The sequence below is a fragment of the Sarcophilus harrisii genome, chromosome 2, assembly GCF_902635505.1.
Source record: "Sarcophilus harrisii chromosome 2, mSarHar1.11, whole genome shotgun sequence".
Taxonomy (NCBI): Eukaryota; Metazoa; Chordata; class Mammalia; order Dasyuromorphia; family Dasyuridae; genus Sarcophilus; species Sarcophilus harrisii.
The window spans coordinates 314,104,077-314,237,423 of NC_045427.1; the positions used below are offsets into that span (position 1 = coordinate 314,104,077).

Below are 133,347 nucleotides of genomic sequence, written 5' to 3' on the forward strand. Positions count from 1 at the left end.
CATCACTGTACTCACAATAATATCTATCTCACATTTTGATAATTTTTGACATATTTCAAACTTTTCCACTATTATTATAAATGTTATAGTGATTTCTGATCAGTGATCTTTAATATTAGTATTGTAATTGCTTTAGGGCACCAAAAACCAATCCCTTATAAGATAACAGATTTTGTTATGTGTTTTGACAATTCTACTCACCCAGTCGTTCTCTGTTTTTCCCTTTCATTGGAATTCCTTATTCCCTGAGACAAAATCACATTGAAATTAGAACAGTTAATAACCCTGCAATAGCCACTAACTGTTCAAGTAAAAAAGAAGACACAGCAAACTTTATTGTGGTCTTATTTTAAGAAATTGCCACAATCACCCCAACCTTCAGCAACCTGCTAATCAATCAGCAGCCATCAGCATTGAGGCAAGCAAGACCCTCCACCAGCTAGAAGATTATGACTTGCCAATGGCTCAGTTAGTATTTTTTCTTTTTTAGCAATAAAGTATCTTTAACTAAAATATGTACATTTTAAAAAACGTAACACTATTGCATACTTAATAGACTAAAGTATAGTATAAGCACTGAGAAACTAAAACATCTGTGTGACTCACTTTATTAAGATATTTGCTTTAGTCTGGAACTGAACTAGCAATATTTCCAAGGGTATGTTTGTATAATTTATTTCCTTTGTAATTCTATGCATTTTATTTTATGCATTTTAAAACACTGTTCTGAAGAATCTGAACTTTATCACTGGACTGCATCAGGGAGGAAACAAGCATTTATTAAGTATCTACTAGGTGGCTCAGTAGTTAGAGTACTGGGCCTGGAGTTGAGAAGGCCTGAGTTCAAATGTGGCCTCAAATGTTAGATTAACCAATTGATTTTGTACAAGTCACTTAATTCTGTTTTCCTCAGTTTCCTTATCTATAAAATGGGCTGGAAAAGGAAATAGCTATAGTATCTTTAATATCTTTGCCCAGAAAACTTCAGATGGGGTCAAAAAAAAAAAAAAAAAAGCCAACAACAATGTGCCAGACACCCTAAGTGTTTTTACAAACATCTCATTTAAGACTCATGACAACTCTAGAAGTAGGTACTATCATTATCCCCATTTTACAGTTGAATAAATTGAGTAAATGGAGGTTAAGTGACTTGTTAAGTTATACAGTTAGTGTCTGTAGGTAGGTTTGAACTTAGGTCCTCCTAACTCTAGCACTATCTACTATGCCATCTAACTAGAGGGGTCTATGGCATAAAATATTAAAAACTCCTTCTCTGGGACATATATTTAATTGAATTGTATAGCTTGTATAATGGGGTTTTTCCTATATAGATTATTATGCCAAACTCTAAAGTATTTGTGGATTTCAGCAAGGAAGCTTAGTTCTAAGTAATGATATATGGAGCAAATGGACAAAATCTGTATTCTGTGTGTTTGGAGAAAATATCTCTCCAGAAATAGTAGCCTTAGAACAAAGCTTCTTTTTTTTTTTTTTTTTTTTTTTTTTAATTTTTTTTATTTAATAGCCTTTTATTTACAGGATATATACATAGGTAACTTTACAGCATTAACAATTGCCAAACCTCTTGTTCCAATTTTTCACCTCTTACCCCCCCCACCCCCTCCCCTAAATGTCAGGATGACCAGTAGATGTTAAAATATATTAAAATATAACTTAGATACACAATAAGTATACATGACCAAAACATTATTTTGCTGTACAAAAAGAATCAGACTCTGAATTATTGTACAATTAGCTTGTGAAGGAAATCAAAAATGCAGGTGTGCATAACTATAGGGATTGGGAATTCAATGTAATGGTTTTTAGTCATCTCCCAGAGTTCTTTTTCTGGGTATAGCTAGTTCAGTTCATTACTGCTCCATTAAAAATGATTTGGTTGATCTCGTTGCTGAGGATGGCCTGATCCATCAGAACTGGTCATCATCTAGTATTGTTGTAGAAGTATATAATGATCTCCTGGTCCTGCTCATTTCACTCAGCATCAGTAGAACAAAGCTTCTAAAACTGTAGGTCATGACCCCATAAGGGGATTTTGTAACTGAATGTGAGGGTGATGAAATTATGATGTATTATCAGTTAATGTTTAACCTATATACCCATTTTATATACCTATATACCGAGGGTCACTTAAAAATTTCTCAGGCCAAAAAGGATCTGGACTGGAAAAAGTTTAAGAAGTCCTGCTAGAGGTCAAAGAAATATAGCCTACAGGGCTGGGTAGATAAGGACACACCTAATCAAATTCCATCTTTGAGGAAAGTCTCTAAGATCTCAGTAGACATTCTGCAGTAAAATGGGGATAATAATAACACCTACTTCCCAGGATTATTGTTGAAGTCAAAGAAAAGAATAATTATAAAGCACACTTAGCAAGTGCTCAGCAATAGTAAGAACTATTTAAATGTTAACTATGATGATGATGATATTAACTCAAGGAAAACACTTCTACCCCCAAAAGACCAGATCTTGGACTATACAAAAGTTAAGACATGTATTACTCTCAAGTCTTCTGATATCTTTCCCTATTTATTACTCAACCTCTCATGGAAAGTGGTTGAGCTACCTCACCTTTGGGCTCCTTTTTCTGCTTGCCCTAAAGTAGTGAAAAAACAAATGTAAATTTCCTTCAATTCTATCAAGTTGTTCAGATCTTCTTTCTATTCCACCTAGTCATCTTTTCACAAGTCCTCCAGCAATTACTATAGCCATTTTGTGTCATTTTTCCCAAATAGCTGACTTTGAGGTAAAACTTCAGGGTTGTTTAATGAATTTATTTTATTGTTAGTGTATGAATTTTTTTTTATGTAATTGTGAATACTTTGCATTTTTCCTTCTGAGAACTATTAGTTCATAACATTTCTCTACTGAAGAAAGGTGATTAGTCATATATCTAAAATATACAAATGAACATATATTTAATATATATTGTATATAATATATAAATATATAAAATATATTTTAGATACAAAACATTTATCAGAAAAATGGATAAAATTTGATTAAATTATTTTTCTTATTCAATTATTTTCCTTTTTTAATCCTAGATGCATTCCTTTTATCTATGCAGAAGCTATTCAGTTTCAAGTAAAGTTGTCTAATTTTTTGTAATTGCTCCCACTCTATTGTTCAGTTAATCTATAACTGTGAGAGAGACATATGATGTGTTTTCTAATATTTTATAAAATGATCTTTAAGAGTTATTAAACTAACCCTAACCCTTTGACCCAGCAGTATTTCTACTAGCTTATATCCCAAAGTGATCTTAAAGGAGGGAAAGGGACCCACATATGCGTTATTGTTTGTGGCAGCCTTTTTTTTGTAGTAGCTAGAAACTGGAAAGTGAATGGATGCCCATCAGTTGGAGAATGGCTGAATAAGTTATGGTATATGAATGTTATGGAATATTATTATTCTGTAAGAAAAGACCAGCAGGATGATGTCAGAGAGGCCTGGAGAGACTTACATGAACCGATGCTGAGTGAAATGAACAGAACCAGGAGATCCTTATGAAGGAGCCCCAGAACTCTCTAAAACTCCTTGAAGGACAGATTCTCCTTGAATCCTGGCCTCTGTAAAAGATCCTGAGAGATGGGCACCATCCCCACTGATAACACTCACTACTGATTAAGCTTCCTGTTGAATTAAAGAGACTCATTCAATTCTATTCAATTCCAACTCAAGTTGTACCCAGCCCTATCAAGAACTACCCTCAGCTTGTAGCCAAAAGCTTCTATTATAAAAGAGTCAATCTTAAACTCTCTCCTTGCAGAGGTCCTAATATGCCAAGGAATCTCTCTTCCTGGCACAGCAAGTCTCTGCCCTCTGGAATGATATTCTCTTTCAGTGTTACTCTTTCTTTATCCTCACCTATTTCCCTAATGAGACTTTATCCCTCTCTGTTGGGATTTCTCTACTAGAAACTTTGCTTCTCTGCCAGGACTCCTCCACTAAGGAATTCAGCCTTTCTATTCATGCATAGCAAAGGCTTACTTTCCAATGCCTATAATAAACTTCTTTTTATCAGTCTAGGTTTTCCGGTTCGTAAATTCCTTTATGAAGGATCTCTGTGCCACCAGAAGGGGAGTTCCCACAACTCCCTATCCTATGCCAAATCTCAAGGAAATTTAGGGGAGCCAAACATCTTCATTTGGTTCCCTGAACCCTGAACCTGCCACTAACCTTATCATCTAATCCTCTGACTACCAGGAACCCTAATCTCATCATTTGGTTCCCTAAATCTAATCTCATCATTTGGTTCCCTGACCACCCTAAATCTAGACCTCATCATTTATACATGGCAACAACAAAATTATATGATGATCAATTCTGATGGATGTGGCTCTTCAAAAATGAGATGATTCAGACCAGTTCCTATTGTTTAGTGATGAAGAGAGTCATTTATATCCAGAGAGAGACTGTGGGAACTGAGTTTGGTTCAGCATTTTCACTCTTTTTGTTGTTGTTTGCTTGCATTTTATTTTGCTTCTCATTTTTTTTTTTTTGCTTTGATTTGATTATTCTTGTGCATCAAGATAATTGTATAAATATGTATGCATATATTGGATTTAACATATATTTAACATTTAACATATATTTCTACCATGTTTAACTACTATGCTTATAATGAACTACTTGCCATCTAGGGGAGGGGTGGGGAAAGGAGGGGAAAATGTGAAACACAAAGTTTTGCAAGGGCTAATGTTGAATGTAGAAAGATTTAAAATAGAAGTGTGCATTAAAATAAACATATGCATTTTCTGTATAGTTCTATATGCTGATGTAATCATGACAATTATTTTAATTTCTAAATATAGAGAGTTTTAAAATAGAAGCATGCATTTTTATATATTCATATATATAAATATAATAATGACTGGTCAATGAAAGCCTGACTCTTATAAGCACGCACAGTGTATTAGGCTTGATGCATCTCTCAGGTACACTTCAGAGGATGTTCAAATAATCTATGATTATTTACAGTCTATTTAATATGTGATGAGAAAAGGCATTTTGACCAGCTTCTCAGCCACAGCTGAGGATGTTCTTGCTCATTTCTGTTTGTTTTTGAATGAGAATGCAGTAGCTGCTCTTGATGGGAAGAGAACCATTAACTTTTTGGTTATTGGTTACATAAAGCCATGTATAAAGCTGGTCATGGCCCTTCTGTTACTTCTGTCACTTGTATCTATTCTTTCCTGCCTTAGATGGAGTACTGAAAATTTAAATGACTTGCCCATGACCTCATGAGCCACAAAAGACTAAGAACATTAAGATTTGAACATCTGAGCCAGGTGGTGAGCAAAGTCCTAATAAACTCCTTAACCTAGTCCAGTATTGAGTCAACACTGAGATGGTAGTGTCTGTGAACAAGGAAATGACTTTGTCCATGAGATATGCTACATTTCAAAATGAATTTGGTGAGGCAAATCCTTTTAAATTCAAGCCTATTTCCCCAGGCACTAAGGTGACAGAGGATAGTTGTATCCCCAGTTCAGGAAGGGATGATGTTTGTACTTCAGATCTCGCCTTTGTGATAACTAATTAGTGCTGATTGGTTAAGTGATACTAAGGCAATAATCATTAAAGGCTATCAAGGATGTAAAGGAAATACTAACTCTTATTGGTGATTGATTTTGGGAAAATACATCAGAATTGAGGCTTGATCTAATAATACTATATCAGAAAGATATCCCATCCTGTCAGGGGTACTGTGATATCCCTAAGGGAAAGATGCACCCTTGCTTTGGGAATCCAACTTGCCAGTAAAAATGGAAATTATGATAAAGAGTTCATCAATGCTCCATATATGATCTCAACTGAAAACTTGTCGTCCTCAAACTATATTTTTGACAGAGGGAATTATCCTAAATCTGTTATTTCTGATTTGTGATGACCATCAAATCAATTGTGCTTTTCATTTATGATTTAAGCAGTACCCTTTAGCACATTCAAGTTAAATCATAGCACATTCTTGAATTTGTGGAATGGCTCTGGGCAAATTGCTTAAGCAATCACCATTTCTGTTTCCTATGTGCATAATGAAGATAATCATACCTCACAGGGTGTCATAGTTACTGAAATGACATTTTTAAAGGACTTTTGAGATTTTTAAGCATAAACTAATAGAAAAGGAAGATAACACTTAGAAATGTAATTCTATCAAGACACCAATTTTTTAACAGATTTAGAAAAGATGTTCATGTAGAAGTTTATATAGAAATGTGAAGATGTGAAATCATGCTTTTGTAGTAATTTTATTCTCTTAACATTTTTCATGAAATGAAACAAAACGGGCAACATCCTTGGCATAACAAGTGTTCAGGGAATTCCTTCAGACAATATATACACTTTCTATGTGTTTAAGGGTGTGTGTGTGTGTGTGTGTGTGTGTGTGTATTTGTATAATATATTATATATTTATAACTGAAAATATATATGTGTATATATGCAATATATACACTAGTTAATATATACTGAAGAACATAAACAGATGATTTCTTAGTTTAAATGAACAAACTTCACAGGATATTTTCTTATTTTACACTATTCCCTCCAAAAAATGCACATGCCATAAGTTCTTTTTGTAGACTTTTATTTAAGCCTAAATTTCCAATAGGGGTAGGTAGCAAAGTTCAAATATAAAAATAGAAGTTGCAGATATTTTGAATGTGTCAGTTTAATTATTAATAGCATTTGGTGAATAAAGTAGAACATTTTGGTGTCAAAATAATGCTGCTCATCGTGGCTATTACATCTATTTCAAAAAGTAGTTGTTAATGGTCCAGTCTTAGTTTGGCAGGTGGTCTCTACTGGAATGATCCTTGTTATCGATGCTTGGCCTTTAGCTTCGTATTCATCAGGTTGGTTCTGTAGGATAATGAACAATCAATTTTGGGGTTTGAAATTTCTACAAAACCATTGAAAGACAAGAGTGTGAGGGCATACTAACTTTCTGATTTGGGTTTATGGAATTCATAGAAAACATAACTGGCAAGAACTACCCATCCCAACTGTGGATATCTTTTTCCTTTGTATTTTCCATTCATTTAAGTCATATAGATAAAAAGAGTTCTTACTAAGAACAAAAGCTGACTCCCCATTAAGAAATTCAGCCAGGTATATTAGTAAGAAGAATGCCACTTAATTCAAAGAAAATTTGATGTGAATCTACAGGAATTTTTTTGTGTATTTGTTGTTTGCTTGGTTTTTATAAAGAGTATGCACTGGGCATACCAGATTGCTTAGTATGAAGGCACCCCATATCCCTTGCCATGCAGGTGTGTGTAGCCTCTTTTAGTTAAAACTGGATATTTAACCAAAATTAGTTAACCATACCTGGATAGTCTCTCTTTCCTTAGAGCTTTCTTCTGCTATGAAGTTCATATAAGCTAGTTCACCCACAGCTCCACAGCTCTGGAAAAATGTTTGTTTCTGTTTCATTTCACTTAATCTCCTTTATGCACAGGCTATAGAATGCCCACTAGACCCAGGATTCCAGGTAGGATTCCAGGTAGCCAGTAACTCTCACAGAGAAGTCCAGGGAAGCCAGAATGCATGATACTCAAGTACAAATAAGATTCTGCTACATAGGAACTGAGCTAAACCATACACCTAATCCTCTTTCCTGCCCCAGTCACGTGGTATGAGGGGATTGTATCACATTTGTTGAGGAATCAGTTTGTTATGTTTGTGATTATACCTTTTGATGTAAATATTTCTTTGTTAGTAGGTAACTGGAACTATGATCAGAAGGAATATCATCAGTGGGGACTGGAGTCATTTTCAGTCTTAAATTCCCTAAGAGTACTGGGTTACTTTGGGGAAAAGGTGAAATATAATATATTTGACCATCAGCCAATGAAGAGGCAGGGTATTTAGTGTTACATTTTGAAGTGATATCTATCCTATTTGTGAAAATGATTCTATTCACATACTATATCATAAGTATTTTAATCCTTCAATGCTTGAGAGTCTCTGGTTTGAACTAGAAACCATTTCTATAGTAAAAATATAAGCTAAGCATACAGCAGTAAAAAAAAAAAGCATTTAGTTGCAAAAAAAAAAATGGGGGGGATGTATTTATTTCATGTGCAAGGTCCACTTATGTACCACTAGACACATTCTTTTCCTGCATGAAAACCAATAGGGACTTAAAATAATTTCAAAGAGCTATCAGTCTTAGCTTGATGTCATTTGTAAATTTGATAGGTGTGACATAGTGCCTTTATTGGAATCACTGATAAAAATGAAAAAACAGCACAGGATCAAGTTATTCATGAAGGACTATAAGAATGAAACTGTAAGAAAAGCATAATTTCATTTTGATTCATTTGTCCACAAACATCTACACTTATGTATATCTTGAACATATGTGTTATAAATATTTATCTCTTGACAGAAATTGCATTTCTAAGCATTATCTTGCTTTTTGATTATAGTTTATGTCTAAAAATTTCAAAAGTCTTTTAAAAAGTCATCTCCAGAATCATGGTATCCTGTGAGGTGTGATTATCTTCATTATATACCCAGGGAATACAGAGATTGCTTAAACAATTTGCCCAAAGACATGTCACAAATTCATAAGTGAGTTATAATCTAATCCAGACCTTCTAAAGGTTCCTGCTTTAATCACAAAAGGGCATTTGATTTTGTGGAGATCACTACTCAGATATAACTGAGATTTAAGATAATTCCTGCTGTCAATAACGAAGTATGAAGATTGCAAGTTTTCATTTGGCAATATATGTACATAAATTTATACATTTATATATTTATAAGAAAATGCCATTTCTATTATTAAATTTCTATATTTTTATATATTAAACTTATTTCAATTTTAACTCCTAATAAAGGAATTTTAAAAGATTGAAAACAAGAATTGTTTTTTAAATGTTAATGTGTAAATTCTACCTTAAACCTTGATTTCCTTGAAATATAGCCCAACTAGAGATGCAAAATAATATGATAAAGGACTGATTTAGAATGAAAAATTTGGATTTAGGTCCTGCCTCTGCCACATATTAGCTGTGTGAACACCTGAAAGTAATTAATGCCTTGGTGCCCCTTTAGCAACACTGTAAAACAATAAATGATAGATGGTAGTTGATCTGAATTGATGGTGGTAGCTTCCATACCAAGAGTTCTTAGAAATGATGAATCACAGCTCTTCTCTCCATTGTGTGAAAAGTAAAAATTAAAAACAACTTAGTTAAGCCTAAAAAATCAAAGATTTCCAAGCAATCTATATTTTGCAATGAAACTAGCTCCATGAGTAAAATTATTTGATTTGTGTCCCTGAGGAAAAATAAATACTACAAAATGAATTACAGTCGACTTTTAAATTTGTCCATATGTATAACTAATAGTCAGTCATGTAAAAATCTATGCAGCTAAAGAAGGCAAACTAACCTTTTAGACCATAATAGAATCTAATTCACTTTGCCTCCCTTCAATTCAATTCAACAAATATTTAAATACTGATTGTGTGCTAGTTACTACAGAAACAAAAACAAAAATCCAAGAATTCTCAAGGAGTATATGTTCACATTTTGTCTCAAGTAGACACAGTGAGTTTCTTTTTCTATATCATTTCTCCTTGAAACAAAAATCATATAGTTGTCTTCTCAGTCAGGTTCATACCAATCAAGTAGGGGTGATAATTGTTTCAGGGTTTTTTTGATTTGTTTGTTTTCTAATTTTTTTTTTTTTTTTTTTTTTTTTTGTCTAATCACTTCACAGGATGGTGGAAAGAATGTTAATTTTATAGTCCTACAACCTGACAACAAATTTTACTTCTACTACTTGCTACCTGTGTAAACATGAGTATTGAGCCATGCAAATCTATTATCAGAAACAATGACAGTGTTTCACACTGAAGAATTGAAGAGATAAAGAGCTTGACATATTGAGGAAAATCACAGGAAAACTAAAGAAGTATCACCTGAAGAAAGTAAAATTGTCTCATTTTTTAAAGGGGATAGGAGAGAAGAGGTTGAGGGGGAGAAAATATAATCTATAAATTATAGGTCAGTAACTTTACTTGAGAATTAAAAAGAAAGTTAGAATTAGGAAAGAGCAGAGTGACTTAAAAAAAAAAAAAAAACCAGCATCCAGCATAACTTCAACAAGGACAAGTCATATTACTCTGATATTGTTCCTTTTTTTTATGACAGGATGGATCAGAGAAGGATATAGTTTAATGATATTTTAGTTAAGTCTTTGATAAATTAGGTGATACTCTTATAGAATAGATAGAGATGGAATAAGAGGAAAATATAATATGAGTAGACTGACTTCTGGGTGTGAATCATTGTAGCATACCCAGATATCCTTGATAATACTGCCTAGTAACATTGTAATGCATGGAAATTTGGAGAAAGTCAACTTCAGGCATGTATCACTGAGGGGCTTTCACTATATAATGATGAAGAGTCCCCTATTTGGTTACTGAAGTAGAAGAACTGATGGCTATGAATTTATGATAAGGAATAATGAATTCCCTAATTGGCTATTGATTTGATTCACAAAAGGAGCAACCTTCTCCATCATTACTCTTTTTTCTTGGAATTTTCTTCTTGAGAGGCAGAGGAATGAGTCTATACTACCTACCTTGCTAAATGAATGAAGAGAAAGAAGTAGTCACATGTTCATGTTTTCTATAGCAATTATAATGGGGGGGCGGGGGGGAATAGAGTCATTAGATTCAATAGAGTGTCTTAACAAAGGAAGTGACCAGGCATCCACGTGCATTGTAATAAAGCCAAATGTCATGAGAGGGCTGCATTCCCAGAGCAGTGGATGATAACAGGAAAGGAACCCATATCAGAATGAAAAGATACAGCAAAGAGAGGTGGATCCCAAAATAGACAATTGATGGCAGAGAAGAGATACCTAACTGTGAAGACCAAGTTAGCACCCTGGATACCTTAGAATCAGCCGGAGTCAGGATAAGCAAAAGTCCTTGGTCTTTAGGGGTAGAAGTGAATTGGATGGACACAGAAACTCCATAACCTCTCCTCTTCATCTCCCACCCAGAAGTGATCCTGGGTAGTCTTACTCCACCCCCTAGTCTTTCCTACAATTTTCTGTATACACCAATTATCGATCCAGCACAGGATAGTGAGAAGGGCCATTTTCCAAGCGTATGCTTATAGAGTATTGTCCAATCGGTAATTAGCCTTAAGTGCTTGGTTATCCAACCTCAGTGCATTAACTCAAGAGTTTTAGCCCTTTACACCTAACAGTTCAAGAAAAGAGGCATCCCTGAATGATCTGCCTAGAAGAGAACTTTACCTAAAGTGAGCTATGTGAAGATAACACAACAAAGGACTTTTGCTATTGGGAGTTGTGAGTTACCCATGTATTACGCCACGTACATAGGACTATTATTTAACTCTGAGCTTAAGCCTATTCTTCCCATGGACACTGGGAGTATTTATAAGATAATGAACCCCATGTTTGAGGAGAAGGGGCAATACTTTGTACCAACTGTTCTTTTTTTTTTTAATTGAAGATTTTTTTTTTCCAAAACATATGCAAGGATAATTTTTCACCATTGATCCTTGCAAAATTTTATGTTCTAATTATTCCCCCTTCCCCCAATCCATCTCCTAGATGGCAAATAATTCAATATATGTTAAACATGGTAAAAATATATGTATATACAATATAGATATACATATTTATATAATTATTTTGCTGCACAAGAAGAATCACATCAAAAAGGAAAAAATTGAGGAAAAAATAAAAATCAAGCAAACAAAAGCAAAAGAAGTGAAAATGTTATGTTGTGATCCACACTCAGTTCCCACAGTCCTCTCTCTGGGTATAGATGACTCTTATCATAACAAGATGATTGAAATTGGCCTGAATCCTCTCATTATTGAGAAGAGCCACATCTATCAGAATTGATCATAGTATAATCTTGCAATTGCCATTGTACCAACAATTCATAAAGTTACATATACTTTCTTAATAAATACTTTTGATAAAATCTGTCTACTGATTATTAATAGAGATCACACTTGTTGGGATATTTTTTAAATCAGGAGATATCCTTTAATTTATTTTAACAAGTTAGCAAGTTAATTTTAGCAAGAAGAGACTTCATATCTTCCAGCACAAGAAGCAGAATAGATGGAAAAGAGATAGAAAAAAATACTAAAGATAGAACAACTAAGCATACTGTTTGGAGTGTTTATTCCCTATCTTTCCAGGACCTCCAATCACATCATCAATAACCAGAGGTCCAACCACTACATCAATTTCATTCACTTTTCTAGGGCTCAGGAGCTTCAGCATTATGAGTAGCTATCATTGGAATTACTACTAGAATACTGAGGGTAATAATTATCTCCCTGTGAGTTCAATCTGTGTTCTCAATGTTTGGTCATGTGGGTGACTTAATGGATAGAGTACTGGGCCTAGAGTCAGAAAGCCTCATCTTCCTGAATTCAAATCTGGCTTCAAACACTCATTAGCTAAGTGGCCCTTGGCTAATCACTTAACTCTTCATGCCTCAGTTTCTTCATCTGTAAAATGAGCTGAAGAAGGAAATTGCAAACCATTCTAGTATTTTTTGCCAAAACACACCAAAAAAACAAATAAAAACTTCAAATGGAGTCACCAAGAGTTGGAACAACTGAAAAATGACTGAACAATAAAGTCCTCAATATAAGTATGTTCATATAGGGTTTGTTGCAAGAGATTTCTGAATACTTTCATTATCTGAGTTCTTCTCTTGGTGAGCTACTATGTAGTCTGAATAAATTAATAAGCTGTAGCTCCATCTAACAGTGTCTAGACTTATAGCTAAACTGTATTCAGGAACACCAAAATATACCTGCTACTTCAGGGAGCGGGTGTTAATTTTGAATATGTAACACTGGGGATTGAAGTCCAATTCTCTTCTGGCAGACTGTATGAGCCTTTGGAAGCAGAAAGGCTGTAATTGCCTCAGAGGAAAATATAATAAGCTTCTTTCTTGGTCTGAAAAAAGGAAAGTAAAAATGATGTGAGGAGAAATGTGAGTAGAGACACTGAGCATTGATTTGATTCAGAATCTGGGGAATGAGAATGAGGATCTGAAATGCAGAATGGAGGCCAAAGAGATACACTAGAAGCACAATGGCTGCTGTGGATAGTATTTGGAGAGCCACTGGGCTCCGCTGTTGCCATTGCTACCTTTGCCCAACCTGGACAGATGGAGCAGCCTGAGAAAAAGAGGCATGTCTAATCAGTAGTGAACTTCCCCTGGCAGAAAACTCATACAGATGGTGAATTGCCTGTCTCTCTTCCTTGTCTCCTTTTCTTCCCTCCCAGAGAGAGTTCATTCCCTTTCCAAAGCTTCTCTTGTTTTTTTTTTTTAAGTTACATTTATATTTCTGTTTAATTCATTTTGAACTTGTTGACTATATGTTTGACATATATATTTAGGATCTGTGTACTTTGAAATTTCTAAGAAAATCAGATTAAAAAGAGACTATATATAAAGTATACAGAGAAGAGAAGAGGACGGATCCTTGGTCTAAATAATTAAGGAAAGTAAAATTTTTTGTTCTTCTCCATTGGTGGTTCAGTAGCTAAATTATAAAAATAACTAATATTTACATATTAGTAGCTCTTTAAGATTTACAAAATACATATATTCTTTTTTGGGCCTAAGAACAACTCAGGGAGGTAGTAGATGATATTATTATTATTATTATTCCAGTTTTACAGATAAGGAAATTGAGATAAATTATTTAATAGTCACATAGTTTCTATCTGAGGCAGGCTTTCAATTGAAGTATTCTTGATTTTAAGTCCAGGACTCTATTCACTGTGTCACCTAGCTACCTCTAAAAAGTTATAAACTTATTGATATTGATTTTTAATATTTTTAAACTCTACAAGCAAGATAACAAAGATAAGCAAAGATAAACAAAGACTTCACTATATCCCAATTTCTACAGGAAACCTTTCTAATCACTCTTAATTAATCACTCTTAATCATTCTTCTATTATTATATGTATTATATTGCATTATTATTTCCTCTGTTAAATATTGTATGTAGTTTGTTTCCTTTATTTATTTATTTATTTTTATGAGTTCAACATTGACTCTTGCAAAACCTTGTGTTCCAAATTTCTCCCTCTTTCCCCTCCCCCCCAGATGGCAAGTAATCAATATATGTTAAACATGTTAAAATATATATTAAATCCAATATATGTATACATATTTATACAATTATCTTATTGCACAAGAAAAATCAGATCAAAAAGGGAAAAAATGAAAAAGAAAACAAAATGCAACCAAACAACAGAGTCAAAATGCTGTGTTGTGATTCATGCTCAGTTCCCACAGTCCTCTCTCTGGATGTAGATGGGTCTCTTCATCACAAGATCATTGGAACTGGCCTCAATCACCTCATTGTTGAAGAGTCATGTCTATCAGAATTAAATATCATATAATCTTGTTGCTGTGTATCACTATCTCCTAGCTTTGCTCATTTCACTTAGCATCAGTTCATGTAAGTCTCTCCAGGCCTCTCTAAAATCATCCTGCTAATCATTTCTTAATAGAACAATAATATTCCATAATATTCATATACCATAATTTATTCAGCCATTCTCCAATCAATATATGAAGAGAATGCATAACTGATCTAATTTACTGATGTCAGTTCGAAGATTTTTACTCCACCATTTTTAAATTTTTTATAGACATCTTCTGATCTCAGTTCTAAAACATTAGAAACTTACATAGTACAAAGTGCATTTTAGATACATCTACTCTGTAATATTCAATCCTATGCTGCATTTGGTTAAGTATTAATGATTATATACAAGCTATGACTTCAGGGCTCATTTTGGCTATGTGCCATTATTAGTTATTAACGTGGCTATAACACAGTCTACATATTTTTTTCAAATTAGCATTATGATTTGGATAAGTATGCCAGCTATCTTTATAAGATGTCCATTCTTTGTAGAATATAGACATTGTGAATACTTTAGAAATATACAGCTTCACAATGAACAACTGGAAACACAGTCCAACCTACCCAAGATTTATGATGTCCTGTTTTTTCCTACTCACTCCTTTTGTGATGATGTTTTGTTGTGTGAATAGAGTCCATTTAGTTAGAGATCATGCCAGGTAAATATATGACACTGAATGTCAAATTGCAGAGAAAGGTGAAGTCAAACATAGGTTTCTTTGGACAGGAAAGGCAAGAATATTTTAAAAGGTAATTGCACACCTCAGGAGAAATGTCTCATATCAGAACACAGAGTGTTCCCAAAACAGTACTGATACTCTACACTTACCCAGCTATTTTTTCTCCTTAAAGAGAAAATCAGGGCATTTAAAAAAAAAAAAAAAAAAAAAAAGAGCAACTCCCCTCCTCCTGAACACAATAGCACCTTTTATCTAATTCTGGTGATTTTTATTTTCTTTTGTTGCCAGATCCCCCACATAATGGAATGTGTGTTGGAAGCAATCACAATGGTAAACAGTAGGTGGACACTTCCTCTGCAGTTGCAGACAATATCTAACTGACTGGTGTTGCTTAATTCAGCTATTAACCCACTTTTATAGGCTCTTTTGAGCAAAAGATTCAGAAAAAGCTCTTTAAAAAATAAAGCAGAAGATCTTTTCAAATTTCATTTTTTTAGTCCATGATGCTTCAATGAATCCATCTTAAAAGAGTAGGGGGCATGGAAATTAGAAAGAAAAACTTCTTAAATTGCCCTAAACAAACCTAAGTCTCTGGAAACAAAGAACACATACAGCCAGTGTCCAAGTTTGGCACTGAATCTTTTGTTCAACTATACCAGATGAAAGAAACATTTTATTTAGCTTTTATTTTTCTTTTTCAAACAAAATGTTCTCTAGGTTGTTGAAATCATAGGCAAGTAGTCATCCTTCTAACCCAGTTAGGAAGGGTGTGATTTTCAATCCAGATACACAAGCTAAACAGTACCCAGTGGTTTCTCATTTGCCTTTGGAGCCCATTAGCATTCATCAGTCTGGAATGAGAGAGTATGAATCTTCAATATTTGTATTTAGAAGTATCACCATCAAAGTGATACAATTTGTGAAAAGGATGAATATTAATGTGAGGGGCTTCCAATTATCCCTAGTAGAAAATGCCTTTTCATAATTTATATTGAATAAATATTAGAAAGATTGTATTTCCCAAATGACATATATTATCACAACCCTGCTCTTTCAACTATCATAAATGTTGAGGGTAAATATTTGAAAGGTATTTCATAACTATATACAAAAGCCATTTGTGATAATGCTTTATAAATGTACCACACGCTTCCTTACCACCACAACTCCTTGCTCACCATTCTAGTAAAAAGCATGAGACACAAATATTCATAGGTGAAGAGACAATACCTAGAGTTCACATGTATCCATGACATGAAACTATTGGCTGAGAAGAAAAGAGGGGGTAAGATAGAAGGAGGGAAAGAAAAGAGGAATTTCTTATAATCTCTTTTAAATTATGAAATTAGCAAACATTAACAGTAAATAAAAACATTCAATATGCAAAGAACAGAAGAAAGGATTGTAACTGACATTGAACTCGAGTTACTTTTTGTTTAAGTGTTTTTAAATGCCAGAATGGTAGTGACAAAGCTACCTTAGTTGTACCTATTCCTTCTATTCGCTTTTCTATATTTCTAATGTGTTTCACTGATACTTCTGTTTCTGCATCAATCCTCTCATTTTACAATTCTTTGCCATCACTAAAAGAGCTGCTATAAATATTTTTGTACAAAAAAATTCTTTTCCTATTTGTTTTTTATCTGTTTGGAATTCAGATCTAGTAGTGATTATTTTTTTGGTTAAAGGATATGATCAATTGACATGTGATTTTATAGCCCTTTGGGCATAGTTTTAAACTGCTCTCCAGAATGGTTGAGTCAGTATACAACTTTACCAATAGTACACTAGTATTTTAATTTCCTCATATCCACTTCAATATTTATCATTTTCCTTTTATGTTATATTAACCAACTTGATAAAAGTGAGGTAGTAGCTAGAGATAGTTTAATTTGCATTTCTCATTAATAGTGATTTAGAGCATTTTTATATGATTTATATGGCTTTGTATATAAATATAATTTTACATTTTTTCATATAGATAGCCTTGATTTCTTTGAAAAATTGTCTGTTTATATTCTTTGACCATTTATCAATTGAGGAATGGCTCTCATTTTTACAAATTTGACTCAGTTTTCTATGAGAAATGAAATCTTTATCAGAGAAATTCACTATAAAATTTTTTCATAGTAATGATTACCAGTGAAATACTTCCCTTCATCCTATTTCTGCTCTGTTTATACTACTCTCTCCTTTTGCCCTATCTATTCCCAAAAGCTCTTTGCTTCTGACTTTTACCTCCCTTCAACTACCTTTCCTTCTATCAGCACCTTACCCCTTCCTATCCCTCTCCCTTTCTACAGTAACCAATTAAATATTCCCTCTTTGAGTCAATTCTAATGAGAGTATGGTTCATTGTTCTCCTCCTCACTTCCACAATTTTCCTCTCTACTGTAAAATGTTTCAAGCCTTTTTCATATCAGATAATTTATCCCATTCTACCTCTCCCTTTCTTTTTCTCCTGATATGTTTTTTCTCACCCCTTAATTTCATTTTACTTTTTTTAGATAATCATACCACAACATTCAAGTTATACCTTTTCTTTCTCTCTATGTATACTCCTTTTAATTTCCCTAATAATGAGAAAAGTTTTAGGTTTTAAAATATCATTTTCACATGTAGGAATATAAATAGTTCAACCTTATTAAATCCCTTATGATTTCTCTTTCCTGTTTACCTTTTTATGTTTCTTTTACATCTTATAGTTGAAAGTCAAATTTTCTATTCAGCTCTGGTAATTTCATCAGCGATGCTTGAAAGTCCTCTATTTCATTAAATATTCATTTTTACCCTTGAAGGATCCTACTTGCTCTGTCCTCCAGAATATCATATTCCAAGTCCTCCAATTCTCTGATGTAGAAACTACTAACTCTTGTGTTATCCTAACTGTGGTTCCACAATATTTGACTGGGTTTCTTGCTGGCTGTTTGCAACATTTTCTCCTTGACCTGGGAGCTTTATAATTTGGCTTGAATATTCCTGAGTCTCTTGACTCCAGCCATTTTTACAGGATGTCTTCCATGCTTGGAATGTTATCTTTTTTCATCTCTACCTTTTGGCTTCATTGGTCTCTTTCAAGTCCCAGCTAAACTTTTAAAAAAATTAATTTTAATCACTCTTAGTACTAATACTTTTCTTCTGTCAGTTATCCCCAATAACCTGTCTGTTTCTTGTTTGTACAGAGTTGTCTGCATGAAACGTGAACTCCTTAAAAAGTCTTTCCTTGAGAACTGTCTTTTCTCTTTCTGTGTATTCCCTGCCTAACACATAGCTTAATAAATGCTTTATTGAATAAATGACTGACTGATGTGAGAGAGCATTGAAGTGATCAAGCCAAACACAGAAAGAAGTAGGGTGCCTGATGCCAAGTAGACCCCACTAGAACACCTAAAGTGTTTCATTATTAGGGCTTATATAAGGCTCCACTGTACACTTCTTCTGGAATTACATGGTATGGATATATTTTCTGTTACAAATAATAGTGATATCATTGTGTGTGTGTGTGTGTGTGTGTGTGTGTGTGTGTGTATAAAACACATAGTAAACACATTATTTGGAACCATACAGAAACAGTTACTAAGCTTATAACCATAAACTATGATCAAATTACCATTATCATTGTTCCTGGATAAGTATGTTCCTTTGTGGTTCATTGACCACTTCAAAACTTTTTGGAACAATGTACTTCTTCCTTATCACCAGTTTTTTACTTGTTTTCTCCTATTAGATATAAGCTCCTCAAGAGGGGAACTATCTTTGCTTTTTTATCTATATTCCCAGTCCTTAGTAAAATTATTGGCACATAGTAAAACTAAATTCTTTTTCATCTATTTATATAGCTGTATTAAATTATATACATATGTGTATGTATGTGTGCATTCTTTTATATATATATATATATGTAAATATATACACATGTGTATAAAATCTTGAAGATTATACTTCTTTCAGAGAAATTTGCTGGAGATTTTTTTCCAATCAAAAATTTCCCTCACAATTCTAACTGAATTGATTTTGCTTGTACAAAAACTTCAATTTATATAACCAAAATTATCTATTTTCTCTTATGATCACTCCTATTTTTAAATACTTCTCCTAGCTGTAGTTCTCTTGAGGCAGCTGGTAGTATAGTATAGTACCAGACGTAAAGTTAAGAAAGAAGATCTGAGTTCAAATCTGGCCTCAGACACAAACTGTATGACTCTGGGTAAAGTGACAATCTCAGTTTCCTCACTTGCAAAATGGGGATAATAATAGAACCTACCTTCCAAGTTGCTCTGAGGATCAAATGATATAACATTTGTAAATGCTTAACACAGTGACTGGCATATAACAGATTCATTTTATATATGTTAGTTTTTATTATTGTTATCTTGTTACTTTTGCTGTTGTTATTGCTATTGTGGTTAGTAGTAATAGTAATAGTAGCAGTTTATATGACCAATATTGTTACTACAATATCAACATTAGTATTAGCATTAACCCTCTGATATATAGAACTACCCCAGATTCAAGATATTTTGTGAGTCCCTGTACCAAGGCCTATAGCTTTTAAATTCCCTTGACCTATTACCCTTGAGAAACCTATGACCAAAAGAGTTGCTAATTCCTAAAGCCCTCATAATTATGTGTTAATGTAATTGCTTAGCAAAATAACTACTTTCTTAAAATTTATGTAAAAAACCCCATGGTTTTGTCCACTGGTCAGCCAGTCTTAGCCAGAGCAGACCAGCCAACTTGGTCACTAAGGCTAACTTACTGGCAGAATAGGGGAGCCCACTTGATTGCCCAAGGGGAGCCATGGTCCAGTAATCTTAATGGGTGATCCTATACCTCTATAAGCATGGACAGCTCCTAGCAGATAGCTTCCATTAGTCATGCCCAATACCATCCCTGGCCCTAGACCTTTACACTTGTCAGTAAAATACATATCATGGATTGTGCACCATCTTGACTGGAAGTGAGTCATTCACAGGACCACCACTTCATATCATGTTTTTGACAAATTGGTATCAGAAGTGGGAACAACTTTATTTTAGCTCCAGTCACTATACTTCTATCAGCTCCTATAGATGACTTGTTTTTTCCCATTAGGTGTAAGCTCCTTAAGAGGAGGAACTGTCTTTGCTTTTTTAACTATATTCCCAGCCCTTAATAGAATTCTTGGCACATAGTAGAACTAAATTCTTTTTCATCTATTTATTCTCATACAGTTGTATTAATTATATACATATGTATATGTGTTTATATATGTATATATAGACATATACATATGTGTGTATAAAATCTTGAATATTAATTAGATCTCTGTCAGAGAAATTTGACCTATGACAACTCTACTCAAGAACACAGCCTCTTTGAGAACCAGCCACCAGACAAGACAATCTAATAGCCTTTCTTTCTATTCCCTTTCCTTTCTCTTTTTCTCTTGCAATGCAACCACAAAAATTAAGATATCCTAGTTCCAGGATTTGGCAGAATAAGGGGGTTGGAAGATTGGGATAAACCTAGTAACCACTCTCTCTATAGAGGTTAAAAGGCTTGCCTTATAACAAAGGATGTCCTATTACAAAAGTTGGGACCTCATTAACACCTTGGGAAAGAAAGGTGTTTGTCGTTGTTTATTAGAGAATTTTATTAAACACCTCTACCTTAGTGGGGAAGAAAAAGGAATTTTTAAGTGGAGATAACCACAAGCTAAATTTGTTTTTAGAATACTAAGAATTCCGAATTGTTTTAGCCAGTATTTTTGATTGCTTTATCCTTAGAAAGCTACTAGGAGACATGTCCATTGATCTTTTGAATTACTTGAGTAATTCATGACACCAACAATTCTTGTCAAGTTTTGATTCCCTTCAATAATCAGACAATAGATTAGCTCCAAGTAAAGGCATTTCCTAAAATGAAATTATAAGATATAACATCTCCCTTTTTTTTTAACCTAAGACATACTTTCCTCAAACAATATAAATAAGGAAAATGAATATACCATTAGGCTATTAGGTTAGAAAAGTGACCACATAAGGAAAACATTCCACCAGCATGCACAGGAAAATTGCCTCTGATGCTGCTGTTACAGATGTCATCACATTATTTCTATTGACCTTGGTCTTTTTTTTAAATAGCTTTTTATTTACAAGTTATATGCATAGGTAATTTCAAAGCATCGACTATTGCCAAACCTTCCATTCCAATTTTTTCCCCTCCTTCCCCCTATTTCCTCCCCCAGATGGCAGGTTAACCAATACATGTTAAATATGTTAAAGTATAAATTAAATACAATATATGTATACATGTCCAAACAGTTATTTTGCTATACAAAAAGAATCGGACTTTGAAATAGTGTACTATTAGCCTGTGAAAGAAATAAAAAATGCAGGCAGACAAAAATAGAGGGATTGGAAACTCTTTGTAGTGGTTCATAGTCATCTCCCAGAGTTCTTTTGCTGGGTGTAGCTGATTCAGTTATTAATACTCTATTGGAATAGTTTGGTTCATCTCATTGCTGGAGATGGCCACGTCCATCAGAATTGATCATCATATAGTATTGCTGTTGAAGTATATAATGATCTCCTGGTCCTTCTCTTAGCATCAGTTCATGTAAGTTTCTCCAGGCCTTTCTGAAATCCTCCTGCTGGTCTTTTCTTACAGAACAATAATATTCCATATACACCACAGTTTATTCAGCCATTCTCCATTTGATGCCATTCTCCATCCACTCAGTTTCCAGTTTCTGGCCATTACAAAGAGACCTGCTACAAACATTCTTGCACATACAGGTCCCTTTCCCTTCTTTAAGATTTCTTTGGAATATAAGCCCAGTAAAAACACTGCTGGATCAAAGGGTATACACTGTTTGATAACTTTTTGAGCATAGTTTCAAATTGCTCTCCAGAATGGCTGGATGTATTCACAATTCCACCAACAATATATTAATGTCCCTGTTTTCCCATTGACCTTGGTCTTATAACTGTTAATGTTCACTTCTCGGACTGGTTCTGCTGGTTACTTCTGGATACTGGTCTTTTGGTCATTGCTGTACTAGATTCTGAGCCACTGGATGCTGCTTGATACTTCTCCATATTGGATGCTGCTTTGTTGCACATGGTTAGACGCTGCTCCCTGGCCCCTGCTTTACCAGACACTCTTCTGGGTATTGCCAGATTTTGCTTCATTAACATTTTCATGCAAGATAGTACTAGGCTCTTCTAGATAACTTTTCTGAATAAAACAAATACCTTTGTCCCAGACCCAATAGAAACCCTTGCTGTTTTGTTCCCCAAAGTTTTGGCTCAGAGATTTCTCAATAACTGAACAGTAGATTCCCAAAACTGTGTGCCAACTCTTTATAGCAAGGAATAGAGTTATCTAGGCAAGAAATTCAGGCTTTTGGCTTTGCTTTTTGACATTTCTGCATTGAGACCTTACCCTCACTTATTCTGAGTAAGCAAACACTTTCTATATTTATGTATCAACGGTTTTGTGTCAATCCCACATCATCAAAATATCGCCTCTTTATCTCTCTTGTTTTCTATTTTTTTCTCTCTCTTTCCTCTAACTCAATTTCTTTATTTTCATTCTAGGATCTAATTTAATCAAGAAATATGTTCTGAAATTTCCACATTAATTGTTAAAGTTGAAACATATCCCCTATCATGTGGCTCTCTTCAACAACCGAATCAATTCCTTTTGTTCAATGAAGAGAACCAGCTACACCCAGAGAAAGAACTATAGGAAAAGCATGTGAACCACAACTACTCCTTCTGTTTTTGTCCATTTGCATTTTTTATTTCCTTTTCAGGTTATTTTTACCTTATTTCTAAATCCGATTTTTCTTGTGCAGCAAAATAACTGTATGGATATGTATACATATGTTGTGTTTAACATATACTTTAATATATTTAACATATATTTTGTCTACATACCATCTAGGGGAGGGAGTGGGGGGAAAAAGGGGAAAAGTTGAAACAGAAGGTTTTGCAAGGGTTAATGCTGAAAAATTACCCATGCATATAGCTTGTAAATAAAAAGCTATAATAAAAAAAGAAAAATATCCCTCATCAATTAAACAATAAACTCTAAATCCACCCCATAACTTATTAAGTATATTTTAAAAATAATTAGAGAAACTTCTTTTTCCAGTAAGTATTTGCTATTTTTCACTGTAACAAACCAACTAATTTCCTGGGCTTAAATAAACATCAAGGTCATGCCTATACTATTGTTAACAATATAAGAACTAATGAAACAAAGGCATAAATACGTGCATGTGGTATATGTGTATAGATGCATGTGTAAATATATGTATATATTTATAATGTAGCCATTCTAAGAAAAATCACAGCCAGAATCACTACCTAACTTCCTCAATTCTAGAAATAAAGTTCTATCATTTTGTTGTCTCAAGATACCAAGTACAATCTTTTCCAAGAGATATCTGTGTGTTTCTTTACAAAGTAAGGACTAAACACAATTCTCTCAGGAAATAATTTCTAAATAAATTCCTTTTTCCATTATCAGGGTTAATAGTTTCTCCAGAATAACATTTGTTGCTCAATTGTTCCTTTCCAACACTATCTTAAAGATAGTCTCTGAGACAGAGGCTATTTATTCTGCTGTTATATCACTCACTATGGCCACAAATATTCATTCTCTGAAAATAGAAAAGAAGAAGGAAGAAAGCACTTATATAGCACATACTAAGTCCCAGTGACTATGCTAAATGCTATTTACAAATATTATCTCATTTGATCCTCACAACCTTGCTATTTACTTCATTTTGTAGTTCAGAAAACTGAGAAAAACAAGGCTAAGTGACTCGCCCAGGATCATAGAGCCAATAATAAGTCTGAGAGTGCATTTGAACTTGTGTCTTCCTGACTCCAGAGCTAGTGCTCCATCCACTGGGGCCACCTAGCTGTCCCATTTATTAACTTTTCCAAAATTGGTGGAGGCTGGGAAAGATCCATGTCAATAAAATGCCATTAGATAATGTACACTAACCATTGTACACTAACCTCATCTCATTTTTCAGATTTTTTAGCTCTTGTCTGAAAAATTCTTTAGTTGAATATTCACATTAAATATAAAGCCAGTGTCTCTTTCTTTGTTTACTCAAAGTTTTTAGAAGGAATTATGGTTTTTTGTTTTGTTTTGTTTTGTTTTTGCTGAGGCAATTGGGGTTAAGTGACTTGCCCAGGATACACAGCTAGGGGAATTATATACTTTTGATGGTGTCCCATATACAACTTAGTTTTTGTTTTTGGTTTTTTTTTAAAAAAGAAAGAAAAGAAAAAGAATGGTTTGCCATGCGAGTGTAAGTTGGATATCCTTAAAATCACATGTAAGCCCCAAAGCTGGCCTTCTGATACATTACACAAAGCTTTTCCAAAATTATCTAATAAAATGCAAGTAGAGTTAATATATCTTAGCCTTAGTGAATCAATCAGTAAATCATTTTAATACTTCCTAAATTTGTGTGTGTGTGTGTGTGTATGTGTGTGTGTGTGTGTCAGTCTGGTAGAGTTGTGGGAAATAAAGAGTTAAATATAGCAGAAGTTATATTCTGGTTGAGAAGATAATATATAAATACAAGAACAATTAGGGAACAATTGAAGACAGAACTTTTAATGTGAAGTTGTTACTATTATTATCCCAATTTTACTGTTGAGGAAACAGACAAACAACCATTCAACTATTTTAGTTTCCCTTTGAAAGAGAGGTTGTTAGAATCTTTCTTGAGCTATTTCCTGATATTATCAATAAAGATTTTTGTAATACCTTATGAAATGGGCAATTGTTCTCCTTTTTTCAGACATTAAATGTATCAACAAGATGACAGAATCACTATGGCATTGATATTCATCTGTTTATCAGAAGGTCAGCTTTGGAGCTTGCATGTAGTTTGATCATAATCACACAGCAAACCTTTTCACAAAAAAAGTAAATCGTAGATGAGACACCATAACAAATGAATAATTTCTTTTTAAACCTATCTTTGATAAGAAAGAGCCGCTGAGTTCATGTGAATATTCAACTAAAAAAATCCTTATAGGAAAGTGCTAAAAAATCTGAGGAATGAGATGAGGTTAGTGTACAATGACTTGTTACACCCTCCATTGAATGGCATCTTATTGACACGGATCTCTTTTTTAATATATATGTCTATATATCCTCATTTGCCCTCTCTCACACAAGAATGTAAGCTCCGTAAGGGTAAAAAAGTTTTCCTTGAAAAAAATACTCCAGTGTTTAGCACATAATAAATATTTACCATAATAGATTCTTGTTGATTGATTAAATGACTAGCAAAATGACTCACAAAAAGGATCAAAGGCCAAATTTTTTGTGTGTATATTCATGTATGGATCTTTTTTTTTTTCAGGAAGAAAATTTAAGTGCGATTTCATTGGTATAGGAAAGTCAGGGAATGCAAACATCCTTTATTTATGTAGATCAACAAAGATTTTATAATTTTTGGACAAAGAATTGCCTAAGGGCACTGAGAAGCTAAAGAACATAATGAGTGCCATTGGACCTGGACCTGAATCCTCTGTCTGGATCTTCCTTCCCTGATGTTTGATCCACTGGTCCACTGGTCCACTGGTGTCTCTCACAACATATATACACATAAGGAAATACAAGATAATTTGATAAAAGAGGATTGGTTAACAAAAGCAACAAAATTTAACAAGGGAGATGCTGCCTGCATCTTGAAGATGTGGAGGGGAAAAAAGCTGTGAGTTTGGGAGCAACATTTTCTCCTTAGAAAAAGTAACCTTAAAGGTCAAAGAAACATAACTATAGACTTGTGTAGAGACCCCCAGGCTATCAAGAGAATTCTTTACGGATTTCTATCTTGAAGATTCTACTCTACTTTAGAGATATTCTGCTTCTACTATCTTAGAGATTTCCTGCTCCAACAGGATATTCTGATACAACTAACTTTAGAGAAATGCATTATCCTATGGAAAATAAACCTAAATTCTGTAACTCCTTAATGCCAAAGTTAACACATTATCCAGATGAACAGTTGTTACCATTAGTAACATCACCCTTAGACTATATAAAACCATATATATATGTGTAATCTCCCTTTGATCAGTGAGTTGTTATCCACCTGGCAACTGGCAACCAGTCAATGCAAATAAACCTTTTTAATCTTCTAGCCTTGCCTCTTGATTTACTGACCTTCAGTCAAATGGACCAAAGTGAAAGAAATTACTCCATAGGAGAATCTTAGAATCTCTGAGTTGAGTAATTCTCAGAAAAGAAAAGAAGAATTCTAAGAAGTAGGAAAGAGGAGAAAACACATTCTAAGTACTAGAATAATCTGAGTCAGTTAGTAAAATATTGTGCTTAAATATTGTAACAAAATGGTTCAGGTAGTTGTGGGTACAGAGATTTAGGCCTGAAGTCAGAAAGACTTGAATTCAAGATCTACCTTGAACACTTACTGTTTCAAGTTACATAGCCTGTTTGCCTCAGTTTCTCCAATTAAAAAATGAGAAATAATAATAATTGTATAGAATAATAATAGTAATGGTATTAGTAGAATAATAATAGCTTTCACCTTGCAGGATTTTTGTGAGGATCAAATGAGATATTTACAAAAAAACATTTACCATAGTGCCTGGCCTACAACAGGATTTTTTATAAATGCTTATTCCTTTTTCTCTCCTCCCCTAATAAGAAATGTCTGGGACATTTACTGGACTCAACATGTTAAATGACTTTAAATGTGAGATGTACTGTACAGGTGATAAAACTTGGGAATTGAGCTAATATGGAATAGTGGTCAAGAAGGGAGTAGGAAAAATCTCAGCTAGGATATAATTTGCAAAACTGAGTCATTTCTAGGATAATAATGCCCTCAAAAAAGATAGCAAGTTTAAAGAAGAGGCTGACTTATGAATTCCATTTTTGCACAGCTATAACCAGGGTAAGTAATTGGGACTTTGCCCAGAGAGCTAAATTTAGAAGACATTGATAGCATTTATACTCTAACAAGCAGAAACACCTGTTTCTTAAGACCTGATTAGGAAAAAAAAAAAATTGTTAAAATAGGAAGCTACAAGGTGGAACTTCTACTCAGTCCCAACCAGCAGCTGGTTGTTTCAGCCAAGCTCGAGTCTGTCCCCAAATTGTCCTCTCTTCTGGAAGAAACCTTCCCAACAGCTGTCTCCCTAGCAAGAAGTCAGAAGCCTGAGGATCTCGATTTCCACATCTTGGGAAATGTCTTACTCTTAGGTCGAGTCTGCTGCTCCTCTTGTCACTTGAATTAATCATTAAATGGTTATTGGAGAGGTCCTTTGTGCTTATTATCTCAGTGTTTTATTTTTCTTGCCCTGACTTCTAGAATTATTGGTTTTAGATGTTGAATTTGAAATGTCTCTTAGACATCAGGATAAAGATGTTCAGCACACATCTTGCACAAGACCAGAGTTCAGGAGGGAGTTAGAAATAGGTATACAATACAGATTTGAAAGTCATCTACATAGAGATAATCGAACTCTTGGAAGATCAGATCACTACAGGAGAAAGAAACTCCTTCCAATCCATTAACCAGAAGAATCATTAAGAAGATTGCAGTGAAACACATTTAAATCTCTATTTTATAATAATATATTTGAGTCATTCCTTTGTTCAGCTTAAATAACTTTAGAAACAAAACAGTTTAAAGAAATCTTTCTTGATACTCTACATCTCTGCCTCAAGTTTTTGTAATTCACAAAAGATTGTTAAAGCAGGAAAAAAGTATTTAATGTCTAGGCATATGGTAAATGCTATTGCTGCTGAGGAAAGTAGTTACTTCCTCTTTCTGGTCACTCATTTTTTATTCCTCCATTTTTCATGAATAATCACAATTTTCTCACTATTCAACTCTCATGATGTATGGCTTGGTTTTCCTTTCAAGAAGGAAAGAAACAGTGCTAAGAGGTAATGCACAAGGTACCTACCTACATAAAAGCTCCAATTTATCCCAGCTTTTGTCTCACTAAAATCGCTAACCACATTTGCCTGGGAGAATATGAATCCATTTTTATTATTTTTTTGGAAAGTTACAAAATTATGAATGAACTGGTTTTTTTTTTTTTCATTTCTGAATGTATCATGCCAAGGAATTCCCTCCCAGAACTAGCAATTAGAAAGAAAACATATCTTTTCCCCCTTTGTGTACTTCAACCCCTATTGTCTTTCTCAACTGTGTCTGAGTAATGATATAGAAAGATATTAATGCAATGGTTAACTACTTTATCTTAGAGAAACCAGCTTGTCAAACAATGGTGAAATAGAAATTAAACAAAATAGTAGAGAATGGAAAACAATGTTCCTCTCTCTCCCAAGAGTGAGTAAGAGGGTGTGGTGGTGAAGTAAAAGATGTGAGGAATTATTAGTTCTGTTTTCAGGAGCATTAATGGCCCTGCAACTTTGAGTCCATGTCCCTCTTACACAGTCCTTGCCTTGTTAAACCAACTTTTGCTCCCCTACCAGTTTACTCATGGAGGCAACTGTTAATGGCAATTCTTTCTGCCTGCCTACTTGTCACATCTGGACAACTCTGATCATGCAATCCTTTATCTCCATACACTTTATTTTCAAGTGTTTTCTCCCTCCTTTTTTCAGGAATGGAGGGGGCTAAATTGTCAGTCACAAGGCCTAAACAGCTCTCCAAAGTATCCAGTAAACCACAGGATTCATGAAATGTGTATTTTTCAAATATTTTAATAATTAATCCTATGTAATTTATTTTATTCACTTATAAACATTTTAAGAAAGGGTACATGGGCTTCATCAGACAGATTCACAAAAGATGAAGAACCATAGCCATAGAGGAACATAGGGGAATTTCCTATCTGCCAGGGGTATCAATTCTCAATGTTCTGTTGTATACATAAATTGTTACTGTTCTAGATTAAGATATTAAATAAATATTATGAGGAAAAATGAAATATAATAAAGTAAACTTTTACTGCCAGTTGTTGAAGGGAGCAACATGAGAGGAAAGTTTACTCTCAGGGAAATCATACAGCTATTCCTTTATGCAGAGAAATAGGATATTGCTTATAAAAACACTGAGATTGGCATCAGGAAGAAAGACTCAAATTCAAACCTTATCTCAGGCACTTTTTAGCTATGTAATCAAAAACAAATCACTCTGCCTCTATCTTCCTCAGTTTCCTCATCTGTAAAATTATGATAATAACGGAACCTATCTCCCTGGAATTGTTATGAGAAATTAATGAGACAATTTTTATAAAATACATATTCTAATGCCTGGCATATAATAAGTTTTACATAAATATTAATTATTATTTTTATTATTAAAGACACTGAGTCTGGAGTCAGAAAGAACTGAGTTCAAATCTGGTTTCAGATACTTATTTACCTATTTGATCTTGAGCAAGTCACTTAATTAACTTCAATTAACTCAATTTCCTGAAAGGTAAAATGGGGATAATATTAGTACCTATCTCTCAGAGTTGTTGTGAGAACCAAATGTAATAATATTTGCAAAGGACTTAACATGATACCTAGCACAAAAATGCTATATGAATACTAGTTGTTATATTATTGCTACTACTAATATTTTGTTGCTTTATAATTACAAAGCATTTTTACATATACCTTATTTGATAATCACAGTAACCTTTGAGACAGGTAAAATAGGTAGATTTCTCTTTTTATAGAAGAGGAAATTTGGACTAGGGTGCTTGAGTTATATAAAAAGAAAATGCAAAAATAACATTTTTTCATAATAAATTTAAATAGCTAACTAGGGAGAAGTATAATCCTACAGAGAGATCACAGATATCATCATCATCAATTTTGTTTCTTATCTCAGTCCTGAAAATTATTAGTCATATAACTAATTTAGTCATCTAAACCTCAGTTTTCTTACCTGTAAAATGGGACAAAAATGGTCACCCTACCTGTCTTAAAGAATTATTGTAAAGAAAGTGGGTTTTTAAAAAATATATTCCTATATTTGTCATGTTGTACAAGAAAAATCAGACAAAAGGGAAAAATCCATGAGGAAGAAAAAACAATCAAAAAGTGTAAATACTATGCTTCAATCCATATTCAGTCTCCATAGTTTTCTCTCTGGATGTGATTGGCATTTTCCATCCCAAGTCCATTGGAATTTTCTTGAATCACTACATTGTTGAGAAGAGCCAAGTCCATCACAGTTGATCATCACATAATCTTCTTGTTACTGTGTATAATGCTCTCTTGGTTCTGTTCACTTCACATAAATCTTACAGGTTTAAGAAAGTGTTTTTTAAAATATTAGTTATTAACAGATTACAGATAACACATGGCTATATAAATGGAAAATGGTCAGCTATAGCTTTCCTTCCTTGGGACCTGTGCTCACCAACATCAGTGACTGAAAGGATCTCAGGGCACTGATTGTTGGCCTTCCAGATTTGGAGAGATGGGGGATAGTAGTAGGAGGGTTCTTTTCATTGATAGAACCCAGAAAGATTGTAGAAGGAAATCAAACTCAATAGCTGGAAATATGGATCATGAAAGTAAATGAGCAGGATAAGGGGTATTTAAAAGAAAGAGAGATCAAAGTCAAGAGGATCACAACAGTATCCAAGGGGACTAATAAGAAGTGCACTTAGCCTGTAGTAGTTGAGTACTGCCTCACCAAGAGTTACTTCAATTTGCTGGACTTAGTTATTTTACAGGAAAATAAAAAAAGATTTTAGTTTTATGTATGTTTTAAATTCCTGACCACATTTAACTGATCTTGCTTTTCTGATTCTTCTGAATTCATTTAGACACTAGAAGCTTCTTATTGTTGCCATCCTTCTTGTTCTCCATGGCAACAATTGAAGTTCTAAGCAGTAGGAGAAGATCAAAAATGAGCCAACTAGGGTACTTTGACCCCAGGCTAGTCCAGATGTTGAGGACAAACCATCAGAAAGGACTGTGGACTGTGAAATTAGGATTAAAGGTAAATTAGAATTAGTTATTAGAATGAATTGCTAGGAATTAGTGAGAATGGCACAAAATGCACCTATGGCATTTGTTTCTTTTGAAAGTAGTTCTAAAGCACCATCTTTAAAAGAAAATATTGTTAATTATTTAATCGTTTTACTAAAGTTTTTTATGATTGGGAATTTTTTTTATTAAATCTAATACATTAGAGGTGGTATTCAGCTATAACTTATTTTTTACTTCTTAGATGATGTGATTATTTTAGACTATTACCAGGGGTGGCAGCAGCCCTACATTATAAAATTGTTTTTTTTTTGTGTGTGTGTGTGTTCACCTGAGGTTTGATTCCACAAAAACAGTTATAAAGTAACTCCCAATGGTAATAATGGACCTTGCTTTATGCTGGCTAAGCTGGCATTCCTTTATTGTGGAGGGAAGAGGCCATCCTGAAGATAGACCTTGGTTTGGTTTCCTTACTGCTTGAGGCATAAAATACGATCTATTGTGAGTATAGTTGTCTGAAATTTTTCAGAATTCCCATCTGAGATACTTTCTCAATAGAGTACAGTCAATTGATGGTTTGGAGGGGAATCAATATTTTTAAATTTAAATAGGAATTTTATCCTTTCAAATTCTACTGTAAACCAAGTTTTTGCATTTTATGACTAGGTGAGAATCTTATTGTGTTCTAATCTTAAACCTAGACTACCCTGAATAGGACTGCCGGATTACAGCCAATATCATATTGACATGAATGAACTGATATATTTCTGAGTGCACATTTGCTGAAGTTAATAGATCATTATTTGCAAAGATGACCCAGAAGAGAAAGAATAAGAAACAATTTATTTCTGAAATTGTTTTCTATCTTAACTATTTGGTATTGTATTCCTAATGATCTTAAAATAAACTTTTAATTTAGATTTTTTTTAAAGGTAGAAAAGAGTAGATAGTTACTCCAAACACAGAATCTGCTGCATTTCTAGCTTTGGTTTGTCTATGAAATAATAATTCCTTAAAAATGTATAGGTACAAAGATGTACTTATAATTGAACTAAATCTGCCATTTCTCTTTGCTCTCAATTTTGAGGGCATAGTCAGCCAGTTGAAAGCTGAAAGCACGGTTCCACTTAATTGCCGGGAAATGAAGGTCTGGTTAAAGATTAAGGATTAAGGTCTAAGAGTCTCCTGATCAGTAGACCATGACTCTTCTCTTTTCAGTTTACCCTTCTGTATAATTCTCTAAAATAATAATATCTACTCAGCATTAGGCAAGATTTAAGGAATCTCTTTTGTGTCAGATTTATTTCCTTGTATTTCAGATATGCCTAACTTTATTTAGTACACTGAAAACCAGGCAGCTCATCAGGGACCCAAAAGGAAGATAAAGCCATTTCTTTCTAAGATAAAAGAAATGTATCTAAAATCCATGCAATTTGTATTGATATTATCATTGAGCATTAGATAGTTATCCTTTATTAACTATTACATTGCCAAAATGTGTAACAAAACATAACTACTATCAGTGCCTCAACTATTTTTGTTCTATTAAATATTAAGCTCATTTGATTTAGAAGGGTTTTTTGTTTCTGCAAACATACTATTGTTGTGCAAGATTGCCCTCTTGTGTTTTCTCTGGTTAAACCATGATTATTTTTCAAGTTCAATGCTGAGATTTAACTTATTCAGAAATTTTAAGTTCTTGACTCATAACTTAATATGACAAAGTACATTGGTTCGTACTTTGAAAAAAAAGTTTTCAAATTGCAGTTCAAAGATGTATTGTAGTATCATTTTATAGCATGCTCCTTTTTACTTTTTTATAAATACATAAAATATCAATAATGCTTGATGTTTGTGCTGTGCTTTTTATCTTACAAGTACCTCCTCACATATTATCCTCATCACAATCCTGTGAGGAAAGCAGGACTGACAAATGAGTAAACTGAGATTCAAAGAAATTAATACATTACCAAAAAAATAGCAAAATTAGAAAGAGAATTGAGATTTTAAGTTGTAGTTTATTGCTCTTTTCACCACACAATGGAGTCAAATCAAAAGATCCAAACAGAAACATCCAGCAATGAAACATCTATCATAAACATATACACATATATGCATACATAAACATACATACATACATACACAGAGTGGGAGATAATGTCCTTACAGTTGTAAAAATCAAAACAAAACAAACAAAACAAACAAAAACACAGAGCTGGAAAGTACTTGAAAGGTTCTCTCTTTCAATCTATACCAAAACAACACATTTGTTGTTTGGTATACAACAATCCCTAAACTGGACAGCTACTTTTTGCCTGAAGACCTATAAGAAATAAATAAGAGATAAAAATATAAGAGATAAAGCTTGGTCACATGTAAAATGGGGCTTATTTTGTTGAAAATCTCTGAGGGTAGTATTATCTTGAGCCACCCTACCTCACACTCCTGTCACACTGAAAGAAAGACGTCTGTATTATTCTTTAAAAATGTGAAACCTCTTCCCAAAGCACCACACCAACATTGATTGCATAAACAAATATGACCTAGGGGTTGCTCTCCAAACCCTCTATTTGAGAAAGTATCTATGCCAGCCATGCTAACTCATAACCTAACTAAACTCCTGACTCTAGATTTTTCCATCTCCATCACAGCCACATTCTCTTGCTGGACATGCCTCCACCCACGAGGCATCCTCTTTTAATTAGTTAATGAATTATCCCCAGAATCTCCAATTAATAGCATTCCAGCCATGCCCACTTTGAAGACTGCTCAGCTCCTGAATCGCCAACCTTTTTAGCTTGCCCCTTGTTCAAGTATCTTCCCCTTTACCCCAGATTTTTAACCCTCTATTGTGTATTATCTTCACATTTTTGAATGCAAGCCCTTTGAAGCAAAAACTTTCTTTTTGCCTGTATAGTATTTGTATTCCCAGAATAGTGCGTAACACAAAGTAATTGATTAATAAATGCTTTATTTAATATAAAGCATAATGTAAGCTCTGGCCCCATTTTCTTAGGGCTAGGTAGACTACTTATGCCAACTCAGCGTTCTAGGGCCCAGTTTCTTAAACTGTGGGTCACCAATCCATATGGGGTCTTGTAACTGAATGTCAGAATCATGAAATTATGATTTATTGTTGGTAAACATTTGATTTGTATTCCTATTTTTATATACCTATATATCCCACGTTACATAAAAAATTTCTTGGGCAAAAAAAGGGGTTGCAAGTTGGGATAAGTTTAAGAAACCCTGTTCTAAGTTACCCAGAGAGATTTGTGGGTATCTCCATCCTTTGCCATAGTCTACAGCCCCCACCAACCTTGTTCCCTTTATTTTAGGGACCTAGTAAGTAGCAGCTCAGTTCCATTTAACCATATAGCATGGGATAGTTTTTAACATAGGAGTATTTACTTCAAAGATATAACAAAAACAAATGTAAAAATATTTTTTCCCAATGCTTTGAGGTCATAACCTCCTCCTGACCTACCTTAGTCTGGGAAGAAGGGAGTGGATCAGTTCCCAGCTCAGTTCCAACATAGAATTGGTTCCAACAAGTTCATGCCCAGATGTGGCATAAATGCCCTTGGGCTAAGAAACTTCCAGAAGTCTCACTTTCCAAAAACACTCAGTTCTTCAAGGTATTGATGCAGTGTTGCCATGAAACATAAATTGAAAAGAATGGATGATGAGGACGCTTTATTCTCCTCATGCCTCAGGGAATCATTGCTGTACTGGTTAAACTTCCAAGCTCCCTGGTAGCACTCTGGACATTTTAAATTTAAAAGGTAAAAGGTTCTATTCCTTTCACTAGTCACTGAGTTCTCTCATGTGGTGCTGGAAGGCCTTTTTGAATGATTCCATGTCCAAAATAGAGTCTATTCCTTAACAGGTGCTCAGACAATAATAATAATACTATTGATTAGCATTTATATATAATACACCCACTATGTACCAAGCATTGTGCTAAGTACTATACAAATGTCATCTCATTTGATTCTCACAACAGTCCTGGAAATTGGATTGTAGTATTACTCCCCGTTTTACAGCTGAGGAAACTGAGGCAAACAAGTTAACTTAATTTAATTGACTTGCCTGAGGTCAGTCAACTTGTAAGTATCTGAGGCCCCTTTTGAACTCAAGTGCTTCTGATTCCAGGCCCAGCATTCTTAACACCATCCTAACCTAGCTAACTAGGTATCTCCCAATTCATGTACCTTGCTCATGCAGCATTATGATTCTTCTGGAAAAAGTCTCTTAATCCTTCCATGTGGAGAGATGCTGTCAAAGCATATCCGTTTAGGCAATCTAGGCATGTGGTAGACCCTTATCCACATCACACTAGAATATAGGTATATTCCAAATCTGGAATCTTCATTTATTAACCTATAGTTAACTAAAATTCCCTGAGATATATATTGTTTTGCAAAAATTTCTCCCTTACAATATTTCCCTCATCTTTACTTGTGAAGCTGATTTGTTTTAACCTAAATTTAAGAATTTTATATTCATCCAAATGAGATTTCATCAAAGTAGATTCAGCCCATATCTTTTTTTGATCTTTATTCTCTCATTCAATTTATTAAATATTTTATCCTATAAACTTGAGGAACATGTCATATATTTATAGTCTTTGCTCAAATCATTGATAAAAGCATGAAATAGCATGGAGACAAGCATGCATAGATCACTGAAACACTCTCCTGGAACCAACTTCCAAGGTGAAAATATACTATTAACTTGACTGAAAGCATTCATCCAATTCCAGATCCCCTTGATTACACTAATGTCTAGTCAATCTTTTCCACAAGAATAACATGAGATTTTGTCAAATGCTTTGTTAGAATATATTTATTTTTATTGTCAGTATTCCTTTGATTATCAATTAAGTAACCCTGGAAAAAAATAGAAAGAAATAAGATTAGCTTATTAAACTGATGCTTTGTGGACACTACTTCCATTTCTGGACATATATTAACCAGCTTAATAATACATACTAGAATTTCACTCATAATAAAGTCAAACTCTTTAAAAAATAAAAAAAAAATAAAAAAAACGCTTTCCCTATTTTAATCCTGTGCTATCTTTTTTATTCTTCAGGATCTTTCAAAGATAACTGATTGTGGTTCAGCAATTATATTCAAAAGATTCTGAGAATGGATATAGTTCATCTGGCCTAGGTGTAGAAGCTTTAATTCTCAGTTGTTTGTGTCATAAAATACTAAGAATTAATATTAGTGTCCTGGCTTCAGGTGCTTGCTTTCTCTTGAATCAAAGACCTAATCAGTGATACTTGAAAAGAAGATTTCAGGGAAAGATCTTTATTCCCTGGAGACCAGATTAAATGGTTTATTTTAAGATACATACTGCTCATTTGTGAATTTTCTTGAACTTTGAAAGAGTGAAGACAGGGAAAAAAATTTCTCTAAGGGTCAGCCATCATTAACAATTAACCATTACAATTGGTAAATCAAAAAATTGTATATTGCATCTTGATTTTGCTTTGTTCCAAAATTTCATTTTTTGTTTAAAAATTACTATAAAATGTAGGTTGGACATTGGGTCAGACAAAATGTTCTCATTTGCCTTTGACAGATTTTGTCTAAAACAAAATTCATTCAGTATAGATTGGTTTCTTCCATACTCTAAATATTCTCTAAAAGGATAAAAAGGATGCCGATACTTCCCTGACTTATATTAGTTATAAATTTCTTGTTGGCATTTTTCTATTTTTATATGACAGATCATTTTACTTTGCAGAAAAAAAAAAAAACAGAAACACAATAACAGCCAAACAATTCTTTCTTCTCATTGTTTCTTCTCATCTAACCATCCACTCCAAGAAGCAATTCTGTCCCTAATATGGATATATTTTATAAGAATCAAAGTCTTTTCATTTTCTTTAGTTTTCCTCAACAATCTCAGCTCATTCTGAATTTTTTTTACTCTTGACAATACTACAATAGAATCATGTCACACTTCTATATTTATCCTCTATTACCTGTCTTTGCTTCTTTGTCTGAGATGCCTTTTTAAAATATAAATTTCTTGATGAATTAATTGTGCATTTACCTTTGACAATTCTTTTTCTTCTTCATGACTGGGATTCTTTCTTTTTATGTCATTAGAATTTTATTTTTAAGGCTTCTCATCCCACATGGACTTACTTCCCTTGGAGAATTTTAATTTATGAGAACTTATTATGTTTTTGTAAAACCCTTTGAAATCTATTCTCATAACTGTTCAGTTCTGTACACATATATTGTATCTAGGATATACTGTGACATATTTAACATGTATAGCCCTGCTTGCCATCTGGGGGAGTGGGTGGAGGAAGGGAGGGGAAGTCAGAACGGAAGTGAGTGCAAGGGATAATGTTGTAAAAAATTACCCATACATGGGTTCTGTCAATAAAAAATTATAATTATTAAAAAAAAAAATGTCTGATACTGTCAGAGAAAAAAAAAGAAATCTGCTCTCATAAAATATATGGTATATGTCAATATGCCTTGTCTGTCTTTTTCTTTCTTTTTTTTTTTAAACAAATAATATGGTATAGTGGTCAATTCCATATAAAGTTCCCATAGTTTTTAAAATTCTTTCTTGTTGGAATCATATTTTTAAATCAGACCTAGAACAGCAGTTCCCAAGTTCTTCAAGTTTTTGAAGAATGAAATGATCAGGCAAGACAAATTATTAACTGTTTTATTCAGGGTAGAGAGAGAAAATACTAATAGATAAGTGAGCTCTGGCCGTGTGTAGGAATGAGATTTGTGAATTGTTTCCTAAAGTTCTCATCTATTTCCTCTTTCTATCTAATCAGTCTATAGTTAACCCCAGTAGCAATATTGATTATATTACTACAGTTTGAATTTTACCCAAATGTTCACCATCATGCCTTCTACGTTAGATTTCCTCACATGACTTTATGAATGATTCAGTTTTAAGCTAGGTTTGAAAAGTCATTGAAAGCCATTTGCTGAAGTGAAAGGATACCAAATAGAAAGTATATTCCAAATGGCTAAGGATTTCATTATGCCCTCTGGGGCCTATAAAAACACTGAGCTAGCAGAAATCAGAGAATTCCAGCAAGTGGTTAGCCAGGAGAGAATTCCAATAAATTCCTTGAGAAGTAACTGACTGGAGAGTGGGGAAGAAATGGTAGGAGAGGGAAAAAAAGAGGCCTCAGCTCTAGTCTCAGCCAAATATCATTCCCTCCTACCATACTTTTAACTGAGGATGTCTTTGTGAATGTGGTGAATGATTGAATGATGTTGGATTTTCCATTCTCTTATTCGTGTCTTAGTAATATTCCTAGATCTACTGATAGCAATGTCTGCATTGGGAGAAAAGGACAGAAAGGACAGATTCACCCTACTTAAGGGAACTTCTTGAGCTTCTCATAAATAGGACAAAAACATTTACAGCAACCAGGAGCTTTACCCCTTTGCCATGGGTTTTCTATATTTTAACCCAATTACCCCTGGACTTTGTAGGTACTTAGGGGAGACTATATCACAGACTTTTGGATAGATGTTTTGTACCAATTGTCCTTACTGATGCTGTTGTCTATTTGATTAGTTATGTCCAACTATTCATGTCTCCATTCGAGGACTTATTGGCAAAGGTACTGGAGTGATTTGTCAATTTTCTTCTTTAGTACATTTTAGATGAGTAAACTAGGCTAATAGGATTTAATGACTTGTCCAGAGTCACAGAGTTAATAAGTGTCTGAAGTCACATTTGAATTCAGATCCTCTTGACTCCATGGCCTGAAATCTAATAATCGAGCCACCTAACTGCCATCTAGCTGTCCTTGTTGTCTTAATAAATACTTTTTCCTAAAAAAGTACTTTAGGTTGACTGACTAAATGATTCTCAGATGATAATCTTGTATATTGATGGAGGCTTGAGGTTTTTTGGGTTTTTTTATCATGATATAATTTGGTAATGCCTATGGATTCCTTCTCAGAATAATGTTTTGAAATGCACAAAATATTTTACATAGAATTACAAAAGGAACCAAAGGTTAGTGAAAATAAAGTTGCCTTTTTTTCCTATCCATGGTTACAATTCTTTTGAAATCTATCCATGGATCCCCTCAACTCTGTCCATTAAATACCCACTTAAAAAACACTAAAAACAAACAAACAAACAAACAAAAAAAACAGATCTCCCCCCTCTCCCCCCGCCCCCTGCCATTTCTGGAATGCCCTACATTCTTATTTAGGTTTTTATATTTTTTTAGATCTCTAGTTTTCTCAATGTTCAGCACAGGTGTGACCTTCTAAAAGAAGCCTTTCTTAATTTTCTTTCCCATTCCCAGTTGCAAGTACTCTCTCATCAAATAACCTTATTTTGCTTATTTGACATTATTGCCCCAGTATAAAGTAGGCTTCTTGAGGGTAAGGATTCTCCTGATTCATTCAACAAGCATTTTTAAAAGTCCCTACTGTGTACCAGTATCTGTAGAGTTGTTTTGGGGGGTTTTTTTGGGGGGGAGGGAGGGAAGGGGAGAAGAGGAGAAATAGGTTTCCTTTGTAACTTACCAGGTCCTTACATCTGGCACAATGCTTGCAAATCATAGGTGCTTAAGAAACGCTTTTGACTTTAACTGCTAGGAAATAAGACTAGAGTTTTGTGAGATTAAAGTGACAACAGTACTGTGAAAAGTGAATGAGTCAAGCAAATAGTGTAAATATATGTTAAATGTTAAATGTATGTGGAATTAGAAGACCTATATCCACCTTTTAGATAATGAATGTACTATTTATGTGACCATGGGTAAGTCACCTCACTCATCTAGACTTCTGTTTTCTCATCTACAAAACTGAGGGGATTAATTTAGATGACCTCAGAGTTCCCATCAACTTTTAAAATTATTATGCTATAGGCTAAAAAAACTAGTCAAAAGGTGTGTGTGTGTATTTTTAAAATCCAGATTCATTTAACTTTTGATGGGACCTTAAAGTCAGAGAAAATGATATATGTTAGGATAGGAAATGATTCTATAAAAACCAGTTGAGAAAGGCATTTCACTATATTTATGGCAATAACAATTTGGCACTTCATTCTTTGTAGAGAATTCCTTGTGTTGACTTGGAATTATAAACTTAAATATTACTAGAATTATAAACTTAAATATTACCTATAAAGGATGTTTTGTTGACTTTCAGAATAAGAAAAAAAAAATCTTGAATTCTGTTTTTTAAAAACTATCTTGACAATATACAAAAGGGATGAAATACTAAAGCAGTGCTTCTTGCCGTTTAAAAAGACAGGGCGACGCTAAACAAAAAAAAAATTACTAAAAGGGGGTTAATATCCAAAATAAGTAAGGAGCTAGCAGAAGAACACCTTATTGCCCTTGACAAATTCAAGTCACTTGTCATAAGTGAACTATTTCCTGAAAAATTTAGCCAATGTAATCAATGAGCCATTGTGACTGATATTTGAAACACTGCAGCTAACAAGATTGGAAAAAAAATTGCTCTAGTTTTCAAAAAAGGGAAGAGAATCTAATATTCAACCTAGTATTATAATTATTAGATTTTTTTATTTTTATAATAGCTTTTTATTTTTCAAAATACATGCAGAGATGGTTTTCAACATTAACCCTTGAAAAACCTTGTGTTCTAAATTTTTCTTCCTCCCTCCCCTAGATAGCAAATAATTCAATATAAGTTAAACATATACAATTATTCTAAACATATTTCCACATTTATCAGGTTGCATAACAAAAATCAGATCAAAGAATAATCAATTTAAATAACAAGATTAACTTGTAATTTCTAGGGAAATTCTGCAATGCATCATTAAAACATGCTTTATGAACTTCTAAAAGGGGAAGTAGTGGTCACAAAGAGCCAGAAAACATCATCAAGAACAGATCATACTAGATTAACATCATTTCCTATTTTTGGCAAGTTTAGTAAACTAGTAAATAAAGGGAATTCTGTGGTGGATGATTACAGAGAGGAAATTGATGGCTAATGTAACCACTAGGTGTCTCTGTGGAGGGTAAAGTTTGGCTGCAACCAGAACCCTTCCCAATCTGTAATTCTCTTTTGCATCTAAGGCTGAATTGCTTAAAAATCCTTAGCAGCCACACCCTGTTGTAACAAGTTTATTTTAGTTTATCAGGGTAAAAGTGACCTTTGTGTCCATTTGATTGCTTCCTCTTGCTACTTTGGGGATCTTTTCAAAAAATGCAGATTATTAATAAAAATTGCATATAGCTTTAATCTCTCAGATTAGAAATGAAATCTGACCACTGACAGGAAATCTGACAGGAAAAGGTCCTGTTACCTTTTTTTTTTAAATAATCATATGAATTTAGATGAATTAGTTACTGGTTTCCTCTTTTACTGTGTGTACACAAATGTATTTAACAAATATATATATATATATATATATATTAAAGATAAATATGTAAATATATGTATACCTAATTATTTAATAATGTATATATGTGTGTATAAATTCTTGAAGTATAAGAATTTATAATTAACCATAGTTTTTCTATGAAGTGAAAATCAAGGTAAGATATAGCTTTAAATGCCTAGAAAAATATATAGAATGACTGAAACAGGCATGAGGAAGGCAATTTGGGGAAATGAAAAAAAAAAAGTTGGGTTTTTTCAAGGGGTATTTGGACCCTTTCACATTTGCCCAAGTTCCTTGCTCCATCAAATTGAGATTTTGACCTGAAATCTATTTCATAGTTACAGAGCAACATTTGCAAGATGCCTTCAGGGAATCCATAGTGTTGTGTTATATGTATGTGCTCTGCTCCATATGCTGTACTGTCCTTCCCTTACCCATTGTTTACTTCTTTTTTAAAACTCCCAGGAGTCACTCAAAAAGTTCAAATCTCTCTCAGAGTTAAGTGGGGGTATGGATTTTTCTAAACTAAAAATTCTATACTGTTAGGCCTCAAATTCCTTCCATGTTGAGTTCAGGGAATAGGCAATAGGTCTAGAATTTATGTTCCAGTTGAAGTGAAAAGTGAGAAGTATGAAAAAGAATATTTACTATGAAATAAATTTAGTTATTCCAGCAGGTTGTGTTTTAAGCTTTAACTCTCTCTCTCTCTCTCTCTCTATCTCTTTCTGTCTCTGTTTGTCTCTGTCTCTATGTCTCATTCTGTTGTCTCTGTTGCTCTCTCTGTCTCTCTTTCACATACACAGACACACACACACACACACACACACACACACACACATATACACGCAGCTTTGTTAGTTATATATAGAAATGCTGATGATTTGTGTGGGTTTATTTTATATCTTACAACTTTGCTAAAGCTGAGAATTGTTTCCAGTAGGTTTTTGGATGATTTTCTAGGATTCTCTAAGTATATTATCATATCATCTGCAAAGAGTGTTAGTTTTATTTCCTCATTGCATATTCTAATTCCTTTCATTCTTTTTTTTTTTCCTTATTGCTAAAGCCAACATTTCTAGTACAATGTTGAATAATAGTGGTAATAATGGGCATCCTTGTTTCACTCCTGATCTTACTGGGAATGCATCCAGCTTCTCTCCATTACAAATAATGCTTCCTGTAGGTTTTAGATAGATACTGCTTATTATTTTAAGGAAAGCTTCCTTTATTCCTATGCTCTCTGGTGTTTTTTTAAATAGGAATGGGTGCTGTATTTTGTAAAAAAGCTTTTTCTGTATCTATTGAGAATATCATATGATTTCTGTGGGTTTTGTTATTGATATGATTGATTATGATAATAGTTTTACTGATATTGAATCAATCTTGCATTCCTGGTATAAATCCCACTTGGTCATAGTATATTATCCTGATGATAAATTGTTGTAATTTCTTTGATAACTTTTAGTAGTTTTGTTTTTGTTTTTGGTCTTTTTTTTTGCTGAGGCAATTAGAGTTAAGTGACTTGCCCAGGGTCACAAAGCTAGGAAGTATTAAGTGTCTGAGGTTAAATTTGAATTCAAGGTCTCCTGACTTCAGGGTTGGTACTCTACCCACTGCACCACCTAGCTGCCCCTTTGCTAATATTTTATTTAAAATTTTTGCATCAATATTTATTAGGGAGATTGATTTTCTTTCTCTGTATTGACTCTTCCTGATTTAGATATCAGTGTGATATTTGTGTCATGGAAAGAATTTGGCAGTACTCTTTCTTAACCTATTTTTCCACATAGTTTATATAGTATTGAAATTAATTGTTCTTTAAATGTTTGGTAAAATTTACTTGTAAATCTATCTGGCCCTGAAGACTTTTTCTTAGAAAGTTCATTAATAACTTAATTCAATTTCATTTTCTAAAATGGGATTCAGTAATTTATTTCCTCTTCTGTTAACCTAATTAATTTACATTTTTGTAAATATTCATCTATTTCATTCAGTTGCTACCATAGAGTTTGGCAAAATAACTCTTAATTGTTGCTTTAATTTATTTTCATTGGTGATAAGTTCACCCTTTTCATTTTAAATGCTAGTGGTTTGTTGTTTTTTTTTTTCTGATCATATTAACCAAAGGTTTATCTATTTTGTTGGGTTTTTTTTTCATAAAACCAACTTTTAGTTTTATTTATTAGTTTAATAGTTTTCTTAGTTTCTATTTTATTAATCTCTCCTTTGAGTCTCAGAATTTCTAATTTGGTATTTAATTGGGGGTTTTTAATTTGCTTTTTACTTGAATGCCTAATTCATCAATCTCCTCTTTCTCTTTTTTACTCATGTATCTCTTTAGAGATATAAAATTTCCCCTAAAAACTGCTTTGGGGGCATCCCATAAGTTTTAGTATGTTGGCTCATTATTGTCACTCTCTTGGAAGAAATTATGAATTATTTCTGTGATTCGCTGTGGATCCAACTCATGTTATAGAATTAGATTATTTAATTTCCAATTGTTTTTTAGTTTATCTTTCCCTGGTTATTTATTGAATATATTATTTCTGCTTTTCCACATTTGATTGTGAGGTTTTTATTTCCTTATATATGGTCAGTTTTTGTATAGGTGCCATATACTGCCAAGAAAAAGGTGTATTTCCTTCTGTTCCTATTCAGTTTTCTTCAGAGGTTTCTCATATTTAGGTTTTCTAGGATTCTATTAACCTAGTTAGTTTCTTTTTTGTTGTTGTTTATTTTGTTGTTAGATTCAACTCCTCATTCTTAATCCATATATCCAGTCAGTTATTATATTTGCTATTTCTACTTCAAGAACATCTCTCATATCCATTCCCTTCTCTTTATTTGTACAACTATAACTTATTTCAGGCATTTACATCACTACTCACCCAGATTATTACAACAGCCTCTCAGTAAATCTGTTTGTTTCAAGTCTCTCTCCTCTTCAGTTCATCTTCTATTACCTTGCCAAAATAATTTCCCTTAATGCCAGACAATGTCATTCAGCTACTCATCAGCCTCCAGTGGCTTCTTTGTGCTTTTAGAAGTAAATAAAAATTCCTTCATATAGCCTTTAATGCTCTTTATATCCTGGCTTCAACCTCTCTCTAGCTGTTTACATTTCTCTTTTTCCTATACTCTTCAGTACAGTCCAATTGGCCTTTTATTTGTTCACACAGGACACTTCAATTCTTGTTTCTGCATCTTTTGACTAGCTGTCCCCTGCCTGGACTGCAAGCCAATCCTGAGGTATAAAATATACTCCCTCCTCATTCTGCTTGATAGAAAACTTCTCTTAAGACGCAGCTCAAAAAGTTAATATGAAGTTTTCTTTGATTTACCAACTATTAATGACTTTCCTTGCAAAATACCTTGCATTTTCTTTCTATTTACTCACTTTATATTTATTCTGTATACACTTATATACATCTTTGGTATCTCCTTTATAAGAATATAAGATACTTATGAAAAGAAATTGTTTCACTCACTGTACTGATGCCTCTAGCACCTAATGCTGTCCTTGACACATAGTAGTTATCTAAGAAATATTTGTGGTTTGATTCAATAAAAGGAATGTAGGTCCAGATGGTGAAGAGCAGTATTGTTTAGAAGTAATAGGAAACCACTGAAGATTTTAAGAACAAGATGAAAATATGTATATCAGAAATACTATTTTGGCAACTATGTGGTAAGTGTATTGGAAAAGAAAGAAAATGAAAGCATAATGATCAATTAGGAGACTGATGAATTATTCATTATAGTAATCTAGGAAAGTGGTTTTAAAGTCTTGAACTGGGGTATTAGCTATATGAAAGTATAAATATGGACAGCAAATAAAGAAAACTACTATATACCAACTCTGAGGTATGTATTATTTAGTTTAAACTAAATAATACATACCTCAGAGTTGGTATAAATTATACTTTAACCCTGGAACACTGGGATTTTTTTATGATAACAGTTGAATTATAAGCAATCATTTTAAGTAACAATAATTGTAAGGCTGAGATTTTTGCTGTAATGATCAAGCTTGGATTAAAATAATTGACTAATCAAACAGGAAGAAAATTACATGGTCTTTTTAAAAAATATTTTATTTTTCCAAATACATGCAAAGATAGTTTTCAACATTCACTCTTCAAAACGTTATATACCAAATTTTTCTCCTTTCAGTCTTCTCCTCTCCCCAAGACAGCAAGCAATTCAATATAAGTTAAATATGTTCAATTCTTCTAAACATATTTGATATTCCTCATGCTATGCAAGAAAAATCTGTTCAAAAGAAAAAAAAAAACCAAGCAAACAACAACAAAAATAAGAAAATACTATTCTTTAATTCTCATTCAGTTTCCATAATTCTCTCTCTGGATGTGGATGGCACTTCCCTTTACAAGTCTATTGAAATTGCCTTGAACCACCTCATTGTTAAAAAGAGCCAAGTCCATTACAACTTTATCATCACATAATCTTGTAGTGACTAAATACAATGTTCTCTTGGTTCTGCTCACCTCACTTAGCATTAGTTCATATAAGTCTTTCCAGACTTTTCTGAAATCAGCCTGCTCATCATTTCTTTTTTTTTTCCCCAACAGTACATTTTATTATCATCATTTCTTATAGAACAATAATATTCCATTGCATTCATATGCCTCAATTGATGGGCATCTGCTCAACTTCCAATTCCTTGCCACCACAAAAAGAATTCTACAAACATTTTTGCACATGTTAATCTTTTTTTCCTCTTTTATGATCTCTTTGGGATAAAAACCCAATAGTGACACTGCTGGATTAAGAGTGTTCACAGTTTGATAATTCTTTAGGCACAGTTCCAAATTGTTCTCCAGAATGGCATTTACAACTCTACCAACAATGCATTGGTGTCCCAGTTATCTCACATTCCCTCCAAAATTTGCCATTATCTTTTTTCTGTCATGGAAAATGGCATTCTTGCATTGGATTTAGGACAGTTATTATACTTAGGTATAGATTGTACCTCTAGTTCTTAAGGTATAGGGTTAGGGAATTGATAATCATAAGAATAATGAAACTAAGATTTACACTGATACCTTATGCCCCTTTGAGGAATAATAAGTTGGGCAGGATAAGTCACATGGACCCAGAGGATGTTAAGATTAAGAGTGAAGAGGGAAAGGGATGCAAGTTTCCTTCTAGAAGCTGTTCTCTACTCATTACTTTCCCTTTTAGGCTTTCCTCATTTATACCTTCACTCCCTTGGTCAGTTCTTTGTGATACCTTTCTCCTGGGACCTGCCTTCTAGGTTTTATCTCTAGCTTGTCTTCTCTTTGGGGTGATGATTATTGATTTCACCTATAACTTTTCTGCCACCACTATCCTCTTAATACAAATGTATTCTGACTCCTCCCCCTGCCCATGCAAGAATTCCTTTTTAATTACAGTCTAGAAATGTACAAACAGGAATCAATGCATAGAAATGAATATTTCCAGGCATTATGCCACCAGAAAAAAAGAGCTAATCAATATGGTGTAGAGCCTTTGACTATTATCTCCTCAGATCTCAAAGGAAAGATTCAAAATGTAAATGAAAATGAAAAAGCTGTATCCCCAAGAAAGTTTTTTTTTGCATACCTTTCCCACAGATTTCCAAGATTAAAGATAGTAAAGCATAATAATATAATGTTCATCCTCTAGTTAAATTTTACACAATTCTCATATTTCATGCAATCTATGCTTCTCACCAAAACATATTGTGTTCATGGAAGAAGAGTAAGCATAAACTTAAAATGCAGTGTTAGTGAGGTACCTGTATACAGAATATTTGGTCAAGGTAACTTACAACTCTAGAATTATAGGGCCATAATACCTTTTTTCTCACAAAATGAAAAATCCCAGAAATACTATAACCAAAAATCTAGAGCTTCTAGGTGAAACAACAATTTATCACAAATAACTAGCAACAGATCGGGTGGTAAGGAACCATGGTCAAGATCCCACAAGAATTGGCAGCTAGTGCTATAAGAAAAGAATTTTAAGAGATGATATTGCAAGAAATGAAAGAAATGGATAGATCAGTTCACAACTCCACCAATAGTACATTAATATCTTATTTTCCCCACATCTATCCATTCCAATATTTATCATTTTCCCTTTTTTGTTCTCTTAGTCAACCTAATAGGTAAGTGGTAGTACTTTCCAATCAATAGTGAGTTAGAGTATCTTTCCATATGACTACAGATAGTTGTAATTACTTTATCTGAAACTGTTCTTATCTTTGGATTATTTTATCAATTGAAGAATAGCTCTTATTTTTCTAAATTTGACTCAGTACTCCATATGTTTTAAAAATAAGGCCTTTATCAGAGAAACTTGATTCAAATTTTTTTCACAATTACTCTTGCTATATCTATTTCCCCTCTGTTTATTCTATTCTCTCTTTCCACTCTGTCCTTCTTATTTCCTCCTCCAATCTGCCCTCCCTTCCATCACTCCACCCACCCTCTTTCCCCTATGAGCTAGTGCTCCTCCTTGCCACCTAGGTACTACCACCCAGGACTGCAACTTGGAATCAAATATTGGAAAAGCAACAGAGAACTGTCTCTGTGCTAGCAAAGAGACCCCCTGTAATCTCCTTGTGACAAGTTGTTTGACCCCCTTACCATCTGTGGACTGAGACTTCTGAAAGCCACTGCTACTGCTACTGATTCAGGAGCTCCCAAGGTTGTTAGAGCTGTAGTGCCATGGCCTATGCTGGGCAGTGCTCCACTTTCACCCAGGTGTGACAAACCTTTCCAGCCAACTTTCTAAGTTGTCTTTGATGTCTGTGGTCTGAAAAGTCTGGACATTTCCACTGCTGCCACTGATTCAGTTGCCCTAAGGTCTATTCCTGGTTTGCTGGGGCTGGGGCTGTGCTGGTGCAGCCTGTGCTGGATTGTACTCCACTCTCATCCTGATGCAACAAACCTTTTCTGCAGATCTTCCAAGTTATCTTGGGCTGCAAAATTATTTTATTCTATCTCTTTGTGGGTTTTGATTTAGAATTTGTTTGGAGTCATTATTTAAATGTACTTAATGGGGTTTTGGGGGAAAGTTCAGGGGAGTCCCTGCCTTTGCCTTTCACTCCCAGCCTTTTTCCACAGGAGTTAAAGAATTATCTTCCAAGTGTTGAGATTAGTAAGGGGGACCCCAAACTGTCATAGAAGGATGTTGCAAGGTGTCTCAAAAGAATATGCAGGCTTGAACCCATCTCCTTAGTCAAGGGGTAAAATTTATTGTAATTGTAACACTATTACACGTGGACTGAATTCAAAGAAAATTCAGCAGAGAAACAGAAGCAGAAGGAGACATCACTGATAGGCTAATTCTACAGCTCTGGAGTGGTCTGCAGAATTTGGTTATCCTAACAAGATTATCATTATTGCCTCAGGAGTTTGGTTCATATGATTATGCTGAGGCCAGAATCTATCTGACAGTCAGCAATGAATTGAGGAGTGGTCTATTCAGAATCAGACAGATTGTTGTTCTTAGACTGGGAGTGTGGGAATTCCCTGAGACAGACTCCAATGCCAGAAGATTTAGGATTACTTACTTATTGTTAGCACAGAAGCCCCCCTAAAATTTGGAGACCTCCAAACCACCACTATATTTTCATAGAAGCTATACATTCCCCCCCTCCCCCCTCAAGTAGTCACTCTCAATTTCATTTGGAACAAAGAGATGGAGGTCTTATCTAATAAAGCTGCTTCATGCTGATAAAGGACATAGAGCTAGCCCTGCCCAGTGAGGTCCAGATTGAGGAAGGGAGGCAACATGGTGGCAGTAGCCTTCAGTAATAGCGGGTCCTCGGTGTCAGAATCAGTTAGCCAGTCGGATTCAGGGTGAACAAATAGTTGGAAGTTCATAGCTTGGAGCCTGGAGAAAACCAATCTCACAAGTAAGTTAAAAATGCAGGGCCCAAACATGAGCAAAAAGAATAATTAAAAGTGCAATTAGTAGGAATAATAAGCAGAAACTCCACTCAGAGGAAGGCTGGAAAAGATGAAGCTATCATGAATGCCTCTTGTCCAAACAGGTTTTCATAGGATAAATATCAAAGAATGTTTTCCCCCAAATCCCAACTTTCACCTCCTTGAAGAGGTGAGGGGAGTGTCTGAAGCTGTGGCATTATATAGTAAAAAGAACACCCAGATGACCTAGGGTGCAAGAACCATAATGTTTAAAAGGTGTTAAGCATTGGGTAGAAAGGATGACATGCAGAGTGGAGATAATAATTAATCTTAAATGGGTTTAATCTCCTTTAGCAAAAACCTCTGAGCCTTTTCAGTCTTACAAAGGGAAGGCTTTTACTCAATTAATAAAGGTGACCACAAAACCAAAAAGCAGTTTGAAGCCCCTGAGAGGGGGTATATGTCTGTTTAATTGTTTCTCCTAGTTTGTGACCAGTGAAAATAGGTTTCACAAGGGATTGGAAAACGTTTTTCCCAAGTGAGTAGCTTGGTATAGGCTACAGAGAAGTTTCCACTGGCTGGCTTTGGGATTTGGAATCTTAGTTCTCAGGAGGCTATGAAAAAGCTTTAAGGAAGATGGTGTAGAAGCATTATGAGTGAGTTTGGCAGAATAATTTTGGAATGGATATCCTACAATTATTATGTGGGTAAGGGATCCTTTCTGCCAAGAAAACAGGGGATAGTCAGGTTAAGGTTATTCCCTTGGGGGGATAGCTAGTTCAAATGGGGGAGATGGTGACATTTGGGAATGGGGCCTTTGGAAATAATGCATCAGGTTACTTATATGGACTGCCCTGAGGATGCTGAGAGCACACCCAATAATCCTGAATGCCCCCACTGCCCACAGAGTTCCCTAGTCTAGCCAAGGACTAAGGGGTTATCTTCCCACTGGCAGGAGCCCACAGAGTGACACCAGGAGAGCTGGAGAGAAAATACTAAGAGCAAAGCTCTAATCCTCAGAGTGTTGATAGAGGTAAACCTGGAAAAAGTGGGAAATAAGAAAGAAAGCTAATCTGAAGTGCTTCAGCCACCTTTTGAGTTATTTGAGGAGTGAAGGCTGGGCAGGCCAAAAGAATCTCCCACTGACTTGCCTCTGGGATGAGAAGCTGGCCTGAGAGTGTTTGAAACCACCTAGAAGGATAAAGGGTGTGTCCCCTTGATTTGGAGCTGGGGAAGTAAAGGTGCCATGGTCAGAGGCAAATGGGCAGCTGAATCTGTAAGCCTGTCTTCCTTGCATATTTAATAGAACTTTTTGCTATTAAAAGGCCCCTTTCTTTTCCTCATGAATGTGCAAAATATTAAAAGCATATTTGGAATCAATGTAGATGTTCGTTCTCATTCCTTTCCCCAATTCTAAAACTCTGAGGGCAAAAATGCTCTGAACTTGGTGGGGGTTAGAACCTCCAAAGGTTGGCCTAGCGTGAACTTAGAGGCTTAGATGGGTGTGTCAGCCACTGCTCTAAGGCAGGAGGGTCACCCCAAAGACACCAAGTTTTTTTGAGAAGTAAGCAAGGGGTCTGGGCTTGACACAAGGCCCCTTAGGGGTTGGCTCCACCTTTCATTAGGGCCAGAGCAAGAGATTAGTTTAGCTTTCAGGGTTTGTCACAAACTGATAAAACTGTAGGGGATAAGGGGTGGGGGTGGGGTGAGCTGGAAGTTTAGGGTTTGCTTGGCTATAGTCAGAGAAGTTTCTCGGGTGGGGCTACAGATCAAAATACCACCTAACCCATCCTGGCCATGTGCATTGGTGAGGGGGCTATGTGCCCCTGGATTTGCCCCTTCAAAGTCAAAAAGAAATTGTGAGTCTTTATGGTTCGCAAAAGAAAGCATCTTTAAGATCCAGAGTGGAAAACCATTATGTCTCCTAGGATTCTTGTATTACGGTCATGGCTTCTACTGATTATTTGCTCTGATTATAGAAATTGGCTATAAGACAAAAAAGCAGGGACATAATTATAATAGCATCAAAACAGGTCCTTCAGGCTTCAGCCTGAGAACGCATACATGACAGGATAAGGCATCCTTAGATCTGTTTGACAACTGATCATACATTAATAACTCCATCTCATAGCCAGACTCAGGAATAATCGATGGTAAACAAAAAAACAGAACTGGGAAACTGAGTCAGAAGGATCCTACCATAAGCAGAGGCTAAGGTTGGGTGTCCTCCCAGCTTTTTGTCCAGATAAGTTGTCCACCTAGACATTTCAGGAAGGCATTTTCTGAGTAATTTATGGCATTTCTCTCTGGAAGCGTGGGCTAGTGACTTAATAATGAGACAATCAAATGCAGAACTCAAAAGAATATCAGTTATAGTCCCAAGAGATTTTATCTCTAATAGCAAATTCTATTAATTGCAGGTTAGAACTAGATACATTATTTTAAAAGTTTAATAGGACTTAAACCTAAAAGAGATTTTGTTTAACATGTTTTATATGTTTAAATTTATCCTGGTGCAAAGGATCAGTCATTATATAAGTTTATAGATTCCTAGTAAATGCATTCCTTGTTTAGAAACTATAAATCCTCAGTTCTCAGCTGATGATGTTTACTCTGATGGTTTCAAGAAAACTGGCAAACTTACAAATTAAGGGGAATTGACAGAGATCCCAGGGAAGGGGCTGAGCTTACTGTTGCTCACCCCAACTATTCTTAATATTTTCATGGGTTATACTGTTTGATACCTCCTTCCACTCTGTGAAGGGGGAAAGGAATTGCACATCTCATACTTCGAGGTAAACTGATAGGTTTAATATGATGACAATAACTCCAAATAACTTAGTTAACAATTTTGGAATTTTCCTAAATAATAACCAAATAGTTTTAGCTGTAGTTTCTATTCCCTTAAATAGATTTCTCTTTTGTTTTAAGAAGAAAACTTAATTCTTAAAATTCTTAAATTGAGATAGCACAGATATTAAAATTGACTTAACTTTAGTTAATGAGCCTAGACAAAATGAATTGCAATTTGGTTATTTTCCAATTCATGAAAATCATTCTCTTTTGTGAGCCAGGAAAAGGATTAAGGTACCAGTTTTTACTGAACAGAGCCTTCAGAAGTCTGACTCCAGATAATGAGAGTTTTTAAAGTAGTGGCAACCTGCTTTTCATTTTTCCTAAAGTTCCAAAACTATTCTTTTAACACTATCAGTGCAAATAGATCCCTTTAGTGGGCTTTCCTTTAAAATTGCTTTTACTGTCATCTCTCAAACAAATTTCCAAATTACTTTACACATGCATAGAAATAATTTATTTTAGTCACATTAAAAAACCCCATAAATTATCAAATATGAAGTAATTACATCCAGTAAAACAGTTAATATTCATGTAATATATTTTATGCTAAGCACTTCTGCAATCATGTGGTCTTCATAACAATAAGTATTATTTTCTTGACAAATCAGAAAACTGGGCAGAGATAAAATAATTTGCCATAAATTACATAGCTAATACATATCCACAATTGAGACAGAGAATGGTGGTCTTACCAAATGCAGAGACTGACTGGTTTTCTGGGTACTGCCAGGGGTATCCAAATTTTTCCCAGGCAGTTCCTGGCCAGAACCTGCTGAAAGTTGGGATGACTGGTTCCAGGTTATCCCTTTGATAGTAGTTTCAGGTGCCAGGGCTCAGGGAATGCTGATCATTGGGCCTTACTCCCTACTCCCCCAAAACTGGGTTGCGGAGGTGTTTGGGCAAAGTTGTGTGGGGTCCCCACAGCTTTGTTTCCCCTATTTCTACAGGTGAGGCAGAATTTGAGTTTTAATCTGATCTAAGAGGGATTATGCCATTAAAAACCAGAATATCCCCCAATAATACTATTACTGTTGTTTCCTAAGCCCTTTCTGGGAAAGAGTTCTCTGAAACTTCTCAAAGAAAAGAATGGCCTGTCAACTGAAGGATATAAGCAATTTCTCCAGGCTACACTGTACTTTCTAAAGGAACATGAACCTTGATACTAATGTGATTATATTGAGGAAAAACTAAAGAAAAAAATAAAGAGGGTTCACCAGAACTATTTCCAAAAACCAATCCATTCTTATCAGGTAAATATCCCTGCACCCTTGATTTCATAATTCATGGAACTAGAGAGTTCTTTTCATTACTTTGGCAGAATTGATTTGCTTCTATGAAGTTGAACACATGATTAAGAGCAGTCAGGTGCATGATCATGCAGTTATTGATCAACAGGGGCAGGTTTTTTGCTTGAAATAGGAAAATGCCATTTTTTTTTGTTAGTAGGAGACAGATTGAGAGCCATTTGGGTTAGATGTGCTCCACCTCATACCAATACAGGTCAACAGGAATAGTAGCCTTGTTTTTAGCAAGGGGAAATCATATGCTCCTGTGTTCAGCACAATGTTTTACCATTTCTACATCCATGTTGGCAAAGAACCCAAAATACTCTAATGTCCTTGTAATAATAGCATAAGGTAGGTTGTTTAACATATATAACATATGTCAGGTGCTGATATGTTATATAAATAACTATATGCAGTGGGAGGCATTGGAAAAATTCTTAAAAATTGATCCTGACCCCAAAAGTGAGAGTCTTTGATTACCCAGTCCTGTGCTCTGCAGATTCCAGACCACTTAGTGAAAACATGTCCACTCCCCAGGAATCAGTATAAATGAAGATCTTCTTTCTCTCTCTTTCTCATGGCTCTCTCATATGCCAACCATGCAGCCTGGAACTCAGCCTACCAAGAAGCCTTGCCAGGGTCCCCATTCCCTAGAGTATCTCTTGTTGCCACATTAGTGGCTAATGAAGTCTAATTTTATATACTGATCTCATAACAGATGGAACCATCAGTAAACCAGCAAAATGGGATTCCAAAGGATCTGTCTTATAGGTGGGGACTTACTGGGTTAGTGAAAGAGAAAGGGTTTCAAAATTGGAGACTTTAGTCTCTAGAATTGCCAACACTTGTTTTTGAAGGGCACTAGCACCAGTGGGACACAAGCAAATGTGATTTTTAATGTGCCATTTCTGTTTAGCAGTAGCCTCCTATACCAAACCATTTTTGTTTGAAGAGACCATTTTGAAGAATCAAACCCATAATAGGCAACTCTACATCTTGTTTGTATAACATTGCATCATTTACTCAGTAGAAAATAGAGTCCATATTAGACAAGCAGCAGCTTTTAAAAAATATTTTGTTTTAATCATCTAAGACCTACCTTCTTGCTCTCCCACCCAAACTCTCCCCCAACTCCCACCCCCTTGTTCTGGTCATCTCAATAAAATGGGAGCATAATAAAACAAAACCCATTATAAGCATGCATAGAAAATCAAAGCAAATTTCCACATCGGCCACATCCCAAAAAAATATTTTTGTCATTCTGAATTCTTTGTCCTTCATCTCTTTATTTGAGTTGGGTAATATATTTTATCATTAGTCCTCTGGAATGCTGATTGGTCATTATACTGATAAGCGTTCAGGACATTGGCAATCTATCAAAAGTATATACTATAACTTGTGTATTCATTCCTCCTTTAAAAAAGAAAGAAATATTTTTGTATATTCTTTGTTTTGCTTAGGGCTAATTCCTTCCTTAAACTATCCTCCCTCTAATTCTCCCTTCCCCTTTCCCTTCCTGTTTCCCAGTTTGGTGAAATGGGGTGTGTGTGTGTGTGTGTGTGTGTGTGTGTGTATACTGTAGATAATACAACAGTATGTGTATTTTTGCATTCTTCCTTCTTTTGACTAGTTCAGATGAAAGTAAGGTTCAAGGGTCAGCCACTCCTTCCACTCCCTCCTCCTTTGTATATGTCTACATGTTACCCTGATTATGCAGTTTTCAGTAAACTTCCCCCCCCCCCAACCTTGCAGGCTGAGAGTATGTAAATATACCCCCAGTATATTTTTCTTTTCTTCTCTTTTCATTTTCTTATTAAAAGTCTACATCAAGACATAACGGAATCACTCTCAGGCCTTGTTTAATTGGATTCCTTTTTGAACCTTGAGGATGATATATGGTTCAGAGGGGATACATACATATATACATCTTTCCATATTTGAATGTAAGAAACTTATCCTTGTTTAGATATTTTTCATTAATATTGCCTTTTTATGTTTCTCTTTATTCCTGTGACTCAACTTTAAAGTTTCTATGTGGCTCTGATCAGAAATGCTTGGAGTCTTCTATTTCATTAAAGATCCCTCTCCCTGCTGACCTTCTTACCCTTCCTACCCATCACTAGTTTTATTGGGTAAGTTATTCTTAACTGTAAGTCTATACCTCTTTCCTTCTAGAGTACCAAATTTCAAGTTCTCTGCTTCTTTATAGCAGTGATTGTTAAAACATGTATGATTCTGACTGTAGCTCCACAGTATTTAAATCATTCTTTCTGGCTGCTTTTTTTTTTTTTTCCTTTGACATGGAAGCCCCAGATTTTCACTATGATGCATTGGGAAATTTTCTTTTAGGAAGTGACTTCCTCTCTTCCTTTTTCTACTTTTCCCACTGGTTCTAAAATTTGAGCAATTTTGTGGATATCTAGGCTCTTTTATCTTTATACGTTTATTTCTGTCATGGTATTCAGATTGTTCTACAAGTCTTACATTTGTACTCCTTGATTTTTTTTCCTAGGTCAATTGTTTTTGCTCTGAGATACCTTAAATTTTTTTCTCTTTTTTAGCCTTTTGCTTTCGTTTTTATTTTGTTGTTGAGGTGATTGGGGTTAAGGGACTTGCCCAAGGCCACACAGCTATTAAATACAAAATGTCTGACACTTCTGATTCTAGGCTAGTGTTCTATCTACTGTATCCCTAGCTGAATCTTTGATTTTGTTTTAATATCTCTTGTTGCCTCATGGAGTCATTGGCTTCATTTTAATTTTCTGGATGTCTGTTGCTTGGGCAAAATTTTAAACCTCTTAAGCTAGCCTGTTGATTCTTTTTCTTTCACATTGTCAATTTATAAATGCTCTAAATCAGTACAGATTAGAGAAATACAAATTAAGGAACTCAGATAAACCATTTCATATCTCTCAGATTGGCTAATATAACAGGAAAGATAATGACAAATATTAGAGAGGATGTGGGAAAGCTTGGACATTGTTGGTAGAATTGTGAACTGATCCAACCATTCTGGAAAGCAATTTGGAACTGTGCCCAAAGGGCTATCAAACTATGCATACCCTTTGATCCAGCAGTGTCACTATTGGTTTTTTATTCCAAAGAGATCTATAAAAGAGGGAAAAGACTCACATGTACAACAATGCCTGTAGCAGTTCTTTTTATGGTGGCAAGGAATTGAAAATTGAGCACATGCCCATCATTCAAAGCATATGAATGTAATAGAATATTATTGTTCTATAAGAAATAAAGAGCACTGTGATTTCAGAAAAGCCTGGAAAGATTTACATGAATTGATGCTAAATGAAGTGAGCAGAACCAAGAGAGCATTGTACATAGTAATAACAAGATTATGTGATGATCTGTTGTGATGGATTTGACTCTTCTCAACAATGAAGAAATTTAATTCAATTCAAATAGACTTGGGATGGAAGTTTAGACCATATTGCCAGTTTCTTTTCCATTTTTTTCCCTCTAGTGCTCTCATTCTGTTTATAAAAACATGTTTATTCTCTCTCCTCCTCCTCCTTCTTCTCTCTCTCTCTCTCTCTCTCTCTCAAAATAACTCTTGCTTCATATCTTCTAGGAATTCTATATGAGTTTGCGTTTTTCTCTGAGGCATTTCTAATGTTTGAAGTAATTTTATTTTTCTTCATTTGTGTCTGTGTATCCCTTCCATCAAAGTAGGTCATTATGGTGATATTCCTTTTTTGGTTTGTCCATTCATCTAGCCTTCATCTTTATTTTGGACTTGATATTAGGGTTGGACTCTGCTACTAGAAGAAAAGTCTAGGATGATCCTGATGCTCTTTTCTTGGAGTAATATTGATTTGTTTTAAGATATGAGAAGCAGGCTGAGAGTATGTAAATTTTCAATGCTCCCAAAGTACTATGATCCAGGGCAATGACAGATGCCCCGTTGGCCTGAGTTCTGCATATTCCTAACTTGAGTTCAGGTCTGTTCAATTCAGTAGATTGCCACTGGATTCCACCTCTTATTAGACAGTTGGAAAGCTCTGCTGGTTCAAAGTGGCAAAAACTCTAGGTCCCTAGTTGGTCTGAGATTCTTACCTTAGTTATTATTCTGCATACTGGGCAAAACAAGTTATCTTGCTTTGAATTTGGGGTCTGGGTCACAGTGGTGCTGCTCCTGCTGGCTTTTGAACTTCCTGTTTTCTCTGTCTACCTCCCAGGACCTTCCTAACTCAGAAGACCAACCTCAGCCCAAGTTCCCTATCCACTCCACCCTAAATCTGACTCAGAACTTCATAGTGGATGACAAAGCTGCCAATTGGCACTTGTCTCCATTAAAATAGCCTGGTATGGATTTGAGGTTGCCTTAGTATGAGTCTGGAATTCCCTATTGCCCTGGTGCACATGCTCTCCCTGTACTGTAGTATAGTTAATTGTAGGACTTTTTTTTCCCCTCTGACACTCTGCTTGGAATTGTTTTCAAGATTTACCCTTAGGGTAATTTTCACTGAGTTATTCTTCCTTTGTATAAGACACTTTTTTTTTGCTTTGCTCAAATCATCAGTTTTAGTGAATGGATTGAGGGTTTGCGCTTGAGTAAAAGGCAGGCACTGTACTTTGAATGGCGTGAGCAAATCCTGCTTGGACCTAAATGTGGTTGCTAAAACTAGACTTCACCATGGTTAGGAAAAGGTCCAAATTGTCTGGATGCTGCCAGGTGTCCAAGTGGATAGATAGACTGTCAGGAAGGCCAAAGTTAAAATTTAGCCTCAGACCCTTACTAGTTATATTACTGTAGGCAAGTCAGTTAACCTTTGCTTCATTTTTCTCAGCTGTGAAATGGAGATCATGAAAGCAATTATCTCAAAACTAATACAATGCCTGGCATATAGTAGGCACTCTATAAATGCCTATTCCCTTTCTCCCAACTTCATCAGCTGTGGCCAGGATTCTGTCAACACCCCCCCCCCCCCCCCTCCTCATGTCCAGGGCCACCCTGCTCCCTCCTTGCTGAGTCCCACCTTTCTTTGGGACCTTTTATCCTTTTAAGGGAACTCTGGGTCACAAGACCTTTTTCTTCCACTCCTGTGGAAACTGTTTTTCTGTGCATTGCACTGCCTCCACAATTTCCACTTTCCATTGTTTGTTTCCCTTTAGGGTTTCTGGGAGATGTGTGATGGTTTGAAGGGTTGGTTTATTTTGCAGTCCTGGGTTGATGGAGGATTTTATACATGTTGGTCTTTGATATGTTTGTTTTTTTCTTCAAAATGTATACTACTTTTAGACTTTTATTGTACAGAATCCGAGTTCTAGGTCCTATCACAACGCCATCTTCCCTAGCTCTTTTTCTGTTATAAGATTTTTGCTTTTCTGTTTCTAGACAAAGGAGGGTTAAGTGACTTTGCCAAATGTATGAACTAGGTACAGAATCCTCAAAAAAAAAAAAAAAAAAAAAAGTGAGAGAGAAAAATAAGAAAACAAATTACTTCTGTTATACATCATTCTAACTCTGCCAATAGTTTTTGTTTGTTTTAAAATTTGCCTCCAGTAAATCACACACTCTATTTGCATTACAGGTCTGAACTTTGGAAGAAGTAAACTGGCTAGAGGAGAAATGACTAAGGAATTCTCTACACTAAGTAAGTTTGAGTTGCTTGTCAATTCCACTGAACTCCAGTGGTTGCTAAGCAAATTGTTGAGAAGGGGAGGCAGGAGAACTGGATTATGGTAACTCTTTCCTCCTACTGCCCAATTTCTCTCATACTTGAGTAGTGAGAACCATTTCATTACCAGAAGGGCTGGACTTCCTAGTTGATCAATACAACATTGGTACCTTTCACTCTAAATAGAAAACATCTTAACAGTCAACAACAACAGGTAAGCAGGTAAATGACTATTTTTGAGTTTGCATTCTGCCATATTTTGTTTTAATGAATGATTTGGATTGCTTTCAGTTGGAGCTAAGTTTTTAGCTGTATTCAAAGTGTTCCTCTATTAGTACAGACAATTACCCTAAGGATAAGAACAAATTAAAATTTAGAAATATGAAAACATAAACCAATAGTCCTCCATCCTGTAATACCAGTAAATGTGGCATGTACTATCTAAAGAACATAAAGAATGGTCTGATGCTTCAAGTCCAAATAAAACTTTCCATAAAGTTCTTACTCACTCTAAATGTGTAGGGTCATTAATATTTCATGACTCAAAATGTTATTACTCAGATCTGTACTCTAAGACATCCATTTTCAATGTTACATTTCCTGTAGAACAATCACATAAATAACCTTATTGTTGAAAGAAGATGAGAAGGTCAACACTGAAGTCTGATTTTAATGTATTTAAATAAAATATAAAAATGGGTTAAATAGATCAAAACACCAACAGATCTTTTAGAATGTAGATGTAATTTTCAGGGCTATTTTTTCCCCAGAATTTTGTGTGAATATTTTTAATCAATAAGCATTTATGATACTGATTTATAGCTTTTTCTTGCTTTTGTCCTTCCTTAAAGTTTTGGGATTGTATTTGTCTCCTGAAGAGTATAGTACAGTTTCATTCTCTCTTTACCCCTCCCTTAATGTTTAAGAAGAATTTGCATACTAATGATGTTAATTGTTTACCAAGTTTAATAGAATTCACCGGTAAACACACCGGCCCTTCTGCTTCTCCCTTGGGTTCAATTCCCCACCCTTGCTTTCTGTTTGGTTGTTAATATTCCTATATTTTTGCATCTCTTTTACATTTTTATACGTAATAGGATTATTTCTCTTGTAATTGCCCTTTTTTTTTCCATTTTAGTGATCTGAGGTTTAACATTTAGCATACGTAAGAACACCGAAGAGCTTTAAAACTTTTGCAAAACGAAAAGACAACGGAGGAGGGGGTGGGGGGGAGTTCCTTTCCCAAGGTGTAGGACGTTTCTGTCGTTAAAAGCAAACAGCTGCTGAGAAAAGAAATCCTTCAAATTAACCTTCCGGACCAAAGTGAAGCATTATCACAAAAGCTGATGCAGGAAACCCCCAACTTTCCCCCTGTAGCTCAGCAGGGAGATCTGGACTTGCTCCTTTCGTTCCTCCCCCTCCTCCACCTCATGCCGTTACTGAAAGGAGCTTGCAGGCTAAATGTTCGTAGCTGGGACTTAAGTGAATGGTCGGAACTTTTCAGGAAAATTTCACCCGGAGTGCGGGAAAGAGGACCTGGAAATCCCCTTAGCCCAGCACGCTGGGGATGGGAGGGGACCTGGGGAGAAGGGGCGGGGGAAGAGGGAACGGCGGGAGGACGGGGCGCAAAGCGCAGCTCCGACCCTAGCCCCACACTCCGCACTTGCATTCATGCCCAGCAAAGGAGACTGCAAAGGTGAGCGGGGACGCGGGCTGCTGGTGGGGGGAGGGAGGAGAAGGGCTCCGAAGGCGGCCACGCCGGCCCCGCGCAGCGCAAGGGTCCGGGAGCCCCACCCAGCAGCAGCCGGAGGGAGGGGAAGGGAAAGGGCTTGCGCGGCTCCACCGCAGCAAGCGGCCTCCTACCCTTGCGCTACCTCAGGTGGGTCTGTCCCGCCTTCTCCTCCTCTCTTTCCTTTTGAGCACTCGGGAAGCCGCTAGGCAGGGAAGTGTCGTAAAGCTGGGGACAGGAAACTTTACCGGGGGGTAACAGCGACGGCGCTTTACGGCAGGGTAGGCTGAGTGAAAAAACTCGGCGGCGGCAGCAGCAGCAGTGGTGGCCGAGCAGGAGGAGGTGGTGGCAGCGGCAGCGGCGGCGGCAGCGGCGCCGGCGCGGCCAAGGAGGAGGAGGAGGAGGCGGCAGCGGAGGAGGAGAGGGAGGAGGCAGAGGAGGAGGAGGAGGAGCGGCGGCGGGGACTGGTGTGGGGTTAGTGCCGAGGAGGCGCAGGGGAGGGGGGCGGCAGGCCGGGCGGCCCGGCCTGGGCGCTGCGGGAGGAGGTGGCGGAGGGTGCCGCCGGGCAGCTGGGCGGCGCTGTAAAAGGAGAGGTGGAGGGGGGGGTCAAAATAAAGGGTCTGGGGGCAGCTGCTCCGGGAGGGACGGTTTCCGTCTTTGTTCCCCTCCCCTCTCCCTCCCCTCGCCCCCTTTCCCTTCGCTCAGAGAAGCGGCCCGGACTCATGGGCTCCTCTCTCGATCTGTGTCGCTTCTAGGATGGCGGAGATACCGCCCGGGCCTAGCAGCCTCCTCCCTCCGCCGCCACCGCCACCGGCCGCGGCAGAGCCCTGCTGCCCCTTCCCCGCGGGGGCCGCCCCGATCTGCTGCAGCGAGGACGAAGAGGACGACGAGGAGCATCGAAGAGGAGGAGAGGGAGGCGGCGGCGGCGGCGGCAGGGGTCGGGGCCGGAGCCCGTCCGGCGAGGCGGCTGCCTCCAAGGGGCATCAGCGTCTCCATTGCCCCAAGACACCGGCGTCGTCGCTGCCTCCGCCAGCGCAGCCGCCGCAGGAGCAGCAGCAGCAGCAGCAGCAGCAACTCAATGGGTTGATCAGCCCCGAGTTGAGACACCTTCGGGCAGCCGCCTCCCTTAAGAGCAAGATCGTGGGCGCCGCCGACACGACTTCGGGCCCCGCCACCGACGGGAATCAGAGGGCGATTGCAACCAAAAGATCTGGGCAGCCCCCCAGTGAGAGACCCCCTCACACTCTCCCTAATAATGCAAGAACTGCGCCCCCAAACCCTGCAGCACCGGCGGCGGCTGTAACAGCAGCGAGCGGCCTGGCGGCGGCCCGCAATGGACTGGCTGGAGGGACTGAGCAGGAGGAGGAGGAGGAGGAAGATGAATCGCTGCTGCTGCTCTCCTCGTCCCTGACAGCTGTCTGCAGCTTAACAACCTCCTCTGACAGGGAGGCAGAACCTGAGGAGGATCGGACGATACGATATGTCCGATATGAATCCGAGCTACAAATGCCCGATATCATGAGACTGATCACCAAAGATCTGTCTGAACCCTACTCCATTTATACCTATAGATATTTTATCCACAACTGGCCACAGCTATGCTTCTTGGTAAGTGGGTGGAAGGAGAAAAAGGGGGTGACCCCTCAGAGGATCCAGCCCATGAATGGGAGGGAATGTGTGTGGCAGCTGACACATTTCCTAAACCCCTGCTTTACCTAGCACAGAGTGTGGTGTGTAGTAAATGTATGCACACAACTGTTTGAGGGTTTTTTAAGTTTTATTTATAAACTCTTTTGAAGGTAAGAAATCATGAATAAGGTCAATTATATGGATGTGATGGAAGTTTAATGTAAGATTTGGGGGAGGGGGGATGGAGGTCTGATGTCATGTATCATCAGTAGTAATTCTGTTTTAACCATAGTCTTGAGAAGATTCATTCATCTTCAAAACACTTTCCAGTCATTAACTTTGAAAATGATTCTACTCAGATATCAGTAGAGATATGTATCCAAAAATTTTTGTAGTGCTAATAGAGTAATCACAAACATGTTTTGATGAGCATGATTGTCTATAATATGTGGCTAAGTTGAAGCATTAAATCTTAAAAACATTCTGTAATCATAAGATATTTTTTTTAACTTAGAACAATTAACTACAGCTGGCCTGATTTTGTTTCAGCTTAGAATTTGCAATCAAAGGAGATGCACTGTGTAAGAGAAAATCAGGTGTGAAATTATTACTAATTTAATTTTTTTTTTTTTTTTATGTTGAGAATAAGCAAATACACACACACAAAAGGGCTTCTGTGCACCACATACATCCGGTAAAAATGATTACTGTGTTTTTAAGTTAGCACAATTTTCTAGTTAGTAGTGAGAAGAAAGATATCTATATTGAATGAGGTTTATTTTTTAATGCATTCAATAGTTTGCTTTTAGTTTTTATAAAAGAAATGTCACTGATGACAGTAAGTCATCAGTAAGTTCAATTACAAGTGAAAATACATGACTTTTATCGTGTAAATATCAATGTTATTTTGCCCTGTAAAAAGCAGTATCCCCCCAAATCTTAGAACTACTTTATGATTTTGAAAGGGGAAACTATTAAGTTAAATACACTGTTGTTTTTCACACCCCCAGTTTAATGTAATATTGGTAACTTTTACTTTCTATTCAAACAATTTTCTGTTAGTTTAAAAGCTAATTACTTTTGTTGCAAATGGGCAGTTCCCATAGCGTTTTCACTCAGGTGATTTTAGAGGAAAGCATTTGATAATTCTAGCAAACTGTTTTCACTCTATCCTTATATAGACTTAGGATTAGTAGTAATTTCTTTTACTTTATGCTGAATCTGGCATTATACTATATAAAGAGGGTTTCTTTGGACTTTTGTAAGATTCCAAATTGATGAGTAAAGAAGAAATTACTTTTAAAGAATTATTCTTTACTTTGATTTTGTATTTTAAACATGATTTTCTACTTTTGTTAGGAATAGCTGGTAATTTCAGGTTTTTTTTGTTTTTTTTGTTATTCCAATAAATTTGCAATATTTAAATATTTAAATATTAAAATAGAGTTGCAGGGTAAACTAAAGAAATAGCCACATCCTTTGTGGTAAGCTAGATTTTTAATGGAAATACCTTAAACTTTTATCTGTTTAGTTTTTAGACACAACAGTTTGCCTTTTCATATTCCATAGGACTGTTCTGTCAATTCTGTAGGAGAGGATTTTGTGGTAGTTAAATATTGAAGAAAACAGTTCATGATTTTTGATTTTTCCTGCTCATTTTTGGGTACAAAGGCTTAATGTTTAAAACTTAGTAGTAGACAACATATGTGCTTGCATATTTTGATCTTTAGGCAATGAAGATTAGAGTTCATTTAGAATTTGCTGTTATTTCTTTGGAGTTTTTAAAATTTAGCTTTTCCATTAAAAACTAGAGCTGTTAATTAATAAATGCAAGTTTTTACATAATTAGAGGACTTAGGACTTATTAAAAATTGAAAAATTTTTGATAGTATCTAGATTAATTAATTTTATCCTGAAATGAAGAAACTGAACCCATGAAGTTTGTGGCTTGACTAATATTGTGTAGTGGCAATCCAAGGCTGGCAATCTCTTTAACTACCAAATTGAGTACATCTCATAATGAAAATTTATATGCAAGAACAGATAAATTGGTGTATTAGACTACCAGATGTGAAATCACAAAATCTTCTTGTTGGAGGATACTTTAGAATTTCTCATCCAGGTGGTACCTGTACATGTATAGGAAGCGTTCCATTAAGTAATCATATCAGCCCTTCAACTGCTGAAAACAGCTACCATGTGTTCTCTAATTTCTTCAACCAAAGTATTGCATCTTCTGGCCTCAAGGCTCTTCTTAGCTCTATTTTTCTCCTTTTGTGCACTCATTAATTTGTCAGTCACAGGGCCTTGGTTAAAACATGGGAGCTACTACCACTTGTCCCATCATACGTATGTCCTTTAGTCACTCTGGGCTTTAGTTTCCTCTTCTGTAGTATGAAAAGTTTGGAAAGTGTTATCATTAATGTTCCTTAAAGCTCTTTTTTTTTTTTTTTTTTTTTTTTTTTTTTCCCTTTTGATTTTGTCACTGTACTAGAGGGAATTTGATTTCATACCAGAATCTTTTCTCTCATAAAGTGGCCTGTAACACTGAAATATTAAGCTATTTTCTCATTGTCACATGACTATTATGGGTCTGAGGCAGGTCTTGAACCTAGGCTTTCCTGGCTCCAGGGCCAGCCCTTTTTTTCCCCACTGTGTTGTACTGCCTCTTTTAAAGCCTGTGAACATAAGTGAAATTGAATTTATTTCATGACCTGAACAACCAAAGGCTATTTTATAAGATTGCATGTTTGGCTACCCCAACAACTTAAAAACACTACAGAGTTCTTAAGATGTATTTAACCTCTAATAGATTAAAGAAAATAATGTGATACCACTGCATTAACAAAAAAGGTATTATATATTTGTTTTTATAACCATCCTTGAATTTATCTAAAAATTTTTTGAACCTGTTATTTCCAATGTGTGTCATTTCTTTTATAATGAGTTCTGTAAGTGTATATTAGATGCATAAAATAGTACATGATCCAAAGCTTTAGTTGGTCTTTCCCTGCATTTGTGAACAAGTTCATATTTGCCCAATTTATATCCTTTGTGATTAAGTTTCAAAGGATATTAGAAAAATCAGTAATCTGTAGTAGTAGAATTGAAAATGTATGTTAAAATTTTTTTATTTTGGAATAAATGAATTCTAAATTGTTCAGATATAGTTTTAATAATCTAACAAATTATTCCAAAATTTAAAAATAACATATACTTAGCTTTTTTTTTAAGTTCAAGCCAAAAGGATTTTTACCTTGTTATTAATATTTTAATAAGAAAATTTTCATTTATTTTAAGTTTTAGGCCTTTTTGCATAAATTGGATTTTTTTTCTTTTAAATGATAATACAAGTATTATAAGTCTGCTTATTTCTGCTTGACTAAGGGGCCAGAGATGAAATGAATGAAGTAAAGCTAATTGTTACTAGTAAGCTGTATTAGACTTGACTTTAACATTCTCAATTAGGTAATTTCAGTTTTGAGATTATTATTTATTTTTTTGAGATGCATTTCCCAAAATTTTATTCACATAAACTGGGTTAATTTCAGGAGTTCATACTAATAAAGATTCATCTTAATTTTCTAGATAAAATAAATTATATGGGCATTTTCCCACTAGAACGTTACAATTCTAGAAAATGATACTATGACCTGGTTTATTTGTTCTTTGGGTTAGCATCAGTAGTTTTCTTGGTAAATAGGTTGATTGAATCAGATTGTTTATTATTGCCTTTATTTTTTCCTTTTTGTCTAAAAACTGTATTTTTCTTTAAGTTATATAACTTTTAAAATGAATAGTAATTTTCGTCAAATACTACTTTGTGTAATTGTATTTTTATTCAGGTCAAATTATAAATATGCCATTTACTATACTATGTAAGATATGATTTGTTTGGGATTTTTCATCATGGTTCCACTCGACAAATATTTATTAAGGCCTTTATTTTGAGGGGGAGGGAAGGACAAGGGAAATACAAAAAAAAAAAAAAAAAAAAAAAAAATGATCTCGTGATAATCACACCTTCAAGGTGCTTGCATTTCTCTGGGGAAGAACTTATCATGATTATAATTCTTAATTCCCATCTTTCTGCCACCTAATCCCCCATCTATGTTTAGTATAGAGTTTCTTCTAGAATGAAATTAACCATTGAATCTTAGTAGAGAAAGAATTTTCGTTTGGAAAATCAAAATGAATCAAATTAATTTGTTTTGAGTTATTAAAGTACAAATAAAAAATTTAGGATTTTGTTAGGACCAGATAATTTGGGAAACTGTGTCAAGAACTGAATTAGCTTATGTTTTATGAAATGATCAAATATATTTAACTGGCAAGGAATTTAAGATAAAACATTGTCAAACAGTTCTCCAATCATGTCTTCTATGAAGTTCCTTTAAAAAAGAATTTGTAGGGTTATTTATTTAGAGATGGAAGATCCTCTAGTCTAAAGCCCCTTTCCTCCCCCATTTGCATTTGAGAAAACTGAATCCAGACAAGTTTGGGCCACTATCCAGTTTAAAAACCAAACAGGTTCTACTGTATCATACTGCCTCTAAAGATGGAACTTTTAAAATCAGGTTTTAAAAACATTTTTTAAAATTCATGGTGTTTTGTCTTGTACTAAAGTCTGAATTTTTTCTGTATTAAGAGCAAAATGAAATTTTAGAAGTACATCCTTTAAGTCCTTTCTTTTCTCTTCAAACTTGATTCCATCACTTTTTTGTTAACTGCAAAACTGAATTTTTTTGCCTGAGACATTTAGTGTTTTAAATGTTATATTATAAAATATTATATTAAGATGCTCCAGTATTCCTAAATATTTGTAAACATATGGTTGTTTTCTTAGTGAACAGATCATAGCTCATCCATGCCAGTTCATGGATGGGTGGAGATACTGCTGTGATGAAATTTGTTAGAAGACAACATGACTTGAACATTTTGAGACTGGAATTTTGTGAAATACTCCTTCAGAACTACTAATTCTGATGCTTGTGAAATAGGCAACTTATAAATACTTATGTTTTGTTGTTTTTGCAAAGCTCTGGAAAGCCTGAGAAGCATAGTAAGCTTAAAACTTTTTTATATTCCCCTGGTTTTGAAATTTATACTGAAACTTCTTCACTATATAATGCTATCCTCAAAGTGTACAAATTAGGACTACCTAATTGGTGAGACTGATATATGTGGTCTTTGGGGCATTAAATAACTAAAACTCCTTTGGGATTCAAAATACATATCTTAATGAGTTCTCTTCGTGTAATAAAGGCGACATATTTGGATACAACCATTCTCTAAAAATGGGAACGGCAGATAACTCAAAAAACATTTTTAAAGATCCTACTATGATCAAAGTAATATGCTATGAATTTTTATTCCAATATGATTGCTCTTTCCAGTAAATCTGACAAAGAAATTGAATATTAAGGTATGTCATGATAAATGTTGACATAAAGTACTGGAATTAAACCTGTAGTTCTACTCAGATGTCGTGAATCTAATGGTCTTTTTTTTCCTCTTTTTTTATATATATCTCCTTTTTTTCCAAAAGAGAGTGCTTATGGTTCTTGCAAAAAATTATAATGTTTATTCAGTTAATTGTCAAATCAGTAGTTACTCAATACCTACATTATGCAAGATGTGCTAATTGACCTGTTTTTCAGGCTGTTATCAAGAAGCAGAGAAACTTAATAAGAAAAGTATGTCCAAGGGAGTTCGTAGCTTATAATTGTTAAGGAAATTCTGATTTGGTTAGTCTATTATTTATTATCCTAAGTTCTTACCTAATAAATGACATTCAAAGATTTAGAGCTATTTTGTTGTAGAAATGTATTATATCTGATGAGAACATATACTTCATAATTGTTCATTTATTTTTAAGGCCGTGGTAGGGGAAGAGTGTGTAGGTGCCATCGTTTGCAAGTTGGATATGCACAAAAAGATGTTCCGCAGAGGTTATATAGCCATGTTAGCAGTGGATTCCAAATACAGGAGAAATGGCATTGGTAAGAAAAAAATTTTTTCTTCATGTAGTTAAAGCAGTGATTGAATACTTTTAACTTTTGAAACCAAGGCCAATGAAAATGAAAGTGTTATCTAGAAATGAGATTATTAAAACTAGGAAAATAAGCTAATGAACCTACTGCCCATTCCATCATACTTAAGAGATCTCAATTTGACACTAAAATTTTACATAAAACAAATTAGAGCATTTTAAAATTTTTTCTCTTATGCTGCTGTTCAGTTTCAGTTCATACATATTTTTCAACTCCTGTGATATGCAAGACCCTGTGCCAAGTGCTTGGGATACATAGATAGGATACAGTTCCTGTTTCAGAGGATTAAGGGAGAAGTGCATACGCAAAAATCTATGGATACAAGAAGAGGATGCCAGTATCAAAGGAGAGAGACAGGGAAAGTTCTAGAGCCCAAGTTCTTAAACTGATTTGAGACCCCATATGAGTTTTAATGAAGGGATCTCAAAATTATGATTTGTTATCAATAAATGTTTGATTTGTCTATATTATATACTCGAGGTCATGTAAACATTTCTTGGATGAAAAGGGGTCACAAGTTGTCCAGATAGTGATCTCCCTCCACATTATTCTATCAGCTGGAGAAGATCAGGGAAGATTTTATGTAGGAACTATCTCTTGAGTTGGATCTTGAAAGAAGGCCTGTGAAGATTCTCTTCTAAGCCTTTCTAGAGCTTTTCCACCTATGAAAACTTTCAGGAACATATTTAAAATGTTTTTGTTTCTAACATGTGTTGAGATTTCACAGAGTTGTGGTTGTATCTGGTACTTGTCCTTAAGGAAATTTTAATTTACTTTACCTTAAATATCTCTAGATAAGATTTTTGTTCATTGTCACCTGTACTAAATTATCACTAGCAACTCTCGTAACCAGAAGCAAGACCTAGAAAGGTGGCAAAGAAATAAAAATTGATACATTCTACAATCTCAAACTTGTCTTTTTTTTTTTTTATTTATTTTTTATTTTTTTAATGACCTATCAGAAAATATATCCATAAACACTGGGTTATTAGTTTAGTTTTTTTGTTATGGAGGAATCAAGAGATTATCTGAGCATATTGGAAATTGATTTTTACCAGTAAAGCAGGAATGATTAGGGACTGAACTTCACGAAATTCAGTTCAATAAACCTATGTCTACTATTTCTAAGTTATTGGGATTATAAAGAAGAAAAATGATATGCCTATCATAGTTTTTTGTGTTTTTTTTTTCACCCTCCAGAAAAAGGGAGAAGAAATTAAGTGCATAATAATCTTTAAGTTTTTGGCTAGTTAAACCAATAGAAAAGATGCTTATAAAGTGGCCTGAGAAAGGGAGGGGAAGATGTCCCTTCTGGTTAGGATAGGATCCTGGAAGGCATATTGGAAGATCTGAGTTGAGCTTTGCGGAGTGAATGAATATATGGGAAAGAATAATTTTTCCTGAGCACAGGTTATAATTATAGACAGTGGCATAAAATTAAAAGACAAGATGAGATTGGACAATATTCCCAAGTAATTTCCATTGACTTAGAAGTCTGTTTGACTTTTAAGGGTTCACAGCTTGAGTATAAAGTACCATTGATTATGGTTGTTGATGATGATGGTGATAATTAGCATTTATAGAGCACTTTGAGGTTTTGAAAGTGCTTTACAAATATTACTTCATTTTCTTCTCACAAATGCCTTAGGAAGTAAGTGATACTGTCCCCATTTTATAAATCATAAACTTACTTAGAGTCATGCTGCTAGAAAGTATTGACTGGATTTGAACTGAGAGTTTCTTCAGATCCAGCATCCCATCCATTGTATTACCTTCATGTTTCTTTTTGGTAAGAAAACCAAGAGTTTTAGTTTTCTAAAACTTTCTGAGCTGAGTCTGCTAATTGTCATGAAAATTTGACATGGTTGTAAATTTGTTTTAGAATGGACTAGAAAGTTATAAAGAAAGTTAATATTTTATTATTTGGAACTTATTTTGTAGATTTCTTTTTTTTTTTTTTATTTCTATTTTTTTATATACTTAAGGAGCTGGGTAAAAAAAAAAAAAAAGTCTGGTATCATTTGAGCAGGTCCAAGAAACTAATTAAAAGCTCTTTTGAACCCGTTATGATCCATTTTGATACTATGATCTTTTTCAACACTACTTAATTTTTATACTTTTGATACATTTTTTCGGAAAGATTCCAGAAACCTATTCCTTTGATTCCATTGAAACCTATTAATACATTGGAATATACATGTCAGTTTTTTCCCTAGTTTAAAAAAAAATGCAAGTATGTCAGTGAAGCAATAGGAAAAATTGCATGCAGCTATCTTACTAAACAAAAGTAATTTCACCATTTAAGTAGTGTGATGAGGTTTCCTATGTACTTTTATGTGGTAACATGATTGATCTTTAATGAAGCTTATTTAAAGAATGAATGAATGAAAAAAACATTTTAAAAATACTTACTAAGTGCCAAGTACTATATTATATTAGATTTTGATTAGGAAGGAGAAAGGGGAAATACACCATTAGAAAAGAAAGATTGAAACCTTTTCTCAAGTAACTCCTCTTTAAATTAGAGGAGATAACACATAGCATGGTTCAGTTATAGGATAGGTAGGAAGTCCAGAAGCACCAGACAGATGACAAGATTCAAGATCTTTAAGATGAATTAGCTGACAATGCCTGGGTGTTTGGAGGGTGTAGCATAAAGATTGATCATAAAATCTGGGAGAATTTAGGATTTAGTAGTAGAGTAGATGATAAGACTTGCTCTGCAGGGCATTGGCAGGATTGGAGTGGGGGAACCTTAAGAATGTCATGGAACTTCTAGGTATCCTTTCTTAGGGAGATGAGAATAAAAGGAGAATTGGCAGGAGGTTAAAAGAGAAGGATCCCGTAGCTGTGGCTACCCAGTACTTTGGTTAGGATATGTTGATTTGAGGCAAGTGGGAAGAGAAAAGGGGAAAATTTTAAAAGGAAGAATCTTCTAGGTTATATTTAAGGTAAGTGGCAAGTTATGTTTGGAATAAATATTAAGTTTTAAATTTTATAACATGAGAAAATATTATAAAGACATTTTAAGTTTAATACTCTTTCTGAAGCATACATTATCAAAATATCAACAATTCTAGACCTAACTAGACCAATGTTCATAAAACCCAGTGGGTTTGTAGGGGTCATATAGGACAGAGTGCCAGACCTGGAATCCAAAAATCCAAGCAAGATGCAGCCTCAGATATTTACTAGTTGTGGGATCCTAGATAAGGCATTTAACCTTTCTCTACCAGTTTCTTATGTAAAATGAGCTGGAGAAGAAAATGGCATATTACTCTAGTAATATCTTTGCTAAGAAAATTCCAAGTGGACTCATGAAGAGTCAGACAAGACTGAAACAACTGATGAATAGGAGTGTGTTTTAGGTCATGCTCCCATCTCTAGTAAATCATTTAAGGATCCTTATTTTTCTTTTGTGCTTCTTTCTTTTCAAAGACAAATTCATTGAATCAGAATTATTTCTTATCTAGAAGACTAGCTAGGAGACATCTTGTGATAGTTCATAGGTACCATGAACTTATGACCCAGAATCTATAGACTCTTTGGGGGTTATTCATTGGAGGTTGTCAGCTTAACTTGGTATCTGCCTATGGCTTATGTAGTGTTTCAGTTATAGAAATTTCCTGATATAGCTACATATTTGGTCTAAAGTCTGTAAATTTAAACTTTAATGTTATATATGGCTACTGCCAATTAAATAATTTGTTTTGGGACTGCATCCAATATAGACCCTAGCATTTTGTGTTTCTTCATTATTCTGAATTCTGTTATTCAGATTTTTAAAGAAATAACCTGTATTTGTCTTCGCTAACACTGAAATCTATATTCTAGGTACTAACTTGGTTAAGAAAGCTATTTATGCCATGGTTGAAGGAGACTGTGATGAGGTAAGTCTCTTAATGTTTAAAAGCCTAGTTTCCTGAGGGATCTAAATAATTTTAACTTATTAAAATTTGTGAAAACTAAGGAATATTTCCTACATTCATACTTGGAGATGTCAGTGGAAACTTGAATGAAAGCCAAAAGTCAGATTTGATGTAGGTATTTTCAATACACATTTTAAAAATAGGATGACTCCTATATATCTTTTTCAAAAAAAATTACTGTTTCACTTTTCATGGGAAAATGTCACTGTTCAACCAAGGTAGTTTATATTGAATTTCTAAGTGAAATTATGTAAAGTCCTTTATAAACTTCAAGTAGCTATATAAATTTCAATTATTTTTATTCTACTTTATATATACAATCTTTAATTTTTTTTTTTCCCACCGTCAGGGAAACTGCCTACCCCAGAAACAAGGTAGCTTTGGGAAAAGCTTTAATGCAAAACCCTATACAAATTGAAAAATACCTATATAACTCTCTGCATTTTTACCTAAAAAAGCATTTAAAAAATTTTTAACACTTAATCTCTTGCCACATAGGAGATATGTAATAAATGATTATTGACAATGATTTTATTATTGTTATACTGTAGTTTCACTATGAAGATATAGTATGGCAGGAGATGGAAGTGAGTCAGTAATCTGAAGTATTTGTGTTAATAACATTAATTTGTTTAGCACTTTATAATTTAAAAAGTAATTTGGCAGTTGTTAACTGAATCTTTACAATAAATCTTTAATATTGAAAGGGCAGGTATTATTATCCTCATTTTGTAGATGATGTAATGGAGACTGGAGTTAAATGACTCATCAAGATTGTGTTGTTAGTAAGTAGCATTGAAATAAACTCAAAAAGCAATCTTTCAACTCATAACTGTACTGCCACTTCTGGTAATAAGGCACAGTGGAAAGAGAACAGCATTTGGGGACAGAAGACTCATCGTTCTTGCTTTGTTAATTACCCATTTGTTTGAGTCACTTTGTTAGGCCTCAGATTGTATCTAAAATGAAGATGATTTCTAAGGCCTTAAGTAATTCTAAATGTTTATAATCCTAAGAATGTAGGAAGAGATTCAAGGGGGAGTGTCAGAACCAGGTATATAATAAATAGGTAAATAATGAATATAAAAAATATGATAAATGAAGAGGACTTCTAGTTTGAACAACTATTTCTCTACTTTCCCCCACTTTTGCATACCATTTTATACAACATTAGATAATTTTTCTTCCAGAAGGTTTATTTTCCTGATTATATGATTTGTGTAGGTTACTACTGAAAATTAAATTTTGAGGAGGCCCCAAAACTATTCTGTATCACAGGAAAACAAAAAAAAATTCTGAAATTTAAAATCATCTGTGGATAAAACTTAAGTTGGCAATTCATGTCTAGGGAATTTTAACAGTTGACTGCATAATTTGAAAAATTGTGAACTTATATTTTAAGTTCAGTAGACATTATATTGCTGTTAACTGAAATTTTGAGGGAAAAACTGGAGATCTTTGAGCATGAAGCTTTGATTTTGCCTTACAGCCTTGTTGGACTGACCATTCTATTAGTGAAACAAGTCAAATTTCATATCTATATATGTCAAATTGTAGAAGACTTGTGAATGTAGAATATATTCCAATCTTTGATAGGGAATAGAAGTAATTTCCAAGGAATACCTAGAAAACAAGGAATGTTATCTTAGTAAATAGTATAATTACCCTACTCTTAGGTATTCTTATCTTTGGTTCATATGGTTAATGCATGAGCTGTTTTTCTTTGAATGTTCTGAAAATTTTAGTTGGAAAATATGGTTTCAAATAGTTCTTCTATATTATCTTTGTTATTATTTTACTTTATTTTATTTTATATTTTATCAGAAAATGATTCATATTAGTGGTTTATTTTTCTATTGCTTTTAATCCAATAGTCATTAATACTTTGTGCTTGAAGTGTGAAAAACTCCATAGGCTGTTCAGTGTTGTTCATGTTTTTATACTAAAGGACTCCTTTTAAAGTTGAAATGATTCTTTCTCTGTGTTGGACAGTTTTCCTATGGTAAAATGAATTATATAGGTAGATGGAGCTTTTCTTTTTAGTTCTATAGGACTCCTCCATCTTATCTAAGAATTTTTTAAAATTCCAAGTGAAAGAAGGTACGAATTTGAGGTGAATTTGTGAACTAATTCTTAGGAGTCTTGACAAATTGCTTTAGTTACATTTGTTTTCTGAGGTTTCTAATATATTTATTGGTAGGGAGGTTCAAGAAGTTGTGAAATTTTAGGCATTTAATATAAAAAGTATATATGTTGTGAAAAAGAAAGGATAAGGCAGACTATAGGAAAAAGTGTGAGGAAGATTTTATATGCAAAACGCACACTCTGTTGCAGTTTTAATAATCTAAATGTAATAAAGAATTTACTTGTAAAGAAATAATCTTATATTCCCAGATTGTAATAGTCCTGCATATAGTCATAACTGTTTGGGGGGGGGGAGCATTTGAATGTAATTATAGAGAAAATAGTCCCTAGACATCAATGATACTAAAATTGATGAAATGTGGACCTCTTTGTTCATGACTTTATGAACACTTTGGAATAGCCATAAAACAAAGGAATTCTACAACCAAATAAAGAAAAATGAGAAATACTTCTGTAGCGATAGTATGTATGGTACAGGACAACCTGCTGATTAGGTAATGTCACTTTATCAAGAAATATTGTGCCTACTTTTGTGAGTTGACTTTTTTTTAAAAATAGGAAAAAAATATGCATTATGATTTAGGTTTTATCTATTTATGAATAGCTTCCCAGTTTGAAGTTTTTTTTTTTCTTACTACTTATTAGTAACAGAATTTTTTTGTGCTAAAAGAAGACTGTTAAAACATACTGAATCCCTTTTATTTTACATGTGCAGAGCCAAGATTCAGTGGCTAAGTAGATTATCAAGGGCATATCTAGAAAGTCCTTAGTACAATTTTTTCCCTATACCTTTTATATATTTAGAAAGTTCTTTATTCTTTATCACTTGCATATGTAGACTTTTCTCAGAGACTACTAGAAAACTGATAGGTTGACTTGTTCATTTACCAAGAAGTTCTTGAATGCTTACTATATGTCAAATGTAAGTTGCTTCAGAACACCCCTGAGCAGAGAACGAATGCCAAGAAATAAGAACTTGAAGGGCAAGCTACAAAATGAGTGGAAAAAATTGGAAAGATTACAGTGTAGACAAAGTAATTAGTTGTTGCATTTACAACAGTATTAGCTACGCAGATTACTTTTGACAGAAACAAAATTACACATAAGAGTGTGTTCTAAGAAAGACCTTGAAACTTTTGATCTTCAAGAATAGGCTACTCATCAAGTTGAATGGTTAAGATACTATAAATAATGTATATGTTTGTTTTTATTAGTTTAGTTGAACAAAGTTGAACCATAAGTTAAGGAATATGAGTCCATAGACACTTGGATTACTCTAGAAAATTTTTAGCAATGTAACTCAGACTGGTCAAGCCATCTCAGTTCTTCCTTTGCTTTTTTTTTTTTTTTTTTTTTTTTTTAAATTAACCTGATATCTATTCAATCAGTTTATCAATTAGTATATCCCTGTAGTCAAAAATACACAACATTTACTTAAAATAACTTTCTCATGGTCGGTCAATCTAAAGGAATTGGAAGAAAAAAACCTTTTCAATAAATTTTAGATTGCCCTATCTAATTCCTATAAAACTATGAATGCAATAGCATTGTTGACTCATTTGGGAAGTGACAATTTGATAGACTACTATAGAACTCTGTTACTATTATTTTTATCTTTAGAAATATTTGATTTTTTTTTTTTTTTTTTTTTTTTGGTATGTTTGCAAGGGGGAAATTGTATTCTTGTAAGAATAGACCTCTGTGTCTATATACTTTTAAATATAATTATATTTGCCCTTTATCTCTGTATAGACTTTTAACATAAAACCACCATTGAAATGGCTTATAGTATATACCATTTATTTTTTATTTGTTCTGAAAAATTAATCTCAATTACTTGTTATCCACAGATAAATAATGGCATGCTATAATAAATTATCATTTTTCATTTTAAAACAAGGTCAGCAATAAGCTAAATCAAAAACATCAATGATCATACAAATCAGTAACTTTCTTTCAAATATGACCATACATTACAACAGCAACCTGAAAACTTAACATCTTAGCTATATGTCAATGAATAGAAAGTTATATTGTAAAAAGAGAAAAATCGCCCATAAGACAAAGGGCTGCATGCCTTCATAAACATGAATTAAATTATTCACGTGATGCTTCGGCTTAGAATTGGTCATATAACAATATGCTTTAATTGTGACTAATAAAAAGGTGTTTATATTTTTCACATATTAGAGTGAAATGTTCATTATTTCAAGGAAATGAGTTGAGAGATTACAACATGATGAAAGAGCTCTTTGGTTCTAAAAAACAAATAAACAAAACTTGCCTTCATGGTAGCCATCTACTTTTACAAGTTCTTGTCCCTAAATTTCCCAGAAAGGACTAGAATGTTTAATGAGTAATTGACCAGTTTGACAAACAACCATTTCTTTTTCAAATTACAAACTTCTTAATATATATGCATTTTCCAGAAAGTATGGACTATTTTGGTAAAGACATTGGACTTGGAGTCAGAAAACTTAGGTTTACGTCTCAGCCTCATCATTTAGATATGGAATCTTGAACAAGTCATATGAACATAGGTTTGGACTTTAGAGGTTCTCAGTCCAGCTCATTTACTTTACTGATGAGGAAAGTGATACTCAACTTACTTGACTTGCCCAAGATCATATAGGCAGTAAACAACAGAGCTTAAATTTGAACTTTTTCCAATTCCTGATTTTTTTTTTCCATTATGTCATAGCACTTTCCACCTATCCTCTTTGTTTCTTAGTTTCCTAATGTAAAATGAAGTTACTTAACACACTATCTACTTAAAACTGTTGAAATTTTTTTTAATGAGTTATAAAACTTATTCCAAGGATTGTGTGTTTCATTGGAGTGTACTTTATGTAAATAGACTTTATGAGTTTATGTGGCAAATTCTTTCCTCTCAGCCCCTGCCCCAATCATTTGCTGGCTAACTTCTGCATGTGGCTAGGCTGGGCCTTAGATGATAAATATAGCCGTAGACCAGGCCTATGCACCATACTTGTGTATTTTGGGGAGGATTGTCAAATATCTAAGGCATAGGTTAATTTCTAAAGTATTATAAAAATAAAAGCTGTTATCATCATTGTTATTATTTTTAGATAAAAGGTATCCCAGAAGTTGTGCAGTTTTGGAATATTAAAGCTTAAAGCTACATTAAGATTTTTAGGACACCTTGTATAGTTATTTTCTATGATAGATTAAATTTTTTTAAGTGTTTTGAAGTTGGATTTAATTAAAGTTGTAACAAACTTAATTAACAAAAGGCCCAGATTATTTTTACTGTGTTATGACACTATTCTATTTTTATATTTGAGTAAATCCTTAACTAAAAATAACATGTATTCTTAATTTATTCTCCTGTCCTTGGCAAAAACAAAATATCAAATCCTTGTCTCAAAACTAAAGTGTTAGATTAGTAATCTTTTAGGTCATTTTTAACTCCAGATTCTGTGATTTTTGTGAAGTAGATTTTTGATTCAATATAATTGCTAGACTTAGGAGTCATTAGAATCTACATAAATGCCAAGCCATTTCCCCCCAAAATTGAATGTCATTTTTGTTTGTTTAACCAAATCTTTCATGAAGAACTGCAGTTTTAGCAGTTCTTGACGCAATTTTCTCAACATATCTCTTGTTTTGATTTGGTACTCTTAATAATGACTATATGATAGAGTTACAGTGAAGGATTTACCCAATCTTTTAATGGGGAGAGCAGTTCAGATTGCTGGAAACAGAATTCTATCCCTAATATCGGAACACTAAAAAATAGTTTTTTCCAGTAAATATTTAATAATGCCTACTATGTATCAGTTACTAATTGATACTGAGGGTTATAAATAGAATGAAACAATTCCTACAGTCAAATTTAAATTCTAACAGGGGAGGGGTATGTGCCTGGCTATATTGCAAATTAAATATATGGAGAATAAATATAATCCTATTAAATACATCACAGAGAAAGTGTGTGAGAGTAGTAGTTGTCAAGGGGATTAGGAAAGAGCTTCATGTTAGAAAGCAGTACTTGAATTATGTCTGGAAAGATGTAGTTCTGTGAGAAGTTAGGAGGGAGTGCACTCTGAACATGGGGAATGGCAAGTGCAGAGGCTTAGAGATGGAGGATGGCATGCCATGTGTGAGGAACACACTGGATAACAGAGCCTGGCATGGGGAGTGATATGTAGATTAGGTTTAGAAAGATAGGTGAGAACTGTGTTGTGAAGGACTTGGAAAGCCAAACACAGGAGTTGTATTTGATCTTAGAGGTGCTAGGTACTCACATGATCAAACTTGCACTTAATGTCACTTACTTGGGCAGTTGTGTGTGGTGGGTAGAACTGAGGCAGAGATACCAGGTAGGAGATTGTTGCTGTACTCTGGGCCAGGGATGAAGAGAACCTAAACTAAAGGTGGCTGTGTGAGTAGAGAGGAGTCAAGACAGGTAGATATTAATGGAGGTATTTGCAGTATTTGACAAATGATTAGATATTTGGGGAAGGGAGACAATAATGCTGATGTTATGAACCTGAGAGACTGAAGAATGCAGTGCTTTTATCAGAAATGGAAATGCTTGTAAGAGGGGAAAAAATGGAATTAATTCTGTTTGGATGTGCTAAATTTGAGATGACTCTGGAATATGCAGTTTGGAATGTCCAATAAAAAATTAATAAGGGAAGGCCTTGAGGCTTGATAAGAGCCTTAAATAAATAAATTCTTTGAATCATTTGCATAGCGACCAAACCCAAAGGAGATCATGAGATCCTTGAGAGAGAAAAGAGAAGAGAACCTCCGAAGGTGGGAGCATACCACTGTTTGAGGGTGTGCTACAGATTATAATCTAGCAGACACCAAAGAATAAATAGTCAGACAGTAAGACAGGAGAAAGTAGAATCATGAAAACTAGAGAGAGAGGGATGACTGCTTTTCTTTGAGTCTTTCCCCCCATCCCAAGTAAATTTTTATCAAATCAGTATTTTTAAAATGAACATAAATTCTTTGTAGGATGTTTGTTTCTTTGGTTTTGACACACTGAGTAGAAGGATTTGGGATCATATATTTGGATTTAGAGCTGAAAGTGACCTTGTCGACCATCAAGTTCATTTCATTTATTTTATTGCTAAGAAAATGGAGAGGAGGAGAGTGACTTCCTAGGTCATAGAAATAGCAGTAGGGCTGAAAATCAAATCTAAATTTTATATTGCTTTGTGAAGTGCCTGAATTTTAAAAATTATATTCTTAAGAACACATTCATTTGTCAGTAAGCATTGATTAATCATTTGTACAATGCAATTCTGTACTCAGTTCTGAAACCTTAATAATACGGGCTTTTACTGTCAAGAATGGGAGAAATTTATTGATCTTCATGTGCTCTTAATTTTTTACTTTTTTCTTAGTGAGACTTTTAAATAGAAGATTTAGATACTTAGCCCAACCCCCTCTCATCTTATAGATAGAAAACTAAGGTCCATAGCAGATCATATAATTGATCAGTAACAGTGATAAATTAGAAGTGTGGTTTCCTAGTTCCTTTATAATTTTTGATTTTGCCATAATATTTCTTTTATAAATAATATACTTTTCGCAAGTTCAAAAATAAAATTATTACCTAAAGTAATAATAAAACCTAGTAGGAGCGCAAATAGGTAGTGATTTTCAAATTGCTTGACCATTTCAGGGCTTAGAAATGAATGAACTAGTAGTCAGTAGAGGAGGTTGTTAAAACGTATAAAGCTTTTCTCCTTATGTCAGCCTGACAAAATAAAACTTTTCTTTCTGTTTGATTAGCCATCATGACAGCAGAAGTCATTATTAAATTGTATAAATCAGCTCTTTTTATGCTGCATATATTGATGATAGTGAAAATATAAAACCATTAATGTAGTAAAGCAAAAGATAACCTTATGCTGTCTTCCAAAAAGGTGTCTTCCAGTCATAGGTTAGGATGTAGTGATTGATCCAACATTTTATTTCAGGTTTGGTGGTTAATTTTAGTTACTTAACATTATAGGTACTGTTTATTTCCCCCCCTCTCCAAATAAATATATATATTTATTTGATATATACAAATATTCTCTTAAGGGATAGTACTTAATGACTGCTACTGGGCTTCTTCTACCAGTCAAATCTCAGTATTTTATGAAGTAAATGAGAGAAATATATTTATATGCTCCAGTTGAAAGTTAGTTAGTTGGTTCTTTTTCACTGACAAAAGAAATCAGATCAAAGCATTACTTTTGAATTCACCTTTTTTTAATAAGATAAAATCCATAAAAAGAAGAGCATAAGAAAACTAATGGATAATTCAAGTGAGATTGCAAGTAAAAATCTTAAGCTACATCTCTGTTGAATTTTGGTATATTTATTTTCCAGGCAAATTTTTTAGTCTTTGAGTTAAATTATATTTTGTTAGAGGAAATAAATAAAATTCCTTACATCTTCTTTCTCCTTTTTTTACCTAAATTGTTTTGCTTTACTTTCTGAAAGTTTTTAATGGAAGAAAAATGTGCAAACTTAATTGATTTGCTATTAAAGACATTCAGATCACTAATGCTGAACAGCTATTTTTTGTGCAATGCTGTCAGATTTTGTCAGACAATTGTTTTTGTGTGATGTTACTTTTTACTTGACTAATAAAGCTTTTTCTTATTTCTTTGAAGGTTGTCTTGGAAACCGAAATTACAAATAAATCTGCTTTGAAACTTTATGAAAATCTTGGTTTTGTGCGAGATAAAAGGCTGTTCAGATACTATTTAAATGGAGTTGATGCACTGCGTCTTAAACTATGGCTGCGTTAAAAGAAACTATCACATGAAGGAACAACTTCCAACAGCGCACAGTCGGCCTTTGCATGCAATGCAATTTGTACAGAATTGCTTTGCAGGTGGATTTCATAATTTCCATGCAGCTCTTACCTGTCAGTGTCTCATTGAGTGTCGCACATATTTGTTGCACTATGGCATGGCACATTTGTTCTGAATTAAAAGATTGTTTCAAACTTCGAGTTTTTTTGGTACCAGCAAGATGTGCCAGTTGCTAGCCAAGATTGTTTGTTCATTTGCAAGTCTACTGACAACATTATATACACAGTGAACATTTTATCACAGAACCTGTATGTGGAACATAATTTTTGTTCCTGAAAAAAGCCAATTTAGATTGTAAAATTCTCTAAGTATACTAACATTTCATACAAAACTTGCCATAGTTTTCTGGGGAGGGGGGAAAGCTTCAATTTTAGGTTTTATTTTTCAATATTGAATTTTCCATTTTTGAATATTGGTACCTCAGTGATTAGTGAATGAAAAAAGTGTATTGTAGGGTGGGGTGTGTGTTACAACAAGTAACAGTAACAATTAAATTGCGTCTCCCAGTGCCTGTATAAATAAGAATATTTGTCTTCATCTCTAATTTTTTAGTGCATGCTTTCTTTTTATTTCCTTTTAAAATGTCTTTGCAAGAAAACTGCTTTTATTTAAATTCTGAATTTGATAATAAATTATTTCAGATTTTATAATTTGGATACTTTTCCCAGGCAAGAGACAAAGCTATTCTTATACATCAAAAAATAGAAGCTGTTTGGAAAATTCTCTAGTAGTTGCTTTAAAAAAAAAAAAAAAAAAAAAAAAAAGGGGGGAGGGGGGGGGGGGGGGGGGGAAGTGTAGGTGAAGGGGTTGGGAACTTGAAGGCTCCAGTACATTGCTGGGTTTGGATGCACTTTTTCTTTTTGATAGGGATTTTTGGACAGGAATAGAAAATTAATGTAAATTGGTATGATTTTATTTAATCAAAATTATTGCTATGAGCTATGGAAAACAGCTTTTATAAAGCAGTTGGAACTTTTTTTCACTTGATTTGGATTCAGATTGCTTCGGTGTTCTAAAATGCTTTGATTTTCAGTTCTTGGTCTTGGAAATAAATTTCAAGGTGTAGTTTATATCAGCTGCTTTTTTTCCCCTCTAAACTATGTGAGCAAGTTCTAGGGGAGGATGTTTCTATTCCTCCCCTTCCCCTCCAGAAAAAGGGAGAAGAGTATACATTTTTTTTTTTAACAAGTTACATGGGTTTTGTCAAAAAAAAAAAAACAAAAAAACATCAATCATGGTGATTGATCACCATGTGATCCACCAATCATCATTGGTTACATTGTATTTCGCTAACTTGTCAATTGGCATGATATAACAGCTTGTTAAAATAAATTTGTTTTTCAATTTTAGGAATAAACTAATGTGGGTTTATTCCTATAACTGGAAAACCCAAGTATCCTTGGAAAGGGATGCACTCATTGAAGAATGTTCTATAGAAAACATACTTTTTTCAAAATTCAGATTTGCCTTACTATATTTGTACTGTTAGGATTTGGTTTTAATTTAATTTTTTTCTTATCACTATAATTACTGTACATTTAAAAAAAACCCTACCTCCATTAATATTTGAAAAAGTTCCACTTTCAGGAAAAAAACTAATTTTTTTTTTTTTTTTTTTTTTAAAGGAAAGCTACTCTTTGCTCAGTAGAGTGTGTTTGAAGGGAACAAGCACTTTCAAATGAAAATTTCAGTTTATATAAATATATATGGTGAAAAAAAATTCTGGTGGGATCATTTGTCTTGGTTTTAAAGAGATTTTATTAAAAGTGCTCAATCCTATTAGGCTTTATACACAGAACAATAAGTACATTAAAAAAAATAGGATTGGTGTTGGTGAATCCATATAACACTGAGGGTGACAGCCTTTGGAACAGACGGTTTTTTTAAACTTAGTTTTCTTTTAAATTCTGACTTTTGATGATAAGAGTACCAATCATAGTGGTACTTTGTATGCTTTAAAGAAAGTTGAACTGAAACAATAGATTGATTGCACAAAAGTCCTTAAATATAATTTAGTTGATGGTTCAGAGGTGAATGCTGTAATAAGCTAACGAATACTCAGTGTGATTAGACCAGTCACACACAGTTGTAAAGAAGGCAAGATGTTATACACAAATCAGACTATCATCGCCTTGTCAGACCAGTAAAATAACGAATATAAATATTTTTTTCCTTTCAGATTGACCAGTTTCACTGAATCGACTGAATTGGTTGTTGGCATTTTGTAGACAAGGCCTTAATTAAATGACTGAGTTAGAAAGCCACATGATTATACAATTATTTAACATATTCCATACATGTTACACTTTTTTTACTGGACGGAAAAATTATTTTTCCCAATTGAAACTATTGAACCATAACAACCCACTATCAAAATTGATTAGCATTTAAAATGAAATTTTTAAAAATAAATTAATTTCCCCCATGATTTTTTTAATATTAGATATCCATCATTTTAAGGCACGACTTAAATTTGAATATAATTATAGTATCATTAAGTTTGTAAATGACATTGAAAACCACAGCTAAAACTGAGCAAAATGGGTACAACTTTCTTTTAAAAGAGTGTTGCCTATTAAAGATTGATAGTTTGACAGTCTCTACACCTAATGTAGTTTCATCACGGACTATAAAGAAGCTGTACATATTAGTATTAAAGAAGCTAGTGGGTATGTACTTAATGTGAGATCTAATAATCTTGCATTGAGATCCACATACTCATAAGGTCCCAATTCAGAAAACATATTAGTATTTCAGGTTAAAACTAGCAACAACAAATTGTTAATTTTCTTTTTTAAATTTTGTTTAAGGATTTCCCTCTTTTTTTTTCTCCCCATTTGCTTGACAGATCTACACAAAGGAGTTTGTCTTTGTCACTTAGGTTTTAACTTAGCACTGTATGCTGGCATTGGCTTGATGTGTAAGTCTGGATATGTGTATCACAGTGCTCCCAAATCATGAAATTCCTCATTTTCCTGTAGTGGAGACATAATCTAATTGGCATAGTGCATCAAAATTATTTTTCATTGCACCATGACATCAGTACAATTGAGTGCTATAATGTTACAGGGCTGTCAGGTTTGTAATAACATAACCATAAATTACATTGGAGTTGGATATGAGTGGGGTATCTATAAAATATCACGTGTATTTCAAAAATATTGAACTGCTGTTTGATTATAATGCTGCATTATTTTCTTCTGTTCCTTATCCTTTGGAGAAAGGGATTATAATGAAGTTTGAAATGTGCAAGCTGTCTAAACAAGATGCAGTCAAATAAAACATGGTTAAGTTGTGTTTGCATTTTTCTTTTAAATGCAGATGTGTTTTTTTGTGATCTGGAAGCTTGGTTTTTGCCAGGTAGGAAAATGCCCTGATCCCTCCCCATTAACTATTTCTTAAATGAATCAGAGACTTGCTTAGAGGAAAAAAAAAAATAGGAATCATTCACTTTCTACTTAGAATAGTTTTACTTAAGTAATCATTTTGAATATTAATTATATGAGCTTTATTTTCCAAAAGGAGTACATGAAAAATGAGCCATCTACATTTGAGTATTATAAGTTATGCTAGGTGCTTTTGCTCTGCATTTAACACTCAATTGTTTCTATTATAAAGATTTTTTATTTTTTTGTTGAGTTTGTTGCTAAGGTACTTTTCTTATATTTTTGTTTACACAGAAATCACTAGACTTAAGTGACTTGTCAACTGAGACTTCAAGATAGAAAAAAAGGCAGACACTGCCTCAGCAAACACATTGTAATTTTTAATGATTTTAATATATTAGTGTTAAAGTGAGAATTGTCAGTATCAATCATCAATGGGAGTATTGGGTGAGTCTTGTTGGCCTTTATGTATGAAAAATCCTCTTGTGATACTGTTCAATAATCGAAGAAAAGGATTTGAATATGTAAATTTTATTTGCTGAGATTTCAGTGATACTAGATTTTTCATACATCCAGTTAATGTTCTTAGTGTCAAAATAATTAGAAAATGGAATGTAATCTTTTGCAATTACAGGTAAAAACCAATGTAAAATGGTTAACCCAAAGATGTAGTAATCTTTCAGAAATCTTTATTTTAAAAAAATCCTTAAAATGTCTTAATGAAATCTGTTATCTTAATAGAACTTAGTGGTACTTTAGTTGCTGTAAATCCTCATTCTGAACATTGACTTTTGAGAAAAGTATTTGAGAATAGGCTATTAAGAGCCCAAACCTTTCAGCATTCATTACTTGTATATTAAAAATATTAAGTTGAAAAAAAAACTGCCTTTGTTGGGAGGAAAAATGTGTAGTTAATTCTCATTTACCTTGATAATATGTTTGACATAGAACTTTTCTGTCTCTGATATTGAAGGTTTTGTGACTTAACTACCCAGAGGCAGGGCCTTATTTTTGGTTATGTTGAAGTTATCTGTGCTTTTCAGAAAAGAAAAAAACAAAAAACAGCCTTAAGTGCCTACATTTTACTTCCTCTATAATATTTTTTATGAAATATTTTCCTTTTAAATCTCTACCCACAATATTTAATCTTAGAAATTTTACATTTTAGATAAATTTTTAGATACTTTAAACTCTGTCATTTTTGTAGAGGTGGTCAATTCATAGTATAAAGCATAAAGTGTGTAGTATGTGACTAATGAATTGTAACCCCTGCTCACATTGTTGGAAATTAGAGTTTTCGAATTACAAGTCTATGGCTGATTGAAATTCATTTGGTTCAGCTCAAGTAGTTCTTGGGGTCAGTGTTGTCCTGACATGGTATTAAAAAAAAACATAACACCAGACTCCAGTTGGTCACCTTAAGTAATACCTGTGCATTAAATCACAAGGGCACAAAGTCAAATAGCGGGTGATAGCTTAGAGTCACTAACAGCTGGTCCTGGGGAAAAAAAAAATTTAAAGCACAAATTCTTTTGATTTTGAATCAGTTTAATTTTTGTTTATAAGACAGTACATATTTTACATTTTTGAAAAGCCTAAACTAGAAATATAAGGCACTGAAATGTGTTAACTGTTCTTTTAAAAAGTTTTTTTGATGCCTTTTCTTTGTATTTGTCATTTTTGGAAATTTCTTTCCCCCTGTTTCTAACCCTTCAGATTTGAGCCCACCCTTACTTAAAAAAAAAAAAAAAAAAAAAAACACTCAAAAACTACCAGTTCAGTGCACTGGTAAATACAAGATTCTTTCCTGGGAATTATTCTATCTTGTTGAGGGGATGGAGGAATATTTTGTCTGCTTTCTAGCACTCTTATTCGTGTTTCAACTGCTCAAAGTTCAACTCCTTTTTAGTGACCTTTTCATTTACATTATATATTTGTCATTTATATAATTTTTGGTCTGCTTATTTCCTACTACATCAGTTCATATGATCTTCTAGTGTTTCTCTGAATTCACTTTTGTAATTCCTTACTGGATAATATTCCATTACATTCATATGCCACCTTTGTTTAGTCATTTGCAAGTTGATGAGTATGTACTTTGTTTCCAGTTACCTGCTACCTTAAAAACTACTGCTGTGAATATATTTGGTACACAGTGGGCCATTGTTTTTCTTTGACCTCCATGGGGGAAGTGTTCTAGCTTTTAATCAAATTTTAAATAATATTTCAATAGGGTACAGTCATTTAATAGTTCTCTCCAACTAATAAAAGCGCACCTATTGCGATTGTGGAAAAAAGTGAGATGTTAATATTAAAAGTTGGAGAAATTAATCCTATGATATTTTCTATTTGAGGAGTGTTATATTATGCCAAATAATAATAATAATAATATACAATGTACTAGATAATGGATTTTCTGTTATAAGATAGCTGCTGTTCACTGTGTGGATATATACCTCATTTTTTTTCTCACCATAGACATGTTCCTGAAAAAAATGTGTGTAAATTTCTGTAAATAAAACAATTTAAAATGTGCTAGGAGAGCTCAATTTTTAAACATTGTATAATAAATTATTGGAGAATTTATTAATTGGTAAACTGATTTAGTATTTCCTAAGATTTTCAGATGTATTCTATCAAGGGGTGCAGTAATTATAGGCTAGTAGGAGGGTATATTCCAAGAAATATATTCTCTTGCTATTAATTTATTACTGCATTTTAAATCCAGATTACTGATTTAATGGGGGCAAGATTTTTAGGTCTTATCTACTCTACCAGAAATGAGGAAGCTCAAAGCCCAGAGTAACTTATGGTGATAGAGATGGAATTTGACCTCCAAAATTCAGTGTTTTCTTCCTGTAGATTGTTTTCATATTATCTCAAGTCCACTTTTCTTTTAAAAAACCCTTTTAAGCCAGATAATTATGCATGTTTTCAGAAGATATGTTGTACAAAACATCTACTTTTTTTTCACCTATTAAAAGATTTTATCTTAAAATGATAGCTACCTAAGTCATCCTATCTTGGATTGAAATTTTCGAGTAGTTTTTGTACTATTTTTTCATTCAATTATAAATTGGTAAACTTAGTTCTTATTTAGCAGAACAGCTCCATTGCAGTGGCATGTAAAGAACATCCAAGTTAGCCTTATACAAACTTAATTAGAAGAAAAGATTGCTTCCATCTAGCTTGCATATTTTGTTTGTAGGTTCTGATGAAAATGGCATGCAAATGAAAATGTGTATTATGGAGGGTGGGGAGGTATCCCTGCCAAATTTATCTTTCTTTTCTTCAGATATAACATTCCATCTCTTATTTTCTTATCTTTGCAAAGGCTGCCCTCTTATGCCCTCCTCGTCTGCCTTTTAGAATCTTTCCTTCAAAGCTCAACTCTTAAGGTCACATCCTACAGGAAGCCCTTCCTTTTCCTTTCAGTTTTTAGTGTCTGGCTCTAAATGACTTTGTATTTATTTTGTTATGTGCTCATTTGTATATATGTTGGCTCTCCTTTTCCGTCTTCTCACCTGAAACAGAATGTAAACTTTTTGAAGGTGGGGACTGACTCTCTGTTCTCTCTATATATTTGGTGCTTGGCAAATAGAAAGTCCTTAATAAATACTTGTTGATTGATTAAACAAGAATGGTGGGAGGGCACAGGAACACAAAGATTTTATGATTTAAGTTCTTTATATATTGCATTTTATTAATACCAAAATGAATCCTGCTAAATTAATTTAAATGTATTCATTTTACCAAGTGAAAAAATAAAGATTCTTCTCACTTAAAACACTTAATATTAGGCCTATTTTCAAAAAATATTAACTCAGAAGTAATTTTTCTTATTGTCTTAATTGGTTTTCTAGCTTTCAAGTTTTGTGAATGTCATCTAGGACTCTGGTAACTATTATTTAAATTAAGCTTTTTCATGTATTTCTTTTTGAGGGGGAAAGCAATTAAAATGGTAGCTGTAGTTTCCCTTTACATTTAATTAGTGTTTTGTCTTATTTCTAAATTTTAGTGATATCTATTATTAAGATACCACTAATGTCTACATTGTCTAGAAAATTGCAGCTGCATAATGAGATATTTTAGAAAAGTCAGAAAATTAGTGTCAAGATAGTTGCTTTGCTAATTTTTTAAATGGGAGAAAAAAACCCAGGTTTTAGAGAAAAGCAAGAAATGAAGAATCTACCAAATTTTAGATCTAGAATAAATTTAGGGATATTAACCAGATTTGCGGTTGAACTGTAATAGGTCTATAAAATACTGAAAAGTTAAAAGCATATTGTTTAAAATCCCCCTTACTATCTTTAATCAGTAAGTTATCTGATGGGTTGTGATTTGCATCCTACAGATGTAGCAGATCCTTAAAGTTTATTAGGTTTAAAATCTACTTCAAAGTTATTTTAAGTGGAGAATGAAAATGTGTGTGAAATAAAAGTATCAGCTTGTCATGTAGTATTTAAATCCATTCTAATAAGTTAAATATCCTGGACATTATATAGAACAATGTTTTGTTTTATTTTTCCCCCCTTCTATGCCTTTTAGACCTCCAGTCCATTGATCATAGATAGACCATGAATGTTTGAGACATCCATTGTAGTGTCTGATTTTCTCATCCAGAAAATGAACTTGTTAATATTTGCTATAGAAGAATGATGATCCAGATTAACTGGTGATTTGCTGAGTATTCAAAGAAATTAGCATTATTAAATGTTTCTTTGTTGAAGAACCAGTCCTTTAGTTTGACATATTTTACATCCAAAGGACCCATTGACTCAAAACAAATGATAGATTCAGATAGTGCATCAGCCATATTTAGAGAAGAAGGGATCATCATTTATGATGTTTTTAGCCCATGATGCTTCATATATACAGAACTGCAGAAAATTCTTAAAGACATATGTCTTTAGCAAGCCCCCAATAAAACTAAGTTCTGCTGGAAGAGAGGTACAAAATAGGATATATAAGGCTTCTAAATTTTGAGGATAACAAGAAATAGACTGGTAGCAGTAGATGGAGGCATTGCTGCAAGAGGAATTCCTGAATCATGCCATGAGCTACAGGTCCATTTTAAGAGATAGGCTAAAGGCAGTGAAGACTGGTATAAAAGGAGTTAAGGAAAAAAGCAAGAAATCCACTGACATTGGAGAACCTAGTCCATGATGGAACATTAGCCAGACATTTGAACAGTCAGCTATATATTTTGTGGTGATTGTGTGCTAACCCTCTTTGATAAAATGCTGACTATTCTTGCAGAGTTGGATTATGTGTCTCTTTGTTTAGTTGTATCTTTTATTTCCAAAACTAGGATAATCAATGTCTATATCATGGTAACACAAGACACATGTTAAATAGCTTAAAATAAAGTAGATTCCCAAAGAATGCACTACAAAATACAGTAAAAAACCAATTTGTTTCCTGAAATGTGTGATATGTAATAAAAAATTAAAGGAGATATTCTCATACAACCAGAGCATTGAAAAGACCATACTCAAGCCATGAAGTTGAGTTTTAAGAAAATCCTCAAAATCATTGCTCTTTAACTTATTAATAAATTCATTGGTATTTTCCTTTAAGAAATACCTGTGGCTTCCATCAGCACTGGCCTCTTACTGACACAGGGCCTAAGCTATATATAGGGTCTTTTGAGAGGTACTGATTTCAAGGGCTCTGCCTTCCCCAAGAGGAGTTGGGGGAGCTGAAATGGCTCCTGCACCTCTTGGCAGCCAATGCTTAATGGGGATCAGACATTTAAAAATATGGCTATGGTCTTCATGCAGGAGGTGAGAAATTACTTGAACTTTTCTTAGGAGCTGTACAAAAATGGGATATTAGGGAATAAGAAGCTGTTGTTTAGTACTAGCTAGTTTTATAATGATTGCCTTAATGGTTAAGTTGGTGATATGAGAGGATGTAGATAAACACAAATCTACAAATATTCAATGAGAGAAAGCAGCTAAGTCATCCAGTGGATAGAGTACTGAACCTGGAACCAAGAAAACCTAAATCCATACCTGTCCTCAGATAATGGCTCTGGGATCCTGAACAAATCATTTAATCTCCGCTACCTTAGTGCCCTCATATGAAATGAAAATAATAACCCCTAATGTCTAGGATTGTTTTAAATGAGATAATATTTATAAAGTGCTTTGCACAGTGCTAGATACACATAATAGGTACTTAATACTTGCCTTCCTTTTTTTTTTTTCTTTTTTCCTTCCTATCTTCCTTTTTAAAAAATATATCAGAAAGAACAATGATAAAGAAAGCGAAAGAGAGGGGATGAAGCCAAGATGGCAGAGAAGTGACACATCTTTTTCTGAGCTCTCCCCATGTCCTTCAGTTAAATGGCAAGTCCAGCCTCAGAACTGGTTTTGAAATGACAGAATCCACAAATATTTGGAGTACAAGTTTCCCGCAGAAGATAATTTGGAAGATCTTCAGAAAAGGTCTGTTTTAATCGGGCATGGAGGGAGGCGGGCCAAGCACAGGCACCCCAGCACAGGAAGTGCAGACCCAAGGCAATGGGGTGTCCCACATGCCAGGGAATCTACCAGGAGGAATCTACAGCGATGTTGGCCACTCTGTCCTGGTTGCAAGTCAGTTAATCAGCAGATTAGCTGCAAGAAATCCAATGCAAATAAAAAAGACAAATAGTGAGCCTCTAAATTCTAGAATAATGTGGGACCTGGCCATGCCCACCCGGCACTGGAAGTTATTCAGCATTGACTTAGTGCAGCCACTGTCACCTGTAGAGGAAGTTTGGATGATTTCCCCTTTGCTCTAAAATCAGACCTTAACTTTTTTTAAAAAATGAGCAAAAAAAGTAAAAAGAACTCTGCACCACAGGTAGTTTTTATGGAGAAAAAGAATAATAGATTTCAAACCCTGAGGACACCAAAAGCAGATCATCTCCAGATGAAGCCCCAAAGGATGATATGAATTGGTCCCCATTTCACAAAGCTCTCTTTTCTTCAAAAAGAATCTTAAAAGAGAGAAGAAAAATGAGGAAAGGAAATGAGAACTTTTCAAGAGGGTTTGGAAAAAGAAACACAGAAATTCCCTGAAGAAAACTCCTTATAGATTCAGTGAAATAGAAAAAGCATATAACTCCTTACAAAATTGATTTGATAAAATGGAAAAAGAAAACAACTTGTAAAACAGAATTTGGGAAATGGAAAAAAGAAAGCAATTCCTTGAAAAACAGAATTTGGGAAATGGGAAAAAAATCCATGGAACAGAACTACTCATTTAAAAATTCAATTGGCCCAATACAAAAGGAACTAAAAAAGGTAACTGAAGAAAACAATTCACTAAAAATTAGAATTGTACAAATGGAAATGAATGACTCAATGAGACATCAAGAATCAGTCAAGCAAAACCAAAAAAATGAAAAAAAAAAAGAGAAAGAAAGCCAAAGAGAAACGGGTATAAGTTCCGTCCAGTCCATAGCTGCCCAGGAAGACTGTGAGAAACCTGTAAAGATAGAACCAAAGCAGGAGGTAAGCCCAGTGTAGCACCCAGTCAGATCCTGGTTGAGCAACAGTAAGATATTGGCAGAGTAGCATCTTAGATCTTTCAAAACACCTGTTAATAGTGTTTTGCACAAACAGCATACAGTTAGTGATCGACAGGTGTATAGCAAGAGACCAAGCCAACTCCTTGAGAACTGTGCAAAAGAAAAAGAGGAAAACAAGACAAACAACCAAGGCCTGAGCTGAACAAGTAAGAGAGTAAATGGAATCTGATCCAATTCAGAAACAGATTTGAGACAAACAAAAAACTACACATTTTTTTTTATTTAAAAAATATGACTTTACTAAGAAGTAAATGCAGAAGAGTAAGTACATAGCAAATTCAAGTAGAATTACAGAGAAAAGAATGGTTTGGCCACAAGAGTACCTAGAAGAAATAAACTGAGTTAAGTGATGAAGTAAGAGCTAAAGAGGAAGAAATTAACAGGCTTAATACCTTATACTTAAAGGAGGGAAAAACTGCATAAGAATGAATGATTTGGATAAGGCCTCAGTGAAGGGAGGAGGAGGTCAAGGAGTGGTCTCATAGATTACTAAAGTTGATTATATTCTGTTACTTTTACTACCCTCATTGTAAAGAGAAATATAGAAATTAAAGTGTGGGAAGGGTATAAGAGGATGTGATTAAGGGAATAATTCTCAATCATAACTAATGGGATGAAATCATCCACAAAGTTGAGCAATATAGCAGAACAGAATAGAAAGTAGAATCTAGCACTATATATGAGAAGTACACTTAAAACAGATTCTTACAAAGTTCAAATGAATTGGAGCAGAATATTATACCTCCCTACTCCCCACCAAAAAAAAAAAAAAAGGTAATAATTATATCAGACAAGGAAAAAGTAAAAATAGATGTGAGCAAACTATTTAAAGTATATTAAAAATTTTTATACTTTATAATTTTTATACAATATATAATGTAATTGCATATGAGTTGGGGGGGGGGTTAGTGTACAAATATACACATACATATGTTACATACACCAAATGGTATAGAATCTACATTCTAAAGGAAAAACTACAGGGAGAAATATACAGAAAAAATTAAAATAGAATACTTCAATGTTTCAGAGCCAGAAAAATATAATGAAAAGATAAGAAAAATTAGGAATTGAAATAGAATTAAAAATAGTTAAATGTCATAAATATCTGGTTGTTGCTGAATGATACTTGAAATAATTATATCTATATATTTCTTTCTATAATTGGAACTAATAAAAAATTTGTGTGCCAAGAAATAAAAAAGTTCATAAATACAGAGCAGAACTATTAACCATATTTTCATAAACTATGAAGCAATAAAACTATATAAAGGACTCTTGAAGAGTTGGTTAAACCTTTATGGAAACTATATAACCCTAAATAATTGCTGAGTTATAGAGCAAATCATAGATACAATAGAAATTTTCAGTAAAGAAAATGATGACAAAACAACATACCAAAACTTGGGATGTCTCCAAAACAATCGTTAGAGGAAAATGTGTATCTCTAAACACCTTCATCAATCAAAAAAAAAAAAAAAAAAAAAAAAAAGGAAAAAAAAGGCCAGAAAATAAAAAATGAAAAAAAAAAAAACCTTTAAAAAAAAAAAAAAAAAAAAAAAAAAAAAAAATGGAAAGAAGAGGTCAGTAAATTAGATATGCAACTATAAAAAACTTTTAATACTGACAAAAAACCCCAAATGAACACAAAATGGAATTTTTGAAAATCAGAAAGAAGCAAAACTGAAAACCAAGAAACTCTTTAATTGATAAAAGCTATAGACTTTTTTTAAAAGCCTAATAAAAAAGAAAAACCACTTTCTAATGGGATAAAAAAGAAATTCAAATAATAAATATTAAAAATTTATGTAATTCAGAACAAATCATGAAAAAATAAAGGGAATCATAAGGCAAATGCTTATAGCTTAAGTGAAATGATTACAGTAATAAAATATAAAATCTGGGTGAACAAAAAGACAAATCATTTAAGTAAACTGATCACAGAAAAAGAAATTGAAAGAAGTATAAACTAACACCCAAAGACAAGGAACCCAGAATGAAACAGTTTTAGTAAATGAAATCAAACTATTAACTTAATTTTACCTAAATTATTTACATAAATTGGAAGAAATGGCATTCTTCCAAACTCCTTATATGAAACAAACATACTTGATACCAAATCAGGTAGTAACATTTTTTTAAATTATGTAGCAATGTCTCTAATGAATATAGATGCAAAAATGCTTAATAAAAGATTAGCAAAGACGGTGCAGCAAAAGTTTTAAAAGATTATACACTATTATCAGTTTTGATTTATATGAAAATATAGGTTTAATATTAAGAAAATGGCACTAAAAACAGGAACAAAATTGATTATCAATCAGTGCAGCAAAAAAACAAAACTTCACAAAATATAATACACATATTACAAAACACTAGAAAATACAGAAATAAATGGATTTTTCCTTGATGTGGTCAGCAGTTAATTATTCAAAACTAAGATATAGGGAAGATTCTGGGAAGATGGCAGAGTAGTTCAGTAAATTTCAAGCTTTCCAAATTTCCATCACACACAGAAAAATTTGCACCTCAGGGCAAATAAAGAACAGGAAAAAATACAGTTGACTTGGGAACAGCCTGAGGAGATTGGAAGAAAGACTTCTGGTAGGAGGTTTAACAGTGTGAAGTATAAACACCTCCAGGATACCTCTACACAAACAATAGGGAGCCCCAAAGTTAGCTGGTATCAGCTGGAACCTCAGTCTAAATCATGGGAACTTTCACCTCCCAGACAGGAAAAGGAATCAGGGGTCTGAGTCCTGGAAGGTTGAGGGAATCTCAATTGATTTGGAACTCCAGCTGTGCTGCAGTTTTTGCCCTGGGCAAGAAGGAACCAGTACACTTGCCAAGTGCAAAAAGCAGTGGGGCAAAGATGCTGCTTGCTTCAGGCACTTGCAGCAGGGTGAAGTTTATGGTTTGGGGTTCCAGGACAGAAGGGAGAGCTAAAGTGAAGATAGGGATACCATCCTCTTCACCTCAGGATTAGAAGTCCTTAAACTAATAGTACTAATAATTCTCATTTTAAAAAAAATGAACAGGCAAAGAAGAACCTACCCAACCACAGAAACTTACAATAAGAATAGGGAAGAACTCGTGTTCTGAGGACAGTGAAGAAAAAAAAAATCATCTTCTATCCCCAAAAGTAATGTTAAATGGCTACCTTCCTAGAAAGAATTTATAAACTTGACACAAAAAATGCAAGAAATAATCAAAGAAAATTGTTCTGGAGTAACAGAACATAAGGAAAGAAAAAAGAGGGGAAAAAAAATCCACCTATCACCACCTCAAAGAGATCCTACAGGGAAAATATATAACAATATTATTTCCAAATTTTGGAACCTACAGATCAAAAAGATAATTTTGCAAGAAACAAACAATAACAACAAAAAAGACAATTGAGATATGCTGGCGCTACAATTAGAATTGTACAGGATTTATCCACAATTATATTAAAGGCTTCAAGTCCTAGAATAACATATATTGGCAATCAAAAGATCTAGTTCCGTGGCCAAAATTATCATATCCAACAAAAGTAACTATAATATTGAATAAAAAATAAAATGGACATTCAATGAATATTTTGAGGACTTTGTCTCAACCAAATCCAAACTTAATAGTATATCGAGCATATAACAGCCAGTATCAAAGATTAATTTCAAGGGACTCCGCATGGACAATTTATGTTTTTTTTAACATGGAAATGTATACTATATATTTAAGATTTACATCAATAATTGGGTAGCTCAAAAGAAGGGTTGGGACAGAGTTGAGTATGATATGACCCTTAAAACAAAGCTGTCTAGGAAAAAGTAAAAATAGTAATTATGTTATATGATTGAGGTGCAGAGGAAAAATAGATGGAGGCATTAATTCTGAAAAACCTGCTCACATTGGGAAGAGGTTAAATAGGGAACACTACATGTATTTACCACAAAGGATGTAGTACCCTCCAAAATCTATAAAGAAATAATATGGGAGAAATTAGGATTAAATGGGATATAGAAGGATATATAGATTTATGGCAATGGGACAAGATGTATAGATTCATAGGAATGGAATAAAGCAGAAAGGAAAGAGTAGGGAGACACGATAAGGAAGGAATCCATGAAGATAAGTTATAGCAAGGAAAGGTTAAGAAGTAAAATTAAAGTAGAAGAGCTAGCAGGAAAAGGAAATAAGAAATATGTACAAACTCTATAAGGACCAGGAGTAGAATTTATCAGAAATTTTAAAATTAAGGCTAGTAATCATTAACCTCACATAAAGTCAAGCTTAAAAATTCAGTTAGGAAAAAGCCATATTAATATTGTTTTAGATGTATATTTATATATATATATATGTAAATGTATCTGTATTTATATGTATGTGTGTATATAAATGTATGTGTTTGTGACTGGCTGTGAATATATATATATATATGTTTGTGTTGTGTATATATACATATATAACACATACATACATATATGCATATGTACATATAAATATATCTATACTTAACTGTAGCCTGGGGGGAAATAGGGAACAGAATAAAGTAAAAAGTACACAGAAGAAAAGAGAATAATAACCTAGAAGAAATATATCATGTCATGAATACAATGTCTTCTATCATTATACTCAGTCACTAATACAAACTTTCTTGAAAGGAAAATGTATTGTTACAAATTTGAATCCTACCTGATGTTCTGCTGGGTACATGATAATGTTGTGTTTTTGGTTTTTATGTTCCTTCTCTGTCTTTCTTTTTCTGTTTTGTTTCCTCTTAATTTGTATTTAATTTTAAATAAATAAATATAAAATCCCCAAGAGATAATATTTCTATAATAGAGAAATCCTAAAAGCCTTTTCAATAATATTAGGTTTAAATCAGTTGTCTATTGTCATAATTATCATCTGATGTATATGGTAATACTACTTAAAGCAATGACAAGAAAAATTGAAATAGGCTAAAAAAGAAACAAATTACCATTTTTGTAAATTATTATATGGTTCATTTTGGGAACCAAAGAGATACAACAACAATAAAAGAAAGAAAGGAACAATCAATAAAGTAGCAGGATATAAAATAAACCCATAAAAATCATCAGCATTATAAGCCAAAGACAATGCAGCCAAAATTATAAGGAAAGCATAAAGCAGGAATTGGAGGATGGACTTTACAGCAAGATTCTCAATAACGGTCTTGTTTTTCAAATATATACAGAACTGAGGATATGAAGAGGCAGTTTTCAGAAGAGGAAATCAATAATTATATGAAAAAATACCATAAATTACTAGTAATTTTTAAAAATGCAAATAAAAACAACGATGAGGTGCCACCTCATAATTATTTATGATAGAAAAGGAAAATGAGAAATGCTGAAGGAGATGTTGAAAAATAAGTACACTAAAACATTGTAGGTAGAGTTGTGGAATGCTCTAACCATTCTAGATGACAATTTAGAACTATATACCCACAGAGATCAAGGACAGGAGACTATCAAACTGTGCATATCCTTTGACCCAGCCATACCATTTCTAGTTCTGTATCCTAAAGAGATTAAAGAAAAAAGAGAAAGGACCCATATATAAAAAAATATTTATAGTAGCTCTTTTTGTAATGTCAAAAATGTGTAAACTGAGGGGATCCCCATCAATTGGAGAATAGCTGAACAAGTTGTGATATATGATTGTGATGGACTAGTATTGTGCTATAAGAAATGACAAAGAATGGTTTCAGAAAAACCTGGGAAGACTCATATAAACTAATAGAAAGTTAAATGAACAGAACCAGGAGAATATTGTACAAAATAACAGCAATATGGTAATGATAATCAACTATGAAAGACTTAATTACTTTAATCAGTACAATAATCCATGACATGCCAAAGGGTTGGTGATGAAAAATACTATCCATCTCCAGAAAAAGAATTGGTAAATTGGTGAATGGCTGAATAAGTTATGGTATATGAAATAATGAAATATTATTGTTCTTTAGGAAATGATGAGCAGGCTGATTTCAGAAAAGCCTAGAAAAACTTACATGAACTAATCATGAGTGAAGTGAGCAGAACCAGGAGACCATTGCATACGACAACAGTATGATTATGTGATGATCAACTGTGATGGACTTAGCTCTTCTCAGTAATGTAGTGATTCAAGACAATTCCAATAGGATGGAAATGAGATGAAAAATGTCATCTGTATTCAGAGAGAGGGAACTATGAAAACTAAATGTGAATTGAAGCATAGTATTCTCACCTTTTTTGTTGTTTATTTGCTTTTTTTTTCCTCGTTTTTTTTTTTCCTTTTTGGTCTGATTTTTCTTGCACAACATGACAAATATGAAAATATATTTAAAAGGATTGCACATGTTTATATCAGATTTCTTGCTGTCTTGGAAAGGGGAGAGAGAAGGGAGAAGGGAGAAAAAAATTGGAACACAAAGTTTTACAAAAGTGTCTTTAGACATATTTGAAAAATAAAATACTATTAAGGGAGAAAAAAGAACTGATGAACTCTGAGTGCAGATAAAGACATATTTGTAAACTTTTTTTTGCTTTTTTTGCAACATGGCTAATATGAAAATGTGTTTTCTATAACTTCATATGAATGTGGGATATCATATTAATGGCTTTCTCAATACAATGGGGGAAGATCTGGAAAGGAGAAAATTTGGAACAGAAAATAAAATTTTGAAAAACTAAAATGAATTGAGGCAAAAAATAAATTCAAAATAATCTCACAGTAGATAAAATATAAATATCCACTTACATAAATATATATAAGTATGCCATAGAATGCAACTTCAAACCACTTTTTTTAAAAAAGCTTTTTTAGTTTCCAAACATGTGCATAGTTTTCAACATTCAACTTTGCAAAACCTTGTGTTCTGATTTTTTTTCCCTCCATTCACCTTACCCTCTCCCCTAGACAGCAAGTAATCCAACATGTGTTAAACATGTACAATTCTTGTATTCATATTTCCACAATTATCATGCTGCACAAGAAAAATCAGATCAAAAAGGAAAAACAATAACTAAGAAAACAAAATGCAAGCAAACAACAAAAAAATGAAAACATTATGTTGTGATCTATACTCAGTCCCCACAGTTTTCTCTCTGGGTGCAGATGGCTCTCTCCATTACAAGACCATTGGAACTGGCCTGAATCACCTTGCTGTTGAAAAGAGCCATATGTATCAGAATTGATCATTATATAATCTTGCTATTGTTGTATACAATTTTCTAGCATCGGTTCATGTAAGTCTCTCCAGGCCTTTCTGAAATCATCCTACTGATCATTTCTTATAGAATAATAATATTCCATAACGTTCATATACCATAACTTATTCAACCATTCTCCAACTGATGGGTATCTACTCAGTCAAACCACTAGTAGAAATGAGACAAATAATCAGAATGGAATTTATTTTTCATGATTAAATAATTCTGACATAATAAACATTGATAATATTATCTAAATTAATTTAGAAATTCCATGCCACCCCTATCGTATTACTCAAGAATTGCTTTGTAGAACTATAATAATAAAATTCATTTGAAGAGCAAAGGGTCAAGAATCTCCAGGGAAATAATGACAAGAAGTGGGGAAAAGGGAATAGGATCAAATAAGGTAATAATATAAAGTATTGCAAACTAAAGTGTAATATAAATATTAGCTATGATAATAATTGTTGTTACTATATCTCAAGCAATACTACAAATTCATAATGATCAAAACAATTTGGTATTGCTTAAAAAATAGCAATTGATCAACAAAACACAGAAAAAAAGGCTGGATTGTAATTACTGTGTGGAATTTGCTGTACCCTTTTTTTAAAATGACATATATAGTAGGTTCATAGTTTCCATTCCAAATAGAATTATTTATTTCTGTACTTTGTATATGGAAATATTTATATTCATTCATAACAATCCAAGTTCAAATTTAAAAAAAAATTTCTTTTAATATTAGCCATGATATATTCTGTCTGGTACAACTAGAAATCTATGAATATTCTACATGAAAGAATTTTAATTTTCACCAAGGGTGAATTTCAAATAAGATTCATATAGAACAGGCCACAGAAGGTTTGCAAAGTTAAATTTAGTATATGATTTTAGTGTTCACCTATAGCATTACCACATAAAATATATGCAACTTCTCTGAATACTAAGCATTCTGCTTTATTTCACACAGGAACACCTCAATATGTCATATAGTTATTTTCATGACCAGCACAATACTTTGAAATCTTTCTATAATGTATGCTGCCCTAATTGTAGACAAATTTGGCTTATATAAGTTGTAGTCATAGATTGGACCTGGTTCTGCCAACCTCTATTCTTTCCTAACAGCCAAAACCCTTGATTCACAAAATTGCTATAATCTTGATTTCGATTTTGACTTTGAGCTCTCCTTCTCATGATTCTGTAATCACCACTACCACAGCTTTTCCCACCTTCTTCAAACCCTCCATCCTCTTTGCTTTAGTCTCCTCAGATGCCCTTAGAGCTACCACAAATATATTTTTTTCCCATTGGGCTACCTTAATTTGACATTATTTCTGTCAACATTATGGATTTGGAATCTTTTATAAGTATGAAATCTTTTGTAGGATCTTAGGGTTTTCTTTTTAAGGGTGATGAATAAAAATCTTTTTTTTTTTTTTTTACTCATCTTTGGGTAGATTCCAAAGCAATTATCAGATTTTCCCTTTTGGGATTCAATTACCCAACCATTCAACCAGATCCAAAACATTATCAGTCCAACAAGATCCTCTTAAGAGGATCTATCCATTACAAAACTTTAAGTTGTACTACAAAATGGTAATCATTGCAGTATTTTGGTTTCAAAATAAACAAGTTAATCAATGAAACTATTTGGGTATGTAGAAGCACACAAACAGTAGCATAGTGTTTGATAAGCAAAAAGACCCTTTTGTTACTAGCAGAAGGATTCAGTATCTGATTTTTAAAACTGCTACGAAAATAGGACAGCAAAATGTCAAAAATTAAGTATATACATCTCATACCATGTACTAATGTGAACTCTAACTAGATACATGACAAATTAACAAAAGAGAAGAACATGGATTCTATGTAAATGGAGAAAGCTCATGACTAAAATAATAGAGGATTCTATAAGACAAAATGGACAATTTTAATTAGATAAGATTTAAAAGTTTTTTTCACAGGCTAAAATAATATAGTTAAAATTAAAAGGGGGACAAATTAATGAAGTAAATTCACTACAACAATAATAACTCTAATAAAGGTCTTTGTCTAAAATATATAAGAAACTGATTCAAATTAGAAAACCAAGGGTATTTTACCAATAGATAAATGTTCACAATATATGAACAAGTAGTTAAAGGAATAAATGCAAGCTATCCTTAATCATAGGAGGAAATGTTCTAAATCACTAATAAATCTGCAGATTCAAATTAAAGCAACTCTGAGGTTCTATTTTACCATTATTAAAGCAATGATGACAAAAGATGAAAATGTTAAATGTTGAGTGGCCTGGGGAAAATAGACACTTTGATTCACTGTTGATGTGAGATATGACTTGTTTCGGTCAATCCAGAAAGCAATTTTTTAACTGCCACTTCTTAAAAGATACTAAACTTTGTATACTGTTTGATGCAACAATCCCACTACTAAGCCCTTGAAGTCCTTTTTAGATTGTTTCTCATTTGAGATCACATAGAAACCTTCTCCTACCTCCCCCTCCTCGGGATTCAACAAAGGGATAGTTATTGAAAAGATACAGCAAAAATAGAAACATCTGGCAGCATAATCTCTTTATCACATTCAAACCTGGGGAAAGTGAGTTCAACTTTATAGTAGTTGCAATAGGAGGCAGAACCAAGATGGCGGGTTACAAGCAATAAACCAGTTGAGATTTCCCAATATGCCCCTCCAAATAATATTAAGACTAAGATCCCAAAGATAAATTTAAATAAAAAAGAGGGAAGTGACCTGTATATGTGCAAAAAATGCTTATACCAGCCCTTTTTATAGCTAAAAATGAAAAAGTAAGGGAAAGGCCCTCCTAATGGATAAAGACTCAAAAAATTATGGTATATAAATTAAATGGAATGTTATTGTACCCAATTATGAAATGGACAATTTTAGAGCAAACTGGGAAGATCTCCAAAAGCATATAAAGCAATGTGAACAGAACTAGAAGAACAATTTATTATTCTACAACATAAAGTACTTTAAAAACTTTTCCTATTATTGGTAGCTTACATTTCTCTTTTTGAGAAATGCCTGTTCACATTCTTTAACATTTATCTTTTAGTAAAAGGCTCCTAGTTTTCTAATTTGAATCAGTTTCTTATATATTTCAAAAACTAGATCTTAATAGAGATTCTTATTGCAAAGATTTTCATTCCCTGGAGGGTTTGGAAAATTATATTACAGAAGGCAAAAGAGCTAGTATTACAAGCAATCTATGGGTACTAAATTAAATAGTAAACTTTCCAGCATTCTTGATAAAAGATCAAAATAAGAAAATTTGAAATTCAAACCAAGATTCAAGAAAAACATAAAAAGGAGTGTGGGATGTAGAAGACCCTTACCCAAAATGACTACTCAGAGATCACTCAAAGTAGAAAGCAGAAAGGTTGTTTATTAAACCTCTGAAGAATGAGCCATCCCATCATGAGATAGGGAAAGAGAAAGCTCGTGGTGGGAGGGCTAAAGAAGTAGTAATGATACATAACTTTTATACAAGAGATTACATCACAAGTAAGAGAGCATTGAGAAGGGGGCGGGAGGAGGCATCTAATTGGTTGTTGCTATCCAGAGAGACTGGAATGGAAGGTTTCTGTTTCCCTCAAATCACCTGATTTCTAGGAAACTGAAAATCAGGTCTTCAGGCTTCAGATAATTAAGCAGACAGTGGTCAAGCTAATAGACTAGATATTGATAAATGTCAAATACTGATAAATGTCATTAGCTCAGGTTAAGTAAATATATTTATAGCTGGCCAAGGCTCAAGTAAATATGGACCCGCACATATTATACAGGTCATTATACAGAAATAATGAAAATAAAATACAGAAAAAGAATTCACATATTCCTGTAAGGTGAAGACCTTATCTCTCTATTCCACACAAAGGCAAACACAAAAGAGCAATCAGAAGGGACTCAATAGTTAAAGTGTTTACTTTCCTATAAGGTAAGACGATACATGTAAATCCTAAGAAATCTGACATTAATAGAGTAGTTAGAAAGTGTCTTCAGAGACATTGGATATGAGTGTGAATTAAATGTATTGGGATGATTTCTAGAAAAAAAATCTCTAAAAAGAGAAACACTGGGAGAAGAGGGAAAGGAGATGTAAAGTGAGGGAAAATTTTCTCACTATAGCTATAGTTCTAATTTTTACTATGTATGATAAATTGAGCATGTTATAAATATATATATATATTTGCCTTTGTATATATTATATATGTATATATTTACATACATATATATGCTATTTATGTATATATACATACATACACATATATTCCCACAAAAAAGACATGCAAAATAGAACTTTTATGGTGAAGAGGAAAAGGGGGGACTGGCAGGCAATGTTGAAATCTTACTTTCACTGGAATTGGTTCAAAGAAGAAAGATATGTATGTATGTATATGTATTTATATGTGTACTTATGTATGTATGTATGTATGTATATACCTACACTCAGTTGGGTATTGAAATCTATTTTACCCCATACAAAAATAGGAGAGAAAGAAAGGGATATAGGGGAGGGAATGATAATAGAGAGGATGAGTTAAGGGAGCTAGTAGACAGCAAAATTGAAGACTTTTGAGGAGGGATAGAATTTAAAAGAGAGAGAGAGAGAGGCTAAATAGAGGAAAACATAATGGAGATAAATACACAGTAATCATAACTATGAATGTGAATGGGATGAACTCACCCATAAGACAGAAGCAGATAACAGAATGGATTAGAAATTAGAATACAACAGTATGTTGTGTACAAGAGACACACTTGAGATAGAAAGAAAAAGTTGAAGTGAAAGGCTAGAGCAGAATCTAGCATACTTCAGCTGAAGTGAAGAGGGGAGGGGTGGCAATCATGATCTCAGACAAAGCAAAGGCAAAAATATATCTGATTGAAAGAGATAATCAGGGAAACTGCATTTTGCTAAAAGGTACTATAGACAATGAAGTAATATAAAAAGTTTCGCAGCAAGTCTCTGTGAAAAAGGCCTTATTTCTCAAGTATATAGGGGACTGACTGAAATTTACAAGAATAAGAGCTATTCCCCAATTGATAAATAATTAAAGGATATAAACATGTAGTTTTCAGAAGAAGAAATTAAAGGTATCAATAGTCATATGGAAAAAAAATCTTCAAAATCACTATTGATTAGAGAAAGATAAATTTAAACAACTCTGAGGAAGAACCTCATACCTATTAGAAATGACAATCGATGGTAGGGATGAGGGGAAATAGGTATGTTAATGAAGTGTTGGAGGAGGAGTAAACATACAATCGTTATGGAAAACAATCTAGAATTGTGCCCAAAGAGTTGTAAAACTGGGTATACCCTTTAATCCAACAAAAGCATTATTAAGTCTGTACCTCAAAGTGACCAAAGGAAAAAGAAAATGATCTATATGTAGAAAAATATTTATAACAACTCTTTTTGTGGTGGCAGAGTTGGAAACTGAGGGGATGTTCATTAATGGGGAATGGCTGAACAAGTTATGACATAGGATTGTGATGGAGTACTATTGTGCTCTAAGAAATAATGAGGGGGGTAGTTTCAGAAAAAAAACTAACAAGACCTATATGACTAATGTGAAATAAAGTGAGAAGAATCTGGAAATTATTGTGCACAATAACAGCAATGTTGTAATGATGAACAGCTGTAAAAGACTTGACTACTCTGATCGATACAATGATTCAAAATAATTTCAAAGAATTCATAATGAAAAAATGCTATCTATCTCCAGAGACAGATGTGATTGAAGTCTGAGTGCCAAATGAAGTTAAATTTTCTCACTTTCTTTATTTTTCTTAGTTTTTGGTGATGTGATTAATATGGAAATGTTTTGCATGATTTGACATGTATAATTGATATTTTTTCTTGCCTTCTCAGTATGTGAGGGAGAATTTGGAACTCAATTAAAAAAAAAAAAGAATGTTTAAATAAATTGGTTTTTTTTAAAGGTAAAATAGTTACAAACAAAGCTCCTTTTCCCCCCCAAGATTGCTTTCAAATTTGACACAGCTGATAAATGAGTCACTGTCATTCCATCTTTTCTGCTTTGATCTTTATGATGGGTCAAGCAGATTGCTGGAGATATTAATTCTCATTCTGCTTAACTGTACACAAAATCTGGCATGGATTCTAGCTACTAGATCTCTGGTGGCTCCCTTTCCCCTTTCATAGGGTTGAACCTAGTCCAATATTCTACAAAAGGCAATAAACAACTAGTACAAGGAGGTATAAAGCAGAGGCTTCTGTTCAAGGCCACTTGTGAGCCCAGATAGGAGAATGAAAGTGTAAGGTCCTTTTCCCTATGCAAAGGTTTACATATATCTTCTCTCCTTACAAACATTTCCCTTGCATCTTCCTTGTTCTTGCTGATGTTGATCTGGTTTTGTTCATCCTATTTTGGTTTATGGTCTCAGTCCTTAGCTTCATGGTCACTCTTGATGGCTCCCATTTTCATCAGTTCCTATTCTTCTAACATTTCAGATATAGTATCTCTGGGTCCTAGTAGATGCAGCATTTTGTAACCCAGTGATACTACACTCACAATTTACAGACTTACCTAGACATCTATCCTTTGCTTTTATCACTAAGGGGACATGGAACATAGCTTCTACTCTCCTCTGTTGTCCTTTCCCACCCAGCACTAGTAATGTTCGGTTCCCCCCCCAAATATATGTATTTTGATAAAATTATATTGATTTCTAAATATTGTGCATGGTCCTTACAGGAGAACTGAATACTCCTAGGGGATAAGTAAAAAAAAGCAATGGCCATGCTTGTTGACTTGAGAATGAAGTCAAATTCAGATATTCCCAGAGAGATTTATCTTGTGTTAATTTTATATTCATCTTCACAGATAAAATATCTTGTGTCTATGTGTATTTAAAGGCTTGAGACCAAGAATCATAAATTCTGAACAAGAACTGACCCTTGAGATCATCTATCTATGAAATGAAAACTTTAACAAGTTTTTAAAAAGAAAACCTTTAACCTCAGTTTTTGTCATTAAAACACACCCCCCCCCCCTTTAACTCTTTGTCTTTTCAAATCTTTGTGAATCTTTTTTATGAAAACAAAAGAAAACAGATGCAGTTGTCAATCAAAATAACCCATTTATAATGGACTTATCCAAAGTCAAAGTCTCGGAATGAGACTAAAACTAATTGTAGTAAGTAGGATCTAGGACAAGAAGTCATGAGATTTAAATAGCTGGCAAGTATTTTATGAACTGAAATAGAATCCCTACATTTAACCTAGTCACTAATTTTACAGTGGACAAATTTGGAATTTTGTAAGGGGAGATCCATTTTCCTTACTCCCCACCTCTTAACTGCCAGGGATTAAACTTAGCACATGATCTATTTAGCCTATTATTAGGTTTATTATATTTGTACATAAGGAAAAGGATGGTTAATTTTGAAAACAACAAGCACTGAATACCTTATTCCAGTCTTCATGAGGCTCTAGAAACTCTACCCTTCATACTTAGTCTGCAAAATTTTATGCTTCCCTTTCTCTGTGGCTTTGTCTCCCATTGTCTATCTGGGAGGAATCCAGATAGCTCAGTCTTCATTGATTTGAATTATGAACTAAGAATGACTTTCTTCACTGCCTTCTCTTATAATACTCTGTTCCTCTTTACCTCTTCTCTGCACTGTCAGCAAATGGCAACAAATGAAAAGGAAGAGGGGAGAGGTGGAAACAAAGATTTACTAACTCTGTTTAGGAGGGGATGGTCTAAATATATGCAAATTATTTGTAAGTCATATCCAAGTATTTGTTATTTTTATATCTATTTAAAAATATAAAGACATGTTTCTGTTGGATTGTGTAAATCCTGGTTTGGGAATTAAGCAAACTGGTTTTTCTCCTAGGTCAAATACTAAGTTATTTTGTGACCTTATTATTTCACTGCTCCATGCCTTGGTAATATAAATATCTTTATAAAACCTTATTCCTAGAAGAAAACCTTGAGGACACTTAGATAAATTTCAAAACACTTAATTCAGAAGCAAAAAACAGTATAAATATAAGAAGTAATTTTAATGAAACAGCTAGAACCTCAGACACTTATTACTCATGTAGTCCTCCGCAAGTCACTTAACCCTCACTGCCTGCCACCCTCCTTCCCAAGAAAAAGAAGCAGTACAATACCTTCAACAAACTTTCATGTTTGATTTTAGTAGAAATTTCACTAGAGGATTCTGGGAAGGTACAAAGTGGGCAAAAAATTACAAGCTTTCCAGATCTCCCCCAGAAAACATGACAAAACTACATCTCAGGGTGAACAAAGAGTGGTTACATATCAATAGGAATTTGGGCAAAACAGTGGTCCTCCTGAGATAATTAAATAAGACCTGAAGAAAGATATCAAGATAGAGGTTTGACTGCTGGCAAGTATAAACATCTCAGGCTGGTTCCTCTGAAACAGCAAGGAGAGCCCTGGAATTAGTTGGGTTAGAAGGCAGCCTCAGCCCAACCATGAAGCTTTCACTTCTAAAACAGAGTAGGGAGTTGGGTGTTGGAGTCAGGAAAGACAGTAGAAACCTCTACTGATAAGGAATTAAAGGCCCAGATGTGCTGTGCCCTGAGCAAGAAGGAACCAGCACACTGCTGTCAGTGCAGAAGCAGTAAGTCAGGAATGTTACTGACTGTGGGCACTTATAAGAGGGTAGAGTTCTTGGTTTAGGGTTATAGGCCAGAGGGAAGAACTTTAAAAGGACCTGAGGCAAAGGCACCATACCCACCACCAACACCACCAAAGTATCAGAAATGATTACATTAACAAGCTCTTATTTTAAAAAATGAGCAGGCAAAGAAGAAAGAATCTAAACATAGAAAATTACTATGGGAATAGGGAAGACCAAGATTCATCTTTAGAGGACTTTAAAAAAAAAAAAAGCCTCTCCAAAGAGTAATATCAAATGGCCACCTGCCCAAAAGTATTTTTAAAAAGACTTTAAAAATCAAATAAAAGAGATTGAAGAAAAGCTTTTTAAAAAATTAGAACAATGCAAGAGAAACAAGATTATGCAAAGAAAGTCAACCAACTAAAAAAGGAGAACCAGAGTCTTAAAGAACAAAATGACTCTTTGAAAATTAGAGTTGGTCAAGGGCAAGCCAGAGATCAAGACATAATAAAACAAAATATAAAGAATGAGAAAAAAAAAAAAAAAACAACAGATTTGAAGAACAGATCAAGAAAACAAAAACATTTGGAAGTAACTGAAAAATCTTTAGAAGAATTGCACATATTTAACCTATATTGGATTACTTGCTGTCTAGGAGAGGTGAGTGGGGGGAAGGGAGGGAGAAAAACTTGGAACACAAAAATTTTGCAAAGATGAATTGAAAATTATTTTCATATGTATTTTGAAAAATAAAAAGCTACGAGTATAAAAAAGAAAAGAAAATTGATCAGAAGTGTTAGAACAAGAGATGAAAGTAGAAATAGAAAAAAACCACTGATCATAATCTGAAAATGATCCTATGAGGAAAACCTACAGCATCATCACTGCTAAATTTTGAAGCCTCCACATCAAAGAAACAATTTAATAAGCAAAAAAATAACAAAACAATTCAAATATGTTGTAACCAAAATTACCATCACACAAGATCCATCAGCAGCTACAATAAAAGATTGTAGGTCTTAGAATACTATCTATTGAAGAACAAAAGAAGTAGGGTTAAGTTCAAAAATCTCATATCAAGCAAAATTAACTACAATCCTGAATGGTAAAAAAAAAAAAAAAAAAAAATGGACATTTAATAATTGCCAGATTTTTAGGATTTTGTTGCCAAAAACCTGAACTTAATAGAAAATTTGACATATAAGAAAGAGCTAAAAAAAATATCAGGTAAACATCAAAGACTAATCTCAAGTCTTTCAATAAGGACAAAAGAGTTATGTTTTATATATGGAAATATAGGCCATATGTCTAAGAGTATCATCAGTTATTCAGCAACTTAAAAAATATTGGGATGCAGATGAACATAATGTGATTCTAAAAAGTAAAACTATAGGAAAAGGTAAATACAGGAATTATATGAATGAGGTGTGAGAGCAAGAAATGATACAGACATTAGATGGAGAGGAGGGCTGATAGTTCTGAAATCTTATTCACATTGGGAATGCGTTAAATCGAGAACAATATATACATATCTAAAAGAATAGGAAACTCTTCAAAAAATTTTTATTGATTGATTTTTTAAATTTTCAAAACATATGCAAGGATAATTTCTTCAACACTAACCTCAAAAAATCTTATGTTCCAATTTTTCCCCTCCTTCCTCCCATCCTCTCCCCTAGATGGCATGTAATCTAATATATGCTAAACATGGTAAAATATAGGTTAAATCCAAAATAGACATACATATTTTCTTGCTTCACAAGAAAATTCAGATAAAAAAATGAGAAAGAAAATAAAATTCAATGAAACCACAACAAAGAAAATGAAATGCTATGTTATAAGGGCAGTGTTATCCACCTGTAGAGAAATAGAGGGCAAACAAGTGTAATACAACCTCACATGGATGTATGTGTATGATTATAGGTATAATATGTCAACTTCATGATGGCATACTTGTCTGGGTTCTGGACAATTGAAAATGCTCTTGATCTTTCCCAGTCATCACACAGTGAAAAAATGCTGTGTGCTTGTTCCTGTTTTCAGCTCTGTTTTCAAACACTTTCAATGAGGACAAATATGGAATCAGTCAGCTACTACACTGATAGTTAATTCTTCAACCAAATGAATTTTCCAAAAGGAGTACATCTCCAGTTCCCAGCCTAACCATCCCTCCCCACTCAATGCCCCAAAGGGGTAGCTGGAGCTTCTAGCTGTGGGAGAAACAAGTCAGCCCAGCCCAGCCCAGTTGGACTTCTTGATTTCCTTCCTCTTTGATCCAACATACTTTTGAAAGGAACCCAACCTTTATATTCTTCCCTCATACTATTCTAAGGTGGTAGGGTGCATGCGGAGATAGTAACTATGATCCCTTTCCCACTCAGGGCCCTGGCCTCTGGGGCTGAATGTGAGGAGTCCTAGCTCTCTGTTACCACCTCTCTTCCTTGACTCCTGCTGCTGCTGCTGCTGCTCAGGTCATCTCTGCTGCTTTTGCACCTGATGCTTCTGCTTCTGCTAAGCATGCTGCCACTTCATGGCCCTTCCAGTACTACTGTTTGGGAGTCAGGAGGCTATATGGTATAACCATATGATCCTGAAGGAATTGCCCTGCAACCTGCCGGTCAACACACACAAGCTCAGCATCATGAACTCCAATGTGCCTCTCTACCTTCACCTTTGCTAGGAAGGAGCTGTCCATAGTCAAGGGCAATAGCAGTGTTGGTAGGGGCTGGGCAATATGCCTGTACAACCCCACATCCAAGACAACAATCAATATGGACAGTTCTAAATACAATATGTTTTATTATTATATATACTTTCTTGAAATGGAAATTTACATTGTTACTTATTTTGAATTCTCTCATCCTGTGTGCAGGATTTTTTTTTCCTATTTTCTATTTAAGTTTTAAAAAAATAAATATATTTAAAATTATTTCTCCAGTAACAGCTATTCCTTTTTATGGAAAGGGGGGGATTTTCTAAGTTGAAAAAAAATTAATAAATTTCAAGAAATGAAATGCACATGTAACAGTGACTACATCCTCCCCTTCCCCTCACTGACTGAAGAACAGGTATGTTACCCTTCTCCTTCCTCTAGGTTTCTCTGTTACTATTAAGAGATTGGGGTGGAGTAGCTAATCTCTGCCAATGACTCAAGACTCAATCATATTCCTTCAATTTTAGGTATTTTTTTAGGGTTTTTTTAGGTATTTTAGGTAAATTTTTTTATTAAGATTTTTTTTTAAGCACACTTGCTTTTCATTTACCAGGACCAGATACTGGGGTGAAGAAGGGAACAGTCACTGCCAGAGTTTTGATCTTTATTAAAATGCTTACTTGAGGGGAAGCTAGGTGGTGCAGTGGAAAGAGCACCAGTCCAGAAGTAAGAAGGACCTAAGTTCAAATTTGATCTCAGATACTTATGCATTCTAGCTGTGTGACCTTGGGCAAGTCACTTAACCCCAACTGCCTTGGGTTGGGGGGAAATGCTTATTTTGATAGGGTATAATGAAGAATTGACCCTGAGATTAAGAAGACTTAATTCCTTTCCTACTTCTGACAAAGCTGACTAACCTTAAGCAAATAACTATTTAGTGCTTAGATGACTGTTTAAGATTATAATTTTCAGAGGGAATATCAGGGTATATTGGCTGAGAAAAAACCTCAGTGAGAGCTCCCTAAGCCAATGAAATCATGAAAATAGTGCCTATTTCTATTTTTCTGAAACTTTACTCCCTTTGACCCATGTGAATTTTTGATATCAAACAGTAAATTATTTTACAGGTAAGTCTCATGATACCAGATCCTCATGAGAAATCTAAATGTCCTTTTCATTTTATGGGTCAAAGTTTAAAAAAATGCTACAAGTTCCTTTTATCCTGAAAGTCACGAACATGTTTAACATTTATGGAAATGCTTATGGGAATACTGTCTGTCAATGCAGATTGATCATTTAAAACATTTAGTCTAAGATCTGACAAGAAGAGACTGGCTTTCTCATTGAGCAGTTCTAATTGCCTGAGTTAATGCCCTTGTTCTACTGTGGATTGAGTTACTAATATTCTTTACAAGGTGAGGGCTTCCTTTTCCAAGGTTAGAGGCTTGCTACTCATTTATTTATTGAAATTAAATCTTTCTTCATATTTAATCCATCCTTCAGAGTAGGCAGTTATTTGGAGGCAAGAACAGATTGCTATTTCTTTTATTAATTTAATTCTTAATTGGCAAAGGATGAAGAAATATTTTTAAAATTTTCATAGGATCACATGAAGGGGACTTTGAAAACTATCTAATCCAATTCCTTAATTTTATAGATGGGGAAACTAAGAAAGCTAAATTAATCAAGTTCACACAAGTAGCAAGCATGAGAGATGGGATATGAAGTTCATAATCTCTCTAAAGAACTCTGGAGAAGTATACTGGAAACAAGATGTTAATTTAGTGGAATTGGTGAGATGGTGGTTCTCTAGTTCACATATATCTAGTATGATATAGTAATATAATCACTTTAGTTTAATATAATGATATAATCATTCTAGTTTGATATAATGATATAATCACTCTAGACTGGCTTATACTCAGCATACTGTAATGATGCAATTGTAATAGGGTATTTACCGGTTAAGAGAACTGGGGACAAAGTCAGACTCAGACTGAGACTGGTTGAGATTGTCAGACTGTCAGACTGCTGGAGGAACCTGGGTCAGACTGAGACTGGGTCAGATTATGACAGACACAGACTGTGAAGGAGACAATAAAGACTTTGGACTCTATTCTCATGGTGTTTATTCTACTGAGACCAAGACCTGTGTGAAGGACCTTCAGAAAGTTAGTCTGAACATTACAATGTAATAACATTTGATTGCATTCATATACTTTGATTTGTTTAATTATTCCTTATTTGATGGGCTCCTATTTTGTTTCTGATTTTTTTGTTCCCACAAAAGGTCCTGCTCTAAATGTTTGTGGAAATATAGATCCTTTGCCTCTGTCCTTAATCTCCCTGTGGTAGGATCATAGAAGTAGGATTTTTGAGTTAAAAGAGCATGCAATGAAGATAAGAGCCAATATGCATATGGTGCTTTAAGGTTTTATAAAACTCTTTACATCAATTATCTCATTTGACATACAGGTCTAGTGATTTGGGGGGCATAGTTCCAAATCATTTTCTAGAGGAGTTGATTGATCTAATTTATAGTTTCATCAACAATAGATAAATGCGCTTGTCCTTCCACAACTTTTCCAATATTAGCCATTCCCATCTTTTGTTACTTGGTCTTAATATGCAGGTCAATGAGAAGTAAAGTGGTGATATTGACAATCATTTCACTTATTATTAGTGATTTAAAACATTTTTTCATATGGCTTTTGAAAATTTCTGTTTCATTTGAGAACTGCCTATATTATAGTGGATATTCCTTTTAAGAAAGGGATTGGACTACATTGCTACAACAGAACTCTAAGATTGTGAGGTTTTCATCAACCCCTGTCCAGGTTTGGGCTTTTAGTCTGATCCATTCTTGATGGATATTAATCTTTACCTCCTAGGCTGAGAAACAGCAAAAGGCACAAGATTTGGTAACTAGGAAGTTTCTATCCCCTACCCCAACCTTATTTGTTTGTTTTCCTTGGGGTCTTCACTCACTATGGTTTGTTTGTTCTACTATTTTTTTTTCCATGTTCCATGCTGAATTTAGAGAGAACTCAAATTGGAGACAGACTTGAATTTGTATTCTTATCTGTTCAACCTTATGGGACAGTTAGAGTATATAGAATGTTAGGTGTAGACATGAGTTAAAATCTGATGCTTTCTGGCTGTGTGACCCTGGGCAAGTCCTTTAATTCTATTTCAAGTTTTCTATTTTTAGAAATTTCTAAAAATTTAAGATTTCTAGATTCTAATTTCTAAATTTCTAAAATTCTATTTACTTCAGTTTTCTCATATGTAAAATGATCTGGAGAAGGGTATGGCAAAAAGGTGTATGGCAGTGGACAAATCACTTAATCCTTTTTGTCTCAATCTCATCAATAGAATGAGCTCGAGTAGAAAATAGTATTTTCCTAGAAAACCCCAAATGGAGTCACAAACAATAGGATATAATTGAACAATAAAGTCTATGTCACCTTAGGAAACTTTCCTAGGATTTTGTTTTCTTTTACTATAAAATGAAGGGGTTGGAATAGATGCCCTCTGACTTCCCTTTCAAGAAAGAGATCTTCTGATTTCTGATCTTTGATCTCTCCTCAGTCTATATCCTGTGATCTTTGCATTTCAGGATACAGGCACAATAATATTTAACTGACTTCTGGAAAAATGACATTTTCCAAATTTTAGGTGAAACTGACCCAATGGAAATGTTGAGGTTGGGAATGAGACCCTAAAAGTTTGGGGTCATAGACTAGTATCACAAGGTGTCTCAAGTTTGCCGGCTTGAACCCATCTTCTTAGCCAGGAGGCAAAATTTATTGTAATACTATTACAAGCTGACTGAATTTTAAGAGAATTCGGAAGAGAAACAGAAGCAAAGAGACACATTTATCCAGCTTTCTATCACTGATATGCTAATTCTATGGCTCAGGAGTGGTCTCTGGAATTTGGTTATCACTGATAAGATTGTCATTATTGCCTCAGGAGTTTGGTTCATGGGATTATCCTGAGGCCAGAACCTTTCTGACAGTCAGCAATGAATTGAGGAGTGGTCTATTCAGAATCAGACAGATTGTTGTTCTTAGATTGGGAGTGGAAGAAGTCTATGAGGCAGACTCCAAAGCTAAATAATTTAGGATTACTAACTTATTGTTAGAACAGAAATCCCTGTAAAATCAGGGGACCATAAAATCATATTACATCAGAAAAAATGCTGAATTTGAAGTAAAAGAATTTGTGTTCAAATTCTGATTCTGATATTTACTGTTAGTAATACTGGTTTAAATGTCTGAAAAACAAGATGGTTTGACTAAATCACCCATGAGGTGCCTTTCAACTCCAAGCCAATTTTACATGATATAGGAGACAATACTACAAGAATAAAACTGTAAATGTTTTAGCAGCATCTGGGATGGCACTTGCATGACTTTCATGCATGCAAAAAAAACTTGTGGCACATAATTAGAGTGCCAGGTCTAGACTCAGAGGATTCTGAATTCAAATCCAGTCTTAGACACTATATAATCCCGGGAAAATTCTACTCTCGGCTTGCCTCACTTTTCTCAATTGTAAAATGAGTACATACCACTCAGCATTATTGTGAACCTCAGATGAAAACATATTTGTAAAATTCTTACTACAATGCCTGGTATATAGTTGTTGTTGGTCTGTTGTTAGTTATTCTTCCTTATCCTTTTAGGATTTTCTTGATAAAAATGCTAGCGTGATTTGCTATTTCTTTCTCCAGATCATTTTACAAATGAGGAACTGAAGCAAACAGGGTTAAGCAACTTGCCAAAGGTCACACAACTAGAAAGTGTCTGAGGCTGGATTTGAACTGGTCTTCTTGACTCCGGGTTTAGGTTTTCTATCCACTGTATCACCTAGCGGCCACTGGAATATAATAGAAGCTATGTAGTACTTATTGCCTTTCCTTTTATGTGATATTTGGGTACACTACAGTAGTTCTAGTAGTCAAAAGTGATTCATGTGCTGTGTCTTCTCAATGGTCATATTAATTAGCCAGTAAAGTTGTGCAAAATCTCCATTTGCTCTCTAGGTAGAACTCTTAAGTCACTAGTTCTAGGTTATATGCATCTACTTATTTCCTAAAGACTGTAGTTTTCCAACAGCCCACCAGAGGGTACTCGGTGTACAAACACCTAGGTTTCTTGTAGCAATAGGCAATTCAACTCCACGCCAATTGTATTTGGAATCATCTGAAGAATATAACTGAATATACTAAAAATTAAATCTATAGTTCTAGAGCTTCTGTCCCATGTCTTAGAATGTCCCCCTCTATCCATGACTTCAATGTTTAGAAGAAAGAGATATTTAACATGTTGTGGTGACACAATTTAGCAAACATAGAGAAAACCTAAGGAAATAGTTTGGATATTGTTACCTTTAATCTTCTACCATCTGAATCCAACCAACTCTCTAATTTCCTTCCTTTTGCTCTCTCTGTCTCCAAGAAGGAAAACAGATATCTCTCTTAATGCTAGTACTTTCCCACTATTGATTATCTCTAATTTATCCTGTAGATTTCTTATTCCTGTATTTGGTTGCATATTGTCTCTCCATTAGAACATTAGAACCTTGACAGCAGGGACTGTCTTCTGTTGGAATCCTAGTGTTAACTCAACTTGAAACAAGGTACTAAGTGGAACTGAGAATGCTTGTGTTCACACCTGTATTCACTGGAATTCACACATTTGGGAGATTTCAGGGTTTAGTATTAGATATCCGATTTCACACCTCCCTTGAAGCTCTCAAGGCCAGAGAGCACTCTGGGAGAAACCCATAATCCCTCTCTCTCAGAAGAGATCCTATATAAGAAACAGACAGAGGCTCTCTCAGGGAGTTGAGATGAAAACACTGAGAGAAGAGTTCAGCTGAATTAGATTGGAGAAGGGAGCGTCAGTTCAGTTGAGGAAAAGCACTTTCTCGGAGACACAACCAAATTCAGCATTCTGGGAGACTGAGAGCCAGAAGCCCTCTCTCGGAAGCAAGAGAGATTCATTCCATCTGGAGGCTGAAGAAAGCAGAGACAAAGGACAAAGCTGTAAGAGCTCTTAGAACCAAGGAGAGAGAGCAGAGGTAGAAGCAAGGGACAATCTGCAGAGCTCTTGGAACCAAGCAGAGAGATAGGCCTCTGAGCTAACCACCCCCAAGGAAAGAGACAAGACTTGGAAGGAGAAAATAAATGTTTGCATTTTATCAGCTGGCTGCATTTTGGGTGATTAATTACTTTTAACTGAAACTAAGGCTGCCTCCAGAAAACCTCCCCAAGAAACCCTCTCCCCCAGAGAGAGCCATCATATTATATTATTTTAAAGAACAAAAACACCACAGCCTTCTGTCTTTCTTTGTATCCCCAGTATCTAGGAGAGTGCTTAATACATAGTAGCACCAATAAATACTCATTCACTGAATAGCCTTCTGGAAAAATGAATTATGGAGAGTTTCATTTGTCTTGAGACCCCAGCACCAAATGACAATATATAGGAAGTGAAATTAAGAAAAAGAATAATAAGAAAATTAGTCTTCCTCTCTACCTTGTTAGCCTAGAAGCTACCATTTAAGTGACTCTGGGTCAATCTGGACTGTCTCTGAACTGAAAGGCTCTTAAGAATCTTAATGAGATGAACCAAGTAGCACCTGCAGCAATCTCAGTTCCAGCAACCATCTGCTGCTTAATCTCATGGTAATCAATAGTTAGCTCCAACAGCAGCCATCAGTCTTCTTCCTCATGGTGATCAGGAAGTTCAGATTCAAGGACAATAGATGGAAAGAAGAAGCTGCTAATCATATGTACCTATGTATAGATCTCATCCCTCCATCCCATTGTATGACTTTTTGCTCTAGAGTAAACTTGCAGGTAGAAATCTGACTTCCCTGTCCTCTCTCTATCCTAAAAAAGGATTAAGCAGTATTACTGCTGGGAGTGTCTCAACAATTATGTTTCTCTAATGTAGAAGTTTCTTGGGCTATTGGGACTCCATAGAGATGAAACAGTGATGCAGAAATAGCCACTGCAACACAACATATTATTATTACTAAATGGTTTTATTGCATTGAGGATGAGATGAAAAGTAGCATTACCCAGCAGACCTTTGGACAAAGGAATTAGGAATATAATTAAGGAATATATTTGATTGGAGTTAAATTTTTCCACTGATAAATCAGAAAGATACCTATGTCTTTATCTCTTATTTCAATAAGAGATTCTAAAGGACATTATTGTAGCACAGTGAAAATTTAATTGCTCTATATTCCTTTTTCTATGGAATGCTTGATATGTTTCTATCTAGAAGCTATTTTTAAAAACCCAGCACAACTCTTTGAAGCCAGTATCAAGGCCAATCGTGAAACATTTAAATCAACACTCTGAAAGAAGTGACAACTAATATTACAAGAAAATAGGACCAGTGCAACAATTAATGGAGGGAAAAACTCAAAAGGATCTGAATGAGGATCAATGACTTCTTTTCTAAACAAAGATAATGTATGGATATGTGTGTACATATGGGATACATACACACATACACACACCTACACCCCTGTACAATCTCTGACAGGGACCAATGGAGGAAGAGACAGAAAAAATGATTGTGGGTCATATAATACCTGGATAAGTATTGCTTAGAAACAGAGATACTGATTTTTAAAAAATTTTGTTGATGGCTTGTTTCTAAAATCACAATAATTTCTAGATATTTCCTTTCAACTCCACTTTTCCAATGAGCCTTTAGTTTTCTTAAAAGAGGCATCAATTTTCCAATAGTCTACAATTTCTATTTCATGAGTCAGCTTTATTTTGATTCTGATTTCTCTGAAATTTTCCAGGAGCTCTGGGGAGCTGCTGTATATTTGGGAAATGACCAGCAGAGGGCCTTTTATTTAAAGGGAAACCTGTTGTATATTGTAATTCTTTTTTGGCTGTGGCTCTTAGTGTTTGTGTGTGTATGTGTGCGTGTGTGTGTGTGTGTATGTATGTGTATGTTGGTATACAATATATATGCATACATTTATTTTTGTGTACGCACATTTATATACATGCATATATTTTTAGTAAACATATACATACAAATGGTATTCTAATAGTCTTTAAAGCTTAAAACTGCACTAAGACTTGTGTGTGATACTGATATCATCTATTTATCAGACAGGTGATGAATTCAGAATTAAGGAGGAGAAGATCAAGTTTGATTCTATTTGGAAAGCTCTTCAGTGTATTCAGTGTCTTACTCAAGAGCAAAGCAACAGGATGAAGTATCAGAAAAGTCAAACCATTCTACCATTCTCTGACAACTAGCCTTCTATCTCTTGCTGAGTGTTTCCCCTGAGGAAAGGTTCCCTAGGCCTGCTAGTGAATTTCCATCTTCCTTTTGCCCAAGATTTTCTCTCCTGATGACCTGCCTGATCTCTAGCCTTAGGTGAGTAAAAGTGAGATCTTGCTCTCATCAGATGCCTTCTATTTCTTACTATCGATGTCCTTTAAGGGAAAGTGGCAAGAAGCCTTAATGGGTCAAAATACAGCTGTTTCAGCACCAGGCAACTTCTACCTTTGGATTAAAGCCTGATCTCTCCTCCCTAAATTCTCATGATATAAAGCATCTCTGATAAGAAAGCTGCAGTGGTTTGCCATTTAATTCTCCAGTAGAATAAGGCAAACAAGTTAAATGACTTGCCCAGAGTTACATGGCTAATAAGTGTTTGAGACTAGATTTGAATGTGAGACTCCAGGCCCAGCACTCTATCCACTAAGTCACCTAGCCACATTGATGAAAATCTACTTTTTCCCTGAGGACAGCATATCTGGCCAATCTTTCCAGGACTAGCTGTACCCTCATTCTTTCCTCTTGGCTTACAGGTTCAGATAGGGAGAATTGGAATACTTCTTCTGTAATACCTCAGTTTCCCTGCCTCAGTTTCCTTGAGATACTATGTTATACCCTGAATAAAATTATTATTACTATACCTCTTCCTTGCCCCACTGGGACTGAGAGAATTGGGGCCTTGAAGCTCTGGCCACTCTCACATTCCAGTGAGAGTCATAAAACTCCAGGTGACTTGTCTCAAATACCTAGATAGTACTCACTATCTCTTGCCCTAGACTCCCTGTCTTCTGCTACCGACCTTCTTGACCCCCAACCTATCAGAACTAAATTATGATCCTTTCCTGAAGTTATGGCTCGTCCACTCACCCAATGTTCTGCCCTCCCTTTCCTTTGTTTCCCTGATAACTGGAGCTCTATAAAAGTCTCTGGAATTAATCGCTCACTGCTGGATGCTTTGAGACAAGAGTCCCATTCAGCTGTCTAGGAGTTGGACATCTTTTGGACATGAGTCCTGTTCAACTGCTAACCCAAATTTTCCACTATTAAAATATTAAAAACCTAATCTCTGTCTTGCCTCAGTTTCTCTGGCACTACACTTCTTTCCCCATGATCACTTCCAGGTTCTCTTCCTACCTCCATTACTCAGTAACCTCTTCTTATTTGATGTCCATCCTATTCATATCTATCCCCAATCAAAACCCTAGAAGCAGACTTCCAGGATATTCTCCTTACTTCTTCAAAGAATTTGATACTTGACTCACAATTCTCTTCTCTCCTTATCTCATACTAAGGGATTTCAACATATGCATTAACTTTCCCTCTAACCAATTAACCACTTAGTTCCTCAGTCTATTCACTTTCTATGATCCAGTTTTCAAGGTAATATCCTTAATCTTGCTATCACTCACAAATGTACCACTTCCATGTTCAGGAGTTCTGAAATCCCCTTAATTGACCATAATCCATTGACTTTACACCTCTACTGCCTTCTTTTTCTAAACCCTACTTTTATAATTCACATGATGACTTCCAATTCCTTGACCCTTCAGTTCTCTCCCAAACTAAATATCCTGAACTAACCACTCTCCCTTCTTTTCACCATCTTGACCCTTTGGTGAACCAGTTCAACTCTATGCTCTCTTTTTGTTTTGAGTCAGTCTTATCATATCATCAATTGTGTTCTGTCAAAATTCAACTCCTGCTATCCACCATCTTCACTCCTATACACATGTTACTAAACATAAGAGCATCACACAGCCATTATTACTGAGTCTGTTGCAAATTTGTACTACACAAACTCAATAGATTGGCTCTTCCAGTCCCTCCTCAAACATAACATGGCTTCTCCTTATGTACCATTTCAGCGGATAATTTTGCCTCATATTTTGCAGAAAAATGAGATCATTCTTCATGAGCTCCCACCTCTCTCTTCTTCCTCTCTCATTTCATTCCTCTTCTTTTTTTCTTTTTCTTTTGTAAAAAGGAATGGTTTGTTTATTCTAAGTATCAATTTCTGCATTTGCAAAATGGGGATAATAATTCTGTGAAACTGCCTTTTCTTCCTTCTTTTCTTATAAGGGATCTCTCATCCAGTGCCTCCTGACACTATTTTTTACCTTTGTATTTATCTTCAAGAAGGAACCTGACTTCTTCTAAAAGTCCACACTTCCATCTGCACAAGTGATTCCATTCTATCTCTTCCAATAGATTGTCCCCTTTGTCATCCTCACTTTATTGCTCATCTTCAATCTGTCCTGAGGGCAAGGACTTTTTTGTTCGTTTCTTTATTTTGCCTCTTTTTGTATCCCCAGTCTTTATCATGATGCCTGGGACATAGAGTTTAATAAATGTTTATTGATTGATTAATTGACTGAGGTGAAAAAAAAAAAAAACACTGGATTTAGAGTTAGAGGACTTAGATTCACCATTTAATACTGGGTTGATCTTTTATGAACCATTTAAACTTCCCCGGGGTTCAGTTTCCTTATCTATAAAATAAGAGGATTCAACTACATAAAACTCTTTTCTTGTTCTAGATCTAACATCCCACGAGCCTTTGGTAAATCATTGTACTGCTCTGGGTTTCTATTTTCTCATCTGAAAAATGGGGTGGAGATTTGGATTCAAACTCTGAGATCACTGACAGTTTTAAATCTGTTATGTGAAATAAAATCCTGGCTCTGCCACTTTCTCCCCTCTTGACCTTGGATACATCATGGAACCTCTTTGGGTCTCAAATTTTTCACTTTTAAAACAAGGGATATTGTTATGAAGGAGATAGACATATAGCAATATAAGATTTTTAGTTTGACATCATCCTATATTGCTATATGTCTAACTCCTTCATACTAATATTCACTTCTATAAATACTATATTATTACAAAAGATAATTGACAAATAACCATTATGCTTTATTGAAATACTTGAGATATTAAAAACAAAACAAAAAGAAAAACAAAAAAAGTTGGGCCTTTAACAGACTGGCTCCACAATGGAATATTTACTTAAGATCATGGGTGAGAATTGCATGAATGATTCAAGTTAGAATTTGCATCTGTGGAGACATTATACATCCCACAAGCTCAAAGTCATATCAAAGTATTTAAAAGGTATGACAAGATGAAGCCATGTTCTCCTTAGTGCTACAATTCAGTATTATCTGCAAATGTGAAAAAGTGAGGAAAAAACACTGAATTACCTGAAATACCTTAGAAACTCATGTTTTCAGAGGAATGAAGGAACATAGCAGCCTCCTCATGAAAAATTTACAGTCAGAAGAAAACCAGACAATTTTATAATTCATATTTGGTCTTGGAAAAGTTGTTTTCTCTGCAAAGTCAAGATATTTGAGTAAGAAAATTTACTAGTTTGCCTCTAGCCCGATTTTCATGATTTTCTCAAAGAGCAGCTGTGTTTAATGATGGCAGTGACAACATTTTGCCCTGGAACAGATTTGATGATAATCACTAAAGGAGTGCTGTGGAAGCTGGTATATTCTGGTTCTCTCCTCTAGAGCTCTTTTCATAATGCAGTAAATAATAAAAATCAGTTCAGAATGAAGCACATATTTTGTACAACAAAAATTTATTGGACTCAATATATGCAAAGTTCAGTGCTGGTTGCTCAGTTTGGGGATATGGCTGCTCCACAGGATTGGTCAATCTAATCCAATACAACAAATGTATGTTAAAGACCTACCATGCTAGGTGCTGAAGAGGCAAACAAAATCAAAAAATATAATCTCTTATCTCAAGGATAAAGCTTGTCTTTGCAGTCTCTCATATTCCTTCCTATGCCTCTCTTTAATCTTTTTTCTCATTCCTTTCTAAGATATGTGGTACCCAATACATCTCATTTTCATACTCTCCAGACAAACAAACATTAATTTTCTGGGTTGTTTCATTCTTCTACTGCTTTTCTCCCTTGCAAACTTTCTTCCTACTTTCTTCTCCCATCCAAACTCTCATATCCCATCCCAGCTAAGGACTAACTGGACTTGGAATTGGAAGATTGGCAATGACTCTGTGTGTATTCATGGACAAATTATTTTAAATACCTTTCTAAGTTTCAGTTTCCTTATCTGTAAACATGGTAGATTAGATCAAGACTCAAACTTTTTCGACTCACAGTCCCTTTTAACTCTAGAAAGCTTTATATTATTCCATCTCAAATCTGTGCCAAAGTGCACAGATTTCTGGCAAGTTCATGCATGTGCAGTACGAAGTGTGTATGTTGTGTGTTCAGAACCAAGGGTGCAGTGAAGTCCCATGATGCAATATGGACAAGCACTTCCAAAAACATCTTGAATTCATTACACATCTTATTTTGAATTAATTTTTTATCATTGTATTCAGAAAACTTTTAGTGTTGTGAGATTTTTCAGAATCCCCACATTCAGTTGTGTGACTCCAGATGGGATCACAACCCACACTTGAAGTTTTGGGTTAGATGAACTGTAAGATTCTTTCCAATTCTAATTCTATGATCAGGCTTCTCAGAACCTCACTTTCTTCCTCAATACGAGCAAGATGATAACTATAGTACATATCTCATGGTGTTATTACGAAGGAGAAAAGAGACAATGTATATAAAATGTCTAAGAAACAAATAAACTTTATAAATGTGTGGTTATTATTAATTCATAATGAGATATAAATGACTAGAAACAATGCAACATTCCCCCATATTTTTACCCCCTCCAAGAAGATGTCAGGGATCTTGTTCCAAAAGAATAACTATTTGATCATGGGATTTCCATGAGGTGGCAGGTAGTAAAGAGGGAGCCCTCAAAAGGGTTTTCTCCATAGCTTTCAAATCACATCAGAGATTGATGGCATAATAATAAGGGCAGTCTTGCTATGTCTTTTTTAAAGGGTTTAATTGAGAGAGAGATAGAACCAAATGAAACTCTCCTGGAAACAGGGTAGACAAAAGAGGAGGGAGAAAGGAATCGAACCGTCCGTGAGTAATGAGACAGTTTTTCTTCTGTGGCTCTTAAATAGACTGAAGATAATTTGAGAAGAGCTTGAACCAACTATAGTCTGATAATTGGCAGCACCTCTGACAGAGTCTCTCCATATGACTGTTTTGAAGGATATTACTCATCTGGGTGCACTTGATATGGGTTTCTTTAAATCTCATTAAATTGTAATCATAACCACATATTTCTCTGTTCCAAGACTATTTTTTTTCAAGAGGAAAAAACACATTATAGTTGGGGGTGGGGTGGGATAGAAGAGGAGCCAAGGCTTTTGTCCTAATTATAGAAAGAGGATATTATCTAGTTTAAATCTCAGAGAAAGATGTGAAGAGATTTATTTTCTCATTCCTTGTCTGACAGTGACTTTTTCAGTTCCTGAGAAAGCCACTTATTCCACACTATCATCACTGGGCACCCACGGGGATGTAGGAATTATTAGTGAAATGGAATGTTTAGATTTCAGAAAATACTCTCTTGAGATCTAGACCTAGAAATTAAAAGTTATGGGAAAGTTATTATATTTGTTTATCATAATAAGAAGCTTAGATGAATGTAGTGTACCTTTTGGAATTCCTCAGAAAAGTGTTTATGCAGTTAATAAAACTGAGATGGGTATGGGTTTCCTGAAAGTAGGCAAGCTACTTTCTAGTGTTCTTTAGATTCTGAAGGATTTCAAACTTTAAGGGCAAATTAGCTTAAATGCTTATTTTAAACTTGACCCTAAAAGAGACTTATAGGTAGAAAAGCCAAATAACTGATGAGACATGAAGAAGCAAGCATGGAGGATCACAAACTATGATACCCAGCTCAAGATATCAAAAGGCATTTGGAGATGAGATACTGGGCTTGATAAATACATTTGGGAACCATCAGCATAAAGATCATAATAACAATCATGGAAACTGATGAGATCACCAAGTGAAATAATATATAGAGGAAAAGCTAGAGCTCTGAGGTATACCTGAAATTAGTAGTCAGGATCCTAATGATGATCTAGCAATGGATACTGAGCAAAAGTTATATAGCTAAGTAGAGAGAATTATATCATAAAAATTTAAAGAGAAGGTAGTACCAATAAGAAGTGGATGACTGAGAGTGTAAAAGGCTGTAGAGAAATCAAGAAGGGTATAACTACTTGTTATACATCCTGTTAATGCCATTCTTTTCCAGTTCCCTGTAGGAGAATTGTATTAAGTGTTTCCTCAACACGTGTGTGCTAGTGTGTTAAAATTCAAATTATCATTTGAACATGTATCAGTTTTGTCTAATTGAATATTAGCAGTGAGATTGGTATATGAGCAGAGACAAATCCCTAAAAGGGAAGCTGAAATGAACACAACCAAAATAACATTGTATACAATAATGCAGTGTTGTTTTAAGAACTATATTGGATATTTAATATATATTGGATTACTTACTACCTTAGGGAGGGAGTGGGGGGGAAGTAAGGGAGAAAAAAAATTTGGAATACAAAGTTTTGCAAGGGTGAACATTGAAAACTATCTATACATGTGTTTTGAAAATAGAAAGCTTTTTTTTTTTTTTAATAAAAGAACTGTATGTAGTCTAAAGCTCATATAAAGAAAGATGCTATCTGCACCTAGAGAAAGAACTGATAAATAGAAGTATGTGTAGAAGAGTTTTACATATGTATATGTGTGTGTGCATATATATTTATATATACATAAATTTCTATGTGCATTTGGCTATAATGATAGCGATCTCTAAGGCAGGGTTTGGAGAGGGAAAATTTACATAATAATTTTGTTGTATATTTGAAAGGACTGGCAAGTTGTGCATAATAGTGACAATCATTTTTTTAAAAATTGTGTTATATTATAGAAATGCTTGTTTTATTCCAAAATTAAAAATCAAATTAAAATAGAGGATTCAACATAAAATAAATATCCATTTCATGAACACGTATGTAATAAATTCTATGCATTGTTTTTAAAGAAAAAAAATCAAATTAAAAAATTAAATATAATAAAAAATTTTAAAGAAAATAAAGAGGGAAGCAGATTTACAGTCTTGGAGTTTTGTTTTGTTTTTTTAAGCCCAGAGTGGTACTTTGTCAGTGAAAACTGACAAAAGGCTCAAGCTATTTAATTAAGAGTATTCAGGTGCCATAGAGGGAGAAAGGGAATATTATTCAGGGCCAGAATCCTTCTGAAGCATAAACCAATAAGGAGCCCCAGGCTACAAGAAGCCAGAATCTGGATTATATTGCATTCACATTCAAAGCACTATTCAGGCTATTTTTTTTTTTTTTTTTTTTTTTTTTTTGGTCCCAAGGATTTTAACAATAAGCTTTGCTCCTCAAAGAAGGATGAACTGGATGTAATACATGTTAACACAAAGAAGGGCAAGGAGTGAGTTTTTTAAGTGCATTCTGTAGGTCTGCTAGTTCAATGCATATCTAATAGCATAGCCTACTTAGCTTACTTGTACCATCAGCTGCTTATAGATGTATCATATTTTTGGATTAATGTACTACATTCATCACAGCAACCCTAAAAAGTGATTGTGACAATAACAATAAATATTCATTAAGTGCTACATGTTGTAAGAAAATGAAAGTTTTACTTCAGACTCAGTTTTTGCCTTTCTATAGCTTATAAGTCTAATAAGGAGACATTCAATTACACATAATATGTGGTTAGTTCATTTGAAAGTTGTGAAACAAAATTGTGTTTGTCCAAGGGATAAAGTTATAACTGATGGGGGACCAGGTAAGGGCTATTTGGCATGAACTTGAAAGGATGGATGGAAAACTCAGCTATGTGAGTAAAGGATCTGGTGTCAGGAAGAATCACCATCGTGAGTTCAAATTTGACTTCAGTCACTTACTAGCCATGTAACCTTCAACAATTCACTTATCCCCATTTCCCTTAATTTCCTCATCTGAGAACTAGAGAGAGAAATGTCAAATTACTCCGAGATTTTTGCCAAGAAAACCCCAGATGGGATCACAAACACTTGGATGACTGAAATAACTGAAGAAGATGACAAATTCAATAGGCAAAGAGAGCATATTCCAAGCACAGGGGACTGAGGCAGGGAGATATAGGACATGCTCCCAGAATAGAGATTAGTTCAGGTTGACTTAGTATAGAGTAATATGGAATTGGGACAGACATTCATTCATTTCCTTATTTATAAGTTTTTAAAATGTTCTTATTCTGAACTTGAATACCAGTAAATGTAAACATGCTCCTACATGAAGAGAAACAGAAAAATAGAATTATATATGAAAATATTAATTCCCATCAAATGATGTACCCACATAGGCTAGGCTAACTTTTTTCCTTAATCAATACAATAACCAGTTATATTTCCAAAGTACTATTGACAAAAAATGTTAGCCACTTCTGGACAAAAAAAATGATGTATGCAACATGGAACATACAAATTTTTGGACATAAACAATGTGGAAATTTGTTATAATAGTTCTTATTATTGGTTTTAATTTTGTTTTGTTGGTTTTTCCCCTTCAGTGGGAAGGGGAATGGAAGGGAGAATAAATAAATGCCTCCCACATTAAAAATAAAGACAAGTAATATTGAAACCAGCCCTAAGACTTCAATGGATCTTAATCATTTGGTCTACTTGGCAGGCAATGCCAGATCTTTGCACAGAGATCCTCCCTATGGAAAGCAGAAATAATGAGCTAGAGCAGCACCAAGAGCATAGGCCACAGTGTATTTGATGGCATTTCTGCATCATTACCAATCCTCATCATAGGTTAGGGTCATCATTTAAAAGGTAGCCAAAAAAACTCTTGTATACAGCCTATGTCAGTTAATGTCCAAAATTTGTAGAGTCACCCACTTAGCACCACCAATAGTCAAAACCTCTCTTCCCCAAGAACTCCATTGGGAAGAAATGTCAAATCTGGGCCCCTTTCGAGGCCTTTCCTGAGAGATTATTCTCATCTTTCCACTGACTCTGAATGGATAGTTTTGACTCTTCTCCATCACCAGCAAACAAGATGTCTGCTCTTATTTCTCCAAACCTTGCCTATGATGGAATTATCCAATGATCACTGGATACTGTACTAGTAAAAATGTGATGAGGTCCCATAAGTTTTATATAATAGTAGACAAGGGGATACCTTGCTCCTATCTTTGCTGCTACTATGCTAGTTCCCATTCTGCTGTGTTCCACTTTACTACTGAATCTGTACTTGCTACCAACAGGGCCCTACCATTTCCAATTTCCCCCCTTATTGCTAGTGGGGTCCATGTCACTGCTGATCCTGCTGCCTGTTTCTCATTCTTTTGCCTGCTGTCTCTTGGATCCATTCTCCTGATGATTGGCATTGGTCTATCTTCTTCTCCAAAGTGCTGCCTCTATAATAAAGGATAGTAATACTTTTTTTTGTGCTAGGGCCTGAATGCTCTTCTCTTCCTCAAAAAATTTTGTAGAGTTTGGGTATCATCTGGGTGCCACCCTAGCTCCTGTGTGCCAAGGCAATAATGCTGCCACTGATGCTGCCACTTCTGGGTTCTGACTGTCTCACTATGCTAAAGGCTTTCTCTTTATGCTATACTGAGTGCTGTTCCCCCTGGCCAAGTTTAAGCTTGACCCTCTTTACTGACCCTATGAGTAAGGGAGAGTAGAAGAATGAATGTCTTATTACGGATTTAATTGCAACATGTGTAATGTCATCAGATAAGAGTTAGGTAGCAGATAGAATAAAGATATAAAATGAAGACTGAAGAATATGTCCATTTCTCTTCATTTTATAATTCAAAAAGAATGAGTGATGTAAAAGAAAGAGTTGTATAGTTAAAGTGAGGTGATAGAAGGAATAATTGAAAAGTTAAAGTGGGGTGTTTTTCTTCTTTACAAAATAATAACTTAGTGAGAATAAAAACAGGCAGGACTTCTGTTCAAGCAGGCGGCCTGAAAGGAGACAGCTAACTCAGCTTTCACAGACTCCAATAAAAATTTACAAATAGCACCAGACCAAATAATGATCAAGAAATCTGAAAAGAAACTACAATAAATTACTACTCCCACACCAGAACTAGATGAAATTTCAGCCAGATTTTGATAGCCAAAATCTCAGTTGCACAACCATATGCAACAGGAAAGGGAGCCAATCACCAGTAGAGCTAGCATCCTTAAGACACCTGCTCTTAGTTCTTGCAGTCCAGCCTGTGATGGCATTGTCTAATGATGGCTGGATACTGTTGTATTAACAATGTGATAAGGTGTGAAGTCCAGGCTAGCTCCCTGGAGGCCTCAGAATCAGCTGGAGTCAGGATAAGTAAAAGTCCTTGGTCTTTAGGGGGAGAAGTGAAGGGGATGGATGCTCTCCACCACCCGACCTCCCTTGTCCTCCTCCAAAGTGACTTTGGCTTGTTTTACTCCACCCTCCTATGATTATCTGTATACACCAAAAGATCAAGCCAGCATAGAATAGTGGGAAAGGTCATGTTTCCAAGCACATGTTAATAGAGTATTGTTCAATAGGTAATTAACCTTAAGTGCTCCATTGTTTGATTCCAGTGCACCTATTCAGAGTTTCAGCCCTTTACAATAAGGTCCCATCAATTTCAGATTACAATTAGTAAGGATCTACTTTGTATAGCTTAAAATCATTAGATTTTATTATATAAATAAAATTTTATTTGCTAAAAGAAAGGAAACAAGCTTTTATAAAAAGCCTATTTTGTGCCAGGCACTGTTTTAAGTACTTTACAAGTATTAAGTCATTTGATCCTCACAACACCCTAAGAAATATGTGCTTTTGTGATCTCCATTTTACAATTAAGGAAACTGAGGTAGGCAGAGATGGAGTGTCTTGTCTAAGAGCTAATAAGAACCTGAGGCATTTTTGATCTCAGATCTTCTTGATTCCAGGTCCAATGCTCTATTATTATCAAAAGATCATATTATGGAAATGTTACATAATTACATATGATTGCTTACCATCTCAGGACAAGGGGAGGGGGAAGAAGGACATAGGTATAGAATTTGGAACTCAAAACATTAAATAAAAACAACTTTTAAATAAAAAAGTCATTTTATTGACTCAAACTGAGCTTTTAATACCCTAATACTACTACAGATTCCTTCTACACAAATTATTATCTAATCTTGCCTCCCCTAAGTCTTGTGCAATTGATTTTTGAATCCCCAGGTAGTACATTTATCACTATTGAATATAACTTTTACTTCTACTAAATTCTATTCACATGACTCACTATATCCTGAAGCCATGCCAAAGGTTATAGCAATGGATCACAAACTTTGACAGATTCTACCAAGCCCTGACGACCTTGAATGTGGACTCCATGGAAAAATGCATGTCTGTCATCCAAAGATCATACCAACAAAGTCAAATGGAGTGATTGCTAGATCAGCCACAGAGTAATGAATTTTTTGACAATAAAAAAAAAAAACTCTACTAAATTAGAAAGAATTGGGATCTGCATCAGTCAAATCATCAAGCTTTTATTTAGTATTTACTATGCATAATGTTTACTAGACATTGTGATAAGTGCTGGGGACCTAAATAAAAGCTAAAACAAAACCTCTGCCTTCAAGGAGCTCATATTCTGGTGGAGAGAAGATAATAAATATATAAAAGGAAGCCGGAAAATGGGGATCAGAAGCAGAGTTGGGAGAGGAATAAAGAAAGATGAATGGCATAAGCTCTTCCTCTAAACAGAAGTTCCAGGAAGAACTCACCAATGGGAGAAGGGTGAGAAGGGTGAGAAAGCCATAAGGATAGAGGGAATTTTCAGCGTGAGAAGGAAATAGTCATACTAATGAATCAGAGATCCTGAAAGTATAAAATTTTTATCTAATCTAATATCTATCTGATGAGATTCAATACTTTCCTCTAGCTCACAGAGATCTTTTTGGATATTGATTCTATAATCCAATCACTTGGCTGTTTTTCCTAATAACCTTGAATAACCTTCCCAAAACAAATCTACAAAAAAGCACAGGGCCGCAGCCAGATCACAGAATACTCTACAAAAGATTTTCACTACTGGCTGACATTATTCTATTAATGCCTGTGGGATATTCAAATGAATATATCCAAAAGGCAGCTGGAAATATGTGATGAAAAGTCAATGTAAAGAAACGGGATGAAATTATGGATTTGGGAGTCATCCCAAATGATTTCTGGAAAAAGAATCATGGAGTAGCTCTGTGCAGAGATCTGCCTGAGACCATTTCTGAACTCCTCTGGGTGAGACAGAGAGCTAACACATTTCCATGGGTAGAGAAATCTACCCAGAGATTTCACGTAGAGAAAAATAAACAAAACCATGAGATTTGATGCGGCTAATCAAAAAGTGCATATGGAAAAAAAGAAAGAAAAGTAGATTTGGAAGTAGAAATAGTTTGAAAGAGAGGATGATAGATCTAGATTCAGAAAGGACATGCAAAGATGTCAGGAAGGACAATCCCCTGAATTTTTTTCCCCTGAGGCAATTTCCTGAGGGCTCAAGTGACTTGCCCAGGGTCACACAGCTAGGAAGTGTTAAGTGTCTGAGACCAGAATTGAACTCAGGTCCTTCTGACTTCAGGGCTGGTGCTCTATCCACTGCACCACCTAGCTGCCCCATGATCCCCTGAATTCGTTGATAAAAATATAGACCAGGCCTGCTTCATGCAGGCGTGATAATTGTTTCTAGTTAGAAATGAAATTATACACTTGCAGAAAATCTGATAGTTAACAAAAGATTCACTTAGCTATAAGAAGGGAAGATTATTCAAAGTAGGGAAAAAACATTCAGCAAGAATATAGCATTGATTCAGTTGATCATAGATTCCCTGGCTTTGTGTTATTTATGATTAACAGGCACCAGGAAACTATATCAATGAAACAAGTTTTTGGTCCTCTAAATCAATTAATCTTCAAAAATATTTTCAAAATCTTTTAAAAAAAATATGCCTTATACTTGATGGAACAAAATCTTAAGATATTGTTCCCACCATATATTTTATTGGACTTTAGAAAAAAGAATTTAAAGGGGTGAAAGAGACAGAAGGGGATGAAGAATGAATGTATGGAAAGGAAGGAGAGGTAGCTGAATGTAGTTTTTTTTTTTTTTTTTTTTTTTAATAAATATAGTAGCCAAGGGATAGCATCATACACCAGATACAGGTGGGCCAAGAGAGGAATTTTTATATATTTTAGGAAAGAGAAAATATAAGCATGTTGTAGGCCAGACAGAAGCTGCCAGAACAAAAAAGAAAGAATAATGGCTGACACTTATACAGAACTTTAGATGCTGAGTCTTGAAAAAGTTATGTACTATATGTATAACTGCTATTATTCACATTGGACAGATGAGGAAATTGTTGTGGAAGTGACTTGCCCAGTCCAATATACCTAGTTAGTGTCTGAGGTTGAATTTCAATCCAGACATTCTTGACTTCTGGTCTAGTTCATTAGCCAGTAATATTAAACTGCCTGTCAGATACCTTACTCAGGGGTATGGAAATAGATGCGTTTTTCTACATTATAGCACATATCCTTGGGTAGGAGTGACTGTTCATTTACCTCTCTTAGAGTTTAACTCCCCATAAAATCCAAGAACTAGGCCTGGATGGTCTTCTTTCTCAAAGAAATTAGACCTGACATCAGACTGTTTTCTGTATTATAGCCCCTTCCCACAATTGTTTTTTGCCTCCAGGTAAAAAACCAAAAATCTCCTAATTATAGTTCTGGAGCAGCTTTTGATATCCATTTGATAAATTTCAATGATGAGTTTGGGGGTTATGTTTCTTTTTGGAATATATCATAAAATAAAACATTAAATATTTTTAAGTTTTTAAAATAGCTTTTGAATATTTCTAAATAAAATATTATATCTTGGCATATGATGTTGAGGAGGCAGCTGCATTTAGATCACAAGAGATGTTTTTCAAAATATATGTATATTTAGTTTTTGTAAACTGAATCATTTTCTCTTAATTATATAATCCCCAAGAATCCTTCTAGCTCTACAACTCTCATTCTCTATGAAT

The 133,347-nt window shown here is 34.4% G+C and overlaps 1 protein-coding gene and 1 long non-coding RNA gene across 4 annotated transcripts; one reads left to right on the forward strand and one right to left on the reverse strand.

Annotated features, from left to right (window-relative positions):
• Positions 1-6,585: 6,585 nt before the first annotated feature.
• On the reverse strand, positions 6,586-31,006 carry LOC116421586. Of its 2 annotated transcripts, none has more exons than XR_004232020.1 (3): positions 30,927-31,006; positions 12,863-13,008; positions 6,586-6,888 (listed from the first exon to the last, which is right to left on the reverse strand). It is a non-coding gene; the product is annotated as an uncharacterized LOC116421586 (long non-coding RNA). The 2 variants fall into 2 exon arrangements; XR_004232019.1 differs by having other exon boundaries at positions 30,840-30,998.
• A 24-nt stretch (positions 31,007-31,030) lies between these two features.
• NAA30 (N-alpha-acetyltransferase 30, NatC catalytic subunit) lies at positions 31,031-82,261 on the forward strand. 2 transcript variants are annotated; one of them, XM_031952637.1, is made up of 7 exons: positions 31,031-31,148; positions 59,132-59,194; positions 61,228-61,421; positions 61,703-62,555; positions 68,455-68,578; positions 72,464-72,519; positions 81,348-82,261. In XM_031952637.1, the coding sequence occupies exons 4-7, from the start codon at positions 61,704-61,706 to the stop codon at positions 81,483-81,485; spliced, it is 1,170 nt and encodes a 389-aa protein (XP_031808497.1). In that variant the 5' UTR covers positions 31,031-31,148; positions 59,132-59,194; positions 61,228-61,421; position 61,703; the 3' UTR covers positions 81,486-82,261. The 2 variants fall into 2 exon arrangements, with proteins under 2 accessions (XP_031808497.1, XP_031808498.1); XM_031952638.1 differs by lacking the exons at positions 31,031-31,148; positions 59,132-59,194; positions 61,228-61,421 and adding an exon at positions 60,807-60,914.
• Positions 82,262-133,347: the final 51,086 nt, after the last annotated feature.

What these genes read in the sequence shown, in the direction of transcription:
- NAA30 (XM_031952637.1), top strand. Translation starts at nt 61,704, where the DNA reads ATGGCGGAGATACCGCCCGGGCCTAGCAGCCTCCTCCCTCCGCCGCCA. An exon ending in ATACAGGAGAAATGGCATTG is followed by an intron (nt 68,579 to 72,463) that starts GTAAGAAAAAAA and finishes TCTATATTCTAG; the next exon opens with GTACTAACTTGGTTAAGAAA. An exon ending in TTGAAGGAGACTGTGATGAG is followed by an intron (nt 72,520 to 81,347) that starts GTAAGTCTCTTA and finishes ATTTCTTTGAAG; the next exon opens with GTTGTCTTGGAAACCGAAAT.